The sequence below is a fragment of the Netta rufina genome, assembly GCF_964035555.1.
Source record: "Netta rufina genome assembly, chromosome: Z".
NCBI classification, from domain to species: domain Eukaryota; kingdom Metazoa; phylum Chordata; class Aves; order Anseriformes; family Anatidae; genus Netta; species Netta rufina.
The window spans coordinates 78938256-79069069 of NC_140126.1; the positions used below are offsets into that span (position 1 = coordinate 78938256).

General features: G+C 49.6%; 1 protein-coding gene and 2 pseudogenes across 3 annotated transcripts; 2 read left to right on the forward strand and 1 right to left on the reverse strand.

Moving 5' to 3' along the window:
- Positions 1-1162: 1162 nt before the first annotated feature.
- LOC311221544 (adenylate cyclase type 10-like) lies at positions 1163-17411 on the reverse strand (the record flags this gene model as incomplete). Its single annotated transcript, XM_084305606.1, has 25 exons — positions 1163-1646; positions 2315-2496; positions 2634-2741; positions 3112-3334; positions 3582-3633; positions 3851-4189; positions 4334-4588; positions 5157-5288; positions 5942-6078; positions 6746-7029; positions 7486-7572; positions 7880-8072; positions 8303-8456; positions 9153-9205; positions 10155-10344; positions 11268-11344; positions 11875-11996; positions 12212-12403; positions 12972-13060; positions 13376-13469; positions 13932-14137; positions 14248-14391; positions 14758-14796; positions 16943-17047; positions 17303-17411. 25 exons carry the CDS (start codon positions 17409-17411, stop codon positions 1466-1468), a joined length of 3747 nt encoding a protein of 1248 aa, XP_084161732.1. The 3' UTR covers positions 1163-1465.
- A 14195-nt stretch (positions 17412-31606) lies between these two features.
- On the forward strand, positions 31607-49558 carry LOC311221545 (delta-1-pyrroline-5-carboxylate synthase-like; annotated as a pseudogene). Its single transcript has 11 exons — positions 31607-31705; positions 32174-32318; positions 34570-34643; positions 34871-34976; positions 36075-36301; positions 44329-44466; positions 44576-44771; positions 45015-45136; positions 46920-47106; positions 48652-48738; positions 49356-49558. The product of its transcript is annotated as a delta-1-pyrroline-5-carboxylate synthase-like (transcript).
- A 36010-nt stretch (positions 49559-85568) lies between these two features.
- LOC311221546 (delta-1-pyrroline-5-carboxylate synthase-like) lies at positions 85569-103493 on the forward strand (annotated as a pseudogene). The gene is made up of 11 exons: positions 85569-85667; positions 86136-86280; positions 88532-88605; positions 88831-88939; positions 90041-90267; positions 98279-98416; positions 98526-98721; positions 98965-99086; positions 100855-101041; positions 102587-102673; positions 103291-103493. The product of its transcript is annotated as a delta-1-pyrroline-5-carboxylate synthase-like (transcript).
- The last annotated feature ends 27321 nt before the right edge of the window (positions 103494-130814 follow it).

Sequence of the window (130814 nt, forward strand, 5' to 3'; positions counted from 1 at the left end):
GCTCACAACCACAAGATGTGTGCTGCTGTGTCCCCAACCCCAAAGGCACATCCGTTGAAAGTCCCTTCACAGTCACACTAACAATGGGAGTCTGTGTTTTCTCTCTCTCCAAACCCTAAGCCTAACTCTAGACAGTGCCCAGGTCCAACACACACCACACACAGCACTTCCATGAAATGCTGCTTGCAGTGGAAGCAATTTATTTAGTAGCCCTTGATTTCCTTTGGCAGCCTTTTAATGAAATTGCTCACAATGGGAGTCTGGACTTTCTCTGTCTCTCTCTAAACCCTAACCCTAGCCCTAGACATTGCCTAGATCCAAGAAACATTTCACCTAGTGCTCCCAAGAAAAATTGCTCGCAACAGAATCTTTTGGTAGCCCTCCACTTGCTTTGGCAGCACTCTCACAACTTCAGTCACAAGGGGAGTCTGTGCTTCCTTTCTTTCCAAACATAAGGACAGGGCTAAGACAGCTCCCAGGTCAAACATTCGTCCTAGCAAGAGCTCCCATGAAAAAGTGTTCACATCTGAAGCATTTGGTAGCCCTCAACTTCCTTTGGCAGCCCTTTCACAACCTTAGTCCTAGAGAGAGTTTGACCTTTCTCTCTCAAAACCTTAATCCTAACCCTAGGCAGTGCCCTAGTCAACACCCTCTTCCAATACCCACCCCACCTAGGCTCCCATAAAATAGTGCTCACAACAGAAACCTCTTGATAGTCCTTGACCTTCTTTGGCAGAATTTTCACAAACCCACTCAAAAAGGGAATCTAGCTTAGAGCTTGGGGATATGATTTAGCGGAGGACTGTTACTGTTAGCTCAGAGGTTGGACTCGATGATCTTGAGGTCTCTTCCAACCTAGAAATTCTGCGATTCTGTAAATATTAATTCGGAGAAGTTTTAGCGTCTTCCCCATCTCAGTAGCACATATGAAGCAAGGAGTGTTGCCTACATATTCATTCTTAATCCATCGCTCTCTAATTTCTAATCCCATGTTTCACAACGAGGAGCAGCCCAACGATCAAGCGCAGCAAGGACCTGGGCCAGCACCCCGGAGCCCATGTGGCCGCCTGGCACCGCAGAACTACAGCTCCCAGCACGCCTCGGGACGGAGCAGCCCACCTGACCCTGCGGGGACTCTGGAACGCCCCCCCACCGTGGCCCTCCCCTCCTCTGCTCGCTCTGCACTATGGCAGCTTCCACCGTCCCAAACTGCCCATGCTGTCTCTCTCCAGGTGCCCACACAGGTTCCGAGGGAGCCTTCAGACCGCCTCCCTGGTAAGGCAGCTTGTGCTGACGGGCCTGCTTCAGTGCCCCGCGTCTCTTGCTGGGGGAGCAAGCTCTCCTTTTCTGAGAAGAACTTGCTTCTTATTTCCAACCTGAACCTTCCCTGGCAAGGCCTGACAACCACCACCATAAGAGAACAGATGTTTTACTAAGACACACTGAGAAAAGCAGGGATGGAAAGTCAGTTGTCGGGGTGGGAGTCTTCTTCCTGAGAGGAGTCCATTCTCCTGTCCACGTTGGCTTTCATGCGAGCTGCCAGGCGGGAGAACCTCCGTCCTGCTGATGTGCCCTCCAGGCTGTAGAGGTGCCCCAGTAAGGAGAGGCAGCGGGTCTGCTGAAGCATCCAGGCTAGCTTCTTCCTCCTGACACACAAGAGAAACTGCTGAGCCCAGAGGCGCGGCTGTAGAGCACCAAACCAGACTGGGCAGGGGAAAGTGGGGTGGCAGCTGAGACACGTACACCTCCTCAGAGGAAGGGAGCTGGTGCTGGAAGGGCTGCCGGCACGGAAGTGGGCAAATGAAGAAGTGCTGCCAGGGGCAGCCAACCGCTACAGAGGGTGTGCTGGCACTACAGCATGGGGGGGGGGGGGGGGGGGGGAAGTGATGCCAGGCACCAGCAGGAGAAGGACTATCGCAACTCTGAGCCTTCTCCTCATCACGCCCTTCCCCCCCAACCTTAACCCAACCCCATCCCATCCCTTGAGGTCACTGCCTTCCTTCCCCTGTTAAGCCCGTCCTCCCTGTTCACATCTCTTCTCTGTTCCCAGCCACCCCAGCCTCATCCGAAACGTGCCAGCAGGTGCATCCCTCGGCACAAGCTGCTTTCTACGCAAAGGCCCAGGGACTGCACAGGGGGGCAGCGTGAGGCTGCACTGGCCCCTGTTTGACCCACATGTCGTGCCTTAATGCCTCGGTCCTGCTAATGAGCTATGGCACAGCTTAGGCGTGGCCTGAAGTCCAGGCAGGCCTGGGCCTGAATGCCTGGCACCAGAATACTCTTCCTTTCCCACGCTCTCCCTTCTGCTGCTTACCGAGCCTCTAGCGGAAGAGAGGGTGTTCTTCTGTTTGTGGCACAAAGAGCACCCTGAAACCTTTCCCACAGAGACTTGACAAAGGCTCCGGCGCGTGTCTGAGGGAATCGCTTTTTCAGAAGGCTCAGCGCCTGCCTGGTCGTTTTCTTGGCCAGCCCCACGCGTCCTAGATTACAGCAGACCTGCACAGGAAAAGGAAGCCATGCAGACATGGACCGCTTTCCCAAGCCTCTCCTCCTGCAGAGGCTGCAGAAATGTATAAGGGGCTGGCCATAGCAGGGACACCCCCTGCAAGAAGGGCGTCACCCTGCCGCTTTACCTCCGCTTTGAGGCTGAAGAAGGTCGCCTCCTCAAAGCAGTCTAACACAGTTGCTGTCTTCCCCATGGAGTTCCTCAGGACCTCCGCTTCGTTGAGCTTCATAAGGGCCTTTGAGCAAGCACACAGGCAGCAGGTGAGCATCGGTGCAGAGCCCCCAGCTAGCTCCACCCTTCCCTCTTGCCTCCTGTGGCACCTGCCTTAGGAGGGCCCGCATCTCCCCATGTGATCCCTGCCCTAGCACAGTGCCCCGTGGGCTCAGAGCTCAGGCACCAAGGGAGCCTTCAGACTGCCTCCCAGGTACTGCAGCTTGTGCTGACGGGCCTGCTTCAGTGCCCCGCGTCTCTTGCTGTGGGAGAGGCAAAGCGCAGGAAACAGTCCGGCTCTGCCCCCACTGTTTCTTTTGGGAGGCCCCTCAGCGGGTGTGTCCTGTTGCAGTGGACTCCAGGTGCAATGCGTGCTGGCAAGCAGGGTCACTCACCATGTAGCTGTTGGAGACGTGCAGGTAGGCAGCCGCACACTCCAGCAGGTAGTAGAAGGCTCGGGAAGCATTGCCTGTTGCCACATAGTGGCGAGCCAAAGGCATAAGCACTGATTCAATGACGGCTTCGCATTTGCAGGAACACTCGCCACCGTCCTTCTCTTTGGTCCTGCTGGGCTGCGCACTTGTCCATTTGCCCTCTGGTGGAAACCGCTCTGACGCTCTGGTCAGAGGCAGGTTGCCAGGAAAAGAAGAGAGCAAAGAGCAGATGAGCATCACCTGAGATGACCCTGCTCTCCCTACGGGTAGCAACAAACCCCTATTTCCTGCTGTCTCATCCCAGCTCCCACCCCACAGCCAGCCTCCTCCTCCCAAAGCTGGAGTCCCAGCCAGCAGCCAAATGGCAGAGCTCCATCTGTCTCCTCTGGAGCTCGCTCGTTTCCACAATCATCAGAACCTTGTCTCCTCACCTGAACTCCTCCTCCGAGAAAGCCTGCTGCGGCTGCAGGGCATTTGCACTACCTGGGAAGAAGAGAGCGTGTCAAGGGACTCCCCACGTAGCCCGGGCTAAGAGCTGCAGGCTTGCAAGGGTCCTGTCGAGCAGACCCAGGGCACAAGAGCTGCGGTGATCGTCCTTGTCCCCTGGCTTATCCCTGGTGTTGGGGACCCGGTGGGCCCCAGCCTGCATGGGCCTGGACTTCCAGAGGGAGGGGGCTCCGCTGCACGGCACACAGCCTACCTTCAGGGATGTGAGTCCTGTCCTTCTTCAGGTGTTCTCCAGCGAGCACCAAGGCCTCCCAGCTGTGCCAGTCATCCTCGTCAGCAGAGCCCTGGCAGTTTTCCCCATCCTGGGGACTGGGGACGGCGAAGCGGTGGAAGGCCACAAAGTCCCCTCCGTGGCAGCTCCGGCATTTGTGCGCGTGCTTCTCCAGGAAGGCAGCACACTTGCGCTGCGTGCTGGCCCTCTGTCTCTTGGGCCACAGCTCGTAGGCTGCCTCCTGCAGCAGCGGGGCACAGAAGGCCAGAACGCCAGCCTGCTGCTCCGTGTTCTCCTTGCTTGTAGACGGCCTCTCCGCCCCTGCAAGGCAACGGATGGTGGCCTCAGCCAGAGTGGTAGAGACATTCCCAACAGCCGCTGGGAATTTCCCTCTGCACAAAGCTGGTGGGGGAAGGCCTCCTTCAGCTACAGCGCTCCTGGGTCTACGTTACTGCCACCACTTACCGCTCCCTGCCTGCTGAGAGGTGGCCGGCCCCTCTCGAGCATCTTGGATGTCTCTGGGCACCCCTGTGTCCTTCAGCCACTTAAGGATGTTGTCGCTCACCAGCATGTCCAACAAATAATTCATCTGCTGCCTGGTGCAACTGGGAAGGATGTGAGCCAGCAGCTGGGTGGTAAACACTGGCCCTATGATGGCTGCAAACTTCAAAACCATCTGCTTCTGCAGCGTGATCTGGTCCAGCTCAGCCAGTGCAATATCTGTCAAGAAGAAGCAAATCGTCTCTCTCTTTTGTGTCCCGGAGCCTGAGCTTGGAGAGGCTGGACAGTTCCACCACAGGAAACAGGGTAGACTTTGGCCTCTCTTCCTCAGGATGGCACCTGGTGGGCAATTGGAGCCCAGGGGAATGTCTTCAAGATGGCTCCACTCCTCTTGCAACCACAGGCCACAAGGCCCAGGGATAAGAGCTCCTCCACCACGGATGGGGAGGGCACGATCCTGCGGGTACATGCGACCCGTGATGCGACCTACCGGAGCTGAACTAGGCTGATGCCCAGCAGCGCACACAGAGAGCAGAGAGCGCTTTCAGCACCTCAGAGCTGGACTTGGAGCTCCCCACAACTGCTGTGGGCCTCACAGCCGGCCCACAGCCCGGAGGGGGACATCTGTGTCCTTAAGCACAGAGCTCTGTCTGCTCAGACCAGAGTCGCCTTCCTGGCAGGGCCCCCCAGGCTGAGAGGGTGCTTCTGCAGCATGCTGATGCCCAGCCCCTCTCTCACATGCACCCCAGGAAAGGACCCCAGCACAGCCGCGAACTCAGCCCCTCACCTTTCAAGGCAGCCGGCAGCACGGTGGTCTCCAGGCTGACATCTGCTCTGACGGTGCAGACCCTGCCACTGTTATTCCCAGCACTGGAGCTTGAGGTGGCTGAGACAATGGGTGAAGCCTCGACTGCAGAAGCTGGGAAGAGAGAGAGAGAGAGCATGAACAGGGTGGGGCAAGTCCAACCTGTCACGGTTGGGTGCGCTTCATGGCCCGCACCGAATGCGGTCAGTGAGCAGGGCAAACCGGTTTCCACTGCAATGGTTTTGTCTGCATTGCCCTTGCAACTCTTTTTCTGCCTTTGGACCAGCTGCCCAGCTGTACTGAACGAATATCCCGCAACAGAACGCAGCGGTTGCTACCTTTGACAGCGCTCCCTCCCACAGCCAGGGAAATTGCCAGTGATAATCCAAAAGGCAAAGCCCATGCAGGCTGTCCCCAGGGCAACAGCACTCTGCTTGGCATTGCTCTTGCAATTACTGCTCTTGCGTTACTGCCAAGCTCCTCAGTTCCCAGCGCCTTTGCGGGCATTTCTGGTTTTGGATTACACTTTCCCAGGTCTGACCCTCTCCTGCAGAAGGGCTTTCTTCTCGAGGGAGCTGGTGGCTTGCCAAGGTGACAGCAAGGTGTGCAAGAGCCCACACCTCAGCCAGATCAAGTTCTGTCCTGCTGCCAGATCGGACTCTGCCCAGACTCACTGGAAAGCCACAGGACACGGTCGTGTGTGTGTGTGTGTGTGGGGGGGGGTAACGTGCAACAGCATCTAGCCAGTCCGCAACAAGAGTGCTTACCGATCAAGCCCTCCCAGTTGTCCTCTACTATTTTGTCCTGCCTCCCAGTGCTGAACAAGAGCATGTTGTTGCGACGCAGGCAGCGCAGCAGTTCCTCACAGTAATATGGGATGCCAGAGCTTCTTTGGATCAGGAACCTGGGCAGGAGCAGACCCAGCAGTGACCAACACCAGGGAAGTATGGTGCAACACAGTTCTGATGGGCAGGTGGCGAGTCACTCAGGCCTCACAGGGTAACCAGCCTCTTTGTCACAGCTACGGCTCACTTCAGAAGGGGGCGGTCCTCCCACTGGCTTGGGCGTTTGGGACCCCTAACCCTACACTGTTTGCTGGAGTCCATGGGGAAATGGTCGTGGGCAATGTCCAAAGCACAACACAGCAAGCCTGATCTTCCCTGTCCTCAGGAGCCCAGATCTGCTCTGGCAGCTGGCTGGACCCCTGCTCCTGGGAATCCCTACTGCAGCCTGGCTACATTGGTCAAAGCCTTTTTCACACCTCAGCCACGCTGAGGCTTGGGTACCCATCTCCCTCTGCTCTCCTCTCTCCTCTTCTCTCCCTTTTCCTCCCTGCCTTGCCCTCCCTCCTCTGCAACAGCAAAGGGCTGTCACTGCCCACGTGCTGCGTCCTGGGAGCTACCTATTTTTAGCTCACACCTGCTGTGGTGAGTCTTAAGGAGAAACCCAGGTCCTTGCTGGAGTCAAGGATGCTGCCAGAAGGCCCCGTGCTTCCTTTCCTGCGGGGCGACTTCCTTCCATGGCAGCATAGGTCCAACCCCTCCGGAAGAGCTCCGTGGCCTGCAACATACCTTGCTAGATCCCTGGGGATGCTGACCACTCCAAGGTCCTGGCAGACTTTCTGCACCACAGCTGCAGGTTTCAGCTCTTCCAGATGAAGACAGCTGATTCTCTGGGACGTTGTGCTGTCTGCTGCAGCTTTGAAAAAGCTCTCCGTTCTCTCGTGGCCAGGAGCTAAGCTCATCACCATAAAGAGCGTGACGCTTTGGAGCACGGGCCACATGACAGTCCAGGAGGCAGGGTCAATGAAGTGGGCGTTGTCGATGACAAATATGCCAAATTCTCCTCCAAGGATCTGAAAAAAGCAGATGGATCTGTGTGGAGTCTGGCGGATTCTCAAGCATCCTCTAGGGGAGGAGATGCAGTCTCTCTCTCTGGAGACGGAGAATACTCAGAAGTCTCTCCCCAGCCGCTTCCCTCTTCAGAAGCTTACTGGCTTTTCATTTCTGCGAGACTTTAAGGCCTCCTGGAACATCACTTGCCCTTCTGAAGAAGGGAGCTTGGGCAAAGGAATGCAGAAGGCATCAATCCTCCTCCAGGGCACATACCCTCCAACTTAACAGGAGGCGAGCTACGACGAGGCATATGGGGAGGGCATGAGAGGGGCTTCTGGGAGGAGGGGCTCCTGGGCCCTGAAGGGCGGTGACCCTGGCACATCGTCCTGCTGCCCACTCAGGCTGTTCTGATGTGGAGCCTGCAGCGGGCAGGGTTGTTTTCTTTCTCTGACCCAGGTAGAAGGAGGAACGCTCACCTTCTGTAGCACTTTCCTACAAGTCTTCTGCAACTCCCTTTTCCTTTGAAGGTCATGCATCTTGCAAACCTCGTCTGAGATGGCAAACTGGACAGGAAAGCAGAGTCAGAAAGAAACATCATCCTGGGACCAGGCATGCCTATCCACCAAGCTAGACAGCAGAGCAAAGCGCCTCTGCTTTTGCATGAGGTCAGCGCAAGCCTCTCTTCACTGGCCTTTCCAGGGTGCTGACCAAGACACCTGGCACATGCACAGGACATGAAGTCACCACAGACAAGGAGCCTCCCTGGACCCAGGAATCAGAACGGGGTGCTATGAGCACTGCAACTCCCAGCCCAGCAGAACACCCAAACAACCACCAGACTACCTCAGGAGGCCTCCCTCTCGCTCTCACCTTGACGAGGAAAATGTTGTTGAGGAGGCAGTAACTGCTCTCTTCTATCGCCCCTTGGAGCTTGGCCTGCAGGGTGCGCTGCCGGTCCTTGCACGTTTCACCCGCCTGCAGTCCCAGGGCCCTGGCCACCAGCATACAGACGGCAGAGAAGGGCTGCCTCATGTTGGCCTTGGTCAGTTCCATGGTGACAACCCTGCGGTGCAAAAGCAAAAGGCAGTTGAGCTGCAGAAAAGGCCCCCAGTAGCCCACGCCTGCCAAGACAGGAGAGTTAGAGACTCACGCTGCCTGGTTCTTACTGCAAAGGAACGCAGGGTGCACAGTCCCGGGGGTGTGGGCGGAGGGCCAGGCACAGGGCAGAGGCATCGCAATCTTCCACGAACGTCAGGGGACGGGCATGGGAAGGGTCTCAAAAAGCCCACTTACCTGTGCCCAGTGGCCTGGCCCAGAAAGGCCAGCTCAGTAAGTAAGTGGCTCTTTCCAGAGCCCAGAATGCCTGCGTACGCCAGGATGCGCGGCTGTCCCAAAGTCTCATAGGCCTTCAAGCTGCGTTCAAAGAGGTCAATCTCCACCTCCCGACCTGTGAAGACCAACCAGGAAACAAGCTGTTGCAGCATGCTGAAAAGCAGGGCAGCATTCCCTTTTGCTGGCACAGCGGCTTCCCTCCACCACGTCAGCAAGCCTGCCTACACCCAGGCCTCCTTCCAAGCCCCTCATCTCAGAGCCGCCTGCCTGCTGGCCACACGGCGCAGCTCCTAGGAGCTCTTTCCCCTCTGCTTCTCCTCCCACAGGCAATGAGATTCAGCCAGCTGGACGCAGCTCCCCACACTGATCCAGCCCAAGACTGGAGGGCACACTTTGAGGCACTGCAGGCAGCTGCGCCCAAAAGGCATGCCAAACATCTCACTGCACCCTGAGCCGCAGAGCTCTTGCCAGCACCCTGTAGCTAAGGTGGCGTCTTCGGGCCTGTTGTGGTTTTGGCTGCGATACAGCTCCTTGTCTTCACAGGAGCTTGGAGTGTGCTGTGATGTGGTGGACTTGCCACCAAAGGAACGCCGAGAACACACTGAACTCTTGCCGAGCAGTGCTGGCACAGTGTCAAGGCCTCTGCAGTTTCTCATGCTGCCCCACCAGCCAGCAGGCTAGAGGAGGGAGGAAGGGAGCGAGCGGCTGTGTGGGGCTCAGCTGCCTACCGGGGTTAACCTCCAGCAAGGTGCACTGCTTTGGGCAAAGGGAAGCAGCTGGGGTTCTGAAGAGCGAGGACTTCTCTACCTACCCAGCAAGGGGCCATAGTCCGACCTCTTCTTGGTAAGACCCATGTCAAAGATGCTAGAAGCGGGAGAAGACAAAACATGAGTTTCACTTAGTTGTTCAGAAGCCAGGGAATATAGAGCCTGCTGTGTTAGGGGAGGAGACCCGCCGCAGGTAACTGCTTTTCTTTCCAGCAGCATGCTGTCCGGAGCATGCTCCCCGGCCAACGTTCGAGTGGACATGCCAGGACAGTTTCAAGCACGAAGAAGGCCAGCAGCCATGGCGGGACAGCAGAAGGTGTTGGGAGTCCCTCGCCAGAGGCCAAAACCAAAGAAAGCCCAGATGCGGCAAAGAAGCCAGGGTGTGCTGTTGGCTAGTAGACTGCTCTGCCACCCTGGACAAGCAAAAGAAGCCTCTTGGAAAGGAGGACCTGTGTCACTTAGTGGCTCAGGACACCAAGCACCTGGCACCTTTGGCTCAAGTCTTTTGATAGTTTTCAAGAGACAGCAACGTTAACATCCAAAAGGTCCTCCAACCCTGGCCTGGAGGGACAGCTGAGAACTGAGCAGGCAGACAGGAGGAAGAGTGGCCCAGTGGCCCACCTTTCCCCAAGGCGACATGACTGACCCAAAGCTTCCTGCGCAGAAGGAGCTGGGAAAAAATTCCTCCTTGCATCAGAATGACCTCTGCCTTAGCCTTGCACATAGTGGAGCAAACACAGGGCAGGGAGGGAGCCCAGCGGAAAGCCGCTTGGACAAAGCCTGCATGGCTAGCGTGCGTCTCCAAAGCCAGGACAACCTTCTGCACCCCACTGGCGTCACTCGCAGCTCTCTTAGCAGCAGGAGACACAAGGGCAGAAAGGCACAAAGCAGACCCATGCCAGGCCTTTGGATCTTCTTGGCCACAGGGAAGGGATGTCTGTGGGAGGCCAGGCTGGTCTCTTGCTGCACAGCTCCTCTTTACCGGTCAAGGTTGCACCCTTGGCTTCCCCTTGTGGCCCCATCCAGATGGCTCGGAAGACACTCACCACTTGTCGGTGATCCCCACATATTGATAGATAGCGCCGGGATCTGTAACACCTTTCAACTTTGTCTTCGGCAACTCCTTGAAGAGGTAACTGGGCAGGCGAGAGGCCTTGTAGGTGTCTTCATCACAGGACACCAGCCTGGGGTAGTGTACCATCAAGCGGGCACCCAAATTCACCTTATGGCCAATCACTGCCGTGGAGAGAGAACACATTGACATGGTTAGGAAAGCAGCCTTGCCCCACCCTTTAAGGCCAAGGGCTACTTCCCCTTGTTGTCCATAGGTGCATGCCTAGTGCACTGCACCAATGAGCACACACAGCAAAGATCTTTTAATTAATTCATTATATAAATATATATATATTATATAATTAAATATTTTATTATATAACTCTGCAGAGTCAGGTGCTTGGCGATCTTCCGCAAAGCCAGCACACCTCTGACTTGAATCACCGTTACTTGTACACAGCAAACTTGTGAAAGCTATCTCTTTGGGTACTTCTGATTGGCTATTACAGCTCACCTAACTTATGTCTCCTGAGTTTGCACATTACAGAGAAAGAGTGGGGGCTGGGGAAGTGGGGACACATCAAATCCCACATTAGCATACGTTAGCATTTTGATGGGTACGATTTTTAATACGTTTATGACCCTTAATGAGCAAAAGGTTACTACAGATTAGTCTGGAGCTGTTGTTCTCCTCCTTGTTTTCACCTTTTGTCCCTTATCTCCCTTGCTGCTGCTAGCTCAAGGCTACCTGTCTCTCTGTTCCCTTATTCTCTCACCTAAAAGACTATACAAGCTATAGAAATACTACACAAGCTACAGGACTCTCTATATTCTTCAAGGTTTCCTTGTTTTTCCCAGCTTTGGGACTACACCCTCAGGCACAGGTCAACCCCGCAGCAGGGCAAGCTGACCCAGCGGGAACCGCAAGTCTCTGAGCCCATTCTCCCACCTCAGGTCGAGACCTGTGACATCTGGGCCGCTCTCGGCAGGCTGTAGCATATGTGCTTGCCCCAGCCTTCCCATCTCTTCATGACTGATGTGTGTGTGACAGGTGTGCTTAAGCACACCCACGCCAGCCTCCCACTCTTCAGACTAAGGTGCGGTACCTGTATGTTCAGCCCTCTCCGGATGGCCACAGAGGCCGTAGAACATCGTCCCGCTGGTGACCCCAATAGACATTGCCCTGGCACACAGGGAGAGAAGTGCAAATTCAGTGGTGCCCCAGGCGCAGTCCTGCTCGCCCCGCTCTGCCACTTCCCACGTCTCCCCTTGGCACCAACCAGGGACACCTGCTGTCCCACAGCCGGTGTGTGCCTCGGGGACTTGGAGAGCTCAGGACACCACACACAAGGGACCTGGGGAGGGTGCACGCAAGACGACTTGGACCCTTCCCCTGAGGCCCGATGGCTATGACCTGCAGCAGGCCACAGCCCCTCTCACTAGTGGAGGAAAGCAGGTGCTACCCACAGAGCACCTACAATGCCAGCGACTTTGAGATTAGGCCAGAGCCCTGTTCCTGGCAGGCTGTGCTTGGAGGGACTGCGCCTGGCTGCCGTGAGCTAAGCCCAGGGGCCACCTGCTGCCTCTCAGGGTGCTGCCTCAATCCTGCCAGGGACAAAGGAGGCCAAGCCAGGAGGCCACGTCTCTTGCTGGTCAGCCCCCTTGCGCTGTCCCAGGCAGCACGCATGCCCTGCAACACCGCCACACACTCACTCAAGTTTCCTCAATGATCTGGAGCACGTGCTGAAGATCTGAAGAGCGCTGTCCAAGGCACGGGTGCTCTCGTCACGCAGCTTTGCTCCAGACATTCCGAACACACAGAGGAATGTACAGCCCTGCAGAGGACAGATGCAACACATCTGGTTACAGTGCCTATGGCCAGCAGCTAATGCCGTTCCATTGCAGTCGCCAGGGAGACCAGTAGAGCTGCAGGTCAACACAAAGCCACAGAGGACTGATCCCACCAGCAAGGCAGAGCTGCTCCTCAGTCCCTCTCCACTAAACAGACACAGGCCACCCTCTGGGGGTGGGATTGCTCCCCCACGCTCACCTTATCAAACAGAAGGCTTTTGTTGATTTCACCCCCGTGAGGACTGATGATTGTTGAAATCATCCTGTTGGCATCACGGAGGCCCCTCTGAAGATCCAGTAACCTGGCCTCTGCAGAAAACTGCAGCTGGATAAAGAGGCTGGTGACTGGCCGTAGCTCAGACCACAGGTGCAGCGGCATATCCACGTCCAGCTGGAAGTGAAGAGCACGACAGCTTTGCCAGCCTGTTCTCCCGGCGGTTCCTCTGGGCCCGTGCCACGTACCGAGGGAGAGCAGGCATCTTGGCAATACCAGGTACTACTGGAGGAAGGGTAAGTCCCCTGCTCGGTGCCAATCGCAGGCCAGCCTGCGGCAGGCAGGTCATAGCAGAGTCATAGCACAAACGACAGAGGGGAATGTTCCAGCAACACTGCATCTTGTGGCAAGTACAGATGCGAGGGGCGACCCTCTGGCACGTCCCAGGGACTTGAGCAGACTCGCCCCCTTGTCCTCGCCTCGTGCCCACAGCACGTCCAGAGCAAGAGTCATGGAAAAGACAGAGGCAAGTCCACCTCCTGCCACCCGTGCCTCTTTGAGGAGCAGCACAAAATGGGCAGTTGCCTGGCACGTGCAGCACCAGTAAGCCTGGCATCAGGTCCCCTGGGTTCCCGCCCCAGGGTGCTTTTTCTTCCATTTGTCTGTTTGCACGAGAGCTCCACCCATGCAATGCACACCGTCTTCTGCCCTCCCAAAATGCAGCCTCCAGCAGCAGTGGCCTTACCTTCCTGAGAGGAGCTGCTGGTATGTACTTCTGCATCTCTGCTGCCACTTTAGGACCATTGGACACGAGAAAAGCTGGCCTTAGGTGCCCTAAGGGAAGCAAACGCAGGCCTTCACTGGTAGGACGGGACTAGAAGGGGGTTGAAAGACGGGGCTGGCACTGGGCAAAGCAGAGCAAAGATTCTTTGGCGTTTCCTCCTGCTCCCCTCTGCAGCTGCTTGGCCAGAACCATCCCCTGGAAGGAGGGGATGGCAGCGACAGCCTCAGCTGAAGCACAGGAGGGACAAAGGCACGAATGCTGACTGAAAGGTGGAAGAGGGCAGGGGGAGTTCCTCCCTGGAACTCTGAAGCAGGCAGGCCCCATTTTTCCAGCCAGTCTCAGAACACGGTGAAGCAGGGACTCACCTATCCTTTCCAAACGCTGCATCTTCGCGTGTTGCTCAAACTGGCCTGCAGCATCTTGGTGTTCTGATCCAGACATGTGCTCCATCCTCTGAACCTGCAGACACGCAGAACAAAAGTACTGCCACTGGCCTCCCCAAGGAGCCCCGGGAGACACAGCCCGCCCCTCCACTCTCACTTTCCAGAGAAGGGCAGAACCTCTTGGTGCAGCAAGCCCACCTCTCTGGATTTTCAGCTGGGACAGAAGTGCCTCTTCAGAAGGACCAGAGCCACGCAGGCATCACCCAAGCATGCCCCAGCTCTCCAGGACAGCTGCGCGACCCATGGGGGACATTGCTGGTGGGGCCCACACCCTTCCTGTGCTTCCCTCGGCCAGTCACACCAAGCAAGCACTACCCAGAGCTACCCCTGAGGTGGAAGGGCAACTGCTTCAGCTCTCTACCAACCCTTACAGCTACAACTCTCTCCACGTCCAGCGCCTCAGCCTTCTGGCACCTGCCTCCTTCCCTCTCAGGTGCAGGTCTTCAGAGAGGCTCTAGAGGCCAACCCGTCCACCTACCTTCAGAACCCGTTTGCCACCAAGAAGCCTGGTCTGGATCTTTTCCTGCTCACACAGCTTCCAGCAGGTGGGCGAGACAATCACTTCACTTTTAACCGCAAGGTTTTGGGCGTTCATAACTTCCTCCAGGGCCTGGCTGCAGATGAAGTACTGCTGATGGTACCTGTCTCCAGCAGCCAGTACGGTCATTTGCCCTGCGGAGATCCCTGGGGAGAGAGCAAGAAGCAGCATTGACACCGGGGAGCAGAAGCAGTCAGCAGCACTGGAGAGTGCCAGGGCTGTGCACGTGGCACAGCTGACCCTGCAGCGCCCATACCTATCTTCAGGTGGAGCTTCTGACCCACGTGTGTGTCACGACTGCCATGCTTCTTCTGGATTTGTTGGCAACACTGCAGCACCAGGCTGATGGTCTGAGGCAGCTGAGCTTCTGATGCTCTCCACAGCACCAGCACAGCATCCCCTGGGGAAAGTGAGGGGAAGGGGAAGGCTCTCCTGAGGGACAGCAGCAAGTGGCCAGCCGGCGTGCAGAGGAGGACGGGCTTGTGGGAGGGCATCCTCCTGAAGGACAGCACCCTGGCCACAGGGACCCCTCCCCTCTGCCAGACCAGCCACAGCACCAGCCAGGGCAGCAGGGCAAGAGGGTGGGTGGCGGGGGGACCCTCTGCCCAGCACTCCTCCGCAGCTGCAGCAGCCCAGGGACACCACCGGAGGGATTGCTGCGTGGCCAGAGAGCTGCTCCATCAGGCCAGAGCACAGAGCAAGCGGCTCCCGCGGGAAACACTGCACAGCAGCAGGACATGGAAGCAGCCTCCTCCTAAGGACATACCTCCAAACTTCAGGATGTCTCCTCCAAAATCCAGCACAACTGTGGAGAAAGAAGGGAAGGCAGAGTTATGGGGCACCTTCTTCCGGAATCCGTGGGGCAAGCCACCTGTAGCCACAGCCCTGGCCCCTGTACAGCGAGTTGGGAGGCCACACAAGCACAGTACGGTGCAAGCTGGAAGGCACCTCTGGAGAGTATCTGCTCCAGTCCCGCACCCCATCTCCACTCAAGCCGAGCCACTCAGAGCCACCTGCCCGGGGCCACGTCCAGATGCCTGGTGAAGATCTCTGAGCGGGGACACTTGCAAATGCTGCCAAAGTGGTGGCCACCACATGCTCATGGTCAGAGACGTCCCCCAGGATAAGGGGCTCAGGAGGGCCACACACAGATGTCAGTGCGAGCCTCTCTAGGTCACTGGCACGCTGGCACTCACTGGATGCCCCCAGCCTGCCTGCGGTCCTAATGGCACCAAAGCGGTGTTCCATCGTGGAACTGGAACGGTCTCTCTGCAAGCACAGAGACAGATGCTGAGAAAGCAGGTGTCCCCTTGCTCATACAATCAGAGAATGATCTAGGCTGGAAAAGGCCTTCAAGATCATCAAGTCCGACCATCCACCTAGCCTACTGAGTCCCCATCACTAAACCATCTACCTTAGTGCCATGTCCACACATCTCTTAAATAGCTGCAGGGACTGGGACTCCATCGCTTAACTGGGCAGGCTGCTCCAGTGCTCAACCACAACCTCCTTGAAGAAATTCTTCCCAGTACCCAACCCAAGCACAGCCTGCCCCAAATCGAGAGCCTTTCCTCATGGCCTCTCTCTTGTCACCTGAGAAAAGAGACCGACTGCCTCTGCGCTGCAGCCTCCTTGCAGGGAGGTGGGAAGCGCAATGAGGTCTCCCCTCAGCCTCCTCTTCTCCAGACTAAACAACCACAATGCCCTCAGCTGCTCCTCGTAACTCTTGTTTTCTAGACCCTTCAGCAGCTTTGATGATCTTCTCTGTACACACGCAAGCAACTCAGACATCCTTCTCGTGGTCAGGGGCCCCGAACTGAATGCAATATTCGAGGTGTGGGCTCACCACTGCCGTGTCCAAGAGCTATCACTTCCCTAGCCCTGCTGGCCACACTAGTTCTCATGCAGGCCAGAATGCCATCGGCCTTTCTAGAGACCTGGGCACGCTGCTTGCACATGTTCAGCTGGCCGCCAAGCAGCAACCCCACATCCTTTTCTACTGGGCACATTTCCAGCCACCCTTCCCCCAGGCCTATGTGGCTGCATTAGGTTGCTGTGTGCCAAGCGCAGGACCCACCACTTAGCCTGGTTCAGTGGCATGTGACTGGACTTGGCCCAGCCTACCTCAGCAAAGCCTTCCCACCCTCAAGCCAGTCAACCGTCCCGCCTAACTTGGAATTGTCTGCAAACTTACTGATGGAGGGTGCATTCAATCCCCTCCTCCCTCCTGGTCACTGATGAAAATGTTAAACAAAAAAGGCCCTGGTAGAGTGCCCTGGAGAAGGCCACTGGTGTCCAGACACCAACTGGATTGAACCTGGATTGAACTCCGCTTGCTAGGACTCCTTGAGCCCAGCCGTCCAGCCACTTCTTTACCCAGCAAACAGTATGTCTGCCCAAGCCCTGAGCAGCCAGTCTCTCTGGGAGAATACTGTGGGCAGCAGTGTCAAACGCTTTATAAAAAGCCAGGCAGACAATGACCAGAGCCTCTCCCTCTACCAAGTGGGTCACCTTGTCGTAGGAGATCAGGGTAGTCAGGAGGCACCTAGCCTTCAAAATCCCACGCCAGCTGCTTCTGATCCCTCCATTGGAGGCATGTGCCATGTCACAGCACTCAGGATCACCTGCTCCGTAACCTGCCCTGATCCTGACATCAGGCTGACGGGCCTGTAATTCCCTGGAAAGTCCTTCCAGCCCTTCCTGTTGCCTGGAGGCACGTCTGCCAGCCTGCAGTCCGCTGGGGCCTCCCTCATCACAGTGGGCAGCAGAAGAGACCTGCTGCGCTCCTCCCTTGCCACGGGAGCCCCACGGCTCCCACTGTCCCCCCAGGCCACAGTGAGCTCCACAGCCCTTCCAAGGAGGCAGGAGCAGCTGGTGCAGCAAGGCTGCCTCTGCCCTCCGCAAGCAACCTCAGGGCCCCATATACAACAGCCTGGCAGCATGGCTCTTACCCTCCAAAACGTCGCTCATGTAGTCATTGAGTGTTTGTGCCAGCTCGTCAGCACCTCTGTCTGTGCCGCTCTGCTGGACACACTTCTCTGACAAAGAAGTGAAACCTGCAGGAAGAACAGGCAGAAATCAGGACATGTCTACGTGGGCCACAGGGCCTGGCAGCCAGTCCCATGCTGCCAAGCCTAAGCGCCTGTCAGTCGCTGCATCGCAAGAGAAGCCAATCCGTGCTCTCTTTAGCCATCACAGCAGGAGTCCTCAAGAGCGACAAGATAGCTGTGCCATCTACGGGCCAGGGCCCCCGAGGGCCTGGTGTGTCCCAATGGCTCGTTTCCGGGGAGGCTCTACCGTGCCCAACCCACCTGAAAAATCCGCTAAGAACAGCACTCCCACGATAAGCCTGGGGATCTGGCTGTCCCAGGTGAAGTCCTCAGAAAGAAGATCGGGGAGGAGCACGCTCCTGTTCTCCATCTCAGAGTACGGGTACTTCCCCTCCCAGGCAGATGCTATGGTCAGTGCCCTGTGGTACCGGGGTACCTCAGCAGAAGACAACCATGCCCAGCTGGGAGGGAGGAGATGAAGACCCCTCAGCACCGGACGGTGCAGTGAGCCTGGGGCCTTCTTGAAGGACAGTTTGGTCTCTGCCACCATGGGTCATCACAATCACCTGGTTGTGATGTCATTCATAGGTCATCGCTTAGTGGCTGCCCTCCAGCAACACGGTGGGCTAACAGTGCCATCCTCCATAGATCAATGCCTGCTGAGCAGCAGCCGCTGTGACCCCGTACAAATGTATAGAGCTACTTCTTCCAGTGAGATTATTAAAAAAAAAGGAAAAAAAGTACAAATAGGATTAAGACTGGAAGAGGGTAAAGAACATTCATATATTCATGACAACATTCACCACCAGAACCTTCCAGAATGGTTGCTCAGTTCTTCTGTTCTGGGGGGGTGGTTAGGGGCTGGTGGCAGGGAATGCAGGCTGCTGGTCAGTTAAGTCAGCGGACCACTGACACAACCAGAATGAAGAATGCTAACACATAAATAAAATTCAGAAATTATTCTATTCTGGCTAGAAAAGTTGTTTCATGTTGTTCCATCCATCCAAGAGGAAAGGTTGAAAACAACAGTGGCAACGTGAAGTTTAAGAGAAGAAGAGATAAGGAGTGAAGGATGGAGGATGAGGATGGTAACATAAGCAGCAAACGGTGGTTAGTAATTAACCTCTTAGAAGATCACTAGAAAAGAGATATTTAAGTAGGAGATTTGTTTTGTTTTGAAAACACTGGCTTGTGCTTTTAAGGGTCACCGATTACCTGAACTGTTTGCAAGGTCACTGCTTGAAAACTGGAAAACTTGTTCAATAAAATTAACAATTCTGTATATTGAAAATTGTTATAAATGGCTCAGGATTCAAATTAGGATTACATAAAAAAATAGGATTTATTGAGAGAATATAAAGGAATAGAGGTAAGCAAACAGCGCTGGGTGCACCGGGAGTCTCCGCTCCACCAGGACGCAAACCAGTTACATCAAGCAGCTGATTTTTATGCTCCTAGACTAATACATATTCATTACTACTTCTAAAAAAATAGATTATTAAAATTAGCTTCCGGGGTGCAGTCCCTCCTACTGGAGCATGCGCAGTCTCCTCTGGGGTCTCTTCTGGGGGTCTCTAGGGGTCTTTCATGCTGAAGGCTTGTAGTCTTCCTCTCCCCCTTTGTACTTCCTGGGCACCATGCCAAGTTTATAGAACATCCTCTTCAAGTCTTGTCTCCCAGCCGTCCTTCAGCTTCTTTCTCCTTCCTCTTTCTCTCTCGGCCCCCCCCTAACCAGATACCAAAGATCCACATAGTATCCCATAACAGTCACTAGTTGTTATCAGTTGTTCTGAAACTCCCAGACACACGAATAATTAAAACATTCTTCCCCAGCCATTCACAGACACATCTATAGCAGTGTTAGAAATAGAAGTCCGGAATAACAAAAGCAAACAGGTTCATAAATTTAAGAAGTGATAAATTGACTAGAATGAGGGGGAGACTGGGACACACTGCATCTGTGGTTCAAGAATTAAATTGCCAGTGCAGGGCCCAGAGGCAGACAGGATTCAAACAGAATTGTTCTTTATGGACACGAATTGTTAAAACATTCCTCACAATCCCTTATCTTCTTTTTAATATCAACAATTCGTGTCACTTCTGTTGTTAATAACTGGATTTCATCAGTCCGTTCTTGGAGGGTCCAATTCTTAAACATCATAATTGACATATCCCCTTCCTTTTTTAATGAAGTTATTACAAATGTACTATTTATCACCCGGTGTATTAATAATGTAAGACAAGGCATCATACAAGGTATAAACAATAACATCATTACACCACATAACAACAAAAATAACACCCTTTTAACCCATGGTCCACCAGGCAGCCATGAAAATAAATCCCATTCCATATCCTTCCAGGTTTGTGTTTGCTCGCTCACCTCCCCCCTCCTTCTCTGGGATGAGAGAGAGAAATGGGAAAGTGAAGCCTGTGAGTTGAGATAAAAACAAGAAAATAATAACAATAATAATAACAATAATGATGATAATAGTACTACTAGTAATAATGTGTACGAAACAAGTGATGCACAATGCAATTGCTCACCACCTGCTGTCCGATGCCCAACCTAACCCCAAGCAGTCCGGCCCTCCTCCCAGCCTGCCTACTGACAGGACAGTGAGAAGCTGAATTTGGCTTGGTCCTTGGCTTGGTGTAAGCGCTGCTCTGTAACAATTAAAAACAATTAAAACATCAGCATATTATTAACATTCTTCTCATCCTAAACCAGAACATAACATTCTATCAGTTACTAGGAAGAAACACCCTTTTTATCAATCTTTAAACAGCAATTACTAAAGCTAAATTTTCCATAGATTTCTCCTTCTTGTGCTAGTAAATAATCCAAAGATAGGCAATTTTGATACAAAGCAGTTCTCATCATTTATAACTATTTCTATTACAGCTAATAACCTAATTATTCTATTAAGTATATATACTGGGGTCCTATAGTCCCAGGATCTGTCTTCTGCCCACGTATCTGGATCATAATAGGCAAACGCCTTCCGTCAAGGAGTTAGGCCCGCTTTCAGGGTCAATTCAGGCTTGTGTTTCCGTTCAGCCTGTCAGGGTGATCCAGCTCCTGTAAAATGATCACAATTTTATATAGGTTTAAAAAAGAGGTTTTTTATGTTATTTTCTCAGGACAACCTGATCTTAGTGTGGGAGAAGTCCGGTCGAGGCCCTCTCACTCAGCAGTCAATACCCATAGGGGTTGCCTCCCTCGGTAGACCATACACACCGCAGTGGAGGGTCCTGCCCCGGTCTTGCCTTCTCCCTTTTCTCCCTTTAGGCTTGTCCCCTTTATCTGGCATCCTTAATTCATGCAGAGCCTCGTTGCCAGAATATTAGTTCTCCCTTAGCTTGAGTTTCAGTTTCCCAGGAGCGGACTCAACCCTCCAAGTTTCAGTAGTTACTGGTCCTTTTATTCTGGATGCGTGGATCCCTTTCTGCAGTTCTCACAGCTGTTTCAGTAGTCAGTAAAACAAGGTACAGTCCCTCACATCGAGGGTTCAGTGATCCTTCCCTCCCGTGGCTGCTTGTTGAAACACTTTCCTTTTTATCTTCTGACAAGTTTAATAACAGTTATCTAATTTGCTTTGCCGTATGGCCCTTTCCAGGTTCCTGTAGCAGGATTCATCTGATAGCCTTTCAGGTTGATACAGATTTGACTACAGGGTTTTGGCATTCATCACTATCTCCACAGTTTCCCAGTTGGACAGTCACATTCATTTATGTTGCATTCCTTTAGGGGCTCATCACCCCAGTCCTTGCAGTCTCTCTGCTGGTTACACACTTTATTGATATCTATGCATTCTCCACTTCTGCACTTGAATTTGCCAGGTCCCAGGCACTGAATAACATTGTTACATTTTGCTTCATCAGTGCCATCCAGACAGTCTCTCACACCACTGCACTGCCTACTCCTATGGACACAGTTCCCATCTTCACATCTGAACTGGTCTGGCCTGCAGGTCCAGGAAGGGCAGTTAATTTCATCACTTCCATCCTTACAATAAGGATCTCTGTCACATCGCCACAATTCTCTTCATCTTTTCCGGATCCCCATCACACTGCCATCTGTTTGGCACACACTGACCATTGTTGCACACAAAGTCAGATTCAGCACACATCTTCTTCACACAAGCACTCTCATCACTGCCATCTGAGCAGTCTTCACATTTTACTCTAGCACTGTCAGCAGCAGTGCACAGTCAGGCGAAGGCAAGCAGCAGGCAGAGTGCCCTGCACCGTGACCTGTGTCACTTACACTACTCCTATTACCCATGCTGTTAGTGTCAGTGGCATCCTCCTTGTACCGTTTCTGTCTTTGTCACCCCTTACTCTCCCCCTTTTCTTTTTGCCACTGGCCATTCACCACAAATGGATGAGACATATGATTACTAGTTAGGAAAGAGAGTGTAACGTCTGCTATACGGCTGCAAGCAGTGCCAGCTGCAACCTTAGGTTTGTGAAAGAGCCTGCCGGTGGTCATTTGGCAGTGTAATCTGTGTCTCTGCACTCCTGCCCTGCAATAGAGCTAAGTCGTCATTAGTAATGGTTATAACACCGATCTGGGGACTAATAGTCTTTTTTGCATTGCAAGATAAACCTTTTATAAAAAGAATGCTAGAGTGAAGCAGCACAGCCGCTGCTGCCTCTGCCTCCATGGTCACATCAGACAGGCTGCAGGGTCCTGATGTCCGCCCCTCTGCTCTGTGCCAGCTCTCCTCACGGTGAGAGTCGACTGCCGGTGTCCACTGACGCCTCTGATCTCCCGTAGCAACTCGATTTCGGATGTTCCGCAATTACTTCAATTTCCCCGCGTTTTACAGCTTCTGTCAGGTCTCTCAGAGCCGTCCGTGGCTCTGCAGCGTCCCAGGGCTCTCTCCGTCCAGCGGTAGTACCTCCGTAGTTTCTCTGGTCTCCCAGCGCTGCTCCAGTCTCTCGGCGCCGCTCCGGTCTCTCAGCCTGTTCAGGTCTCAGCGAGTCCAGGTCTCGGCCTGTGCGGGCCTCATATGTTGCAGGAAGCATGTCATATCATGCTCCTGCCTTTTTCTTGTCACAGTCAAAACATTTAAGAGCAAAAATAGGATACACAAGATACACCGGGCCCATATATTAGGCACCACCACTCAAAACTTGGATAAAACAGCACTTCTTTTCAGTCTGTCAAGCACTTCGTTCGTCTCTGCCCGCTCCCCTTGCGGAGAGTACGGAACAACGGATCGGAACTCTGCACTCGCTTTGCAGCAACGCTGCGTCTCACTCACACAGCACAATCGCACACGGAGGCCTCCAGCACATCTCATTCATACCACAGGAATATAATTTAGAATGATAACCAACCAAATAAGTATTGTCTCTGACTGTGTTCTTTGTGAAGTGACTTGTAACACTTTGTTTCAAACCCTTACACTTACACAAATACTTTCAACACAAAATACATACAATATGCAAATATTACAATATACAAAATGTCAACACAAAATACATACACAAAAACACATACAATTATTAACACTCCAGTTAGTATCCCTCCAGCAGCTGAAAACATACCGTTTATCTGCAGTTTCAGGAGATCTTTGCTCCTGCGGTGAGCAGCCGAGAGTGGAGTCCCCTCCGAGCAAAACGCTCCGGGTGCACCTAGGGGCGTCCACGCTGCAGCCGATCCCACAGCCGAGCAGAGTGTCTCCTGCCTGGCTCACCAAAATGACTCACAGAAAGCTGACTCCACAATCAGTAAGATTGTAAAGTAGGTATGTTTACTCAGTTCCATGCAGCACGGGGCAGGTAGTCCCACCAAAGTCGTGCACTCCTAATGTGGCAAATTGCTTTAGTAAAGAGTTACATATACATGAACATTCCTATACATATACATATTCCTAACGTGTCCCTTTGTGAACAGTCCTCCTTATCTCAGACCCCTTAATTAAAGTCTGTACCATGAGGTTGTTTTTGATCTGGTTCTCGGGGTCCGAGAGGCTCCTGTTATCTGGTGCAGCACAGGCATAAATGTAGCACATATTCATTCTTAATCAATTGCTCTCTAGTTTCTAATTCCAATGTTTCAGCTTGCTCTTTTCCGGATCCACGGGTATTCTACTATTAATGTTCAAAGCCTGACAGACCCCGTCCTCCGTGGATCAAAATACATGGGGTCTTAAGGGTTCTTTTGGTCATTCTATCATAAAATACTGGATCATTTTCAATTTACTCTTTAATTTTCTGGGGCCCCTATTGTTCCAATTTCTAATCATTATTCATAATGGACTTTTTGGTCATATATCTGGTAATTTGCTCCCTTTCTGGTCCTTGGTCTTTGATTTTATCTGACCCATCTGGGAATTTTACTAGTGGCAATTCCCACAGCCCTTGGTTGCCCCCAGTGAGAGTGTCTTGCAGGGGGTTTAGGACCTATCACCCACCCGCATATCACTCCCTTCACCGGCCCAGCCCCCCCACAGGAGATTAGAACCGGTGAGAAAACAAAAAGACCTCCACGCTGACTTTAGAAGCCTCAGTTACACTCTCACACACACAAACACGGGCAACCGCACCTTTACCCAACCGGACGGTATCTTACAAATCAGTCGTCTTCATCCAGAATCCAACTGGACGGTATCCACAAGCATCTCTGCTGTCTTTGTCTGGGATCGAACCAGACGGTATCCAAACAACTGTCGTCTTCATCCAGTTCGATTCCGGACACCGGAATCCAACCGAAAGGTATCCAAACGACCCTGTCGTCTTCGTCCAGATCTTCGCGCGCAGAATTACGGGCAAAAAACAGCCGGCAAGGGAGCTCAAAAAAAATCAAATTCTTTGCTTACCTTTATTCAGGTTCAGGATGGCATTAGTCCCGATCTGACTCAAACAGGAGCCACCAAATGGTGGGATGCCTCTCCTAGATTAAATCAGAATTCAGGAACTATAGCCATCCCGGACGAGCCCCCAAATTGTTATAAATGGCTCAGGATTCAAATTAGGATTACATAAAAAAATAGGATTTATTGAAAGAATATAAAGGAATAGAGGTAAGCAAACAGCGCTGGGTGCACCGGGAGTCTCCGCTCCACCAGGACGCATACCAGTTACATCAAGCAGCTGATTTTTATGCTCCTAGACTAATACATATTCATTACTACTTCTAAAAAAATAGATTATTAAAATTAGCTTCCGGGGTGCAGTCTCTCCTACTGGAGCATGCACAGTCTCCTCTGGGGTCTCTTCTGGGGGTCTCTAGGGGTCTTTCATGCTGAAGGCTCGTAGTCTTCCTCTCCCCCTTTGTACTTCCTGGGCACCATGCCAAGTTTATAGAACATCCTCTTCAAGTCTTGTCTCCCAGCCGTCCTTCAGCTTCTTTCTCCTTCCTCTTTCTCTCTCGGCCCCCCCTAACCAGATACCAAAGATCCACATAGTATCCCATAACAGTCACTAGTTGTTATCAGTTGTTCTGAAACTCCCAGGCACACGAGTAATTAAAACATTCTTCCCCAGCCATTCACAGACACATCTATAGCAGTGTTAGAAATAGAAGTCCGGAATAACAAAAGCAAACAGGTTCATAAATTTAAGAAGTGATAAATTGACTAGAATGAGGGGGAGACTGGGACACACTGCATCTGTGGTTCAAGAATTAAATTGCCAGTGCAGGGCCCAGAGGCAGACAGGATTCAAACAGAATTGTTCTTTATGGACACGAATTGTTAAAACATTCCTCACAAAAATGGTATGGTTTAAATATTAAACTTCATAAATGTTCTCATTTGTGTATTACATTTATGAATCCAGTAGTTCTCAACTGAAAACAACCAAATGTTTTAATTAAGGTTTAATAGGAAATAAATGCATTTCAACTTTCCAAACTCGTTTTTCAGCAATTTTAGCCTACTGTAATTCCAATTACTTGATTCAAATCATGCTTCAGTCTGGTGTAACAACAAAATCAAGTTTAACTTTCATTATTCCATTATTGCCTAACATTTTCCCAGAGTAAACGTAATTTAGATGGATATAAAAGACACCGCATGTAACCAGCACAAAAACAGTCACTTCATTTTAAATGTGCATAAAAACAAACACAACAACAAACCACACAGAAACCCAAACACATGAATGGTTAACTTTTTGTTCCCTTTCTCTCAGACAAAACCTTTGTCTTACTTCGGAGAGCAATGTCTTGATATCTGAAGGAGCTCCCTCCTTGAAGTCATCCATTCCTAGAGTCAAAACGATCAGTAATTCATCTACTCACAAGCATCTTTTCTGCTCTGCTTCCACAAATTATGTCTCATCTCAGAGCAGAGCCATGCTACTCTACCATGTTATTATACCTTCAGCTGGGATTTACATGGCTGGGATTGGTGTGCTTTTAGACCAGCAAAGATCATTCAATACATTCGTTTGACCTCCTGCGTGCTACAAACCACAGAGTTTCACCTCAACATTCCCACATCAACCCCGCAGCTCCCAGTTCAGCTATTTTATGGTTTATGATTATATATATTGTAACTATATATAGTTACAATTCCAAGGACAGCTTGCAACATAATTATTCAATTCAAATTACAAATAGGTTCTCGGGCCCCCATACTACCTCATTCCGGTTCCAGGTAGCTGGTCCATAATGCTGTATGATTCTTTCAGGAGGCCATTCATTCTCTCCCCATTCTTGGGCACTACGCCCAGCTAAGGAAGCATCAATAGATCGTTTTACTCTATTCAGATAAAAACAAACAAACAAAAAACTCTTTTCAGCTGGAATTAGCTCAAACCTTTCTTTACATAGAAAGAAAAATCTAGGAGCGTAACAGAATGACACCAGGCAGAATGACAACTCCCAGAGGGAAGCCCTACAGTGACAGTGAGTCAGAACAGATGATCTGTGGCCACCCCAGGGACAGACTCAAATGCCATGACCTGCGACTGAAAGTGACCGCCAGAACTGGGATGATGGACGCATAGAATGCTTGCCTTTAAGACAAGAGACCGGAAGGATGGGCAGTGCAAACCCCTTAAGAATAACGCTTCAGAAATGAATTCCCAAGCCTGAGCTCCTGCTGAAGCCCAGATGACTTCCACAACAGCGACAATGGAAACGGACACAATCTGAAACCAAAAATGCACAAGACCCAAAACGCATCTGCTCTTTAAGCTGTGACTGCAAGACAAGAAGTGCTTGGATCAGCCCTATGATCACAGAATCACAGAATTGATGACGAAACAAGCATTTAGGACCTTTAGTGTGGCTACCAAGTTGCCCATCTAATCTGTCCAGTGGAAGAAGGCGATGAGGATATCAAAACCTGAGGAGCGCGTAACACATAATGATCATATCAGGAAACATTTGATACAAAATAAAAGTTACACGCACGGAAGAAGTGATCCCTTTAAGCTCCTACTGCAAGACAAGAGGTGCTCAGCTCCCAGTTGAACATCAGCATTATTCCGATGAGGTCAAGTGTTCAATACCCTCAGGATGGCTTCCCCAGGGCCTGCCGAGCACCAAGAGCAACAGCACAGCACAGACAACAAGCTGGGACTGCCCTGCCTGGCACGTGTTCACGCTGTACGTGACAGAACTCCCCACACATCATCTCTGCCTGACCTGATCAATCCTGAAAGGCCCCATCCGCTGCAATGACTTACAAGCACAGACCCTTGCCCTATGGGTCCATTCACAACCCCAACTCAAACATAGCACTTGCCCCCCCAGCTTAGCTTGGGAATGCTGGGAGGCAGGTTCCATCCTCATCAAGGAACACAAAGGCTAGCCAGGACACTGCTTCAAGCCTAAGGCTCCTCTTCACCTGCAGAAATAAAGTGCCATCAGGCACCAGCACGCCAGCCAAACTTCTTCCAGGGAAGCACCCTCCTCAGAAACAAAACAGTAGTCAACTGACCTGCTCTGCTACTGAAATCAGATAGACACCCCCTAGACAACTCCCTGCCTCCCCCTGCCAACACCCGAGATTTGCCCCTGAACTTAATTCTCAGGGCTCAGAATCCATCCTCAATGTGGACCACAGAGACCAGCTAGGATGTTCCCAGTACCTTCTTCATCCCTGGAAAAGAGGAGTCACCCAGAGGTGGACCAATAGACTACCAAACCAAAAACAATGCCCGTTTTCCAACTTTTCTCCACTCACCTTCCCAACCCACACCCAGCGCTTCCATTCACTGTGCCAAGCCAAGCCCGCGGGGCTTAGATCAAGGAGAAAGAACAGACAAACGTGACAATCCATAAAACGGTCTATACCCACTCCTCTTCTTTCATCCCCTACCGCAAGAGCCAAGAAGCCCCAGACCCGTGTTCCCCAGCCCAGTATCACCGCCTTGCCCACCTAACACCCCAAAGAGATGCATCTCCAGCATTTCAGGAACTAGAACTGCTGACGTCTGGCGCGCCTCAGAAACGTGGCAGGAGACGTACTCTGCTGTCGCAAGGTAGTTTGCCCAACAGGCAAAGCAGACTAACACAGTCCACTGACCAACTCAGGGCCCACACTGCTGTCCACTCACCCTTGTGCTTCGTTCAAGTTTCCGTGCCCATGCCCTGGGCTACAAGAAACAAAGAGAGAAGGTCATGCCCACGATGGACACGCAAACAGTACAGCTTCTTGCAGAGGACTCAGACACAGAGACCAGAGCCAGAAAAAAAGAAACACACCCTCAAGTCCACAAATGCCAAAAAGCCATGAATGCACAGCAGTCCCAGCAGGGGTAATTACAGACTTATCCTTTACAGATGAAAAAGGTGACCCTGCTCAGTCTCTTCGTACTACTGCGCTTATGCAGTCGAGCCCCTTGCAATGCGTGCTGAAGCTCTTTGTGAATCCTCTGGACAGTGACACAAATGGCTTGATATATCTAGAGATTAAAATGTAACGCCAAAAAAAGGAACCGTACCCCACGATTTCCCAAAAACAAGTTAGCCAGCAACCCCTCCTAAGCATCCCTCTTCTAAGTGAATTCCAAGCTCTTAAAATCTAGAAGGATGCAAGGTCTAAAGACTCAACAGCCAGCAAAACCACAGGCAAAAGCTGCAGAAATATAACAAACTGTCCCTAACCCTGAACAAGATTACACCTTACATGCCTACTGCTGCTGGTTTCAGATACATGCTTACACAGGGAGCTTCGACAATACCTTTCTCCTAAACCCTGCTCCCTCACTTTGCCACCAAGGTTGTAACTTTGATAGTATTTGACACACAGGCAAAGACTCACAGTAAGCCCCGTAATACTGCAAAAATCCTGAGGGACCCAGAACCACTAAGCAAACACACAAACTAACATTATTGTCCTATCCATGAACATGCCATAACAATGACTCACCTGAGAAAGAACTGCATGCAATAAAGGCACCTAGTACTATATCAGTTGCTTTACTCTACCAGATCCTACTAGTTGCTACCTTAAAAAGATGTGCGTACCGCTCTCTACTTGGAAACGTATCAGTCCGTAGACTCTGACCCACCTAAAGAGCCCTGCAACTGACTGAAGGAAAAACAAAGCACTTACCCCAAAGAGCAGCCCAGGCAGAAGGAGCTCTCTGATGGCATACCTGGGGCTCATATACCGTTTGGCCGTGCCCAGCACCCAAGCCCAATCACCTGGGAAAGGGAAGGGGCAAAGCACAAGAAAGTAGAAAGAGAGCAGAAGGAGAAGCAGCAGCTGGCGTGTTTTTGTTTGTTTGTTTGTTTTTAATCTGATTTAGCTCAACAGCAAGCAGAGTGCAGACAAGAGAATCGGGCTGTTTCTAGAAGCAACGTTCCGCATGCTTAGGCTGCAGCTTTTAATCTTGAAAGGACAATATGACCAAGCAAGTAACTGGATTTTTTTCAACTGAAATTAGCTCAAACCTTTCTTTACATAGAAAGAAAAATCCAGGAGCATTAAAAAAAAAAAAAAAGCACAACATGCCAAAGAAAAACAATTCAAAGTAATAATATCACTTGCAGGAAAAATCACATACTTGAGTAGGCTATCTGAGAACCAAAAGGCCATGCTGACGGGTCAAAACACACTACAGGACACTGGGTCCTGGCCCTCCGCTGCACCAACTTGAAACCCATCCCTAACACAGCATGAAAACTTGAAACCCAACCCAAGCACAGACACAGCGTTTCAGCCTCAACACAGTTTTGGGAACTGCTGGAAAGCAGGCTTCATCCTCAATGAGGTGTGCTCAGGCTACACAGCATGGGGCTTCAGGCACCTCTTCCCCTACGGAAGAAGACCGCCATCAGGAACCGCCACGCAAGACAACCTTTTTCCTCTACAACACCTTTCTCAGGAACAACGCAGCATTCCAGAGACCTGCTTTGCTCCTGTTCTAAGGGCTATCACAGCCCACCTTGCCTGTGGCACCTGATAAACAGAGGAGAAAGCAACCACAGCAGCAAAACCCACAGCAGCCTTTGGACAGTTACTCTCATCCCCTCCTTAACCTCAGCCTCTTACCTGCCCCACGTGGCAGATGCTTCCACCTGTTCTCTTAAGCCACTTAAAGCACCTCTGAAAGGCAAACTGGAATTTTACTCTATTGGATGTAGGAAAATAACTGCAGTGACAACCGCACCCCAAAAACAACTGCTACCTCTGTTCATCACTCACCAGAGTCACTCCAGAGGCAGCTCAGGTCATGACGTCCTGGACTGCACACTGAGTTTCAGCCTGAACAAAGGAAAACACAGCCAGAAGATAAACTTTCAGCTGCCAGCGTTAGCACCCATCCCTCATCAACACAAGCGACTCCATCTTTAATTGTATCCTTTCAAAACAGCGGTCCACTTGCCTCTGTACCTGGAAATTAAGTCCAAGCTCAGAAGGAGTAGACAGCATCACCCATGCCACCTGGGAACACAAAAGGACAAAATGACCACTGTGCTTGCAAACAACCACCTGCCACACTGCTCCTCTATCCCAAACAGCCTCACCTCAGACCCTGAGGGAAACACCTGAGTGTCTTCCGTTCGCTTTGGATAAGGGATGACCAGGCTGAAAACACTCTCACCTTCCCTCACTGCTCCGTGACATGGGGATTTCCCTTCCCTGTCCAAGACTGCACGAAGCACCTGCAGAGACAAGAGAGAAGCACACCCTGAGGCACCTCACAGCCAGAGTGTACCTGCTGCAATACTCTCTCTTCCCAGCTCCGTTACTCCAGCTGCTCACCAGCTTTAACTGAGATTCTCGGCTCACAGCGCCAAAGCAAACTCTGCCCAGGCCACACAACACACACTACACAAGCTACGGTATTTAAGACACACGAGCTGGAACGTTCCTGCCCAAGAATCAGTCGCATCACACAGGACGGATGCCGCATGCTCCTAGAAACCAAACCTACCAGTCCTGAACAGCTTCCCTGCCAGACAGCTCCCCACCTCCTCCTGCCAACCACGCTCAGCACACGCACTATTTGCCTCTCAAAAACAACAACAACAAACAAACAAACAAACAAACAAAAACCCACAAAAAGTAAGAACACACACACACAAAAGCGACTGAGCTCCACAGATGCCAAAAAGCCACGCACACACAGCAGCCCGGCAGGGGTAATCACAGACCCTTTACAGATGAAAAAAGGTAACTCTGATACGACCCTGCTCAGTCTCTTAGTAATACTGTGCCTACGTGCTCAAGCCTCTTGGAGCATGTAATCAAGCTGTTTTTAGTTCTCTGGAGAGTTACACAAGTGATTAAAATATAACTCAAAACCAGAAGTGTATCCCACCATCCCTAAAACCAGTGATCCAGCAACCTCTGCTAAATATCCCTCTATTAAGTGAATTCCAAGCACTTAAAATCCAGAAATCCATAGACTCCAAGCTGCCTAAAGAAGCACCTGTAGAAACAAGAGAAAAAGCACACCCTGAGGCACCTCACAGCCACAGCATACCTGCTGCAACACCTCTCTCTTCCCAGCTCCTTTACCTCAGCTGCTCATTAGCTCTATCTGAAATGTGTGCCCAGGCAGCGCTGCACAAAGTTGTGCCATCAGACTTAAAAAAAAAAAAAAGGCCCACAGCACAACAGCTGCTGCTCCTTCTGCTCTCTTTCTACTTTCTTGTGCTTTGCCCCTTCCCTTTCCCAGGTGACTGGGCTTGGGTGCTGGGCGCGGCCAAACGGTATATGAGCCCCAGGTATGCCATCAGAGAGCTCCTTCTGCCTGGGCTGCTCTTTGGGGTAAGTGCTTTGTTTTTCCTTCAGTCAGTTGCAGGGCTCTTTAGGTGGGTCAGAGTCTACGGACGGACTGATGCGTTTCCAAGTAGAGAGCGGTACGCACGTCTTTTTGAGGTGACAGCTAGTAGGATCTGTTAGAATAAACTAATGTAGTACCAGGTGCCTTTATTGCATGCAGTTCTTTCTCAGGTGAGTCACTGTTACGGCACGTTTACGGGTAGGATGTCAATGTTAGTTTGTGTGTTTGCTCTGCTGTGTCTGTGGGGACACGCTGTGCTTGGCTGGGAACCTGGGGCGGGAGTGATGTCAGGGCCTGTCTTCAATCAGGGCGGAAGCACTGTGTGATTGGCTTGGAGGAAGCCAGGGCAGAAGCAGCATGCAGGGCTTGCCGGCGCCATGGGCAGAAGCTGTCGGGGCAGGCCGGGACGCCGAGGAGGGGTGGCGCAACGAGGTTGGTGGTCGGTGGCGCGCCACGGTGGGCTGGATAGGGAGGGGGCGAGGCGGCGGGTGGTTGGTGGCTTCTGTGGAAATGGCCCTTGTGCGGGGTGGGGGCGGTGCATTCAGAGGAACCTTGACAGGCTGCAGATAGGGGCAGGCAGGAACCTTTTGAAGTTCAGGAGAGGGAAATGGCAAGCCCTACCCCTAGGGAGGAACAACTCTATTGAGCAGCACTGGATATCTGGGTACTAAATAAGCATTTCTTCATGGAAGGGGTGGTTAGGCATTAGAACAGGCTGCCCGGGGAAGTGGTGGAGTCCCCATCCTTAGAAGTATTCAAGAGACGTGTGGGCACAGCACTTAGGGATATGATTTAGTGGTAGCATTAGGTTGATGCTTGGACTTGATGGTCTTAAGGGCTTCTTCCAACATAAGAATTGTTAGTTGAATCCCCATCCTCAACAACAAGTGCATTTTTGGGAACTGGCTCTCTCCTTCACTGTAGGTGACAGCAGCTTTGTGGGCCCTGCGAGGAGGCACCTCTGTAGTGATTGCAAATGGAGTCCACCCGAAAATCTCGGGTCATGTCATCACAGATATTGTAGAAGGGAAGCAAGTTGGAACTTTTTTTTCAGAGGTAAGACCTGCAGGTGAGTACGGAAGTAATATGTACGCTGGGAGCAGTAGAGATTCCCTGGCAGTTTAGGGTTGAAATTTGGCTAGGCCTGCCTGTTCAACAAATGGGAAACTATGCTCTGCTTGACAAGCGGCTTTGGAAAGGTAAGTTTCAATGTTGGAATGGAACATCTTGAATCCTCTGCTTGGGTTCCTTCCAGCTGATGACTTGCTGCATCAGCCTTGCATTCAGAGAACTAAGTAGAATTTGTCTTGTTTTCAGTCTTAGAGGTTATCGTCTCTTATTGATGATTTCAGGGTGAAAGCATGCATATAGAATGTAGTGCTGAACTAAGATAGTGTGCGGTTTCATGTTTTATCCTAGGTTCTTCTTATGACTCAGTCTTTTGTTACTGTATGTAGCAATGTTTTCCTGCCTGTGTGTTGCTGTGACAATGTAACAAGGGCCGCAGAAAGTCAGACCAAAGATCTGTGATCTTAGCAGAATAGAACAAGTATAGAGTGATACTCGTGACTTGCACTGTAAGACAAGCAAATGCCTTGGAGTATAAAAATGCTAAATGGATTTCTTGTAAAAATTGGCCATATCCTTTGGACCGAGGTAAACACTTAGCATCCATGGGTCACAGGAGTCACGAGCCTTAACCAGGTATTGTGTGTAAACTCTGGAGCTAGCACTATGTGAAGAACTGCTTGCTTTACTTTGTGTGTGCTTGTGGGCAGGAGGAGTGAAAGTTGCTTCCTGCTGGCTTTTGATGCCCCCACCTTCTGTATGGAAAGAGAACATGGGTGATCGATCTCTGTTCAACTTCTATGATGAGACATTGTCTTTTCCCTCATTGCTTTTTCACATGAAAAAGGTGTTTTCTTAGTCCTTTTCTACAGAAACTGTTCCAAAGATCTGTCGATCCCTGTTTCTCTTGGCTGAAACTGTTTTTATTCTACTGTGACCTTTTCAAGGTGAGCGAAAATAAAAGTTTGTGTAGCGTCCGAGATGCAAGTGAACCTTCAGTTTATGAGATAGCAAGGCTAACTTTGAGTTTTGATTAGATTGTGGATGGTTTTTGTTGCCTTTCCCAGGCCTTCTCCAAAAGCTTAAACAGGGAAGTTGCTGTTCAACGCTGATGGGCATTGAAGTGATGTTTTCATAGGATTATGTGCACTACCAAGGCCTGATTTCCCCTTTTGTCTCTGCATTGCTTCATGTTTATCTGCTGTGAATTGTACTTGCTATTTTGTTGCATAGTGGCTGCAAAGGAATCACAGGCTGGTTGAGGTTGAAAGGACCTCCAGAGGTCACGTGGTCCAACACCCCTTTTGTGTTCAAAGAACACAAAAATACACGCCACATTATAAAGTATGACCTTGCTTTAAAAAGCTGTTTTAACAGTCCTTCATTAAGTCTTATTAATCAAGTGTCCCCTAGTTCTTTTCTTACGCTTCCCACTATACCTCCTGTTATTTTCCTTACCGTGGGAATTCCTGCTCTGGCAATTTCTGTAGGACACTTCTTGAATAGAAGTCCGGGCATATTAGTCACATGCCAAGTCATCTGTTCTACAGACAATTTCAAGAGTTAAAAGTGAAAACGTAGCTTATCCAGGAGCTCCTTGAGAACTCCTTAGTGAAATGCTGCCTGAGCCTTTTGACTTGTTCCTTCAGTTTCTGTTTCAAAACTTGTTCTGTATCATTTCAGTTTGAGATGGATTCTTTGACATCCGTGCCAAGAAAAAAACCTCTCCTCTGTAGGAGCCCTTCAACGTACACAGAGCGGAGAGAGAGCAGCTATTGTGCAAGCTGTTGCTGAGGCTGGTTTTGGCTTCCTGTATTGTTTGCACATTCCCAGGTTGTTTTGCAATCTTTTCTCTTTTCAGTAGTTATGTAATTAAACTTTTTCAAAGGATGCCTTCCTTTTTTTGCAGTAGCCTCCCACTCCCTGAGATGTAGCTGTCCTTGTATTCTTTTGCTCTTTGTCAAGTCTTCTTGATACAGGTTGTATACTTGTTTGTCCCCTACGACATGGATGATCTTACTGAATCTCTGTGATGCCTTGAAAAGGGCTATGCTCGGGGACCGTGGCAGCATTTTGGTATCTGATACAGATTTTCCTGTTGTGGCATACAGTAAACTTCTTTGATATGTCTCTTAAGACCGTACCTGTTTTCCTGCTTTGAGTAAGGAGTTGAAAGTTGAAAGGTTAGTGTTCATTTCCTTCCACCTTTGTCTGCATGTCTTGTGGTTGTGTGTGTGTGTTTGTTTTGGCAGGCCCTACAGTAGAGCAGCAGGGTGGAATGTCTCGAGCCGGTAGCAGGACGCTGGCAGCTCTGCAGCCTGAGCAGGTGAGAGAACAGTATGTTCTCGCTCTTTAAGGCTGTGAACATGTGGCAAGTTTTAAAATACAGGTTTATAACACAAATGGGTCCTGGAAAAAATCAGCTGGCTCCAAGTATTCAGGGCATCAAGCCAGTGAGAAGATGTGTCAGTAGGAATGAGCTGAAGTGAGCCAGATGTCAAACACCATGGAGTTCGTGTAGGAATGCAGTTCAGACACTTTTCTCTTTCAGAGAGCAGAGATTTATTTTTTTTTTATCATCTCGCTGACTTATTAACTGATCAGAGAGAAGAAATTCTCTTGGCAAACAAAAAGGACTTAGAAGAAGCTGAAAATAAAGGTAATATTACGGGTCCTTTCATGGAACACCTGTTGTCATGAGCTTTTCTGGGCCTCAAAGGAAAGGAGCAGAACAAGAGTAGTCTGTCACCTGCAATTGGATATTATGGCCGTCACAGATTAGGGAACCCAGGACTTTGAGAGCTTGTCAGTGTAAGCAGCTGCAGCTTCCGTAAGAGCTGTCTCTATCAGAGAAGATGGAGAGAGAGGCCTTTGAAAGCAGCAACCCACAGCATTGTTTAAAAAACTAAAAATAGAACAGTGTTTTCTTTTGCCAAAGGAGGCTCACTTTAGAAATTAAATCTAGCAAGTATCTTCCCTGTTATCATCATGCATGAAATAGCATGAATATTCTGGGCTGGTTAACGTAGTGTTTGGCCCCTGTGGGGAAGGTTGTTACTTAAAAATGATGCTTTCCAGAAAGAACCACCTTACCTTCTGACTGAGGAAAGTACAGTTCAGGCAGCACAGACTAAATCCATTCTTTTGTGTAAGAGTGGTGCGTGAGGAAGCTGGTCTCGGGTTAGAAAATGTGTGGAACTGGCGCATCACAAATTGTAAAGTTCAGTAAAAGACATACGGCAACCATTTTGTACTGAGGAGAATGCCTGGAGGGACATTTCTGAGTAAACTTCCTACCTGAACGTGTTCAGACTAGAAAACTCTGGCAGCTCTTGCCCAATCTGAAATGCTGTGCGTTCCTTTGCTCTTTGGGATTTCTATCTGTGAAATAGAAAGAGGCAATTAGTGCGCAAACCTTCCAGGAATATTGCAAGGGTAGAAATTGGTAAGAAATTCAGGTACACGGTTGTGTAACGGTACTAGAAATAGGACAAACTTTGTCTTTGCGGATGTTACTTCATATACAAATCATTCATATCGTATTAGGTGTATATGTGATGGTAGGTGAAAGCGTTGTCAAATTGGAGCAGTTTGATTGTAGCTACTAAACTTAATGCTTTACATTGTTCATCTTAGGTAGGTTTCTTTCTGCGGCGTGGGAAACAGCGGCTTTTTTTCCTGGTTTGACCATTAGGTCACTTTTTCTTGAAACTAGCCAGATAAATCTATCTTGAGCGCAATTTTTTCTTTCTTCTAGGAAGATTGGCACTTCCTTTGTTGAAACGTCTCAGTCTGTCTACATCAAAGCTGAACAGCTTGGCTGTTGGGCTCTGTCAGATTGCAGCATCTTCACAGGACAGCGTCGGCAGCATAGTTCGGAGAGCACGCATAGCAAAAGATCTAGAGTTGGAGCAGGTGACAGTGCCTGTTGGGGTCTTTCTTGCGATTTTTTTGAGTCCCGTCCAGACTGACTGTCTCCCACAGGTATGTGAGGAGGGCAGAGAGATCTTTGATAACAAAAGTGTATTTCTACTGGTGAGTTATTGGAAGGCTGCAAGAAGTCTTGCCTCAAAAGACTTCTGCTTGTATTCTTCTGAAATGAATTCTGCTGTCATCCCATTTTTTTTTTTTTTTTCTACAGAAAACTACAGTCTTCTTGGGACTTGCTTGTGCAATGCTGAGAGTTATTCAGCGTTGGTTTTTGATACCCAACGTAGAGAAGGAGTTAGCTTACATTCAGGTGGTGCAATTTCTGCCTGTGTCTTATCACATAGCTTCCCTGCTTAACTTGCAACTTACAAGGCTCCTACCAATGAGCACTTTTCTGTCCATGCTGACTACAGCTGGATTGCAGGCTACGATTAAACATCAAATGTTTAATATAGGTCGTTAATAACAAACTGCAACTGTTAAGAATATATGCTGACAAGATCAGCACGAAGTAGAAGTTCTAGGCTCTGAGTGGTCTGTCCCATACTGATACTGCATGTTTGCACTGAGGCAGAATGATATCTTTCCACAAGCGTGTAAAAGCTAAGTCTAGGCTCTTACTGCCGGTATCTTTAGCAAGACTGATTGAGCATTTCTCTAACATATGAGCAAGTATTTGAGGAGCAAGGGATGGGTATGGGCACTTAAAAAGAGACTGCCGAAGGGCAGCTTCACTACTGAATTTTGTGAGTGTTTGTCCTCGTTTCATACTGAAGGGGAGTCTGCTCTAGGCAAAGTTCATGTGAAAGGAAAAGGCAGTAGTCTCCCTTTCTGCCATTATTGCTTCCTTGCTGCTCGCTCTGTTCTTCACAGGAAACCAGTATGTTTCCTTGCCAAATTCTAGTCTGTCTTCCTAGACTCCAGCCTTTGCCTCCTGGGTGTCTTGCCTTGCCTAGCCAAAGTCTCCCATTCTCCTCTTCTTTATCTCATTTGTTTTATCAGGCTGATTCTTACTGGCTTCCCACCCTCAACCCCCCCCCCCCCCCCCCCCCCAACCTTTCTTTTTTTTTTTTTTTTTTCTTTTTTTACAGACTTAGGATGGCTTGTCTTGTTACTTTTCTTCCTGCCAGCCCCCATCCTCAAGTTCTCCGATGTAACTTCAGAGGATCATCTTTGATACCTCTGCATCTGAATAATATGGTTTCTCTCCCATGCTGTAGCTGATAGTAGGATGGACTCTGAGTGCAGAGGAGAGGTTGCTTCCTCCATAGTTTACTATTGCATCTCATACTGGTTTGGGTAAGCAATTACCGAGGAAATTTGACTTCTCCATGGAGTAGTGTGTGCCTGATAGCTAGCTGGAGAGAGCATACACGGAATTGAGTCAGTGCTCAGAGTTCAGTCTTGAGTTGCAGTAAAGGTGAAACAATTGCAGACTAACAGTTTACCTTCTAGTGAGCTGCGAAGCGAGTGCGGAGTTCCGATCCGCGGTTGCGTATTCTCCGTGAGGGGAGCGGCCGGAGACGAACGAAGTGCGTGACAGACCAAAAAGAAGTGCTGTTTTCACCAAGTTTTGATTGGTGGTGCCCAATATGTGGGCCTGGCAGTGTATCTTGTGATCCTATTTTTGCTCTTAAATGCTTTGAGTGTGACAAGAAAAAAGGCGGGAGCATTATCTAAGTAACTAACAGTTTAGAAGTGTTGGTGTATTTGCTGTGGCGTTTGGTCAGTTTGCCAAGTACTGGAGAGGTGGAGGGGGCTGACTGATTATCAAAGCGGTAGAACGGAGAGAGTCCTTTCTGTGGTGGTTTGGGCTTGAGCCCTGGCAATTTGGTAAGAAGGGGGAGAGTGAATTTATTTAGGTGTCAATGCCTTTTTAAATGGTATTTATTGACGGATACACAGGAGTGATTCCTTGTTTTGTATGGGCTTATTAAGAAAGTGCATGAGAAAACTTGGCATTTGGCTCGAAATTCGGTCCTGTTGAAATGTAAATTTTGTGGAAAAGGTGGTAATGTTTGTCTAGAAGATGAAAGGCTGAGTGCTTCAGCTCTTTTCCTGAAGTTCCATGGATTTATGATTGGAACATGGAACGGGGCTCCTTAATAACCTGAAATAGTAAAGTTTGTATGCGGGAAGAGGCATTTAATCCCAGAGAACTGGGACATTTGGGAAGAAGATTAGGAAAAGATAGTAAAAACCCACAGTAAAAAGGTTTGCGTGGAAATTGAAACAAAGGACAGTAACTAATAAGGAATAGTAATAAATAAATAAAAGGGAATGGAAAATCAAAGAAATGAGTAATATCCAAAACAAAGATGTTTTAAAGAAAGCCTCCTTGGGTGCACACTGGCACATTCAAAGGATATTGTTAGAACTGGGAGCGCAGAAAGGAAGAGGACTTTCACTAAGTATTGCAATCAGTGGTGGCCACTATATAAGCTGAATGGCCACTTTATGGATCATTCGACTATAACGCTGTCTGGCAATTCATGTTTTTGAGGAGAGAAGGAAAATAGGATGAAGTGTAGTATACTGATACGTTGTTTCAGCATCTTGGAGAGAAAAGGAGTGGAATTAATTGGCCCTTGACTGAGCCTTTGGTGTTGGCGTGAGAAAAGTACAGGCTGGAGAAAGATAAAGGAAGCGTTAAAAGAGTTGTCCCCGGTGTTAAAGGTGTGACATGTAGTATTTAACAGAGCCCTTTGAAGTTGAATGAGCAGGGAAGGAGGATGTAGGAATGTTAATAGTTCTGCCTCAGCAGGAAGCTGTGTGTTTTGTTTTTTTTTTTTGTTTTTTTTAAATAGCAAAACAAATTACGCAACGTTGCTTAACTTGTCAGAAGATAAATAAGAAAGTGTTTTGACAAGCAGCCACGGGAGGGAGAAAAACAGCTTACAGGCCTTTTGAGAAAGTACAAGTTGATTTCACTGAATTGCCCAAGGTAGGGAGGATAAAATATCTATGGGTAATAGCAGATCATTTAACACAATGGGTAGAAGCTTATCCTGTAGCTCGAGCTACGGCACAAATGGTGGTAAAAGCTCTATTAGAACACCTGATACCTAAATATGGGATAATCCAGTACATTGCTTTTGATCAGGGCACACACTTTGCTTCTAAAATAATAAAATTATTATGTCAATCATTAGGTATTCAGTGGGAATACCATACTCCGTGGCACCCACAAAGCTCAGGGAAAGTAGAAAGATTGAATCAAACACTAAAACAACACTTGGCTAAATTAATGATCGAGACACAAATGCCCTGGATGAATGCTTACCATTGGCACTTTTAAACATAAGAACTAAACCACACAGTGAGACCGGATTATCGCCATATGAAATGTTATATGGTATGCCTTATTCTCAAGGGATGCGTCTAGGGAAAATGTAGTTGAGGAGCGTAGCATCTAGAAATACGTAATTACCATTGGAAGGAGGTTACAAGAGCTAAGAGAAATTGGAATGATGGCTCAAACACCACCTTTAGGATTTGCTATTCATAAGATACAACCAGGAGACAAGGTCTTAATAAAAACCTGGAGGGAAGAATCATTGAGCCCCCGATGGGAGGGACTGTAAGTAGTAAGTTTTACTTACTACTGAAACAGCTGTGAGAACAGCGGAAAGGGGTTGGATCCACAGATCCAGAATAAAAGGACCAGTAACTACCGAAACCTGGAGGGTTGAGTCCACTCCTGGGGAACTGAAACTAAAGCTAAAGAAGAACTAATATTCTGGCAATGAGGCTCTGCATGAATTAAGGACGCCAAATAAAGGGGACAAGCCTAAAGGGAGGAAAGGGAGAAGGCAAGACCGGGGCAGGACCCTCCACTGCAGTGTGTATGGTCTACCGAGGGAGGCGATGGGTATTGACTGCCGAGTGAGAGGGCCTCGACCGGACTTCTCCCACACTAAGGTGAGGTTGTCCCGAGAAAATAACGTAAGAACTTTTCTTTTTAAACCCATATAAAATTGTGATTTGTTTTCCAGGAGCTGGATCACCCCGGCAGGCTGAACGGTATCCCAAGCCCAAATTGACCCTGAAAGTGGGCCCAACCCCTTGATTGAAGGCGTCTTGCCTATTATGATCCAGCTACATGGGCAGAAGACGGATCCTGGGGCTATAGGACCCCAATATATATGCTTAATAGAATAACTAGGTTACAAGCTGTAATGGAAATAGTTGTAAATAAAACCGGAGGTGCGCTTGGCTTAATTGCAAAGCAAAATACCAAGATGAGGACTACTTATCTACTTCTGTATCAAAATCGCTTAGCTTTGGATTATTTACTAGCACAAGAAGAAGTCTGTGGAAAATCTAACCTTAGTAATTGCTGTTTAGAGATTAATGATGAAGGTGTTTCTTCCAAGTAGCTGGTAGAATGCTACGTTTTGGTTTAGGATGAGAAGAGCGCTGATAACATGCTGATGTTTTAATTGTTGCAGAGCCGTGCTTACACCAAGCCAAGGACGTTTCAGCTTCTCACTGTCCTGCCAGCGAGCAGGCTGGGGGTGCAGCAAGAGCTGGGAGGAGGGCTGGACTGCTCGGGGTTAGGCTGGGCATCGGACAGCTGGGCATCAGCGGTGGTGAGCAATTGCATTGTGCATCACTTGTTTCATACACATGAGTAGTAGTAGAACTATCATCATTATTGTCATTGTCATTATTATTATTTATGATTATTTATTATTGTTACTTTCTTGTCTTTATCTCACCTCACAGGCTTCACTTTCCCATTTCTCTCTCCCATCCCAGAGAGGGAGGGGGTGAGGTGAGTGAATGGCCGTGTGGTGTTTAGCTGCCAGCTGGGTTAAACCACAACAGAAAGAAAAGCTGTAAATGAACTTGTAAAAGAAATGAAGAAGATTGCACACGTCCCAGTTCAAACTTGGAATGGAATCGATCTAAGAAGATTATGGGAGGGGGCTTTATGGGCAGTGATTGTTTTGCTAAAATGAGGATGGTTGTATTGTGGATATGTGGAGAATTGTTAATAATTCCATGTTTAATACCTTCTATTACCAGGCTGATACACTCCAGTTATACAAGGAATGCAAATATCTGCAGTACCTGTTGTGGGAATAGGAATGTTGTTTTTGCAGAGTTACGTTGTTTAGAGGGCAGGAATGTGGTACTGAGAGATGCTTACAGTGATAAGAAAGCTTAGCAGGCGACCTTGTAAAATGCAGACAACGAGACTTCTTAGGACAATTAGGTGAAAATCACGGTGTCAAGTCAGACAAGTGAAGAAACATTACCTCTCCAAGCAGTAAAAATGTCAAAAGAACTTTGAAATTTAACAGGCCGGCAAGTGAAGGCCATGCATTGTTTGTGAAGCATCGGATAGATGGTGAACCTGGATTACCCAGTCAGTGGGGAAACAGGGGAGGGTCCTGTCATCAAAAAGTATATAAACTGTGTTTTGGAACTAGTAGGTGCGCTCTCCTGCTTGTGGGGCGCCCGCCATTGCAATCGCGAACAAATTACTTCTTCACTGAGATCCTCGCCTGAGCCTAAGTTACTGGCTACGGAGTTTCTCACACTGTTGATCCAGAACCAGGGAGAAGAGAAAACCCATTGCCTGACGATAATAAAAAGAAAAGAATATCCAAAATTGATACCAATTTGGCAAGTATTGACTCGATTGGAAAGGAAAACACGGATCAATACCATGAAAAAGGAGATGGGGGACTGTGAAATATGTTCATCTGATTTGTGTCAATATGGAACAATGCTAGGGCCTCATAATGAAATGTGACCTTCTGTCTTACATCCCCTTGTATAAATAACCACAAGTCCAAGAGAAACAGAGTGGTTAGTGTATATAGTTCTTGTATCTTGCAAAAGAATGGTCTAGCAGTTTGTGTTGATAGAGGGTTTGAAGGGTAAACCTTGAGACTCGGGTCTGGGAGATAAGAGAATAGGGGGGAGTTTTTTGAGATAACTGCTGACTATTGCATGAGACACAACTTTCTGGCATCTGGCCCAGAGACTACTGAATAAGGGGAGGGGGGGGGGAAGCTGAAGAATGACCGAAGGACAAAACTTGTGAGGAAGACTACGAGCCTTCAGTATGAGCGACCCTCAGAGGGACCACTGGAGACTGATACGCATGCATCCGTGGGATGGTTCGGGTTCCGGGAAACTAATTATAATACCCCTGCCTTTTCCAAAAGTGGTGATGAATATGTATTAGCCTAGGAGCATAAAAACCAGCCGCCTGATGTAACTGGTGCACGTCTTCGTGGAGCAGAGACTCCCAGCGCACCCAGTGCTGTTTGCTTACCTCTGTTCCTTTAATAAATTGTAAACTTTGATTGTAACCCTGTTTGGGACTCGGTCATTTATAACAATATACAATAGCATGTTTGTCTCTAGTACTTACAAGGCGAAGTTCTGAGATCATATTTCACAGACTGCTTCTTACAGATTTCAAGAAATCCAATTGTTCTGAAGTACAGCCGTGCTCTATTACTATCTAAAGGGAACAAACTGTTTTCAAACCCATTACAGATTGGATGTTTTTTATTTATTTAAATAAGCTTGTCTCTGCAGCTTTCCTTCGTGATGCTGATCTTCGGAGAGGCAGATTGTTAACAAGATACAATCAAATTGCATTTTAATGTCTAGTTTTGTATGTTAAAGACGCACAGTATCTGGGTACAGCAAGGTTCCACTAATTGACAAGGATCTTTCTGAAGTATTCCTTATTTTTTCAGTATTCTTTTCAAATTGTGGACAGCAGGATGAGGTAGAATATCAAACACGGTGACTGTTTTTTACCCAGAGGACACTAGTAGGGAAAAGGAGTTGGTCTGAGTTGACCTTGACATGCTTAAGGGGTTGGTACATGAGAACCTCGTGAAGTTCAAGAAGGCTAAGTGCAAGGTTCACCACCGTCATCAAGGCACTCCCAAGAATGAATGCAGGCTGGTTGATGAGTGGATTGGGAGCAGCCCTGCAGAGAAGGACTTGGGAGTGTTGATGGATGAAAAGCTCTACATGAGGCAGCGATGTGCAGTTGCAAACCAGAAAGCCAGCCGTATCGTGAGCCACATCAAAAGTATGACCAGAAGGTCCAGGGAGGTGATTCTCGTTCTCTACTCCACTCCTATGAGGCCCCACCTGCAGTGCTGCATTCAGCTCTGGGGACTCCAACATAAGAAATAAATGTGTTAGAGCAGGTCCAGAGCAGGGCCACAAAGTTGATGAGGGCTGGAGGACCTCTCCTATGAAGACAGGCTGAGAGAACTGGGGTTGCTTAGCCTAGAGAAGAGGGGCTCTGAGGAGACCTTATAGTGGCCCTCTAGTACCTGAAGCAGGCTTCGGGTAAGCTGGGGAGGGACTTTTTGTCAGGGAGTGTAATGACAGGACAAGGAGTAATGGCTTTAAACTAAAAGGGTAGATGTAGATTAGAATAAAGGAAGAAATTCTTTACTATGGGTGGTGAGGCACTGGAACAGGCTGCTTGGGGAAGTTGTGAATGCCCCATCCCTGGAAGTATTGAAGGCCAAGTTGGATGGGGCTTTGAGCAATCTGGTCTAGTGGGAGGTGTCATAGAATCATAGAATGATTTGTGCTGGAAGGGAACTTGAAGGTCATCTACTCCCCCCTGCCATAGGCAAGGACACCTTCTGGTTATAAACGTAAAATCAGCGTGATAAATCAAAAGGCTTCTGTATAAGAGAGCACAAGTAAAATGTTCGTCGTAGGAAGAGCTCATTAGCTACTTCCAGCCAGAATGATTAGGGATAAGAGTTCTTGCATCTGAAATAGTTTTATACAGCTAGCGAATTTGTGCCAGAGCCTATGTTCAGGGTTTCCTTTGACTTACTGCAGTCTCCCTTTGCCAGTAGTACCCTGAAGCTCAAGTTTGTTTCTGAAACGTTAAGATACTTCATTTCTGGAGTTACACGTTCTGACTCGGAAAAAATTCTTGGTGCTGTATACTAATATTGAGTAAGTCAGCAGAATGCAAAATCCTGTTCTTACTCTATTTTGCAGATGTTATTCTCCCAGAGGAGTCAGATCACTTTGTTGTTGTTGTTGTTGTTGTTTTAATTCCCTGCTGGCAGGTGTCTTCTTTGGCCATAGCTAGCGGAAATGGCTTGCTAATAAAAGGAGGGAAAGAGGCAGCATACAGCAATCAAATCCTTCATCATCTGACTCAAGAAGCACTCTCCATTCATGGAGTCAAAGATGCAGTGCAAGTAGTAAGTGTCTAGAATTAAAGCAACAACTTTTGTGCTGTAGCATGTAGAAAAAGCACAGGCAGAGCTTGAGAATTCAGGCCATTGACTGTTTGTGTCACAACTTTCACGTGTGAATACAAGCAAGGAAGTGGAAGATGTCTGCCATTTGGAGAAGCTGGTAGATCTAATCATTCCACATGGTTCATCCCAGCTAGTCAGGAATATCCAGAAAGCTGCTAAGGGAATTCCAGTGATGGGACACGGTGAATGGATCTGTCATGTGTATGTGGACACAGATGCCAGCGTGGAGAAGGCCACATGAATAAGTAAGCTGTGAGAGGGTGACTTGGATACCATGACTGTAACTGAACTACACATTTGGAATATGTGGTATGGTTATAATATTATATTATTATTATTATTATTATTATATTAATATATTATTATTATATTATATTAATATATATATATTAATATATTATTATAACCATAGGTAATAATAATTCACATGCTCTTCAAATTCTTTGTCATAAATGTTACGTAACCAATTGTTTACTCTTAAACCTCAGTCAGAGACTCGAAGTGTGAATATACTGCTGCCTGTGATGCTCGGGAAACACTCCTAATTCACTGAGACCTGCTGAGAACCCCGTTGTTTGATCAGATCATAGACACGTTGAGAGTAGAACAGGTTAGTCATTTATACTTGTGTTGGCTTTTGTTTTGTTTTATTTACTTGTTGTTCATTTTAGGAGCCCTTGGTTTTGCTGACATAGCCCTATGTAGTTTTATGATAACATAACACTTACGTTACCCACATGTCTCTTTGTACACCTTTGTACTCTTTTCGGAGAGCTTTCTTGGCTTCTCCATGCAACCCCAAGCTTTTGCATAGAAACGATCTGCAAGCAGCTTCTTTGGGGTGGCTGCATGCCATTGCTGGGATACAACTACTTCCTTTTACATAGAAAAAAATCATTCTCTGCCTTGGGAGAGCATTTCCCCAACCCTTTCTCTACTACTCTTAATTCTGACTTACTGGCTGGCAACCTCCCGGACCCAAATACTATTCTGATTAAATCTATTAACTTACCTTCTTACCTCAGTCGTTTCCCATTTTATGTTTCTCCTCCTCTAATCTGCTTCATCCACATATTTTGAACATTTTGTCTCACTTGCCTTTATTCCCACCCATTTTCCCGCCCATTATTTCCCCCTCCCACTGTTCCACAGGAACAAAGGCCACTGTCCTACATAATTGCTTTGACATGCGTAATGTTTTGTAGCAGAGATGCATCACGAGAGAAATATTTGTGAAGTACTTAAATTGCACTTAAAGCATGGATTTTTCACATAGCATTTCCATTTGGCAAATAGTGTATACAAGCAGTGATTGATGCAGGAAAACATGGTAAAATAGGTCATGTTCTGATAATGTTAAAGTCATATTAAGAGAAGCTTGCCAGATAGCTAGTCAGGAGCAAGTCCTCACTCACTTGTGTTTTCTTTTTGTCTTTTTTTTTTTTTTTTTTTAATGTCTGGTTTGGTTGTGTTTTGTTTTGTGTTTTTTTTTTTTTTCATAGAATACCCTGAGTTGCAAAGGACCCATGAGGACTACCAAGTTCAACCCCTAGCTCCACACAGGACCACCCAGAAATCAGACCATGCATCTTGGAGCGTTGCCCAAACACTTCTTGAATTCCAGCAGGCTCAGTGCTGTGACCACTGTCCTGGGAGCCTGTTCCAGTGCCCTGCCACCTCTTGGTGCAGAACCTTTCTCTAACGTCCAGCCTGACCCTCCCCTGTCACAGCTCTATGCCATTCCCTTGGGTCCTGTCGCTGTCACCTGAGAGAAGAGATCAGCACCTGCTCCTCCACTCCTCCCTCTCATTGTTAAGGTGTCTTAGCTGCTACGATTAAATTCAGAGATTGACGATGCATTAGATCTTCTTCATCAGGATCGTAAAATAACTGAAAGTCCTTGCCTTGTTTTGGGCCCAGTAACTCTTTTGTGTCTGAAACATACACTTTGGAGAGGGCTGGTGTCAGTTTACAAAAGAAAAGGATAAAAACAGGTAAGGTCTTTTGTAGGGGAGACTTGCAAACCTGGAAATATCTGCCTTCCTCGAAACTCCCCTCCCCTCATTTTATATTGCTGACTTTGACATTATATGGCATAGGCTATCCCTTTGGTTAAGTTTGAATCGGTTGTGGTTATGTGCTCTCCTAACTTTTAGCAGACCCTTGACCTTCTCACTGTGGGGGGAGAAGAGAAAGCCTTGGAATTGTGTGAGCACTGTTTAGCAACAGCCAAAACAGTGGTTTGTTTAAGGCAAAAATCCAAAATGTAGCAGTATAGGGACTGCTATGAAAAAAATTAACTCTATCCTAGCTATACCCAGAACAACAAGCTGCACTTTTCACCTGTTACGCATTGGTACAATCTACAGCACAAAATACTTCTGGTATTGCAGGTGAAGATTCATGCTGGCCCAAAGTTTGCCTCTTACTTGACATTCAACCCCTCAGAAGTGAAATCTCTCCACGACGAATATGGGGATCTGGAGAGCTGCATTGAAGTTGTGGACAGTGTACAAGAGGGTGTCGAACATATCCACAAGTATGGAAGTTCTCACCTGGATGTTACCGTCACGGAGAATGGTTTGTGACCAATCTGTTCCCTTAAGCTTCTGCTTTGGTTTCACTGTGGGATCTTGTTATTAGCATAACTACTTACATTGCAGTAGTTTCTCTTATCTTGGTTCTGTAGTGAGCATAATCAGCTGGAACCCTATGAGCTAAATCTATCTGTAGTTGTGTTTAATTCAAGGAAAACATGTTGTGTGCCCTTATTCCAGGAGGTGAAGGCATGTGTTTGAGCAACTGGCCAACGACAAGTCAACGCATGCTCTTGTCAGGCAGATTGCTTTGTGTTCCTGTATTGTACAGACTTACCACATCAGACAGTTTTGCAGAAACATCTCCTGAATCCTGGAGACGTCTTTAGGCCTCCGAAGGAGGAAGAGGTGAGCTTCTATAGAGGGAATATGGGCTGTAGGAAAGATCAGACTATATGCATTTTGTCTTCCCAGGTTGCTTTTAAGCCTTGCAAACAAGGACCACAAGTGTTTTTCTCCATCTCTCCCAGTCCTTTATTTCCCAGTTCCGCATCTGTAGCGTAAAAGCTGCATGTATCTCAGTTCCCAGTTTCTTGCTCCTTTGATGCCGCGAACTTCTGTTCCTATGCGCCACTCTGTGCTTCTTCCACTCCTCTGCATGAGGTTTGAACGCTCTGCCACTTCAAAACGTAGCTAGAACTGCTCCCAGCCAAAGGATGACTCTCCATACAAGGCTAAAACTTCTGAGAGTCAGCTACAGTAAGGTCATTTTGATTTGTGGCTCATCAGTGTGAGATTCAAGCAGGCATCTGTTTCTGTACCTTCTGCAGAAATTAAACGAGTAGCACCGAAAGGCATGCATTTGATACTGTAAGCCACTACCTGGTGCACTAGTGATTTACTTGGGTGTGTACTGGAGATAGAGTTCATCTTTAGCATTCGTCCCATTGCTCTGGGCAACTGACTTGCAGCTTACAGCCTTACAGAGAAAGGCATCCTCCAGAGTACTAAGGCTCGTACAACTCTGCTTGAGGTTGCTCCAGTCTCACATGTTCTGTGTTGAACTGGGTTAGTTAGCTGACTTCATGTGGTGTTTCGGCATTCTCTTTCCCAAATACTATTTTCAGTATAAACTTAATATAGGACTTTCTATTAATTTCCATTAATTCCATTATGATAGGACTTTCTATGTTCTTTATAGAACAGTTCCATGTATCCATTGAGATAATGTAGAGCCGAACATGTAGTTTAACTGTCTGACTGCAAAATGTAGCTCGGGGCTGCTGTCACTTCTTCCCAGTCATACAACTATCCCTGTTTGCGAGGTCTAGGCTGTAGTAAGAATTAGACGTCTTTTCACTTCTTGTCTTTGCAAGCTTCTTGTAATATTTATAGTTGTGTCTATGTGATAAACATATTACGAAGAAGGTGTGTATGAACATGCTTTAATCCAGGCTGTTAAATACTGTCTGATAATGTTGCAGGTGAAAGTTCTGTTATTGTATCTCTTCACGGTATGAGGCTGTGCCTATTGGACTGCATGATCACTCTGTACTGTATCCTATTTTCTTCTCTGCCTCTTTTTCAGAGAAAACAGTGGAGTTCTTCCTCCAGCATGTGGACAGTGCTTGGAATGCCAGTAACCGATTCTCTGATGGATAGAGATTTGTACTCTGTATGTGCCTGTGGTGTGCAGGCAGCTAAGCACCACAAAGCCGTTTGCTCCCTCAGCAGTGTGGGAGGAAGGAAAGACTGGAACAAAACTGAGTATCAGTTACCTAAGTAAAGAGGTGCACATACTAGGAAGTGCAGAAGACAAGGGAAACATTAATTCCTGAGGTAGAAACTACTAGAAATCGCTGTAGCAGGCTTGAACATGCAGTGCTCTGTGTGTTAAAAAATTGTGTTTAGGGTTTTATAAGATCACGCAATAGTCTGTTTAAGAAGAGGAAAAAGAAAAACAAAAAAGGATATAAGAATGGAATCCTGACTAATTTAGTTCTTATTGTTCAAAGGGTAAACCCTCAAACAAATGTACGATGTATGTAAGACACACGTAGCTTTCTGGCTTCTTTCTCTCTAAAAGTGAAGCTGAAACTGACAGAAGTATAAACATTCCAATTTAGAATAAAGCTCCTCTGATCAGAACAGGTAAAAATAACTTCTGACACTTGGGGAGGAGTGAAGGAAGGGAGGTGAATGACTGCTTCTACATAAAGATGCAGGGCTATATAGTACAAAGTTGAATATCTTCTGAGGATCAACTACCTTTACCTTGTGTGTTTTCTACAGGTGATGAAGTTGGAATTAGTACTTCTCGTATCGATGCACGCGAACCAGTGGGAATTGAAGGACTCTGAACTACAAAGTGGTTACTGACAGGGGACAATCATGTTGTTTCTGACTTCTCAGAGCACGGGAGCATGAAGTAGCCCCATGAGAGCCTACCTCTCCCTCAGAGAAATACCGAGTACATTGAGAAAACTCATCAATAAAATGTTTATTGAAGACGTTCAGGCTTCAGGGTACTCTTTGGGGAAAGAGATTTGCTTTTCGGCTCTGAGATCATTGTTCTTGGTCATTGTGCAGTACAATGAATATGAAGTGATCCCATCCGTGACACGCATTATTTGTTGCTGTCTCTTACTGTTTCCTTAGATAGTATCTGCAAACTGACCTTGCTTTTGCCAGAGAGGTTTCTTTAAAACATACAGATACCGTAAGGAAAAGTTGAAATATCTGCTGCGTTCTGTTCATGCCCTTGCTCCCCTCCAGCAAAGATGCCTGGTGGTAGAGTGTAATTTTTTTTCCCTGTCTTTAATCTGAACACCTGTCTTGGTGAACAAACTCGGTAGCTTTCCTTTAGTCACGTGACCACAGCAGCTCTTGAAAGCTCTAAAGCTTTAAGACACTTACTGTCTTTGTTTGATCACTCTGTGATTCCTATGCGTTTGGAACGTATATTTCATTAATGTTTTGACCAAGCAACCTTTTTTATCTAATTTCTTTGTATTTTTGACAACTGTAGATAAATAGCGCAACTGTATACAGTGTGAATTTTGTTACCTCTGTCCACCAGACATTTATTTCTCATGGGTTTTCTGTGAAATGTAATCCCTCCAAACCCGTCATCCAGATGCAATACTACCTTGAAGTTTAAAAGAAGCTCTGAATAAATGCTGCCTTTTGCGTACTGGAACAAAGGAACTCACGTGTGCATGCTGCAGCCAGGGCTCAGGGAAGCCCTCCATAGGTCAGGGTGGTTGGAGTGTCAAGGTGCATGGGGAGGGAGTGGAATGGTGCCACACTGCAAATGCTGGCAGGGCAGGAAGTGGGATGGGTGCAGCCTGCACAGGGACATTCTCTCCTGTGCATCCGTTTCTTGCTGCTAACTTGCCTCTGCATGCTTTGTTGACTGCTGGCGTGTGCGTGGTACTCAGGAGCCAACATAGTGGCACACAGGACCTATCCGGGCATCTGGGTGTCTGCTGGGTAGCCATGTTACTGCACTCACCCATGTAGGACCATTGCACTCTACTCTGCAACCCTGAGAAAGCCATTATGCCCCACGATCCTCTTGTGCTTCTGTGCTCTCCTGAGACTTTGTGACAACTGCTTGCACTGCAACCACAACTGGTACTGCCCATCAATGATAAAAGCACTGATACTGCAGCAGCCAGTACTGCACGCCTGCAGTAGCGTTCCCTGCAATTCCTCTGTCCAGCTACCGCTGTTACTCCTTCCTCTGTCCCACTCGTCTCTTGATCTTTTTTGATTCCTCTGCCCTTCTCAGTGTCTGTCTTCCTCTATCCTTTCCCCTGGTCTCATAACATCTAATCTAACTCCCCTCTTTCTCTTTTAGTTTGGAAACTTCCTTGCCCTGTCATTATCTGTCTGAGCAAAAAGTTGCTCTCCAACTTTTTTTATAAGCCACCTTTAGGCACTGAAAGGCGGCAATTAGCTCTCCCTGGAGCTTTTTCTTCTCCGTGATGAACAACTCCAGCTCTCTTGGCCTGTGTTCAGAGGGGAGAATCCCCATCATTTGTTCTAACTTTCGTTGGGTTAACCATTTCCATTAATGAGGGAACGGTTAAGGTAATTACTCCACAACTACCCAAAGCAGCGATAGTGAGAAGCCCACTTCCAGCATCCATTTCCCATGCAGGGACAGATGGACACCGCTTGATGTCTTGCCCCCCAGGAGAAGGGGAGTCGCCGCCTGTCCGTGTTTTTTTTTTTTTTTTTTTTTCTGCGAGTGATATTATTACATTGTTTATTTACATGTTTTTGTTTTTGGTGTGTTATCTGTTATGCTCCTAGATTTTTCTTCCTGTGTAAAAGAAAGGTTGAGCTACTTCCAGCTGAAAAAGCTGGAAGTTCGGTTACTTGCTTGATCATATTGTTCTTTCAATATTCAAAGCTGAAGCAAAAGCATGGGGATTGCTGCTTCTAGAGAAACACCAGTTCTCTCACTAGAGTACAACGCTTTCTCAAAAACATGACAGGCCATTAGCTCAGGGTAGCGATCATGCAGCTTATCGGTCACAGTGCGCACAAGAGCATCAGGTCCCCCTCTCGTCACAGAGCCTGTCCGTGGTGTCTCCACTCCACTCTGTGCCCCATCCCGTTCCTTAGAGTCAGCACTTGGAGATCCCCTACTGCGACAGCATGTAATGTTGGAGGCGTTGGAAGTCCTGATCCATCCATTCGGAGCAGGAGACCGTGTTTTGATGCAAATGTGGAAAGAATCGAAGCTGCAACGTGAGTGGGAAGGACTGTTCCAAGTGCTCCCGACTCCTGAGATGGCAAGAAGAACGGCTGAGAAAAGTGCCTGTTCTCGTCCTGGTCTCCATTCTGCCAACCTGCTCCTTTTCATTCCTTCTTTCTGCTTCTTTATTGATGACATAACTTCGTCACGTCGTGTTGCCTTCCTTTTTGTTTTTTTTTATCTTGAGGGCAGGCTCCCCTCCTATACCCTTCTCTCCACAGCAGTTCTTTTCAAAACAACTTTTCATTGGTCAAACAACTTTGCAAATAACAGTAACAGTAAACACCCAGAAACTTCCATGCCTCAATGGCTGGAGAACAAGAAACCCGAGACTGCATGCAGTCTCCTGAATCACCCTTCTCTGTTCCCTCTAAACTCTTTTACATTCCTGATGGCCTCATCGAGAAGAGTCTAGTGTTAGGGTGGTGTTAGTGTCTAGTGTGGGGCTTTCCAACCCCCATGGCCACCCTCCCAAATCTTCCCCTTCTTTATTAATATCAACCATTTTCTTGACATGAATTACCACTCCATATATAACACTTCCAATTAGGTGGTTAATTCTTCCTTGCCCTCCCATCACCACATAGCCACCAATACCCTATACCTAATTTTCACCCACTTTCCAAAGATCCATCCACTCCAGACTCCTTATCAGGGTCGTATGCTACTTGGATAGTAATATTACAAAATGACCTTAAATTGGCTAGATTATATCCCCCTGCATTTACAGTTTTTGAACAGTCGGGTTCCCGACCAAAACTAAGCCCCAGATCACGCAAGATCTTTTGTTTGCTGCCATCATTGACCCCCATACACCGACTTTTAACAGTAACGTTTCCCGTGCTCGTAAAGCAAATTTCGGTCCCTCAGGGAGGGTATAATTTACCCTTTCCACTCCCCAACATTGAGCGGACCACGTCTGATTAGTCTATATAATGCATTGTTCCAATTTCTGGAGGGTATCCCATATAGCGGGATTTCCATATTGCCCCTCGGAAGTGCAGTACATATCCAACAGTCAGATAAATTTAAAGATCGGGCGACTCTTTCAGGTATGTTTACATACGAGTTTTCCTTCCATGCTTGAGCTGATACAATAGTTACAAGCAATGTCCAAAGTCCATACGTGTTGCCTTTTCAATTTCAACTTATTGGGTCCCATCGTTTCAAGTGTCCATGGACCTTGCGTTGACTTCTTGATTCTCATGTGGTGAATCCAAGCAGGTTGTTCTTTAATTTTTACTGCGGTGTATGACGTAAGCAGCACCTGAAAGGGTCCTTCCCATTGGGGTTCCAAAGTTTCTTCTGCAAGAGACTTTACATATATAGATGTATAATCTCCAGGTTGTACATTGTGTATAGGTCTATCCAAAATGCTACTCCGGGTTCCAGCTACATATTTTCCAATTTTGTCTAATTGTTTCCCTAATGCCACCATATAGGATGTCATAATTTTGTCTCCTGCTTGTGCGGACATCCCCTTCTGTATTCCATAGGGTTGTCCATACAGGATTTCAAAAGGGCTCAGTCCCTCCTTTGCTCTTGGCCTTGTTTGTATGCATAAGAGAGCCAAAGGAAGAGACTGAGGCCAGGCCAGATTCGCTTCCTGTCCCAACTTTACAATCTGTTGTTTGATCAAGTGGTTCGTCTTTTCTACCTGGCCACTTGACTGAGGGCGATATGGGGTATGAAGTTGTCAATCTATACCTAGATGGCGGCTGATTTGTTGCACTATTCTTGAAATAAAAGGCGGTCCCCTGTCAGAGGATATAGTAGCTGGTACCCCAAAACGTGGTATTATTTCCTGTATTAGTATTCTTACCACCTCCCTAGCCTTGGCTGTTCTGGTAGGAAACGCCTCTGGCCAACCTGAAAAGGTGTCAGTTAATACCAACATGTATCGGTACCCCCCTTTTCTTGGGAGTTCCAAAAACTCAATCTGCCATTGTTGTCCAGGCCCATTACCTTTTCCAATTTGGCCTATCCCTAATTTTGGAGTATTTTTGGGATTAGTCTGGAGCCAAAGGTCACACTGCTGAGTCAGTTGTCTCGCAGTGGTTCCTTGCTACAATTTCTCTGATCCAATGTTTATATAAGGCTTCAGTCCCCCAGTGCCTCTTTCTATGTTCCTCTCTTATCAAGGGCCATATCATATAAGAGGGAATAATCATTTTCCCTTGGGGTAAGAGCCCACCCTTCCTCATTATAGGAACCTGCTAGATCAGTAATTACTTTCTGATCTTCCTTGGTATATTTGGGCTTACCTTCTAGGGAGATTTGCCCACTGGGGATCAGGGCCCCTTCTGTTTTTACCTCCCTTTTGGCTGCATGTTTTGCCTCTCTGTCTGCCAGCTCATTTCCTTTTTCCAATTCTGAGTTTGCTTTTTGGTGTGCTCTGATGTGCACGATTGCCACTTTCTCAGGGAGTTGAAGTGCTTCCAACAACTTCAAGATTACTTTTGCATGCTTGATATTTTTGCCATGCAAATTCAGTAATCCCCTCTCCTTCCAGATCACTCAATACGCATGTACAACCCCAAAGGCATATTTTGAGTCTGTATAGATGTTTTTGATTTTGTCTTGGGCCAGTTCCAAGGCTCGGGTCAGATCAATTATTTCCACCTTTTGTGCAGAGGTGTTCGCAGGTAAAGGCCCGGATTCTACTGCCTCTTTACAAGTGGTAGCTGCATAACCATTGTGTCGTTTGCCACTTACGACTTAGCTGCTCCCATAAGTGAACCAGTTTTCTGTGTCTTCCATAGGATTGTCTTTCAGATCTGGACGGCACGAATATACTGCTTTGATGGTTTCCAGACAGTTGTGATGCACTGGGTCCCTTGTGTTCCCACTGAGAAAAGAAGCTGGATTGACAATGTTGGTGACTACAATTTCCACATCATCCTGTTCCACCACTGTAGCCTGATATTTCAAAACTCTTTGTGGGGAGAGCTAATGTCCACCTTTTGCTTCCAGTACTGCAGATACCGTATGGGATGCTAACACGGTTATTTTCTGGCCCAAGGTAAATTTTGGGGCCTCCTGGATGTTTAGTACTATGGCCGCAACCGCTCACAAACATCCAGACCATCCCTTTGCAGTTGTGTCCAATTGTTTGGAGAAATAAGCAACTGCCCTACGGTATGGGCCCAGGTCTTGTGCTAATATTCCCAGGGCAATCCCCTGCTTCTCGTGGGAAAAAAGGTAAAATGGCGTACTCACATCTGGGAGTCCCAAAGTTGGAGCTGACATCAGGGCCTTCTTCAGTAGCTTGAAAGCTTGTATTGCTTCCTTGTTCCATTGAAGGCATTTCTGTTCAGTAGTCGTGAGTGCATACAGGGGTTTAACAAGCAGTCCGTAATTCTAAATCCATAGATGGCACCACCCGCTCATACCCAAAAAGGTCCATAGTTCCTTCACTGTTTGTGGTCTTGGAGTTTGGAATATTGCCTCTTTTTGAGCCTGTCTCAAGGTCCTTTCCCCAGCACTGATTTCATATCCCAAATAGGTTACCTGTTGTTGTACTACTCGGGCCTTTTTCTTAGATACCCTGTACCCTTGGAGTCCGAGAAAGTCTGGCAGATTCACCGCCCAAGTCAGGCAGGTGTCCCTTGTTCTAGTAGCAGTCAGAATATCATCAACATTTTGCAGCAATTTCCCTTCTCCTGGTGGGGCCTCCCAGGATTCAAGATCTTTCGCTAACTGATTTCCAACTATTGTGGGGCTATTCTTGAAGCCTTGGAGTAACACCGTCCAGGTGAGTTGGGTCCTACGCCCACTCTTGGGGTTTTCCCATTCAAATGCAAATCTTTTCTGGCTGGCTTCATGGAGAGGGAGGCAAAAGAAGGCATCCTTTAAGTCAAAAACTGTAAACCAGGCTAGTTCTGGTGTTAATACAGTTATTTATTGCCCGTAGATCCTGGACCACCCTATATGACCCATCCGGCTTGTGGACAGGTAATATAGGGGTATTAAAATTGGATTCACATTCCCTCAACAATCCTACTTACACTTTTATTACTGGTCGAATTCCTTCCCTATCTTCCTGCTTTAGAGCGTACTGCTCGATCCTCACTGGCTGCTTTCCCTCCTTGAGCCGAATCTCAACACGTGGGGCATTTTTAGCTCTCCCAGGTTCATCAGTAGCCCATACGCCTGGGTATACCTGGTTTACGACTTCTTCATTAACTTGTCCTTCCATTGGCAGGTTGACTAGGGCTAAACTCATTACCTGTATATATTGTTGATCCTTTACCTCCAGAGTAATCTCCCCTTTTTCAAATTTTATTACTGCTCCTAATTGCTCTAATAAATCTCTACCTAAGAGTGCCCTTGGGGAGTTAGGCATATATAAAAATCTGTGTATGCCCCATTGTTTCCCTAACTTGTACTTCAAAGGTTGACAAAAATAAGCCTTTTCAGGTCGATTGGTTGCACCTTTTACCCTAACATAATCATTCCCTAAAGCCATTAATGCTTGATTTAGAACTGAATATGTTGCCCCCATACCAATAAGAAATTTCACTTCCGTTTCTCCCCTATCTTCATTATAACCAGTGGAGGATCCGTTAGGGTAGATTCCCCAGGTCCCCGTTATTTCTGCCAAAATCAGGGGCTGATTACCCTAGGAAAAGGCTAGTCAGTTTGTTCTCTGAATCCGAGAGATCTGGGTCCGAATTTTTTTATTTATTTTTTTTTCCATTACATTTCAAAGTTGGTCCAAAAATTCCATGGGGGTTTCTTTTGGACCTAGTTGGAAGCATATTCTCAATTCCCAATTCAAACAGATTCGAGTATTAACTTAACTTCATAATTTTCGGGATGATTAGGGTCTCAGTGGGGTGGGTCAGGGGAATGCAATTGTCAACAGTTCCCTGAGCGGTCCCATTGGCAATCTGAGCTTGCACATGAACTCAGGTTGTTTTAAGAGTTAACTGCTTTTCTGTTTCCATAACAACTCTCTCTGGGACCCATCATGATCCCTTTGCCCCAGAGGGCTAACACCTGTGATTTTGAGATCTCAGCCTGGGGCTGAGACAGAGCTTTTAAAATTCCTACATCCTCTTTCCCTGCTCATTCAACTTTAAACACCTTTAACACCTTCAACAACCCTTTTATCACTTCCTTTATCTTTCTCCAGCCTGTACTTTTCTAATGCCAACACCAAAGGCTCAGTCAAGGGCCAATTAACTCCACTCCTTTTCTCTCTAAGATGCTGAAACAACATATCTGTATGCTACATTTCATCTTATTTTCCTTCTCTCCTCAAAGGACTTTATTGACTGTAATAAAGGACATATTGACCGTAATATGGTGTTATGATTAATAGTTCCATTGTGGGGCCACTCCTCTCCATCCTCTAGTTTATAAAGTGGCCACCATTGATTACAATATTTGATAACAGTTCTTTCACTCTCTGTCCCCCCTCTTCCCATTATATCCCTCCAATGTGTTAGTGTACATTCTAGGGGGCTTTTCCACGGGATTTCTTTGCTTTGACCTTTTCCCATTCTAATCTATAGCAGTTAATATTCCACCATTTTCCTAGGAGCTCTTTACTAGTCAACCCCAATCCCTCCAAAATCCACAATATATAGAGATACACAAGTAAAATCAGACCACTGTAAATTAACTGCCTGTAGACAATTACACTGAGGACATTTAAACCCGACGAGCAGATAATATGCCTGGGCAAATTTCGTTCCCTTAGGCATACACCTCAATGGCAGTTCTTATATTATATTTACATATTCACATATTAACATATGTTTAAAAGAACACTTTAACAAAAATGCCCGGGCCTTTACATATACAACATACAGTTATTATTCCAATTAGAATTATTCCCCAGCAGCTGCAAACATTATGCCAGTTACCATTAAAGCTCGCCTACCCTCCTCCCGTCTCTTCTATGATCTTCAGGATGTTCCTTGTGGTTCCTAGAACCAGGGTATGGCAGCTTCTACTCAAAACCCCTTTTGGCCGCTCTATCGGCCACCTCCGTTTGGCCACTCTACCGGCCACCTCCCAAGACGCCTTCAGGGTTCGTGTTGCACACTAGACATCTCTATGCGGCTTATCGACCTCCCCGGCCAATTGGCTTACCTTAATTAAGGTGTACCGTTTGCCCGCAACCACAGGAACTTCCTGTATCCCTGCAGTGAGCGGCTGGGAGAGGAGCTCCTCTGCGAGAGAAAAAGGGGCTCGGGGCGCGCCTAGGAGGTCTGCTCCACAGTCGATCCTGCAGCCGAACAGAGTCCTCCTGCCTGGCTCGCCAAACTCATGCGCAGAAAAGACTCCACAACCATAGGGTTGCGATCCTGGGGTGTCATGGCATACCGCTACTTGTGTTTGGGGAGCTGGTCAGAGCACCCACCTCCATTTCTGTTTATGGTGGCTGAGTTTGTTCAAGGAATCCCTGACTTGATACCTGTCCCCTGCTGGTGGTTCTGCGGAGTCTTGCCTTTAGGCACAAAGACCCAGGACCAGCCCTTCAGAAACCCACACTGGCTACTTCTGATCCCTCCGTTGTCCCGCATGTCAGCTGCAGCGCCTTCCCTGGCCCAGGCTCAGTGCTCATCACAGCAATGGCTGACATCCCAGCAGAAGCCAGCCCGCTCTCTTTGGGCGCTACCTCAATGCATGACTTTGCTCACTTTGGCCCCTCCAGCTCTCTCCCCACTCCCGGTGCAAGGACGGAGTGAGAGAGCAGCTGTGTGGTGCTCAGCTGCCCACTGGGCAGCCAGCATGGGGCACGAAGGATTTGAGATAACAGCATCACTGGCGATCACCTGATTTGCACCTACGTAGAAGCAAGCAGCTCCAAAGCAGCCGTGTACCTACTGCTCCATGGGATGCTACTATGCAGTCTAACCCCTCATGGTTCTGAACTACCCCTGCTGATAAGGATGTGACCTCCTGTAGCGCTGAGGTGATAGAATCTGCCGGAACATTAGTAATTTGCTCCACTGTAGCGGACGTTTAGTAAAGCATGTTGTGTTAAAGGATAAGGAAGTTTGGCAGGACCTAAACCCCCTTGCGTTCCAACTTGTCCTCAGATATCAGAGGGGCTGGGGGTGGCTGGGTTTGGATTCTGAGCGATGCCCTGTTTGGAACTATAAATCCAGTTGTATTCAATAGACTAAATTATCGTGATCATGGATGCACATATCGTGTAATACACTTTCAGTCTAGTAAATGACTGGTGTAGTTTATTGGAGCAACACGAGCACAGGTTCTTTTGGATTGCCGCTGATGAAGACTCTGTCTGCAAAGCACGTGCAAATACCAAGACTATGACTAACACAACCAGCTACATATACGTTAACTTGTGGAACAACTCTATAGAGAATGTTAGGTTTCCCAGGGAAGCACTCGCTGTAACTGAGGGTTCAGACCTCACCCTGTAGGCATCCCTGTAGGGGGGAAGAGAGGTTCAGCACGGCAGCCTTCGGCTGATGCCAGGAGTCAGCGACGTCCTCCCTACTTGTCTGTGGTGGTGTCTTCCCCAACATTTTCCTCTCTTGAGCCCTTTTTTTACTATGTTCCTGCTTTTAGGTAGTGAGCGACTCAAGTCATATGCGCCTTTGTTGTGACTGGTAGACATTTTCCTGGCTTTTGTTTTTGCTCAGGGAAATTCAGAGCGTGTGCTCAGTGAGAGGTAGTTGCACCTTGGAGGCGGGTAGCCTTGGGGATGGAGGTGTATTTTGGCACTGTAGTGAGATTATAATGAGCAAAGTTCATCCAGAGGACATGAGTAGGTTGTCAGTTAGACTCAGGGCTGGCCATGTAATCTATCAGTTCCGTACCATCAGGCTCACTCTAAAATCGCGCTGTTCCTAGCAAAATGGCCCGACGCCCAGGAAGGACGAGGCAGTGGGTTGCTCTAACACGCTGTGGCCAGGGAAGCAAAAGCTTTCCTTCCTCTTGGTTTCACAGCCTAGCAGAGCAGCTTGGTGCCGTGAAGTTTTCTAACCATTCAGTTTTCACACAAAAAAATGACACGTTCAAGCAGTGAAGAAAGAGGGCTGTTTCTTTGGGGAAAGTCCAGCAGAGAGGTTACTCGGCGGGGCCCGAGGGCTGGAGCTGGGCTCAGCACTGAGCACAGCTGCAGCAGCATAGCCAGCCAGCTCTCGGGACACGGGGCCTCCTCTCCCACACCCTCCGGAGCCGGTAACGTAGTGCTTGCAGGCTGAATGTGGAGGAAGTTCTCAGGACCAGGATGGTTTCAGTCACCAGGGAGGAGACCGAAGGGCTGCTGTAGCCCTCCATGCTTCTCAGGGCTGACATGGAAAGGAACAGAGAGCAGCTCAGAGCCTGTATCACTGGGAAGCACGCCCAGGAACCCCTCCTGCCAAGCCCACCCCACCTCCTCAGCTGGGGCAGGGGTCGCAGCTCACTGCCCAGGGTCTTTTCTCCTCCCAGCCAGTTCGTGCTGATACCCCACTGCCCTCACTCACCCTCGATGATGTTCTCTAGCTTCTCCTTGCGCCCATCCACCAAGTGCTGCCCGGCAAGCCCTAGGTACACACAGCCCATCACAGATCCCGCTGGCCAGCTCGCCCCAGACACAGTCCCCCCCTCAACATCCCTGCCGGCTTGGCCATGTGTGCCCAAGTGTGACACCACCCAAGGAGGCTGCGAGGCACTCGCTAAGCTTCCCACCAGCAACCACTGCACGGGCAGGGGGTGGCCGAGGGCAGCAGGGAGCCCCCACAGGCACTCCAGGCCCACTCTGAGCCAGCAGTGCTCTGCAGCCACGTGGCTGATTCAGCAGCAGCTGGGGCTGCGGCCAAGCTGCTGTGGGGCACAGAGGGCCCATGGGGTTGTGACTCACCAATGAACCTGATGGCCGCCTCTTGCAGGGGCTCCTGGGGGCTCCACAGGTATGGCAGGCTCTGGCACAGGTAGTCATCCACTCTGCTGCTGTGCCCCACCAGCTGGAAGAGAATAGTACATGTGGATGGGGCTGGTGCAGCCTCGCCCCTTGGCCAGGCCAGCCCTGTACGTGGGACTGGCTTCCCCTGCTGGGATAGCCTGATGCAGTGGCTAGAGGCAAGGGTAGCCACCCTGCACCCTGGGCCAGGGCTGGCAGGCCTTGTCTGGGCCAGGTTTTGGGAGCCCTCGGGCAGTTGTCCTTACCAGGCACTTGCCAATCCTCTGTGGCTGCGCTGTCTCCAGCAGGTTCCTGAGCTGCTTCCACTTCAGGAGCTTGGCAGCACCAAGGAGGGCTTCCCGAGAGGCCTGCAGAGCAGCAGAGAGTGGGAGATGAAACCACTGCGCATTGGACAGGCCCTGGTTGTCCTGCACCTTGGCGAGGCTTGGGGGCTTTTCTGGCCCTTGCTGGGGAGGTGCAGCAGCTGGGGAAGGCATCTGCCAGAGGGTTCAGTGCTCGGGCAGAGGTGTGGGGCAACCACCAGCTCCGGCACTTCATGCTGCTGGGGCTGCAGGACAGAAGTCCCCCAGTGCTGCTCATCTGCAGCCAAGGCCAGCAGGCAGGTGAAGCGCTGCAGTCACTGAGGCACCAGGGCAGGAGGCAGCCAGGGACGCCACGCACGGGGACCCCAGCAGGCTGTTCCCTAGGGCCTGGGCTCCAGAGCCCGCCACCGCGGACACAGGGCCAGACCCCTGCCCTGGCTGCGGCTCCCTTCCCAGGCTGGCAGCCATGCTGGCTCCTGCAACCCCTGGCAGGGGCTGCACCCTTCTGCGTGGCCCAGGGCAGCCTGCAGGCCAGGGTTTCTGCAGTGAGCACGCTGGCGGCTCCAGGGTGCTCATGCCCAAGAGAGCAAAGGAGCATTCAGCCTAGGCATCTGGCGGGTCCCTGTGCATAACATGGGGTCGACAACTGTTGGGCACCTCACCACTGGCCTCAGACACCTGCAGGCACAGCTGGGATGCCCGTGAAAACTCTAGTGCCTAGGTATCTGTGGCTACGCAGCACGGCTGAGCACAGCTGGGAGCAGGCAGGGCAGGTCTGGAAAATGTCCGTGCCCACCTTCTTGGCCCCTGACAGCTCTGGGGCTGCAGGAAGCCTCCCAGTGGGCTTTTCTGTGGAGGGCTGCATGCGGGGCTGGATGTGGGGCAGGGAGAGGCCCCTCCGCTCTGGCCCTCTGTGCAGGCGGAGGTGTAGTAGGGGCAAAATGGCTGTGGTGGGCCTGGTGCAGGCACAGAGGGGCTCTGCACCTTTCTTTTGGATTCGGGAGCTTTGGCCCTGAGGTGAGGCACATTCAGAGGGAGCCTTGCTAACAGCCCATGCCCCTAATGCTCAGGCCCTCCTGAGGGGTGTTGCCCCCTCAAGTGAATGCTCAGCTTAGTGTCCCCACCTCAGCCACACGCTGGTCCTGGTCATGCAGGTGGAAGAAGAGGGGGAGGATGGTGCTCTGCACTTGCTTCTTCATCTCCATCTTATGGGTGCCCTCTGCAACCTCCATGGCATCCTTGCAGAGAAGGATGGAGAGCTCTCTCATGCAGCTGGACTCCTGGTGAGACAGAACAAGGGAGGACCTCAGTCCAGGCTCTTCCGAGCTCACAGTGAGCAAGGGGTCGGTGTGGCAGACAGGGAGACACACGCTCCTGGCTCTCACTCTGCAGTGAGCTGTGGCAGGTAGGCCAAGTGTGTGGGCAGTGCAAAATGGCTCAAGACACAGGAAGGGCAAGGCAGTGGGTTGCAGATGGTCCACCCTGGGGCTGGCAAGGGGACACATGGCAAGGGGAGAAGCGGCCATGGGCAGCAAGGGGCCGAGGAGAAGTTGCCATTGTGGAGCACACATCTGCAGGGCTCTGCACAGGGAGGGGCTGCCCCAGCAGGAGAGCCCAAGAAGCACCAAGCAAAACGTTTCCAGCACGTGCCCAGGGATCGTGGTGGGCGAAGAATCCGCAGGCCAGTGAGACACACGGAGAGGGACGCACCACCCCCAGGCCACATTCACGTGCCCCGTGGCCACGCTAGCCAAACCTCCTGCTTGCCCACCAGACTTACGTTTTCAAAGAGGGGCAGGAGCCTGTCAGGCAGCTGCAGAGCGATGGGGCCAGCCACTTGCCCATCTGCTAGGCGCAGAGTGTTGCGGAGGACAGTCACGGCCTTCATACTGATGTCGCTGTTGGCATCCTGCAGTTGCTGCACGACCTCTGGCAGCAGGTCTTGCAGAGTTACTGCCTACATGAAACACAGCAGTTCTGTTTCAGAAACACCGAAGACCATCCTGGCAGAAGCCCTTTGCTTACAGCAGGCACAGCCCAGAGCAGAGGTCTGTCTCCAGGAGCGTGCTGAGGCCCCTTCAGACAGAAGGCTGCTGCCTTGGGTTGCAGAAGTAGCCACTTGTGTCAGCCTGGCGCCGTGCGGGGCCTCATCTTCCCAACCTCAGCAGGATGACTGCTCTGGGTAGAGTGCTCCTGCAGCTGAGGCAGCCCTGCGCTGGCTGGCCTGGGGCCTGGCATTGACCTCTTTCTGGCACAGCAGGAGGTGCCTTTGAGCGGACACTGGTGCCGCTCTCCTCGTGCTGCACAGTCCAGGCAGGGGCTGCCCAGAAGCGCTCAGGGGCTGATGAAGACGGCAGTGAGAGCAGTGGAGCCACTACCGCCCCTCCCGATTCTTGGCAAAGTCCAAGCAAGCCTCTGCGGGCAACAGCACCTGCAGCCCAGCCCCAGGCGGATGCCGCCACTTGGCCCAGATGCCCCCACTCACCATCTTGGGTCTCGTAGACAGCGTGACGAGGCTTGTAACCGCCATCCTACGCAGCACCGAGGACTGACTGCGCAGGTGTGAATGAAGAATGTCTGGGATGCAGGCATTGACAAGCTGCTCAAAGTCTACGCAGTCCAGCAACTGAAAGACACCCAGCAGCCCAGTGAGAGCCTGGCCCAGCCGGCAGGACTCCTGGCAGCACGCTGAATCTGCCAGAGAGCCCAGAGTTTCAAGGCACCTTGGAGAGGCACCGCTTGCTGCTAGGCCCTACCTCCATGAAGACAGCCATGGCGGTGATCTCCTTGTGCTTCTGTCTCTGGCGGAGACATATGACTGCCTCTTCAAACGCCGAGGCACCGAAGAGCGGTGCTTTGCTTCGCAGAGCCCTGGCCAGGGGAAGAACGCATTGGTAGTACCAAGCTGGGCAAACAAACCTCCTTGGGACTGTGCTTTCAGCGCTAGCTCTTATCCCATGGGCCAGACCAGGGCAAGGCTTGCATTTCTGCACTCTGCTTCAGCAGCTGGTGCCATCCACTTGAGGAGAGGCCGCCCGCCCTTCACCACATACCTTGCCTTTGCAAACATGGAGGGTGATGAGCACAGATGTGCTCGATTCACTGAGGGATGCCCTGCCTACACACAAGTTGTGGCCTTCCAACAGATGCCATTTCCTGACCACTTTGGATCCCCAGGCCACTGAGCCTTCCCGCGCTCTCTGGCCACCCTTCCGGCTGCTCTGCCACACAGCTCCAGTGCAGGCTGTGGCATTGCCTGCAGAGCCAGCCCCAGCACTCTCCTGCACCACTGGTCCCCGAGGAAGGAGTGCATTGGAAGGTGACAGGTCCTGCGAGTCCTCCTCTTGCACTGGGCAAGAGCAGCCCTTCACCAAGGAGCTCTCAGAGGCAGCAGCATGGAAATCATAGAATGAATCGTAGAATGGCTCGGGTTGGAAGGGACCTTAAAGATCAAAGAGGCCACTTCCCCTGCCGGTCTCTCCTGAGATCCCTCAGTCACCAGCACTGAGGGTCAACGCTGTCCCTCGGACCCCTGGGGACACCTCACCAGCCACGAGGAAGGGGATCACGTGGGGCCCTCCACCTCTGGGGGAAGAGTGCCAGGGGAGACAAGGACAACTGATGAGGCGCTCACCTAGTCAGCACAGCAACACCTGTGTGGAAGGTCTCATGTCTTAAAAGCGTGTCCCAGCCACCCTGCGTCTGGATGTCTTCAACCAAAGTGGCACCCCCCACGTGTTGGAAAAGAGCTCTCATGGTCATCACCGCAGTCCTGCATGCAGAGCACAATGCGCGTCACATGTGGCGCCCCAGCGCTGGCTCCGGCCTGGGGCACAGACCTGGCAGAGGGGATGGAGCACCTGAGAAAGATGCCTGGAGGCCACATGCACTCCCCCATCTGACTGCTGCTCCTGCTGAAGTCCTGCAGTGTGCACTCATGGATGAAGGAGATCTGGAAGAGCACGGCAATGTAGAGCTTGTGGAAAAGTGAGTGCGCAATGTTTTTGCTGGAGGGCAGCTGGAAGATCTTGTTCATGGCACTGGTTACCTGCAGAAAACAGTCAGGTGCAGCTCTCAGTGCACAGGTGTCCCTGCAGCACTGCCAGAGCTTGCGGGTTGGGGGGTGAGGGAGGTGGGGGTGAGGCGTCGCTCTGAGCTGATGGAGGCACCGGGCCAGAGCCCGCTGCCTGGCTGCCTGGCCTGGGGCCCAGCCCCAGCGGCTCCCTGGGTTCGTCTCTGCTTTGTGGCATGGGCAAGCCAGCTTTTCGTGTCCAGAGCAAAGGGCCCAGCAGGCCCCGGGGGTCTTGCCAGCTGTCCTCAGCTCCCTGGGCCAAACCTTGCAGCCTGCTTGGGCCAGGCAGCCGCCCTGCCCGGGGCTGCCCAGCAAGGCAGGAGCAGGCGGGGAGGGAGGAGGACAGAGAGCGGCAGGGCAGGGGTGGGCTGCGTGCCTGTGCGCAGTGGGGCCCCAGCAGTGCATGTGGCCCTGCTGGGCTCTGGCTCCCAGCCCCCCTGACTGGGGAGCCCCAGGGAAGGCTGGCGTTTGGGGACAGAGGAAGAGGGGAGGAGGGGATGGGGAGGGGAGTGCGGCCCCACTGGGGGTGAGCGAGGCCTGGTCCAGGAACTCACAGCCCAGGAACGGACACAGTTGTGGTGTGGGCCAAAGCCATCGTGCCCAGGCCCTATGCATTGCATCAGCAGCTTTCTCAGCACGTCCTCTGCAACGCAGGGCTCGGAGACCATCGTCTGCCACATGGCCGTGGCAACCCTGCAGAGACAAAGCATGCTGTCGATGGGGCCACCCCAGCCACTGCCCCTTGGCCTGTGCCGGCCCTGAGGGTCCTGAGCTGTGCCAGAGGTGGGTGGGTGGGCCCTGTACCTATCGCACCACGGGAAGACCTCCAGCAGGCCCTGGACCGCGTGCTCAGGGTGCAAGGAGGTGATCTGGAAAAGGGTCCTCTTCAGGATGTCCAGGAGTGATTCCTTGCTGACCGACGCCAGGCGGTCATGGATGATCTGCATGAGCCGTGGCACCTGGAGGAGAGACGAGGGAGAATGGAGCAGAGCACAGCCATGGCCCCAGCTGCCACCAGCAAATGCTTCCCTCCGGTGGCTCTTTGCCAGCCCGAATGGCTGTCGGGGACTCCCAAGCCCTGGGCCCGGGCCAGGGAGAACGGCCCCCGAGAGGGCAACAGCACAGGGCAATCTGTCTGCAAACTGCTAACCTCCTCCATCTGTGAGTCTGTGATCATATCCAACACGCGGGCAACCACCTTTGTGTCAGAGACCCTGGGGTGTGTCATGCCCTCCAAGATGGTGAGGATGAAGTCCGTCCTCTCGACAGGGAAGAGGAAGCTGCCAAATACCTGCGAGAGGGAAGACATGTCACACAGCCTGCCTTGGTGGCGGGCTGCAGCTGAGCAGCGAGGGCAGCTCTGGAGAGAGAGCCAGGGCAGTGCTGGCACTGTGCCCCCAGCACAGGCAGGAGCAAGAGCTGGCGTGGGCTTGCAAGGGCCGGCCTGGGCTGGGATGACTGTAGCCTCAGTGGCTGCGGAGAGGGAACTGCCCCGCAGGGTGAAGGCAGGTGGTGGAGGTCAGGGTCAGGGCACACTTGGTGGTGTGTAGGCAGCCAGGCCTTGTGGGTGGCCAGGACAGCTGGACCTGCAGTGCTGACGCTGGCCACTGACATTAGCCTTTGGCTGCTCCCTGCTGAGATATGGTGGGACCCTGCAGCCGGCTTGCTGGGAGGCCGTGACGGACCCTGCCTCCTGCCCGCAGTTCTTGGGGCACTGGTTCATCCAGGTCTCCTGTCAACCTCACAGCCAAGAATCCCAGGAAGGGAGGGGCTCATTACCGTCGGTTCGTTAGCAGCGTCCTTGGGCAGGAAGGTGCTTGGGCATTCCCGCTCCAGAAAGAGATACGGATAGGTAGGTGTCATCAGGTGGCCTGGGCAGCAAGGCAAACAGAGAGTGGGTGAGTGGTAGGAATGATGCAGAAGCTGCTGCTTGGAGAAGACAGCTGAGAACACCAAGCAGAGCTCTGATTGTGGCAGGGCGCTGTGTCTGTCAAAGAGGGGCACTCTGTGTTGGGTGGAGGGTAGGGGGTGGGGACAGGAGACATGCCAGGGAGGAAATGGGTCTTCTGTTGCAAGGGGGAGGAGGGCAAACCGCCTCGCAGTCTGCAGAAAGGCCAGAGAGTTTGGTCCGGCTTTCTGCTCCGAAGCAGGAGAGAAGCCCCACGATGCTGCTACTGCTACAGGCTCTCCAGTCCACTGGTTCTCAGGAGTGCTACTAAGCCACTGCCCCAGGGGACATCCTGCTGCTCCAATAGGGGCTGGGGGAGCCCCCTAGGGTTGGTGCAGCACGGCTGCTCCCCTGCTCCACCCTTGGAGGAATGTGCTGCTCTTTCCTCTAGCTGGGGAGGGCGGACAAAGCGGCGTATCACCATGCCTGGTCTTGACTGGGCCCTCGTGTCTGGAAGGTGCTAGCCCACCCCAGCCTCTCTTACTCTGTCGCACCATCACGATCCTGTGGATGGCGTGAAGAGCCTCTGCAGACCCACAGCTGATGTTCTCGTCCTCCTCGGCACAGCACAGGGTGAGGCACCCCATCAGCTGCCCCAGGAGTGGCACAGGCTTCGTCTGGAAGGTGCGAACGCTGACCGTGCCCACTCTGTTTGTGAACGAGTCCTGGGGTTGAGAGGATGGACAGTGGCAGCTTGGCTGAGCTAGTGCACTTGAGACAGCAGGAAGGGGTGAGGGAGTGCTTAGAGGTTGCCTGAACCACCAGCTCCTTACCTGCATCAGAGAAGTGGGGATCAGGGCCTCGCTCAGACTGGCAATCCTCCCCACGGCATACCGACGCTTTGCCACTTTCTCGGATCTTGTGAGGGGCAGCAGGGCCTGAGAAGAGAAAAGCTGCTGGTTTGCCTTGGGATGCAGTGGCAGCTCCCGTAGCGGCAGCTCTGCCAAGCGCCGGGCAGGGTTTACGCAGCGTGCCCAGGCTTCTCCTGAACAAGAGAAGAGCCTGGAAAGGGGGTATAGCCCGTCGCGGCCTTGGGGACAGACCTGCAAGATGATCTCCAGCGTAGCGGCAGTGTAGTCCGATGAAGTACACACCAGCACTTCCAGCACGCTGTCCAGAGATTTCAGAATCTGTAAGGAAGACAGAGCGGGTGGTGCTTTTTTGTTGGTCCTTCCTCATGGGAAGCTGGCTTGAATGCCTGCTGCCTGAGGCAGGCCTCAGCTGCCCAGTGGTGCCAGCAACCTGCCCAGTGGTGTCTCAGGATCTCCGTTGTCTTTCTGTTTCTCCCGTGGTCTTTCAGCAGCCAAAGCTAACTAGGAAAAAGTGTGCAGGAACTGACTGGCAGCAGGCTCTCTGTAGCTCACTCGCTGCTTACCTCAGCATAAAGTGAAGCATCCGACTTGCCCCTCTCCGTCTCTGAAGCAAGAGAGCCAATGGCGTTGATGCAGGGGCCGAGGTGCTGTGACAGCAGTGCTAGGTTCTCTTTGCTGCAAGGAGAGGAGAGAAGGTGCCCGTTGGAGGCTGGCACTAGGAGCAGTGCCCAGATGCCCTGGGAAGGTGACCGTAGATGTCAGGGCCTGGGGTCACCAGGTGGGACCCGTACTGGGTGGGCAAGGCTTGTGTGGAGGCATCTTCTCCCTCTCCCGTGCTGCTGAGCCAGGGATAGAGGGCAGTCATGGCATGCAGTGCACAAAGCCCTTTCCAGCTCCTGCCTCTCTCCCTTCAGGGAAAAAAGCTGGGAAGGGAGACAATGGAGAGCCCCTGCCGGCACTGCCGGCTGGCTCTGCTGGCATGGCACCCTCTGCCCTCCTATCTGGTGCAGGGGAGAGCTGAGGCCCTAAGACAGAGCACCAAAGTCCTGCCCGGGTGGGGGAAGCCCGCTGCTGTCAGGCCCATGCTGTGGAGAGGCCCTGGCCAAGCCAGGGTATGGGGCAGGTACCTCCTTTCAGTGATGGCATACGCAGCTTGCCAGCCCAGGAGCATCACAGTGCGCAGGTGGTCGAAGGGAGACTTAGGCAGTTGCATCTGGAGAGAGACAACATGGTCAGGATGGGACACGGGAAGCTGCCAGGGGCTGGCACTGATCTGCAGGGCAGGCAGAGCGTTGCTGGCACTATACCAGCATTGGCGTCAAGACCCGGGGAGTTAAGGCGGGTACGGGCCAGGCTGCTCTGTGCCCACAGAGGCCCGTCCCACCCTCCCCTGTGTGCAGGAACCCCTGTGCTGTTCTGACTGCTGGGCTGGTGCCCGGACAGCTCACCCTTCCCCCCTCCCCGCCCCACTGGGTATCCCCTCACCTTCTTCTCCACTCCCAGCTCATCACTGGGCAGGTACATGTGTGTCCTCTCCATCCTGGTGCTGCAGATGGTGCGGATCGAGGCCAGAAACTTCAGCTTCCAGTCCTCTTCCTGACAGTCAGGGAGCAGAGAGACAAATAGGGAGGGTGAGAGGGCGGCGACATGGCCAGCAGGGCCACTGCACCACAGGGGTACAGTGATGGCACAAGGGGCCAGGAGGGCAGCAGCTCAGCACAGCCAGCAGCCCTCCAAAAGCCTGTGTGTGGGCAGCAAACACGGCAGCCCCCAGCTGGGAGAAGCAGGCTGAGCCTCACGCACTGACAAAGTCTGCAGTTACCATTTTGGTGCCAGTGAGAACAGCCCAGAAGTAGTCACAGGCTTCCACGTCCTTGGGCTCCGGAGACATGAAGGAGGCAGCAGAAGCATCATCTGATTAAAAAAGAATGGACAGAGCTGTAGGCGGGGCAGGAGGCAGAGGGAAGAGCCATGCCCTTTCTTGAGCCCTGTGCCCACCGCCCTGCCGACTGCAAGCCCTGGGTCGGAGCACTGATGCCCCCTTTCCTCAAGGTTGCCGCTGGCAGCAGAGCAGGAAAGGTCCCTGTCCTGCAGCACTCCTGCCGGGTGAGCAGCCTTCTGCTGCCTGTCCCCACAGCAAGAGCTGGGTCCCCTCCACTCTCTCCCGCTGGGAGCCTCCCCTGCTGCCAGGGGAGGCTGTGCTGGGGCTGGCTCCTGGCTCACAGCTGCCCTGCCCTTCAAGAACCGGCATGCCCCCCCGCCGGCTGTACCCCTCTGCTGATGTTCCAGGGAAACGGGCTCCTGCTGCAGAACAGGGTGCACTCGCTGACTTTGGTCCCGTCCAGCCCGCTGGGGACCCTCGCTCGCTTGGCTTCCTCAGTTGTGGCAGTGGCATGGCAGTGCCATGCTGTGGCACCCGTCCCTGGTGGAGCCCCGACTCCAGCCTGCTGGTGAGCCTGGAGCCTGGGGCCAGGCTGGACGGGCCCAGCAGTGCCTGCGTACTTACCCCTCTGAAGCACATGGGTCTCCCACGTAGAATATGCAGCAGATCTGCTATCCTTCTCAGCGTTCAGGATCTCGGGGACAAGTAATAGCAGCCCCGCCAGGGCAAAATCGTCAGTGCCCCTTTGGCAAGGAGCCGCACAACTCGTGCACTGTCCCATTGTAATCCTCGTGGACACTGTGGGGCTGCCCTGCTGGTGCTGGGTAGTTGTAGCTGTCCCAGGGGTGAGTCAAAAAGGGCTCTGCTGTGATGTCACCCAGGACAGAAGGGGGACGCTGTCTCCAGGGCGGAGGGCGTGAGGCCCAGGCACCTGACTCCTCTCAGATGCCACAAGGCCGCTGTGAGATGGGGAAGATACTAAAACTTATCCAAATTAGTAGTTAGCTACATATATGGTAAAATATCCTAATTATAGGGATGTAGATGAGAACCTTATGAGCAGCAGATGTAAAAAGGAAGATATCGCTCAAGGCCAACGGGTGAGGGAAGGACGAACAACTTGTTGGCAGGAAAGAAAGCAAAGATAAACAAAAAACTTCTACATGCTGTCCAGCAGCAGGTCCAAGTCCAGAAAGGTAAAGAGAGTTTAACCTGCTCTTCCTCACTGCCTTCAACCTGAAAGACCTCTGCCCACGACCACCAGGCTACGCTGCGCAGGTGCAACCGGGAGGAGCTAAGGGCGGGGAGTATGGAAATGAGTACTTGGAAGAGGTCTGCCTTTTGGGGAAATCAATGAATATGTATGAGAGCTCATGTAATATGTAACAGCATTCGTGTATAAAATTGTGAGAGACGAGCGGGCAGGTGTGCACTTTTTCAGGGAAGCCATTCCCAGTGCACCTGGTGCACCGCAATAAAGTGTACCTACTTTACAACCCTATGGTTGTGGAGTCTTTTCCGCGCGTCACCTGTGTGCCCTCACACCCTCTTGGGACCACCCTGTGGCTCTGTGGCGTGTCCCAGAGCGCCAGTGTGCCTGAAGGACCTCCCTTTGTCTTCATGGGCACACCAGAGCCTTGCCTCTCCCACTCAGTGGCCAGAGCAGCCATGGATGTGACCTGGCAATCCTGGGAGACATTCTGACAGCAAAGGTCTGCTAAAACACTGGCAGACACAACTGCCAGTCAGCCTGCAAACTGCTAATCCTTGAGAAGGCCCAAGTGGCCCCTTGGAACTTTGGCTGTGCACCTAAGAAGCAGAAACCTCCTGAGCGACCACTGATAAGGGCAAAAAGGAGGAGCTCTAACAGCACTTCATTGTCTGAAAAGGTGAATATACTTTGGGAAAGTGTGGACATGGACACCTTCTGGGCCACTTTCCCTGCTTGTTCTACCCTGACCCCACAGCTTTTAGAACAGGGAGAAGCCCCTGTCTGCAGGGTCTGCAGAGAAACTTCTATAATTTGAGTTGTTTGGCCTGTGAGGAACGTGATCTCCACACAAGGGTGCCTTCTGGTTGCTATTGAGCAATCTAGAAAGTTCTCTAGTGCCACATAGGAGTAAATAACACTGTCAGCCTTCAGCTTGGAGGCAGATGTGGCGATGGCACCCTAGTATCCTGCCAAGTGTTGCCATCACGGCTAACTTCTTTTGTTGGTATCAAAACTTACCAATTCTTTTGTGATCTCTTGCTAATCATTAATCCTTCCTGTGATAATACTACCCTGGCCACACCGCTGAGTGTGTGAGGCACAGATGCTCTCTCCCACTTTCTGCAGTTTTTGGCATATCACATTTACATCCTTTCCCTCACGCTGAAATCTCTTTCAGTGCCAGGAAGTGCTTTGCAAAAAAGCCTCTACATTGCATTTTCCGTCCTTCTGAAAACGTGGTCACACATCCAATAGACAGAGAGAGCGAGCACAATTTAGAGCACATCCAAAAATCCTGCCCATAGGGAGACATTAGAAAACACCTGCGACTTTGGCTTTGGAACTGGAAATGGCACATTTTCAGAGTCCTGGGGTGACTAGTGTCATCACGTGCTCTGATCTCACCGCCTAGTCCTGCTGGCCACGCTAGTTCTCATGCCGTCCAGGATGAGACACCTGGGCACGCTGCTGGCTCACGTTCAGCCAGCCATCAACCAGCATTCCCACGTCCTTTTCTGCTGGGCACACTTCCAGCCACTCTTCCCCAGGCCTAGGCGGCTGCATTAGGTTGCTGTGAACCAAGAGCAGGAGCCAGCACTTAGCCTTGTATAGTGGCACGAGATTGAACTCGGCCCATCGATCCTTTAACCCGGCTGGCAGCTAAGCACCACACAGGTGCCTGTACTGGGCTGGAGTGGCCGCAGGGGCTGGAGTGGTAGCAGTGCTGCACCTGGCCCTTGCTGGGGAGGTGCAGCAGCTGGGGAAGGCATCTGCCAGAGGGTTCAGTGCTCGGGCAGAGGTGTGGGGCAACCACCAGCTCCGGCACTTCATGCTGCTGGGGCTGCAGGACAGAGGTCCCCCAGAGCTGCTCATCTGCAGCCAAGGCCAGCAGGCAGGTGAAGCGCTGCAGTCACTGAGGCACCAGGGCAGGAGGCAGCCAGGGACACCACGCACGGGGACCCCAGCAGGCTGTTCCCTAGGGCCTGGGCTCTAGAGCCCGCCACCGCGGACACAGGGCCAGACCCCTGCCCTGGCTGCGGCTCCCTTCCCAGGCTGGTGATGATGCTCTTTTTCTTTCCCTCGATGATGTTCTTTAGCTTCTCCTCATGCCCATCCGTCAAGTGCTGCCCAGCAAGCCTTAGGTGAGGAGCCACAGTCCTCAGGGGCTGCCTTTGTGTGACTTAGGGGGGCACTCCTGGCTCCAGCAAAGCCTCATTAGCTGCCCTCGTGAGGGCTGCCGGCTTCTGGTGGTTCCCTCAGCTACTTTGATGGCTGCACACTGTGATCCCCACTCCACTGTGGAATACATCTGCCCCAGAGCCGATCGCCTCAGGCGAGTGACTGTTAGATGGCGGTTAACAGTGCTCACAACAGAAGGCTTTTCATAGTCCACAAATTCCTTTAGCTGCCATTTCACAGCTCCACTTACAAAGGGAGCCCGAGCTTTCTCTCTCCCCTAAGCACAGCCCTAACCGACGCGCGGAAAAGACTCCACAACCATAAGGTTGTAAAGTAGGTACGCTTTATTGCGGTGCACCGGACACACTGGGAATGGCTTCCCTGAAAAAGGTGCGCGCCTGCCCGCTCGTCTCTCACAATTTTATACACGAATACTGTTACATATTACATGAGCTCTCATACATATTCATTGATTTCCCCAAAAAGGCGGACCTCTTCCAAGTACTCATTTCTATACTGCCTGCCCTTAGTTCCTTCCGGCTGCACCTGCGCAATGTAGCCTGGTGGTCGTGGGCAGGGGTCTTTCAGGATGAAGGCAACGAGGAAGAGCAGGTTAAGCTCTCTTGACCTTTGTGGCCTTTGACCTTCTGTTGGACAGTTTAGGCCTTTTTTGCTTGTCTTTGCCTTGTTTCCTGCCAACAAGTTGTTCATCCTTCCCTAATGAGTTGTTCATCCTTCCCTCACCTGTTGGCCTTGAGCGATATCTTCCTTTTTACATCTGCTGCTCATAAGGTTCTCGTCTACATCCCAGATAATTAGGATATTTTACCATATATGTAGCTAAATCCATCAATGCAAAATGGACTTCCTTTATCGGATGCGGGGGAAAACCTTGTTACAAAAGATGAGGAAAAGGCGGAGGTGCTTAATGCCTGCTTTGCCTCAGTCTTTAGCGGCAATATCGGTCGTTCTCTGGATACCCAGTACCCTGAGCTGGTGGAAGGGGATGGGGAGCAGAACGTGGCCCTCACTATCCATGAAGAAATGGTTGGCGACCTGCTACGGCACTTGGACGTGTGCGAGTCAGTGGGGCCGGATGGGATCCACCCGAGGATACTGAGAGAACTGGCAGAGGAGCTGGCGAAGCCGCTTTCCATCATTTATCAGCAGTCCTGGCTATCGGGGGAGGTCCCAGTTGACTGGCAGCTAGCAAACGTGACGCCCATCTACAAGAAGGGCCGGAGGGCAGACCCGGGGAACTATAGGCCTGTCAGTTTGACCTGAGTGCCAGGGAAGCTCATGGAGCAGATTATCTTGAGAGTCCTCACGCAGCACTTGCAGGGCAACCAGGCGATCAGGCCCACTCAGCATGGGTTTATGAAAGGCAGGTCCTCCTTGACGAACCTGATCTCCTTCTATGACAAAGCGACGTGCTTAGTGGAGGAGGGAAAGGCTGTGGATGTGGTCTACCTTGACTTCAGCAAGGCTTTTGACACCATTTCCCAAAGCCTTCTTTTTCTCTCCCTCTTCTGTGACTGAAGCCGCATTGAGGCACACATTCCCCATTATGGCCTTTTCCGTATCCTTGCTGTATCTTGTGCTGTCTCAGTGGTCCTAGCAGACACCACAAGGTAGCTTATAACTCTTGAAATGCAAGCAATCCATGCTCAGTCCAGTCTCACATTTCCCAAAAGTTAAGTTCTTTCTGCCCAGCTTACAAACACTGCCTCTCCATTTCCCCCATCTGCAACATGTTCTGTACAGTTATCCATTTCTTAGTGAACAGTGCTCGCTTCTGACTTAGGTGAATTCAGGTCTGTGCCGGGTTTTGCAGCATGTACCTCATTGCACGGAACTTCAACAACTTTCTTCATAACCTTCAGCTCACTGGGATGAGGGGTTGCTCTGCGCTGTAGGCCCTACCGAAGAAAAAGCACTCATGCAGAGCATGACATTTAACAATCAGAGGAATACGTGTCATACCTCAAGATTGAATCAGTTCAAATGACATGTTTTATCAGACCACTAGAGCCCAAGCTGGACATGAACAAAATGTCACAGAATCTGATGTGGACTTCTCTGCTATTACAGTGTGCAGCTGGGTCCAGGACTTCATTCTGGTCTAACCAAAGCTCGCACAAGTTTGGTAGCACTCCCAGAGTTATCTGGCTGTAACAGAGCAGGGCAGTAGCAGTGTCACAGCAGTAGCAGTGTCAGTCCTTTCCAGGGGAGAAACTGCTCTAGGATATTCCAAATCACACTAAAACTCTGCAAAACTCGATGTTACTGCTTTCACACCTCCTACAACCATTCACCAAATGGTTTATGAAACTAACATTTTGGTGTGCCACAATACTGCAGCAAATATGTTTGGAAGTGTCTGGGTTAGCATACTGGCTGCGGAAGCTCCCAACAGGAAACATGGAAGACAACAGGAAGGACTGTCCAGTAGCAAGGTTTTGGAAATGCTGTACCCACAGTAGAAATGTGTCTTTCTCCCCCTCCTCCCAGACATGAATAAAAGCTTTTGGTTAACACTGACAATCCCAACATGATATAGCAGCGCTATCAGCAATGGTAGACGTGTTCATAGAATTGCTCCTTTCGTTACCTGTAAACACAACACACACTGATGAGTGTTTGGTTTAGGAGTTAAAGCACCACTTGAGTGCTGTTCAAGCATCAGCCAACTGTTCTCACAAGCAGGCTGCAGCTTTGTGCACAGGAAGCTGCAAAATCTCTTCTGTCTCCCATTTTAGTTGGCTTTCTGCCAAAAAGCATTTCAGAACATTAAGAACAGGATTCAGTAACAACTTGATCCACAACTGCAAAGATAAATATCACTGGATTTCCCCCAGTGTCAAGACGAGCTGTAATTCAAGATTATGCACTGGCTCTCAGCGTACTTAGGTTTAGGCTTGGGTTCAGAGCCCTCCATGGAGGCACCCACCACATGCTAGGCTGACATCACTGTCAGGAACAACATGGAATGGTCCTGTACTTTCTAAAGGAGAAAATAAATTACGAAGGGAAATGCAGAAAGTCAGCCCAGCAGAAGTGAAAAACGACAGCTGGTGGCACTGAAACACAGCAGAGAAATAAAGTACCAGACAAGAACTTCATTGGAAAGGAAAGATCTTTAGGCAGCTAGATAGCAACAAAGAATGCCTCAGAGTAAAGGGGCTTGGAAAAAGCAGAGCAAAGTGTGTATAAGGGTAGTAGAAAGTGAAACAGGGCCAACACGCAAAGAAAACATTACACTGGGAACAATGACTAGGCCATCCTGGGCAGATCAGAATCTTCCCAAACAACCTGAGGGTCTACTTCTTTGCATTTCAGACAAAACAAAACAAGAAACACTTCCAAAAAGGTACAGATGCTACCCCTACCAACCACCCATATTCCCTCCCCACCATGCCTCACCTACCAGTAATTCCAGGTCATTAGCACCAAGGTCCAACTGTTCTAACTTGACAAGGAATGAGAGTGAACTGCAAGATACAGGGAATAGAAAGGGGACAGGAGAGGACAGGAGAGGAAAACTAATAATACTGTGTACAAACAAGCGATGTACAATGCACCCGCTGACTGATGCCCAGGCTATCCCTAAGCAGCCAGACCCCCCACCCCGTCCAGCCCCCCATATAATTGTTCAGCATGATGCCATATGGTGTGGATTAGCCCTTTGGCCAATTTGGGTCAGCTGTCCTGGGTTTGTCCCCTCCCAGCTTCTTCTTCACCCCAGCCTGCCTGCTGGCAGGACGGAGCAAGAACCTGAGAAGTCCTTGGCTTAGTGTAAGAACTGCTCTGCAACAATTAAAACATCAGGGTGATACCAACGTTAGTCTCATACTAAATCCCAAACACAGCTCTGTAACCTGCCCTGATCCTGACATCAGGCTGACGGGCCTGTAATTCCCTGCAAAGTCCTTCCAGCCCTTCCTGTTGCCTGGAGGCACGTCTGCCAGCCTGCAGTCCACTGGGGCCTCCCTCATCACAGTGGGCAGCAGAAGAGACCTGCTGCGCTCCTCCCTTGCCACGGGAGCCCCACGGCTCCCACTGTCCCCCCAGGCCACAGTGAGCTCCACAGCCCTTCCAAGGAGGCAGGAGCAGCTGGTGCAGCAAGGCTGCCTCTGCCCTCCGCAAGCAACCTCAGGGCCCCATATACAACAGCCTGGCAGCATGGCTCTTACCCTCCAAAACGTCGCTCATGTAGTCATTGAGTGTTTGTGCCAGCTCGTCAGCACCTCTGTCTGTGCCGCTCTGCTGGACACACTTCTCTGACAAAGAAGTGAAACCTGCAGGAAGAACAGGCAGAAATCAGGACATGTCTACGTGGGCCACAGGGCCTGGCAGCCAGTCCCATGCTGCCAAGCCTAAGCGCCTGTCAGTCGCTGCATCGCAAGAGAAGCCAATCCGTGCTCTCTTTAGCCATCACAGCAGGAGTCCTCAAGAGCGACAAGATAGCTGTGCCATCTACGGGCCAGGGCCCCCGAGGGCCTGGTGTGTCCCAATGGCTCGTTTCCGGGGAGGCTCTACCGTGCCCAACCCACCTGAAAAATCCGCTAAGAACAGCACTCCCACGATAAGCCTGGGGATCTGGCTGTCCCAGGTGAAGTCCTCAGAAAGAAGATCGGGGAGGAGCACGCTCCTGTTCTCCATCTCGGAGTACGGGTACTTCCCCTCCCAGGCAGATGCTATGGTCAGTGCCCTGTGGTACCGGGGTACCTCAGCAGAAGACAACCATGCCCAGCTGGGAGGGAGGAGATGAAGGCCCCTCAGCACCGGACGATGCAGTGAGCCTGGGGCCTTCTTGAAGGACAGTTTGGTCTCTGCCACCATGGGTCATCACAATCACCTGGTTGGTAGGTGATGACCTGGTTCATAGGTCATCGCTTAGTGGCTGCCCTCCAGCAACACGGTGGGCTAACAGTGCCATCCTCCATAGATCAATGCCTGCTGAGCAGCAGCCGCTGTGACCCCGTACAAATGTATAGAGCTACTTCTTCCAATGAGGTTATTAAAAAAAAAGGAAAAAAAGTACAAATAGGATTAAGACTGGAAGAGGGTAAAGAACATTCATATATTCATGACAACATTCACCACCAGAACCTTCCAGAATGGTTGCTCAGTTCTTCTGTTCTGGGGGTTGGTTAGGGGCTGGTGGCAGGGAATGCAGGCTGCTGGTCAGTTAAGTCAGCGGACCACTGACACAACCAGAATGAAGAATGCTAACACATAAATAAAATTCAGAAATTATTCTATTCTGGCTAGAAAAGTTGTTTCATGTTGCTCCATCCATCCAAGAGGAAAGGTTGAAAACAACAGTGGCAACGTGAAGTTTAAGAGAAGAAGAGATAAGGAGTGAAGGATGGAGGATGAGGATGGTAACATAAGCAGCAAACGGTGGTTAGTAATTAACCTCTTAGAAGATCACTAGAAAAGGGATATTTAAGTAGGAGATTTGTTTTGTTTTGAAAACACTGGCTTGTGCTTTTAAGGGTCACCGATTACCTGAACTGTTTGCAAGGTCACTGCTTGAAAACTGGAAAACTTGTTCAATAAAATTAACAATTCTGTATTTTGAAAATGGTATGGTTTAAATATTAAACTTCATAAATGTTCTCATTTGTGTATTACATTTATGAATCCAGTAGTTCTTAACTGAAAACAACCAAATGTTTTAATTAAGCTTTAATAGGAAATAAATGCATTTCAACTTTCCAAACTCGTTTTTCAGCAATTTTAGCCTACTGTAATTCCAATTACTTGATTCAAATCATGCTTCAGTCTGGTGTAACAACAAAATCAAGTTTAACTTTCATTATTCCATTATCGCCTAACATTTTCCCAGAGTAAACGTAATTTAAATGGATATAAAAGACACCGCATGTAACCAGCACAAAAACAGTCACTTCATTTTAAATGTGCATAAAAAAAAAAAAAAAAAAAAAACCACACAACAACAAACCACACAGAAACCCAAACACATGAATGGTTAACTTTTTGTTCCCTTTCTCTCAGACAAAACCTTTGTCTTACTTCGGAGAGCAATGTCTTGATATCTGAAGGAGCTCCCTCCTTGAAGTCATCCATTCCTAGAGTCAAAACGATCAGTAATTCATCTACTCACAAGCATCTTTTCTGCTCTGCTTCCACAAATTATGTCTCATCTCAGAGCAGAGCCATGCTACTCTACCATGTTATTATACCTTCAGCTGGGATTTACATGGCTGGGATTGGTGTGCTTTTAGACCAGCAAAGATCATTCAATACATTCGTTTGACCTCCTGCGTGCTACAAACCACAGAGTTTCACCTCAACATTCCCACATCAACCCTGCAGCTCCCAGTTCAGCTATTTTATGGTTTATGATTATATATATTGTAACTATATATAGTTACAATTCCAAGGACAGCTTGCAACATAATTATTCAATTCAAATTACAAATAGGTTCTCGGGCCCCCATACTACCTCATTCCGGTTCCAGGTAGCTGGTCCATAATGCTGTATGATTCTTTCAGGAGGCCATTCATTCTCTCCCCATTCTTGGGCACTACGCCCAGCTAAGGAAGCATCAATAGATCGTTTTACTCTATTCAGATAAAAACAAACAAACAAAAAACTCTTTTCAGCTGGAATTAGCTCAAACCTTTCTTTACATAGAAAGAAAAATCTAGGAGCGTAACAGAATGACACCAGGCAGAATGACAACTCCCAGAGGGAAGCCCTACAGTGACAGTGAGTCAGAACAGATGATCTGTGGCCACCCCAGGGACAGACTCAAATGCCATGACCTGCGACTGAAAGTGACCGCCAGAACTGGGATGATGGACGCATAGAATGCTTGCCTTTAAGACAAGAGACCGGAAGGATGGGCAGTGCAAACCCCTTAAGAATAACGCTTCAGAAATGAATTCCCAAGCCTGAGCTCCTGCTGAAGCCCAGATGACTTCCACAACAGCGACAATGGAAACGGACACAATCTGAAACCAAAAATGCACAAGACCCAAAACGCATCTGCTCTTTAAGCTGTGACTGCAAGACAAGAAGTGCTTGGATCAGCCCTATGATCACAGAATCACAGAATTGATGACGAAACAAGCATTTAGGACCTTTAGTGTGGCTACCAAGTTGCCCATCTAATCTGTCCAGTGGAAGAAGGCGATGAGGATATCAAAACCTGAGGAGCGCGTAACACATAATGATCATATCAGGAAACATTCGATACAAAATAAAAGTTACACGCACGGAAGAAGTGATCCCTTTAAGCTCCGACTGCAAGACAAGAGGTGCTCAGCTCCCAGTTGAACATCAGCATTATTCCGATGAGGTCAAGTGTTCAATACCCTCAGGATGGCTTCCCCAGGGCCTGCCGAGCACCAAGAGCAACAGCACAGCACAGACAACAAGCTGGGACTGCCCTGCCTGGCACGTGTTCACGCTGTACGTGACAGAACTCCCCACACATCATCTCTGCCTGACCTGATCAATCCTGAAAGGCCCCATCCGCTGCAATGACTTACAAGCACAGACCCTTGCCCTATGGGTCCATTCACAACCCCAACTCAAACATAGCACTTGCCCCCCCAGCTTAGCTTGGGAATGCTGGGAGGCAGGTTCCATCCTCATCAAGGAACACAAAGGCTAGCCAGGACACTGCTTCAAGCCTAAGGCTCCTCTTCACCTGCAGAAATAAAGTGCCATCAGGCACCAGCACGCCAGCCAAACTTCTTCCAGGGAAGCACCCTCCTCAGAAACAAAACAGTAGTCAACTGACCTGCTCTGCTACTGAAATCAGATAGACACCCCCTAGACAACTCCCTGCCTCCCCCTGCCAACACCCGAGATTTGCCCCTGAACTTAATTCTCAGGGCTCAGAATCCATCCTCAATGTGGACCACAGAGACCAGCTAGGATGTTCCCAGTACCTTCTTCATCCCTGGAAAAGAGGAGTCACCCAGAGGTGGACCAATAGACTACCAAACCAAAAACAATGCCCGTTTTCCAACTTTTCTCCACTCACCTTCCCAACCCACACCCAGCGCTTCCATTCACTGTGCCAAGCCAAGCCCATGGGGCTTAGATCAAGGAGAAAGAACAGACAAACGTGACAATCCATAAAACGGTCTATACCCACTCCTCTTCGTTCATCCCCTACCGCAAGAGCCAAGAAGCCCCAGACCCGTGTTCCCCAGCCCAGTATCACCGCTTCGCCCACCTAACACCCCAAAGAGATGCATCTCCAGCATTTCAGGAACTAGAACTGCTGACGCCTGGCGCGCCTCAGAAACGTGGCAGGAGACGTACTCTGCTGTCGCAAGGTAGTTTGCCCAACAGGCAAAGCAGACTAACACAGTCCACTGACCAACTCAGGGCCCACACTGCTGTCCACTCACCCTCGTGCTTCGTTCAAGTTTCCGTGCCCATGCCCTGGGCTACAAGAAACAAAGAGAGAAGGTCATGCCCACGATGGACACGCAAACAGTACAGCTTCTTGCAGAGGACTCAAACACAGAGACCAGAGCCAGAAAAAAAACAACACACCCTCAAGTCCACAAATGCCAAAAAGCCATGAATGCACAGCAGTCCCAGCAGGGGTAATTACAGACTTATCCTTTACAGATGAAAAAGGTGACCCTGCTCAGTCTCTTCGTACTACTGCGCTTATGCAGTCGAGCCCCTTGCAATGCGTGCTGAAGCTCTTTGTGAATCCTCTGGACAGTGACACAAATGGCTTGATATATCTAGAGATTAAAATGTAACGCCAAAAAAAGGAACCGTACCCCACGATTTCCCAAAAACAAGTTAGCCAGCAACCCCTCCTAAGCATCCCTCTTCTAAGTGAATTCCAAGCTCTTAAAATCTAGAAGGATGCAAGGTCTAAAGACTCAACAGCCAGCAAAACCACAGGCAAAAGCTGCAGAAATATAACAAACTGTCCCTAACCCTGAACAAGATTACACCTTACATGCCTACTGCTGCTGGTTTCAGATACATGCTTACACAGGGAGCTTCGACAATACCTTTCTCCTAAACCCTGCTCCCTCACTTTGCCACCAAGGTTGTAACTTTGATAGTATTTGACACACAGGCAAAGACTCACAGTAAGCCCCGTAATACTGCAAAAATCCTGAGGGACCCAGAACCACTAAGCAAACACACAAACTAACATTATTGTCCTATCCATGAACATGCCATAACAATGACTCACCTGAGAAAGAACTGCATGCAATAAAGGCACCTAGTACTATATCAGTTGCTTTACTCTACCAGATCCTACTAGTTGCTACCTTAAAAAGATGTGCGTACCGCTCTCTACTTGGAAACGTATCAGTCCGTAGACTCTGACCCACCTAAAGAGCCCTGCAACTGACTGAAGGAAAAACAAAGCACTTACCCCAAAGAGCAGCCCAGGCAGAAGGAGCTCTCTGATGGCATACCTGGGGCTCATATACCGTTTGGCCGTGCCCAGCACCCAAGCCCAATCACCTGGGAAAGGGAAGGGGCAAAGCACAAGAAAGTAGAAAGAGAGCAGAAGGAGAAGCAGCAGCTGGCGTGTTTTTGTTTGTTTGTTTGTTTTTAATCTGATTTAGCTCAACAGCAAGCAGAGTGCAGACAAGAGAATCGGGCTGTTTCTAGAAGCAACGTTCCGCATGCTTAGGCTGCAGCTTTTAATCTTGAAAGGACAATATGACCAAGCAAGTAACTGGATTTTTTTCAACTGAAATTAGCTCAAACCTTTCTTTACATAGAAAGAAAAATCCAGGAGCATTAAAAAAAAAAAAAAAGCACAACATGCCAAAGAAAAACAATTCAAAGTAATAATATCACTTGCAGGAAAAATCACATACTTGAGTAGGCTATCTGAGAACCAAAAGGCCATGCTGACGGGTCAAAACACACTACAGGACACTGGGTCCTGGCCCTCCGCTGCACCGACTTGAAACCCATCCCTAACACAGCATGAAAACTTGAAACCCAACCCAAGCACAGACACAGCGTTTCAGCCTCAACACAGTTTTGGGAACTGCTGGAAAGCAGGCTTCATCCTCAATGAGGTGTGCTCAGGCTACACAGCATGGGGCTTCAGGCACCTCTTCCCCTACGGAAGAAGACCGCCATCAGGAACCGCCACGCAAGACAACCTTTTTCCTCTACAACACCTTTCTCAGGAACAACGCAGCATTCCAGAGACCTGCTTTGCTCCTGTTCTAAGGGCTATCACAGCCCACCTTGCCTGTGGCACCTGATAAACAGAGGAGAAAGCAACCACAGCAGCAAAACCCACAGCAGCCTTTGGACAGTTACTCTCATCCCCTCCTTAACCTCAGCCTCTTACCTGCCCCACGTGGCAGATGCTTCCACCTGTTCTCTTAAGCCACTTAAAGCACCTCTGAAAGGCAAACTGGAATTTTACTCTATTGGATGTAGGAAAATAACTGCAGTGACAACCGCACCCCAAAAACAACTGCTACCTCTGTTCATCACTCACCAGAGTCACTCCAGAGGCAGCTCAGGTCATGACGTCCTGGACTGCACACTGAGTTTCAGCCTGAACAAAGGAAAACACAGCCAGAAGATAAACTTTCAGCTGCCAGCGTTAGCACCCATCCCTCATCAACACAAGCGACTCCATCTTTAATTGTATCCTTTCAAAACAGCGGTCCACTTGCCTCTGTACCTGGAAATTAAGTCCAAGCTCAGAAGGAGTAGACAGCATCACCCATGCCACCTGGGAACACAAAAGGACAAAATGACCACTGTGCTTGCAAACAACCACCTGCCACACTGCTCCTCTATCCCAAACAGCCTCACCTCAGACCCTGAGGGAAACACCTGAGTGTCTTCCGTTCGCTTTGGATAAGGGATGACCAGGCTGAAAACACTCTCACCTTCCCTCACTGCTCCGTGACATGGGGATTTCCCTTCCCTGTCCAAGACTGCACGAAGCACCTGCAGAGACAAGAGAGAAGCACACCCTGAGGCACCTCACAGCCAGAGTGTACCTGCTGCAATACTCTCTCTTCCCAGCTCCGTTACTCCAGCTGCTCACCAGCTTTAACTGAGATTCTCGGCTCACAGCGCCAAAGCAAACTCTGCCCAGGCCACACAACACACACTACACAAGCTACGGTATTTAAGACACACGAGCTGGAACGTTCCTGCCCAAGAATCAGTCGCATCACACAGGACGGATGCCGCATGCTCCTAGAAACCAAACCTACCAGTCCTGAACAGCTTCCCTGCCAGACAGCTCCCCACCTCCTCCTGCCAACCACGCTCAGCACACGCACTATTTGCCTCTCAAAAACAACAACAACAACCAACCAACCAAACAAAAACCCACAAAAAGTAAGAACATACGCACACAAAAGCGACTGAGCTCCACAGATGCCAAAAAGCCACGCACACACAGCAGCCCGGCAGGGGTAATCACAGACCCTTTACAGATGAAAAAAGGTAACTCTGATACGACCCTGCTCAGTCTCTTAGTAATACTGTGCCTACGTGCTCAAGCCTCTTGGAGCATGTAATCAAGCTGTTTTTAGTTCTCTGGAGAGTTACACAAGTGATTAAAATATAACTCAAAACCAGAAGTGTATCCCACCATCCCTAAAACCAGTGATCCAGCAACCTCTGCTAAATATCCCTCTATTAAGTGAATTCCAAGCACTTAAAATCCAGAAATCCATAGACTCCAAGCTGCCTAAAGAAGCACCTGTAGAAACAAGAGAAAAAGCACACCCTGAGGCACCTCACAGCCACAGCATACCTGCTGCAACACCTCTCTCTTCCCAGCTCCTTTACCTCAGCTGCTCATTAGCTCTATCTGAAATGTGTGCCCAGGCAGCGCTGCACAAAGTTGTGCCATCAGACTTAAAAAAAAAAAAAAGGCCCACAGCACAACAGCTGCTGCTCCTTCTGCTCTCTTTCTACTTTCTTGTGCTTTGCCCCTTCCCTTTCCCAGGTGACTGGGCTTGGGTGCTGGGCGCGGCCAAACGGTATATGAGCCCCAGGTATGCCATCAGAGAGCTCCTTCTGCCTGGGCTGCTCTTTGGGGTAAGTGCTTTGTTTTTCCTTCAGTCAGTTGCAGGGCTCTTTAGGTGGGTCAGAGTCTACGGACGGACTGATGCGTTTCCAAGTAGAGAGCGGTACGCACGTCTTTTTGAGGTGACAGCTAGTAGGATCTGTTAGAATAAACTAATGTAGTACCAGGTGCCTTTATTGCATGCAGTTCTTTCTCAGGTGAGTCACTGTTACGGCACGTTTACGGGTAGGATGTCAATGTTAGTTTGTGTGTTTGCTCTGCTGTGTCTGTGGGGACACGCTGTGCTTGGCTGGGAACCTGGGGCGGGAGTGATGTCAGGGCCTGTCTTCAATCAGGGCGGAAGCACTGTGTGATTGGCTTGGAGGAAGCCAGGGCAGAAGCAGCATGCAGGGCTTGCCGGCGCCATGGGCAGAAGCTGTCGGGGCAGGCCGGGACGCCGAGGAGGGGTGGCGCAACGAGGTTGGTGGTCGGTGGCGCGCCACGGTGGGCTGGATAGGGAGGGGGCGAGGCGGCGGGTGGTTGGTGGCTTCTGTGGAAATGGCCCTTGTGCGGGGTGGGGGCGGTGCATTCAGAGGAACCTTGACAGGCTGCAGATAGGGGCAGGCAGGAACCTTTTGAAGTTCAGGAGAGGGAAATGGCAAGCCCTACCCCTAGGGAGGAACAACTCTATTGAGCAGCACTGGATATCTGGGTACTAAATAAGCATTTCTTCATGGAAGGGGTGGTTAGGCATTAGAACAGGCTGCCCGGGGAAGTGGTGGAGTCCCCATCCTTAGAAGTATTCAAGAGACGTGTGGGCACAGCACTTAGGGATATGATTTAGTGGTAGCATTAGGTTGATGCTTGGACTTGATGGTCTTAAGGGCTTCTTCCAACATAAGAATTGTTAGTTGAATCCCCATCCTCAACAACAAGTGCATTTTTGGGAACTGGCTCTCTCCTTCACTGTAGGTGACAGCAGCTTTGTGGGCCCTGCGAGGAGGCACCTCTGTAGTGATTGCAAATGGAGTCCACCCGAAAATCTCGGGTCATGTCATCACAGATATTGTAGAAGGGAAGCAAGTTGGAACTTTTTTTTCAGAGGTAAGACCTGCAGGTGAGTACGGAAGTAATATGTACGCTGGGAGCAGTAGAGATTCCCTGGCAGTTTAGGGTTGAAATTTGGCTAGGCCTGCCTGTTCAACAAATGGGAAACTATGCTCTGCTTGACAAGCGGCTTTGGAAAGGTAAGTTTCAATGTTGGAATGGAACATCTTGAATCCTCTGCTTGGGTTCCTTCCAGCTGATGACTTGCTGCATCAGCCTTGCATTCAGAGAACTAAGTAGAATTTGTCTTGTTTTCAGTCTTAGAGGTTATCGTCTCTTATTGATGATTTCAGGGTGAAAGCATGCATATAGAATGTAGTGCTGAACTAAGATAGTGTGCGGTTTCATGTTTTATCCTAGGTTCTTCTTATGACTCAGTCTTTTGTTACTGTATGTAGCAATGTTTTCCTGCCTGTGTGTTGCTGTGACAATGTAACAAGGGCCGCAGAAAGTCAGACCAAAGATCTGTGATCTTAGCAGAATAGAACAAGTATAGAGTGATACTCGTGACTTGCACTGTAAGACAAGCAAATGCCTTGGAGTATAAAAATGCTAAATGGATTTCTTGTAAAAATTGGCCATATCCTTTGGACCGAGGTAAACACTTAGCATCCATGGGTCACAGGAGTCACGAGCCTTAACCAGGTATTGTGTGTAAACTCTGGAGCTAGCACTATGTGAAGAACTGCTTGCTTTACTTTGTGTGTGCTTGTGGGCAGGAGGAGTGAAAGTTGCTTCCTGCTGGCTTTTGATGCCCCCACCTTCTGTATGGAAAGAGAACATGGGTGATCGATCTCTGTTCAACTTCTATGATGAGACATTGTCTTTTCCCTCATTGCTTTTTCACATGAAAAAGGTGTTTTCTTAGTCCTTTTCTACAGAAACTGTTCCAAAGATCTGTCGATCCCTGTTTCTCTTGGCTGAAACTGTTTTTATTCTACTGTGACCTTTTCAAGGTGAGCGAAAATAAAAGTTTGTGTAGCGTCCGAGATGCAAGTGAACCTTCAGTTTATGAGATAGCAAGGCTAACTTTGAGTTTTGATTAGATTGTGGATGGTTTTTGTTGCCTTTCCCAGGCCTTCTCCAAAAGCTTAAACAGGGAAGTTGCTGTTCAACGCTGATGGGCATTGAAGTGATGTTTTCATAGGATTATGTGCACTACCAAGGCCTGATTTCCCCTTTTGTCTCTGCATTGCTTCATGTTTATCTGCTGTGAATTGTACTTGCTATTTTGTTGCATAGTGGCTGCAAAGGAATCACAGGCTGGTTGAGGTTGAAAGGACCTCCAGAGGTCACGTGGTCCAACACCCCTTTTGTGTTCAAAGAACACAAAAATACACGCCACATTATAAAGTATGACCTTGCTTTAAAAAGCTGTTTTAACAGTCCTTCATTAAGTCTTATTAATCAAGTGTCCCCTAGTTCTTTTCTTACGCTTCCCACTATACCTCCTGTTATTTTCCTTACCGTGGGAATTCCTGCTCTGGCAATTTCTGTAGGACACTTCTTGAATAGAAGTCCGGGCATATTAGTCACATGCCAAGTCATCTGTTCTACAGACAATTTCAAGAGTTAAAAGTGAAAACGTAGCTTATCCAGGAGCTCCTTGAGAACTCCTTAGTGAAATGCTGCCTGAGCCTTTTGACTTGTTCCTTCAGTTTCTGTTTCAAAACTTGTTCTGTATCATTTCAGTTTGAGATGGATTCTTTGACATCCGTGCCAAGAAAAAAACCTCTCCTCTGTAGGAGCCCTTCAACGTACACAGAGCGGAGAGAGAGCAGCTATTGTGCAAGCTGTTGCTGAGGCTGGTTTTGGCTTCCTGTATTGTTTGCACATTCCCAGGTTGTTTTGCAATCTTTTCTCTTTTCAGTAGTTATGTAATTAAACTTTTTCAAAGGATGCCTTCCTTTTTTTGCAGTAGCCTCCCACTCCCTGAGATGTAGCTGTCCTTGTATTCTTTTGCTCTTTGTCAAGTCTTCTTGATACAGGTTGTATACTTGTTTGTCCCCTACGACATGGATGATCTTACTGAATCTCTGTGATGCCTTGAAAAGGGCTATGCTCGGGGACCGTGGCAGCATTTTGGTATCTGATACAGATTTTCCTGTTGTGGCATACAGTAAACTTCTTTGATATGTCTCTTAAGACCGTACCTGTTTTCCTGCTTTGAGTAAGGAGTTGAAAGTTGAAAGGTTAGTGTTCATTTCCTTCCACCTTTGTCTGCATGTCTTGTGGTTGTGTGTGTGTGTTTGTTTTGGCAGGCCCTACAGTAGAGCAGCAGGGTGGAATGTCTCGAGCCGGTAGCAGGACGCTGGCAGCTCTGCAGCCTGAGCAGGTGAGAGAACAGTATGTTCTCGCTCTTTAAGGCTGTGAACATGTGGCAAGTTTTAAAATACAGGTTTATAACACAAATGGGTCCTGGAAAAAATCAGCTGGCTCCAAGTATTCAGGGCATCAAGCCAGTGAGAAGATGTGTCAGTAGGAATGAGCTGAAGTGAGCCAGATGTCAAACACCATGGAGTTCGTGTAAGAATGCAGTTCAGACACTTTTCTCTTTCAGAGAGCAGAGATTTATTTTTTTTTTTATCATCTCGCTGACTTATTAACTGATCAGAGAGAAGAAATTCTCTTGGCAAACAAAAAGGACTTAGAAGAAGCTGAAAATAAAGGTAATATTGCGGGTCCTTTCATGGAACACCTGTTGTCATGAGCTTTTCTGGGCCTCAAAGGAAAGGAGCAGAACAAGAGTAGTCTGTCACCTGCAATTGGATATTATGGCCGTCACAGATTAGGGAACCCAGGACTTTGAGAGCTTGTCAGTGTAAGCAGCTGCAGCTTCCGTAAGAGCTGTCTCTATCAGAGAAGATGGAGAGAGAGGCCTTTGAAAGCAGCAACCCACAGCATTGTTTAAAAAACTAAAAATAGAACAGTGTTTCCTTTTGCCAAAGGAGGCTCACTTTAGAAATTAAATCTAGCAAGTATCTTCCCTGTTATCATCATGCATGAAATAGCATGAATATTCTCCTGGGCTGGTTAACGTAATGTTTGGCCCCTGTGGGGAAGGTTGTTACTTAAAAATGATGCTTTCCAGAAAGAACCACCTTACCTTCTGACTGAGGAAAGTACAGTTCAGGCAGCACAGACTAAATCCATTCTTTTGTGTAAGAGTGGTGCGTGAGGAAGCTGGTCTCGGGTTAGAAAATGTGTGGAACTGGCGCATCACAAATTGTAAAGTTCAGTAAAAGGCATACGGCAACCATTTTGTACTGAGGAGAATGCCTGGAGGGACATTTCTGAGTAAACTTCCTACCTGAACGTGTTCAGACTAGAAAACTCCGGCAGCTCTTGCCCAATCTGAAATGCTATGCGTTCCTTTGCTCTTTGGGATTTCTATCTGTGAAATAGAAAGAGGCAATTAGTGCGCAAACCTTCCAGGAATATTGCAAGGGTAGAAATTGGTAAGAAATTCAGGTACACGGTTGTGTAACGGTACTAGAAATAGGACAAACTTTGTCTTTGCGGATGTTACTTCATATACAAATCATTCATATCGTATTAGGTGTATATGTGATGGTAGGTGAAAGCGTTGTCAAATTGGAGCAGTTTGATTGTAGCTACTAAACTTAATGCTTTACATTGTTCATCTTAGGTAGGTTTCTTGCTGCGGCGTGGGAAACAGCGGCTTTTTTTCCTGGTTTGACCATTAGGTCACTTTTTCTTGAAACTAGCCAGATAAATCTATCTTGAGCGCAATTTTTTCTTTCTTCTAGGAAGATTGGCACTTCCTTTGTTGAAACGTCTCAGTCTGTCTACATCAAAGCTGAACAGCTTGGCTGTTGGGCTCTGTCAGATTGCAGCATCTTCACAGGACAGCGTCGGCAGCATAGTTCGGAGAGCACGCATAGCAAAAGATCTAGAGTTGGAGCAGGTGACAGTGCCTGTTGGGGTCTTTCTTGCGATTTTTTTGAGTCCCGTCCAGACTGACTGTCTTCCACAGGTATGTGAGGAGGGCAGAGAGATCTTTGATAACAAAAGTGTATTTCTACTGGTGAGTTATTGGAAGGCTGCAAGAAGTCTTGCCTCAAAAGACTTCTGCTTATATTCTTCTGAAATGAATTCTGCTGTCATCCCATTTTTTTTTTTTTTTTCTACAGAAAACTACAGTCTTCTTGGGACTTGCTTCTGCAATGCTGAGAGTTATTCAGCGTTGGTTTTTGATACCCAACGTAGAGAAGGAGTTAGCTTACATTCAGGTGGTGCAATTTCTGCCTGTGTCTTATCACATAGCTTCCCTGCTTAACTTGCAACTTACAAGGCTCCTACCAATGAGCACTTTTCTGTCCATGCTGACTACAGCTGGATTGCAGGCTACGATTAAACATCAAATGTTTAATATAGGTCGTTAATAACAAACTGCAACTGTTAAGAATATATGCTGACAAGATCAGCACGAAGTAGAAGTTCTAGGCTCTGAGTGGTCTGTCCCATACTGATACTGCATGTTTGCACTGAGGCAGAATGATATCTTTCCACAAGCGTGTAAAAGCTAAGTCTAGGCTCTTACTGCCGGTATCTTTAGCAAGACTGATTGAGCATTTCTCTAACATATGAGCAAGTATTTGAGGAGCAAGGGATGGGTATGGGCACTTAAAAAGAGACTGCCGAAGGGCAGCTTCACAACTGAATTTTGTGAGTGTTTGTCCTCGTTTCATACTGAAGGGGAGTCTGCTCTAGGCAAAGTTCATGTGAAAGGAAAAGGCAGTAGTCTCCCTTTCTGCCATTATTGCTTCCTTGCTGCTCGCTCTGTTCTTCACAGAAAACCAGTGTGTTTCCTTGCCAAATTCTAGTCTGCCTTCCTAGACTCCAGCCTTTGCCTCCTGGGTGTCTTGCCTTGCCTAGCCAAACTCTCCCATTCTCCTCTTCTTTATCTCATTTGTTTTATCAGGCTGATTCTTACTGGCTTCCCACCCTCAACCCCCCCCCCCCCCCCCCCCCCCCCAACCTTTCTTTTTTTTTTTTTTTTTTCTTTTTTTACAGACTTAGGATGGCTTGTCTTGTTACTTTTCTTCCTGCCAGCCCCCATCCTCAAGTTCTCCGATGTAACTTCAGAGGATCATCTTTGATACCTCTGCATCTGAATAATATGGTTTCTCTCCCATGCTGTAGCTGATAGTAGGATGGACTCTGAGTGCAGAGGAGAGGTTGCTTCCTCCATAGTTTACTATTGCATCTCATACTGGTTTGGGTAAGCAATTACCGAGGAAATTTGACTTCTCCATGGAGTAGTGTGTGCCTGATAGCTAGCTGGAGAGAGCATACACGGAATTGAGTCAGTGCTCAGAGTTCAGTCTTGAGTTGCAGTAAAGGTGAAACAATTGCAGACTAACAGTTTACCTTCTAGTGAGCTGCGAAGCGAGTGCGGAGTTCCGATCCGCGGTTGCGTATTCTCCGTGAGGGGAGCGGCCGGAGACGAACGAAGTGCGTGACAGACCAAAAAGAAGTGCTGTTTTCACCAAGTTTTGATTGGTGGTGCCCAATATGTGGGCCTGGCAGTGTATCTTGTGATCCTATTTTTGCTCTTAAATGCTTTGAGTGTGACAAGAAAAAAGGCGGGAGCATTATCTAAGTAACTAACAGTTTAGAAGTGTTGGTGTATTTGCTGTGGCGTTTGGTCAGTTTGCCAAGTACTGGAGAGGTGGAGGGGGCTGACTGATTATCAAAGCGGTAGAACGGAGAGAGTCCTTTCTGTGGTGGTTTGGGCTTGAGCCCTGGCAATTTGGTAAGAAGGGGGAGAGTGAATTTATTTAGGTGTCAATGCCTTTTTAAATGGTATTTATTGACGGATACACAGGAGTGATTCCTTGTTTTGTATGGGCTTATTAAGAAAGTGCATGAGAAAACTTGGCATTTGGCTCGAAATTCGGTCCTGTGGAAAAGGTGGTAATGTTTGTCTAGAAGATGAAAGGCTGAGTGCTTCAGCTCTTTTCCTGAAGTTCCATGGATTTATGATTGGAACATGGAACGGGGCTCCTTAATAACCTGAAATAGTAAAGTTTGTATGCGGGAAGAGGCATTTAATCCCAGAGAACTGGGACATTTGGGAAGAAGATTAGGAAAAGATAGTAAAAACCCACAGTAAAAAGGTTTGCGTGGAAATTGAAACAAAGGACAGTAACTAATAAGGAATAGTAATAAATAAATAAAAGGGAATGGAAAATCAAAGAAATGAGTAATATCCAAAACAAAGATGTTTTAAAGAAAGCCTCCTTGGGTGCACACTGGCACATTCAAAGGATATTGTTAGAACTGGGAGCGCAGAAAGGAAGAGGACTTCCACTAAGTATTGCAATCAGTGGTGGCCACTATATAAGCTAAATGGCCACTTTATGGATCAGTCGACTATAACACTATCTTGCAATTCATGTTTTTGAGGAGAGAAGGAAAATAGGATGAAGTGTAGTATACTGATACGTTGTTTCAGCATCTTGGAGAGAAAAGGAGTGGAATTAATTGGCCCTTGACTGAGCCTTTGGTGTTGGCGTGAGAAAAGTACAGGCTGGAGAAAGATAAAGGAAGCGTTAAAAGAGTTGTCCCCGGTGTTAAAGGTGTGACATGTAGTATTTAACAGAGCCATTTGAAGTTGAATGAGCAGGGAAGGAGGATGTAGGAATGTTAATAGTTCTGCCTCAGCAGGAAGCTGTGTGTTTTGTTTTTTTTTTTTGTTTTTTTTTTAAATAGCAAAACAAATTACGCAACGTTGCTTAACTTGTCAGAAGATAAATAAGAAAGTGTTTTGACAAGCAGCCACGGGAGGGAGAAAAACAGCTTACAGGCCTTTTGAGAAAGTACAAGTTGATTTCACTGAATTGCCCAAGGTAGGGAGGATAAAATATCTATGGGTAATAGCCGATCATTTAACACAATGGGTAGAAGCTTATCCTGTAGCTCGAGCTATGGCACAAATGGTGGTAAAAGCTCTATTAGAACACCTGATACCTAAATATGGGATAATCCAGTACATTGCTTTTGATCAGGGCACACACTTTGCTTCTAAAATAATAAAATTATTATGTCAATCATTAGGTATTCAGTGGGAATACCATACTCCGTGGCACCCACAAAGCTCAGGGAAAGTAGAAAGATTGAATCAAACACTAAAACAACACTTGGCTAAATTAATGATCGAGACACAAATGCCCTGGATGAATGCTTACCATTGGCACTTTTAAACATAAGAACTAAACCACACAGTGAGACCGGATTATCGCCATATGAAATGTTATATGGTATGCCTTATTCTCAAGGGATGCGTCTAGGGAAAATGTAGTTGAGGAGCGTAGCATCTAGAAATACGTAATTACCATTGGAAGGAGGTTACAAGAGCTAAGAGAAATTGGAATGATGGCTCAAACACCACCTTTAGGATTTGCTATTCATAAGATACAACCAGGAGACAAGGTCTTAATAAAAACCTGGAGGGAAGAATCATTGAGCCCCCGATGGGAGGGACTGTAAGTAGTAAGTTTTACTTACTACTGAAACAGCTGTGAGAACAGCGGAAAGGGGTTGGATCCACAGATCCAGAATGAAAGGACCAGTAACGACCGAAACCTGGAGGGTTGAGTCCACTCCTGGGGAACTGAAACTAAAGCTAAAGAAGAACTAATATTCTGGCAATGAGGCTCTGCATGAATTAAGGACGCCAAATAAAGGGGACAAGCCTAAAGGGAGGAAAGGGAGAAGGCAAGACCGGGGCAGGACCCTCCACTGCAGTGTGTATGGTCTACCGAGGGAGGCGATGGGTATTGACTGCCGAGTGAGAGGGCCTCGACCGGACTTCTCCCACACTAAGGTGAGGTTGTCCCGAGAAAATAACGTAAGAACTTTTCTTTTTAAACCCATATAAAATTGTGATTCGTTTTCCAGGAGCTGGATCACCCCGGCAGGCTGAACGGTATCCCAAGCCCAAATTGACCCTGAAAGTGGGCCCAACCCCTTGATTGAAGGCGTCTTGCCTATTATGATCCAGCTACATGGGCAGAAGACGGATCCTGGGGCTATAGGACCCCAATATATATGCTTAATAGAATAACTAGGTTACAAGCTGTAATGGAAATAGTTGTAAATAAAACCGGAGGTGCGCTTGGCTTAATTGCAAAGCAAAATACCAAGATGAGGACTACTTATCTACTTCTGTATCAAAATCGCTTAGCTTTGGATTATTTACTAGCACAAGAAGAAGTCTGTGGAAAATCTAACCTTAGTAATTGCTGTTTAGAGATTAATGATGAAGGTGTTTCTTCCTAGTAGCTGGTAGAATGCTACGTTTTGGTTTAGGATGAGAAGAGCGCTGATAACATGCTGATGTTTTAATTGTTGCAGAGCCGTGCTTACACCAAGCCAAGGACGTTTCAGCTTCTCACTGTCCTGCCAGCGAGCAGGCTGGGGGTGCAGCAAGAGCTGGGAGGAGGGCTGGACTGCTCGGGGTTAGGCTGGGCATCGGACAGCTGGGCATCAGCGGTGGTGAGCAATTGCATTGTGCATCACTTGTTTCATACACATGAGTAGTAGTAGAACTATCATCATTATTGTCATTGTCATTATTATTATTTATGATTATTTATTATTGTTATTTTCTTGTCTTTATCTCACCTCACAGGCTTCACTTTCCCATTTCTCTCTCCCATCCCAGAGAGGGAGGGGGTGAGGTGAGTGAATGGCCGTGTGGTGTTTAGCTGCCAGCTGGGTTAAACCACAACAGAAAGAAAAGCTGTAAATGAACTTGTAAAAGAAGTGAAGAAGATTGCACACGTCCCAGTTCAAACTTGGAATGGAATCGATCTAAGAAGATTATGGGAGGGGGCTTTATGGGCAGTGATTGTTTTGCTAAAATGAGGATGGTTGTATTGTGGATATGTGGAGAATTGTTAATAATTCCATGTTTAATACCTTCTATTACCAGACTGATACACTCCAGTTATACAAGGAATGCAAATATCTGCAGTACCTGTTGTGGGAATAGGAATGTTGTTTTTGCAGAGTTACGTTGTTTAGAGGGCAGGAATGTGGTACTGAGAGATGCTTACAGTGATAAGAAAGCTTAGCAGGCGACCTTGTAAAATGCAGACAACCAGACTTCTTAGGACAATTAGGTGAAAATCACGGTGTCAAGTCAGACAAGTGAAGAAACATTACCTCTCCAAGCAGTAAAAATGTCAAAAGAACTTTGAAATTTAACAGGCCGGCAAGTGAAGGCCATGCATTGTTTGTGAAGCATCGGATAGATGGTGAACCTGGATTACCCAGTCAGTGGGGAAACAGGGGAGGGTCCTGTCATCAGAAAGTATATAAACTGTGTTTTGGAACTAGTAGGTGCGCTCTCCTGCTTGTGGGGCGCCCGCCATTGCAATCGCGAACAAATTACTTCTTCACTGAGATCCTCGCCTGAGCCTAAGTTACTGGCTACGGAGTTTCTCACACTGTTGACCCAGAACCAGGGAGAAGAGAAAACCCATTGCCTGACGATAATAAAAAGAAAAGAATATCCAAAATTGATACCAATTTGGCAAGTATTGACTCGATTGGAAAGGAAAACACGGATCAATACCATGAAAAAGGAGATGGGGGACTGTGAAATATGTTCATCTGATTCGTGTCAATATGGAACAATGCTAGGGCCTCATAATGAAATGTGACCTTCTGTCTTACATCCCCTTGTATAAATAACCACAAGTCCAAGAGAAACAGAGTGGTTAGTGTATATAGTTCTTGTATCTTGCAAAAGAATGGTCTAGCAGTTTGTGTTGATAGAGGGTTTGAAGGGTAAACCTTGAGACTCGGGTCTGGGAGATAAGAGAATAGGGGGGAGTTTTTTGAGATAACTGCTGACTATTGCATGAGACACAACTTTCTGGCATCTGGCCCAGAGACTACTAAATAAGGGGGGTGGGGGGAAGCTGAAGAACGACCGAAGGACAAAACTTGTGAGGAAGACTACGAGCCTTCAGTATGAGCGACCCTCAGAGGGACCACTGGAGACTGATACGCATGCATCCGTGGGATGGTTCGGGTTCCGGGAAACTAATTATAATACCCCTGCCTTTTCCAAAAGTGGTGATGAATATGTATTAGCCTAGGAGCATAAAAACCAGCCGCCTGATGTAACTGGTGTGCGTCTTGGTGGAGCAGAGACTCCCAGCGCACCCAGTGCTGTTTGCTTACCTCTGTTCCTTTAATAAATTGTAAACTTTGATTGTAACCCTGTTTGGGACTCGGTCATTTATAACAATATACAATAGCATGTTTGTCTCTAGTACTTACAAGGCGAAGTTCTGAGATCATATTTCACAGACTGCTTCTTACAGATTTCAAGAAATCCAATTGTTCTGAAGTACAGCCGTGCTCTATTACTATCTAAAGGGAACAAACTGTTTTCAAACCCATTACAGATTGGATGTTTTTTATTTATTTAAATAAGCTTGTCTCTGCAGCTTTCCTTCGTGATGCTGATCTTCGGAGAGGCAGATTGTTAACAAGATACAATCAAATTGCATTTTAATGTCTAGTTTTGTATGTTAAAGACGCACAGTATCTGGGTACAGCAAGGTTCCACTAATTGACAAGGATCTTTCTGAAGTATTCCTTATTTTTTCAGTATTCTTTTCAAATTGTGGACAGCAGGATGAGGTAGAATATCAAACACGGTGACTGTTTTTTACCCAGAGGACACTAGTAGGGAAAAGGAGTTGGTCTGAGTTGACCTTGACATGCTTAAGGGGTTGGTACATGAGAACCTCGTGAAGTTCAAGAAGGCTAAGTGCAAGGTTCACCACCGTCATCAAGGCACTCCCAAGAATGAATGCAGGCTGGTTGATGAGTGGATTGGGAGCAGCCCTGCAGAGAAGGACTTGGGAGCGTTGATGGATGAAAAGCTCTACATGAGGCAGCGATGTGCAGTTGCAAACCAGAAAGCCAGCCGTATCGTGAGCCACATCAAAAGTATGACCAGAAGGTCCAGGGAGGTGATTCTCGCTCTCTACTCCACTCCTGTGAGGCCCCACCTGCAGTGCTGCATTCAGCTCTGGGGACTCCAACATAAGAAATAAATGTGTTAGAGCAGGTCCAGAGCAGGGCCACGAAGTTGATGAGGGCTGGAGGACATCTATGAAGACAGGCTGAGAGAACTGGGGTTGCTTAGCCTAGAGAAGAGAGGGCTCTGAGGAGACCTTATAGTGGCCCTCTAGTACCTGAAGCAGGCTTCGGGTAAGCTGGGGAGGGACTTTTTGTCAGGGAGTGTAATGACAGGACAAGGAGTAATGGCTTTAAACTAAAAGGGTAGATGTAGATTAGAATAAAGGAAGAAATTCTTTACTATGGGTGGTGAGGCACTGGAACAGGCTGCTTGGGGAAGTTGTGAATGCCCCATCCCTGGAAGTATTGAAGGCCAAGTTGGATGGGGCTTTGAGCAATCTGGTCTAGTGGGAGGTGTCATAGAATCATAGAATGATTTGTGCTGGAAGGGAACTTGAAGGTCATCTACTCCCCCCTGCCATAGGCAAGGACACCTTCTGGTTATAAACGTAAAATCAGCGTGATAAAACAAAAGGCTTCTGTATAAGAGAGCACAAGTAAAATGTTCGTCGTAGGAAGAGCTCATTAGCTACTTCCAGCCAGAATGATTAGGGATAAGAGTTCTTGCATCTGAAATAGTTTTATACAGCTAGCGAATTTGTGCCAGAGCCTATGTTCAGGGTTTCCTTTGACTTACTGCAGTCTCCCTTTGCCAGTAGTACCCTGAAGCTCAAGTTTGTTTCTGAAACGTTAAGATACTTCATTTCTGGAGTTACACGTTCTGACTCGGAAAAAATTCTTGGTGCTGTATACTAATATTGAGTAAGTCAGCAGAATGCAAAATCCTGTTCTTACTCTATTTTGCAGATGTTATTCTCCCAGAGGAGTCAGATCACTTTGTTGTTGTTGTTGTTGTTGTTTTAATTCCCTGCTGGCAGGTGTCTTCTTTGGCCATAGCTAGCGGAAATGGCTTGCTAATAAAAGGAGGGAAAGAGGCAGCATACAGCAATCAAATCCTTCATCATCTGACTCAAGAAGCACTCTCCATTCATGGAGTCAAAGATGCAGTGCAAGTAGTAAGTGTCTAGAATTAAAGCAACAACTTTTGTGCTGTAGCATGTAGAAAAAGCACAGGCAGAGCTTGAGAATTCAGGCCATTGACTGTTTGTGTCACAACTTTCACGTGTGAATACAAGCAAGGAAGTGGAAGATGTCTGCCATTTGGAGAAGCTGGTAGATCTAATCAATCCACATGGTTCATCCCAGCTAGTCAGGAATATCCAGAAAGCTGCTAAGGGAATTCCAGTGATGGGACACGGTGAATGGATCTGTCATGTGTATGTGGACACAGATGCCAGCGTGGAGAAGGCCACATGAATAAGTAAGCTGTGAGAGGGTGACTTGGATACCATGACTGTAACTGAACTACACATTTGGAATATGTGGTATGGTTATAATATTATATTATTATTATTATTATTATTATATTAATATATTATTATTATATTATATTAATATATATATATTAATATATTATTATAACCATAGGTAATAATAATTCACATGCTCTTCAAATTCTTTGTCATAAATGTTACGTAACCAATTGTTTACTCTTAAACCTCAGTCAGAGACTCGAAGTGTGAATATACTGCTGCCTGTGATGCTCGGGAAACACTCCTAATTCACTGAGACCTGCTGAGAACCCCGTTGTTTGATCAGATCATAGACACGTTGAGAGTAGAACAGGTTAGTCATTTATACTTGTGTTGGCTTTTGTTTTGTTTTATTTACTTGTTGTTCATTTTAGGAGCCCTTGGTTTTGCTGACATAGCCCTATGTAGTTTTATGATAACATAACACTTACGTTACCCACATGTCTCTTTGTACACCTTTGTACTCTTTTCGGAGAGCTTTCTTGGCTTCTCCATGCAACCCCAAGCTTTTCCATAGAAACCATCTGCAAGCAGCTTCTTTGGGGTGGCTGCATGCCATTGCTGGGATACAACTACTTCCTTTTACATAGAAAAAAATCATTCTCTGCCTTGGGAGAGCATTTCCCCAACCCTTTCTCTACTACTCTTAATTCTGACTTACTGGCTGGCAACCTCCCGGACCCAAATACTATTCTGATTAAATCTATTAACTTACCTTCTTACCTCAGTCATTTCCCATTTTATGTTTCTCCTCCTCTAATCTGCTTCATCCACATATTTTGAACATTTTGTCTCACTTGCCTTTATTCCCACCCATTTTCCCGCCCATTATTTCCCCCTCCCACTGTTCCACAGGAACAAAGGCCACTGTCCTACATAATTGCTTTGACATGCGTAATGTTTTGTAGCAGAGATGCATCACGAGAGAAATATTTGTGAAGTACTTAAATTACACTTAAAACATGGATTTTTCACATAGCATTTCCATTTGGCAAATAGTGTATACAAGCAGTGATTGATGCAGGAAAACATGGTAAAATAGGTCATGTTCCGATAATGTTAAAGTCATATTAAGAGAAGCTTGCCAGATAGCTAGTCAGGAGCAAGTCCTCACTCACTTGTGTTTTCTTTTTGTCTTTTTTTTTTTTAATGTCTGGTTTGGTTGTGTTTTGTTTTGTGTTTTTTTTTTTCTTCATAGAATACCCTGAGTTGCAAAGGACCCATGAGGACTACCAAGTTCAACCCCTAGCTCCACACAGGACCACCCAGAAATCAGACCATGCATCTTGGAGCGTTGCCCAAACACTTCTTGAATTCCAGCAGGCTCAGTGCTGTGACCACTGTCCTGGGAGCCTGTTCCAGTGCCCTGCCACCTCTTGGTGCAGAACCTTTCTCTAACGTCCAGCCTGACCCTCCCCTGTCACAGCTCTATGCCATTCCCTTGGGTCCTGTCGCTGTCACCTGAGAGAAGAGATCAGCACCTGCTCCTCCACTCCTCCCTCTCATTGTTAAGGTGTCTTAGCTGCTACGATTAAATTCAGAGATTGACGATGCATTAGATCTTCTTCATCAGGATCGTAAAATAACTGAAAGTCCTTGCCTTGTTTTGGGCCCAGTAACTCTTTTGTGTCTGAAACATACACTTTGGAGAGGGCTGGTGTCAGTTTACAAAAGAAAAGGATAAAAACAGGTAAGGTCTTTTGTAGGGGAGACTTGCAAACCTGGAAATATCTGCCTTCCTCGAAACTCCCCTCCCCTCATTTTATATTGCTGACTTTGACATTATATGGCATAGGCTATCCCTTTGGTTAAGTTTGAATCGGTTGTGGTTATGTGCTCTCCTAACTTTTAGCAGACCCTTGACCTTCTCACTGTGGGGGGAGAAGAGAAAGCCTTGGAATTGTGTGAGCACTGTTTAGCAACAGCCAAAACAGTGGTTTGTTTAAGGCAAAATGTAGCAGTATAGGGACTGCTATGAAGAAAATTAACTCTATCCTAGCTATACCCAGAACAACAAGCTGCACTTTTTGCCTGTTACGCATTGGTACAATCTACAGCACAAAATACTTCTGGTATTGCAGGTGAAGATTCATGCTGGCCCAAAGTTTGCCTCTTACTTGACATTCAACCCCTCAGAAGTGAAATCTCTCCACGACGAATATGGGGATCTGGAGAGCTGCATTGAAGTTGTGGACAGTGTACAAGAGGGTGTCGAACATATCCACAAGTATGGAAGTTCTCACCTGGATGTTACCGTCACGGAGAATGGTTTGTGACCAATCTGTTCCCTTAAGCTTCTGCTTTGGTTTCACTGTGGGATCTTGTTATTAGCATAACTACTTACATTGCAGTAGTTTCTCTTATCTTGGTTCTGTAGTGAGCATAATCAGCTGGAACCCTATGAGCTAAATCTATCTGTAGTTGTGTTTAATTCAAGGAAAACATGTTGTGTGCCCTTATTCCAGGAGGTGAAGGCATGTGTTTGAGCAACTGGCCAACGACAAGTCAACGCATGCTCTTGTCAGGCAGATTGCTTTGTGTTCCTGTATTGTACAGACTTACCACATCAGACAGTTTTGCAGAAACATCTCCTGAATCCTGGAGACGTCTTTAGGCCTCCGAAGGAGGAAGAGGTGAGCTTCTATAGAGGGAATATGGGCTGTAGGAAAGATCAGACTATATGCATTTTGTCTTCCCAGGTTGCTTTTAAGCCTTGCAAACAAGGACCACAAGTGTTTTTCTCCATCTCTCCCAGTCCTTTATTTCCCAGTTCCGCATCTGTAGCGTAAAAGCTGCATGTATCTCAGTTCCCAGTTTCTTGCTCCTTTGATGCCGCGAACTTCTGTTCCTATGCGCCACTCTGTGCTTCTTCCACTCCTCTGCATGAGGTTTGAACGCTCTGCCACTTCAAAACGTAGCTAGAACTGCTCCCAGCCAAAGGATGACTCTCCATACAAGGCTAAAACTTCTGAGAGTCAGCTACAGTAAGGTCATTTTGATTTGTGGCTCATCAGTGTGAGATTCAAGCAGGCATCTGTTTCTGTACCTTCTGCAGAAATTAAACGAGTAGCACCGAAAGGCATGCATTTGATACTGTAAGCCACTACCTGGTGCACTAGTGATTTACTTGGGTGTGTACTGGAGATAGAGTTCATCTTTAGCATTCGTCCCATTGCTCTGGGCAACTGACTTGCAGCTTACAGCCTTACAGAGAAAGGCATCCTCCAGAGTACTAAGGCTCGTACAACTCTGCTTGAGGTTGCTCCAGTCTCACATGTTCTGTGTTGAACTGGGTTAGTTAGCTGACTTCATGTGGTGTTTCGGCATTCTCTTTCCCAAATACTATTTTCAGTATAAACTTAATATAGGACTTTCTATTAATTTCCATTAATTCCATTATGATAGGACTTTCTATGTTCTTTATAGAACAGTTCCATGTATCCATTGAGATAATGTAGAGCCGAACATGTAGTTTAACTGTCTGACTGCAAAATGTAGCTCGGGGCTGCTGTCACTTCTTCCCAGTCATACAACTATCCCTGTTTGCGAGGTCTAGGCTGTAGTAAGAATTAGACGTCTTTTCACTTCTTGTCTTTGCAAGCTTCTTGTAATATTTATAGTTGTGTCTATGTGATAAACATATTACGAAGAAGGTGTGTATGAACATGCTTTAATCCAGGCTGTTAAATACTGTCTGATAATGTTGCAGGTGAAAGTTCTGTTATTGTATCTCTTCACGGTATGAGGCTGTGCCTATTGGACTGCATGATCACTCTGTACTGTATCCTATTTTCTTCTCTGCCTCTTTTTCAGAGAAAACAGTGGAGTTCTTCCTCCAGCATGTGGACAGTGCTTGGAATGCCAGTAACCGATTCTCTGATGGATAGAGATTTGTACTCTGTATGTGCCTGTGGTGTGCAGGCAGCTAAGCACCACAAAGCCGTTTGCTCCCTCAGCAGTGTGGGAGGAAGGAAAGACTGGAACAAAACTGAGTATCAGTTACCTAAGTAAACAGGTGCACATACTAGGAAGTGCAGAAGACAAGGGAAACATTAATTCCTGAGGTAGAAACTACTAGAAATCGCTGTAGCAGGCTTGAACATGCAGTGCTCTGTGTGTTAAAAAATTGTGTTTAGGGTTTTATAAGATCACGCAATAGTCTGTTTAAGAAGAGGAAAAAGAAAAACAAAAAAGGATATAAGAATGGAATCCTGACTAATTTAGTTCTTATTGTTCAAAGGGTAAACCCTCAAACAAATGTACGATGTATGTAAGACACACGTAGCTTTCTGGCTTCTTTCTCTCTAAAAGTGAAGCTGAAACTGACAGAAGTATAAACATTCCAATTTAGAATAAAGCTCCTCTGATCAGAACAGGTAAAAATAACTTCTGACACTTGGGGAGGAGTGAAGGAAGGGAGGTGAATGACTGCTTCTACATAAAGATGCAGGGCTATATAGTACAAAGTTGAATATCTTCTGAGGATCAACTACCTTTACCTTGTGTGTTTTCTACAGGTGATGAAGTTGGAATTAGTACTTCTCGTATCAATGCACGCGAACCAGTGGGAATTGAAGGACTCTGAACTACAAAGTGGTTACTGACAGGGGACAATCATGTTGTTTCTGACTTCTCAGAGCACGGGAGCATGAAGTAGCCCCATGAGAGCCTACCTCTCCCTCAGAGAAATACCGAGTACATTGAGAAAACTCATCAATAAAATGTTTATTGAAGACGTTCAGGCTTCAGGGTACTCTTTGGGGAAAGAGATTTGCTTTTCGGCTCTGAGGTCATTGTTCTTGGTCATTGTGCAGTACAATGAATATGAAGTGATCCCATCCGTGACACGCATTATTTGTTGCTGTCTCTTACTGTTTCCTTAGATAGTATCTGCAAACTGACCTTGCTTTTGCCAGAGAGGTTTCTTCAAAACATACAGATACCGTAAGGAAAAGTTGAAATACCTGCTGCGTTCTGTTCATGCCCTTGCTCCCCTCCAGCAAAGATGCCTGGTGGTAGAGTGTAATTTTTTTTCCCTGTCTTTAATCTGAACACCTGTCTTGGTGAACAAACTCGGTAGCTTTCCTTTAGTCACGTGACCGCAGCAGCTCTTGAAAGCTCTAAAGCTTTAAGACACTTACTGTCTTTGTTCGATCACTCTGTGATTCCTATGCGTTTGGAACGTATATTTCATTAATGTTTTGACCAAGCAACCTTTTTTATCTAATTTCTTTGTATTTTTGACAACTGTAGATAAATAGCGCAACTGTATACAGTGTGAATTTTGTTACCTCTGTCCACCAGACATTTATTTCTCATGGGTTTTCTGTGAAATGTAATCCCTCCAAACCCGTCATCCAGATGCAATACTACCTTGAAGTTTAAAAGAAGCTCTGAATAAATGCTGCCTTTTGCGTACTGGAACAAAGGAACTCACGTGTGCATGCTGCAGCCAGGGCTCAGGGAAGCCCTCCATAGGTCAGGGTGGTTGGAGTGTCAAGGTGCATGGGGAGGGAGTGGAATGGTGCCACACTGCAAATGCTGGCAGGGCAGGGAGTGGGATGGGTGCAGCCTGCACAGGGACATTCTCTCCTGTGCATCCGTTTCTTGCTGCTAACTTGCCTCTGCATGCTTTGTTGACTGCTGGCGTGTGCGTGGTACTCAGGAGCCAACATAGTGGCACACAGGACCTATCCGGGCATCTGGGTGTCTGCTGGGTAGCCATGTTACTGCACTCACCCATGTAGGACCATTGCACTCTACTCTGCAACCCTGAGAAAGCCATTATGCCCCACGATCCTCTTGTGCTTCTGTGCTCTCCTGAGACTTTGTGACAACTGCTTGCACTGCAACCACAACTGGTACTGCCCATCAATGATAAAAGCACTGATACTGCAGCAGCCAGTACTGCACGCCTGCAGTAGCGTTCCCTGCAATTCCTCTGTCCAGCTACCGCTGTTACTCCTTCCTCTGTCCCACTCGTCTTTTGATCTTTTTTGATTCCTCTGCCCTTCTCAGTGTCTGTCTTCCTCTATCCTTTCCCCTGGTCTCATAACATCTAATCTAACTCCCCTCTTTCTCTTTTAGTTTGGAAACTTCCTTGCCCTGTCATTATCTGTCTGAGCAAAAAGTTGCTCTCCAACTTTTTTTATAAGCCACCTTTAGGCACTGAAAGGCGGCAATTAGCTCTCCCTGGAGCTTTTTCTTCTCCGTGATGAACAACTCCAGCTCTCTTGGCCTGTGTTCAGAGGGGAGAATCCCCATCATTTGTTCTAACTTTCGTTGGGTTAACCATTTCCATTAATGAGGGAACGGTTAAGGCAATTACTCCACAACTACCTGAAGCAGCGATAGTGAGAAGCCCACTTCCAGCATCCATTTCCCATGCAGGGACAGATGGACACCGCTTGATGTCTTGCCCCCCAGGAGAAGGGGAGTCGCCACCTGTCCGTGTTGTTTTTTGTTTTGTTTTGTTTTTTTTTCTTTTTTCTGCGAGTGATATTATTACATTGTTTATTTACATGTTTTTGTTTTTGGTGTGTAATCTGTTATGCTCCTAGATTTTTCTTCCTGTGTAAAAGAAAGGTTGAGCTACTTCCAGCTGAAAAAGCTGGAAGTTCGGTTACTTGCTTGATCATATTGTTCTTTCAATATTCAAAGCTGAAGCAAAAGCATGGGGATTGCTGCTTCTAGAGAAACACCAGTTCTCTCACTAGAGTACAACGCTTTCTCAAAAACATGACAGGCCATTAGCTCAGGGTAGCGATCATGCAGCTTATCGGTCACAGTGCGCACAAGAGCATCAGGTCCCCCTCTCGTCACAGAGCCTGTCCGTGGTGTCTCCACTCCACTCTGTGCCCCATCCCGTTCCTTAGAGTCAGCACACGGATATCTCCTACTGCGACAGCATGTAATGTTGGAGGCGTTGGAAGTCCTGATCCATCCATTCGGAGCAGGAGACCGTGTTTTGATGCAAATGTGGAAAGAATCGAAGCTGCAACGTGAGTGGGAAGGACTGTTCCAAGTGCTCCCGACTCCTGAGATGGCAAGAAGAACGGCTGAGAAAAGTGCCTGTTCTCGTCCTGGTCTCCATTCTGCCAACCTGCTCCTTTTCGTTCCTTCTTTCTGCTTCTTTATTGATGACATAACTTCATCACATCGTGTTGCCTTCCTTTTTTTTTTTTTTTTTATCTTGAGGGCAGGCTCCCCTCCTATACCCTTCTCTCCACAGCAGTTCTTTTCAAAACAACTTTTCATTGGTCAAACAACTTTGCAAATAACAGTAACAGTAAACACCCAGAAACTTCCATGCCTCAATGGCTGGAGAACAAGAAACCCGAGACTGCATGCAGTCTCCTGAATCACCCTTCTCTGTTCCCTCTAAACCCTTTTACATTCCTGATGGCCTCATCGAGAAGAGTCTAGTGTTAGGGTGGTGTTAGTGTCTAGTGTGGGGCTTTCCAACCCCCATGGCCACCCTCCCAAATCTTCCCCTTCTTTATTAATATCAACCATTTTCTTGACATGAATTACCACTCCATATATAACACTTCCAATTAGGTGGTAAATTCTTCCTTGCCCTCCCATCACCACATAGCCACCAATACCCTATACCTAATTTTCACCCACTTTCCAAAGATCCATCCACTCCAGACTCCTTATCAGGGTCGTATGCTACTTGGATAGTAATATTACAAAATGACCTTAAATTGGCTAGATTATATCCCCCTGCATTTACAGTTTTTGAACAGTCAGGTTCCCGACCAAAACTAAGCCCCAGATCACGCAAGATCTTTTGTTCGCTGCTATCATTGACCCCCATACACCGACTTTTAACAGTAACGTTTCCCGTGCTTGTAAAGCAAATTTCGGTCCCTCAGGGAGGGTATAATTTACCCTTTCCACTCCCCAACATTGAGCGGACCACGTCTGATTAGTCTATATAATGCATTGTTCCAATTTCTGGAGGGTATCCCATATAGCGGGATTTCCATATTGCCCCTCGGAAGTGCAGTACATATCCAACAGTCAGATAAATTAAAAGATCGGTTGACTCTTTCAGGTATGTTTACATACGAGTTTTCCTTCCATGCTTGAGCTGATACAATAGTTACAAGCAATGTCCAAAGTCCATACGTGTTGCCTTTTCAATTTCAACTTATTGGGTCCCATCGTTTCAAGTGTCCATGGACCTTGCGTTGACTTCTTGATTCTCATGTGGTGAATCCAAGCAGGTTGTTCTTTAATTTTTACTGCGGTGTATGACGTAAGCAGCACCTGAAAGGGTCCTTCCCATTGGGGTTCCAAAGTTTCTTCTGCAAGAGACTTTACATATATACATGTATAATCTCCAGGTTGTACATTGTGTATAGGTCTATCCAAAACGCTACTCCGGGTTCCAGCTACGTATTTTCCAATTTTGTCTAATTGTTTCCCTAATGCCACCATATAGGATGTCATAATTTTGTCTCCTGCTTGTGCGGACATCCCCTTCTGTATTCCATAGGGTTGTCCATACAGGATTTCAAAAGGGCTCAGTCCCTCCTTTGCTCTTGGCCTTGTTCGTATGCATAAGAGAGCCAAAGGAAGAGACTGAGGCCAGGCCAGATTCGCTTCCTGTCCCAACTTTACAATCTGTTGTTTGATCAAGTGGTTCGTCTTTTCTACCTGGCCACTTGACTGAGGGCGATATGGGGTATGAAGTTGTCAATCTATACCTAGATGGCGGCTGATTTGTTGCACTATTCTTGAAATAAAAGGCGGTCCCCTGTCAGAGGATATAGTAGCTGGTACCCCAAAACGTGGTATTATTTCCTGTATTAGTATTCTTACCACCTCCCTAGCCTTGGCTGTTCTGGTAGGAAACGCCTCTGGCCAACCTGAAAAGGTGTCAGTTAATACCAACATATATCGGTACCCCCCTTTTCTTGGGAGTTCCAAAAACTCAATCTGCCATTGTTGTCCAGGCCCATTACCTTTTCCAATTTGGCCTATCCCTAATTTTGGAGTATTTTTGGGATTAGTCTGGAGCCAAAGGTCACACTGCTGAGTCAGTTGTCTCGCAGTGGTTCCTTGCTACAATTTCTCTGATCCAATGTTTATATAAGGCTTCAGTCCCCCAGTGCCTCTTTCTATGTTCCTCTCTTATCAAGGGCCATATCATATAAGAGGGAATAATCATTTTCCCTTGGGGTAAGAGCCCACCCTTCCTCATTATAGGAACCTGCTAGATCAGTAATTAATTTCTGATCTTCCTTGGTATATTTGGGCTTACCTTCTAGGGAGATTTGCCCACTGGGGATCAGGGCCCCTTCTGTTTTTACCTCCCTTTTGGCTGCATGTTTTGCCTCTCTGTCTGCCAGCTCATTTCCTTTTTCCAATTCTGAGTTTGCTTTTTGGTGTGCTCTGATGTGCACGATTGCCACTTTCTCAGGGAGTTGAAGTGCTTCCAACAACTTCAAGATTACTTTTGCATGCTTGATACTTTTGCCATGCAAATTCAGTAATCCCCTCTCCTTCCAGATCACTCAATACGCATGTACAACCCCAAAGACATATTTTGAGTCTGTATAGATGTTTTTGATTTTGTCTTGGGCCAATTCCAAGGCTCGGGTCAGAGCAATTATTTCCACCTTTTGTGCAGAGGTGTTCGCAGGTAAAGGCCCGGATTCTACTGCCTCTTTACAAGTGGTAGCTGCATAACCATTGTGTCGTTTGCCACTTACGACTTAGCTGCTCCCATAAGTGAACCAGTTTTCTGTGTCTTCCATAGGATTGTCTTTCAGATCTGGACGGCACGAATATACTGCTTTGATGGTTTCCAGACAGTTGTGATGCACTGGGTCCCTTGTGTTCCCACTGAGAAAAGAAGCTGGATTGACAATGTTGGTGACTACAATTTCCACATCATCCTGTTCCACCACTGTAGCCTGATATTTCAAAACTCTTTGTGGGGAGAGCTAATGTCCACCTTCTGCTTCCAGTACTGCAGATACCGTATGGGATGCTAACACGGTTATTTTCTGGCCCAAGGTAAATTTTGGGGCCTCCTGGATGTTTAGTACTATGGCCGCAACCGCTCACAAACATCCAGACAACTTTGCAGTTGTGTCCAATCGTTTGGAGAAAAAAGCAACTGCCCTACGGTATGGGCCCAGGTCTTGTGCTAATATTCCCAGGGCAATCCTCTGCTTCTCGTGGGAAAAAAGGTAAAATGGCGTACTCACATCTGGGAGTCCCAAAGTTGGAGCTGACATCAGGGCCTTCTTCAGTAGCTTGAAAGCTTGTATTGCTTCCTTGTTCCATTGAAGGCATTTCTGTTCAGTAGTCGTGAGTTACAGAGATACAGGGGTTTAACAAGCAGTCCGTAATTCTAAATCCATAGATGGCACCACCCGCTCATACCCAAAAAGGTCCATAGTTCCTTCACTGTTTGTGGTCTTGGAGTTTGGAATATTGCCTCTTTTCGAGCCTGTCTCAAGGTCCTTTCCCCAGCACTGATTTCATATCCCAAATAGGTTACCTGTTGTTGTACTACTCGGGCCTTTTTCTTAGATACCCTGTACCCTTGGAGTCCGAGAAAGTCTGGCAGATTCACCGCCCAAGTCAGGCAGGCGTCCCTTGTTCTAGTAGCAGTCAGAATATCATCAACATATCGCAGCAATTTCCCTTCTCCTGGTGGGGCCTCCCAGGATTCAAGATCTTTCGCTAACCGATTTCCAACTATTGTGGGGCTATTCTTGAAGCCTTGGAGTAACACCGTCCAGGTGAGTTGGGTCCTACGCCCACTCTTGGGGTTTTCCCATTCAAATGCAAATCTTTTCTGGCTGGCTTCATGGAGAGGGAGGCAAAAGAAGGCATCCTTTAAGTCAAAAACTGTAAACCAGGCTAGTTCTGGTGTTAATACAGTTATTTATTGCCCGTAGATCCTGGACCACCCTATATGACCCATCCGGCTTGTGGACAGGTAATATAGGGGTATTAAAATTGGATTCACATTCCCTCAACAATCCTACTTACACTTTTATTACTGGTCGAATTCCTTCCCTATCTTCCTGCTTTAGAGCGTACTGCTCGATCCTCACTGGCTGCTTTCCCTCCTTGAGCCGAATCTCAACACGTGGGGCATTTTTAGCTCTCCCAGGTTCATCAGTAGCCCATACGCCTGGGTATACCTGGTTTACGACTTCTTCATTAACTTGTCCTTCCATTGGCAGGTTGACTAGGGCTAAACTCATTACCTGTATATATTGTTGATCCTTTACCTCCAGAGTAATCTCCCCTTTTTCAAATTTTATTACTGCTCCTAATTGCTCTAATAAATCTCTACCTAAGAGTGCCCTTGGGGAGTTAGGCATATATAAAAATCTGTGTATGCCCCATTGTTTCCCTAACTTGTACTTCAAAGGTTGACAAAAATAAGCCTTTTCAGGTCGATCGGTTGCACCTTTTACCCTAACATAATCATTCCCTAAAGCCATTAATGCTTGATTTAGAACTGAATATGTTGCCCCCATACCAATAAGAAATTTCACTTCCGTTTCTCCCCTATCTTCATTATAACCAGTGGAGGATCCGTTAGGGTAGATTCCCCAGGTCCCCGTTATTTCTGCCAAAATCAGGGGCTGATTACCCTAGGAAAAGGCTAGTCAGTTTGTTCTCTGAATCCGAGAGATCTGGGTCCGAATTTTTTTTATTTATTTTTTTTTCCATTACATTTCAAAGTTGGTCCAAAAATTCCATGGGGGTTTCTTTTGGACCTAGTTGGAAGCATATTCTCAATTCCCAATTCAAACAGATTCGAGTATTAACTTAACTTCATAATTTTCGGGATGATTAGGGTCTCAGTGGGGTGGGTCAGGGGAATGCAATTGTCAACAGTTCCCTGAGCGGTCCCATTGGCAATCTGAGCTTGCACATGAACTCAGGTTGTTTTAAGAGTTAACTGCTTTTCTGTTTCCATAACAACTCTCTCTGGGACCCATCATGATCCCTTTGCCCCAGAGGGCTAACACCTGTGATTTTGAGATCTCAGCCTGGGGCTGAGACAGAGCTTTTAAAATTCCTACATCCTCTTTCCCTGCTCATTCAACTTTAAACACCTTTAACACCTTCAACAACCCTTTTATCACTTCCTTTATCTTTCTCCAGCCTGTACTTTTCTAATGCCAACACCAAAGGCTCAGTCAAGGGCCAATTAACTCCGCTCCTTTTCTCTCTAAGATGCTGAAACAACATATCTGTATACTACATTTCATCCTATTTTCCTTCTCTCCTCAAAGGACTTTATTGACTGTAATAAAGGACATATTGACCGTAATACGGTGTTATGATTAATAGTTCCATTGTGGGGCCACTCCTCTCCATCCTCTAGTTTATAAAGTGGCCACCACTGATTACAATATTTGATAACAGTTCTTTTACTCTCTGTCCCCCCTCTTCCCATTATATCCCTCCAATGTGTTAGTGTACATTCTAGGGGGCTTTTCCGCGGGATTTCTTTGCTTTGACCTTTTCCCATTCTAATCTATAGCAGTTAATATTCCACCATTTTCCTAGGAGCTCTTTACTAGTCAATCCCAATCCCTCCAAAATCCGCAATATATAGAGATACACAAATAAAATCAGACCACTGTAAATTAACTGCCTGTAGACAATTACACTGAGGACATTTAAACCCGACGAGCAGATAATATGCCTGGGCAAATTTCGTTCCCTTAGGCATACACCTCAATGGCAGTTCTTATATTATATTTACATATTCACATATTAACATATGTTTAAAAGAACACTTTAACAAAAATGCCCGGGCCTTTACATATACAACATACAGTTATTATTCCAATTAGAATTATTCCCCAGCAGCTGCAAACATTATGCCAGTTACCATTAAAGCTCGCCTACCCTCCTCCCGTCTCTTCTATGATCTTCAGGATGTTCCTTGTGGTTCCTAGAACCAGGGTATGGCAGCTTCTACTCAAAACCCCTTTTGGCCGCTCTATCGGCCACCTCCGTTTGGCCACTCTACCGGCCACCTCCCAAGACGCCTTCAGGGTTCGTGTTGCACGCTAGACATCTCTATGCGGCTTATCGACCTCCCCGGCCAATTGGCTTACCTTAATTAAGGTGTACCGTTTGCCCCCAACCACAGGAACTTCCTGTATCCCTGCAGTGAGCGGCTGGGAGAGGAGCTCCTCTGCGAGAGAAAAAGGGGCTCGGGGCGCGCCTAGGAGGTCTGCTCCACAGTCGATCCTGCAGCCGAACAGAGTCCTCCTGCCTGGCTCGCCAAACTCATGCGCAGAAAAGACTCCACAACCATAGGGTTGCGATCCTGGGGTGTCATGGCATACCGCTACTTGTGTTTGGGGAGCTGGTCAGAGCACCCACCTCCATTTCTGTTTATGGTGGCTGAGTTTGTTCAAGTAATCCCTGACTTGATACCTGTCCCCTGCTGGTGGTTCTGCGGAGTCCTGCCTTTAGGCACAAAGACCCAAGACCAGCCCTTCAGAAACCCACACTGGCTACTTCTGATCCCTCCGTTGTCCCGCATGTCAGCTGCAGCGCCTTCCCTGGCCCAGGCTCAGTGCTCATCACAGCAATGGCTGACATCCCAGCAGAAGCCAGCCCGCTCTCTTTGGGCGCTACCTCAATGCATGACTTTGCTCACTTTGGCCCCTCCAGCTCTCTCCCCACTCCCGGTGCAAGGACGGAGTGAGAGAGCAGCTGTGTGGTGCTCAGCTGCCCACTGGGCAGCCAGCATGGGGCACGAAGGATTTGAGATAACAGCATCACTGGCGATCACCTGATTTGCACCTACGTAGAAGCAAGCAGCTCCAACGCAGCCGTGTACCTACTGCTCCATGAGATGCTACTATGCAGTCTAACCCCTCATGGTTCTGAACTACCCCTGCTGATAAGGATGTGACCTCCTGTAGCGCTGAGGTGATAGAATCTGCCGGAACATTAGTAATTTGCTCCACTGTAGCGGACGTTTAGTAAAGCATGTTGTGTTAAAGGATAAGGAAGTTTGGCAGGACCTAAACCCCCTTGCGTTCCAACTTGTCCTCAGATATCAGAGGGGCTGGGGGTGGCTGGGTTTGGATTCTGAGCGATGCCCTGTTTGGAACTATAAATCCAGTTGTATTCAATAGACTAAATTATCGTGATCATGGATGCACATATCGTGTAATACACTTTCAGTCTAGTAAATGACTGGTGTAGTTTATTGGAGCAACACGAGCACAGGTTCTTTTGGATTGCCGCTGATGAAGACTCTGTCTGCAAAGCACGTGCAAATACCAAGACTATGACTAACACAACCAGCTACATATACGTTAACTTGTGGAACAACTCTATAGAGAATGTTAGGTTTCCCAGGGAAGCACTCGCTGTAACTGAGGGTTCAGACCTCACCCTGTAGGCATCCCTGTAGGGGGGAAGAGAGGTTCAGCACGGCAGCCTTCGGCTGATGCCAGGAGTCAGCGACGTCCTCCCTACTTGTCTGTGGTGGTGTCTTCCCCAACATTTTCCTCTCTTGAGCCCTTTTTTTACTATGTTCCTGCTTTTAGGTAGTGAGCGACTCAAGTCATATGCGCCTTTGTTGTGACTGGTAGACATTTTCCTGGCTTTTGTTTTTGCTCAGGGAAATTCAGAGCGTGTGCTCAGTGAGAGGTAGTTGCACCTTGGAGGCGGGTAGCCTTGGGGATGGAGGTGTATTTTGGCACTGTAGTGAGATTATAATGAGCAAAGTTCATCCAGAGGACATGAGTAGGTTGTCAGTTAGACTCAGGGCTGGCCATGTAATCTATCAGTTCCGTACCATCAGGCTCACTCTAAAATCGCGCTGTTCCTAGCAAAATGGCCCGACGCCCAGGAAGGACGAGGCAGTGGGTTGCTCTAACACGCTGTGGCCAGGGAAGCAAAAGCTTTCCTTCCTCTTGGTTTCACAGCCTAGCAGAGCAGCTTGGTGCCGTGGAGTTTTCTAACCATTCAGTTTTCACACAAAAAAATGACACGTTCAAGCGGTGAAGAAAGAGGGTTGTTTCTTTGGGGAAAGTCCAGCAGAGAGGTTACTCGGCGGGGCCCGAGGGCTGGAGCTGGGCTCAGCACTGAGCACAGCTGCAGCAGCATAGCCAGCCAGCTCTCGGGACACGGGGCCTCCTCTCCCACACCCTCCGGAGCCGGTAACGTAGTGCTTGCAGGCTGAATGTGGAGGAAGTTCTCAGGACCAGGATGGTTTCAGTCACCAGGGAGGAGACCGAAGGGCTGCTGTAGCCCTCCATGCTTCTCAGGGCTGACATGGAAGGGAACAGAGGGCAGCTCAGAGCCTGTATCACTGGGAAGCACGCCCAGGAACCCCTCCTGCCAAGCCCACCCCGCCTCCTCAGCTGGGGCAGGGGTCGCAGCTCACTGCCCAGGGTCTTTTCTCCTCCCAGCCAGTTCGTGCTGATACCCCACTGCCCTCACTCACCCTCGATGATGTTCTCTAGCTTCTCCTTGCGCCCATCCACCAAGTGCTGCCCGGCAAGCCCTAGGTACACACAGCCCATCACAGATCCCGCTGGCCAGCTCGCCCCAGACACAGTCCCCCCCTCAACATCCCTGCCGGCTTGGCCATGTGTGCCCAAGTGTGACACCACCCAAGGAGGCTGCGAGGCACTCGCTAAGCTTCCCACCAGCAACCACTGCATGGGCAGGGGGTGGCCGAGGGCAGCAGGGAGCCCCCACAGGCACTCCAGGCCCACTCTGAGCCAGCAGTGCTCTGCAGCCACGTGGCTGATTCAGCAGCAGCTGGGGCTGCGGCCAAGCTGCTGTGGGGCACAGAGGGCCCATGGGGTTGTGACTCACCAATGAACCTGATGGCCGCCTCTTGCAGGGGCTCCTGGGGGCTCCACAGGTATGGCAGGCTCTGGCACAGGTAGTCATCCACTCTGCTGCTGTGCCCCACCAGCTGGAAGAGAATAGTACATGTGGATGGGGCTGGTGCAGCCTCGCCCCTTGGCCAGGCCAGCCCTGTACGTGGGACTGGCTTCCCCTGCTGGGATAGCCTGATGCAGTGGCTAGAGGCAAGGGTAGCCACCCTGCACCCTGGGCCAGGGCTGGCAGGCCTTGTCTGGGCCAGGTTTTGGGAGCCCTCGGGCAGTTGTCCTTACCAGGCACTTGCCAATCCTCTGTGGCTGCGCTGTCTCCAGCAGGTTCCTGAGCTGCTTCCACTTCAGGAGCTTGGCAGCACCAAGGAGGGCTTCCCGAGAGGCCTGCAGAGCAGCAGAGAGTGGGAGATGAAACCACTGCACATTGGACAGGCCCTGGTTGTCCTGCACCTTGGCGAGGCTTGGGGGCTTTTCTGGCCCTTGCTGGGGAGGTGCAGCAGCTGGGGAAGGCATCTGCCAGAGGGTTCAGTGCTCGGGCAGAGGTGTGGGGCAACCACCAGCTCTGGCACTTCATGCTGCTGGGGCTGCAGGACAGAAGTCCCCCAGAGCTGCTCATCTGCAGCCAAGGCCAGCAGGCAGGTGAAGCGCTGCAGTCACTGAGGCACCAGGGCAGGAGGCAGCCAGGGACGCCACGCACGGGGACCCCAGCAGGCTGTTCCCTAGGGCCTGGGCTCCAGAGCCCGCCACCGCGGACACAGGGCCAGACCCCTGCCCTGGCTGCGGCTCCCTTCCCAGGCTGGCAGCCATGCTGGCTCCTGCAACCCCTGGCAGGGGCTGCACCCTTCTGCGTGGCCCAGGGCAGCCTGCAGGCCAGGGTTTCTGCAGTGAGCACGCTGGCGGCTCCAGGGTGCTCATGCCCAAGAGAGCAAAGGAGCATTCAGCCTAGGCATCTGGCGGGTCCCTGTGCATAACATGGGGTCGACAACTGTTGGGCACCTCACCACTGGCCTCAGACACCTGCAGGCACAGCTGGGATGCCCGTGAAAACTCTAGTGCCTAGGTATCTGTGGCTACGCAGCACTGCTGAGCACAGCTGGGAGCAGGCAGGGCAGGTCTGGAAAATGTCCGTGCCCACCTTCTTGGCCCCTGACAGCTCTGGGGCTGCAGGAAGCCTCCCAGTGGGCTTTTCTGTGGAGGGCTGCATGCGGGGCTGGATGTGGGGCAGGGAGAGGCCCCTCCGCTCTGGCCCTCTGTGCAGGCGGAGGTGTAGTAGGGGCAAAATGGCTGTGGTGGGCCTGGTGCAGGCACAGAGGGGCTCTGCACCTTTCTTTTGGATTCGGGAGCTTTGGCCCTGAGGTGAGGCACATTCAGAGGGAGCCTTGCTAACAGCCCATGCCCCTAATGCTCAGGCCCTCCTGAGGGGTGTTGCCCCCGCAAGTGAATGCTCAGCTTAGTGTCCCCACCTCAGCCACACGCTGGTCCTGGTCATGCAGGTGGAAGAAGAGGGGGAGGATGGTGCTCTGCACTTGCTTCTTCATCTCCATCTTATGGGTGCCCTCTGCAACCTCCATGGCATCCTTGCAGAGAAGGATGGAGAGCTCTCTCATGCAGCTGGACTCCTGGTGAGACAGAACAAGGGAGGACCTCAGTCCAGGCTCTTCCGAGCTCACAGTGAGCAAGGGGTCGGTGTGGCAGACAGGGAGACACACGCTCCTGGCTCTCACTCTGCAGTGAGCTGTGGCAGGTAGGCCAAGTGTGTGGGCAGTGCAAAATGGCTCAAGACACAGGAAGGGCAAGGCAGTGGGTTGCAGATGGTCCACCCTGGGGCTGGCAAGGGGACACATGGCAAGGGGAGAAGCGGCCATGGGCAGCAAGGGGCCGAGGAGAAGTTGCCATTGTGGAGCACACATCTGCAGGGCTCTGCACAGGGAGGGGCTGCCCCAGCAGGAGAGCCCAAGAAGCACCAAGCAAAACGTTTCCAGCACGTGCCCAGGGATCGTGGTGGGCGAAGAATTCGCAGGCCAGTGAGACACGCGGAGAGGGACGCACCACCCCCAGGCCACATTCACGTGCCCCGTGGCCACGCTAGCCAAACCTCCTGCTTGCCCACCAGACTTACGTTTTCAAAGAGGGGCAGGAGCCTGTCAGGCAGCTGCAGAGCGATGGGGCCAGCCACTTGCCCATCTGCTAGGCGCAGAGTGTTGCGGAGGACAGTCACGGCCTTCATACTGATGTCGCTGTTGGCATCCTGCAGTTGCTGCACGACCTCTGGCAGCAGGTCTTGCAGAGTTACTGCCTACATGAAACACAGCAGTTCTGTTTCAGAAACACCGAAGACCATCCTGGCAGAAGCCCTTTGCTTACAGCAGGCACAGCCCAGAGCAGAGGTCTGTCTCCAGGAGCGTGCTGAGGCCCCTTCAGACAGAAGGCTGCTGCCTTGGGTTGCAGAAGTAGCCACTTGTGTCAGCCTGGCGCCGTGCGGGGCCTCATCTTCCCAACCTCAGCAGGATGACTGCTCTGGGTAGAGTGCTCCTGCAGCTGAGGCAGCCCTGCGCTGGCTGGCCTGGGGCCTGGCATTGACCTCTTTCTGGCACAGCAGGAGGTGCCTTTGAGCGGACACTGGTGCCGCTCTCCTCGTGCTGCACAGTCCAGGCAGGGGCTGCCCAGAAGCGCTCAGGGGCTGATGAAGACGGCAGTGAGAGCAGTGGAGCCACTACCGCCCCTCCCGATTCTTGGCAAAGTCCAAGCAAGCCTCTGCGGGCAACAGCACCTGCAGCCCAGCCCCAGGCGGATGCCGCCACTTGGCCCAGATGCCCCCACTCACCATCTTGGGTCTCGTAGACAGCGTGACGAGGCTTGTAACCGCCATCCTACGCAGCACCGAGGACTGACTGCGCAGGTGTGAATGAAGAATGTCTGGGATGCAGGCATTGACAAGCTGCTCAAAGTCTACGCAGTCCAGCAACTGAAAGACACCCAGCAGCCCAGTGAGAGCCTGGCCCAGCCGGCAGGACTCCTGGCAGCACGCTGAATCTGCCAGAGAGCCCAGAGTTTCAAGGCACCTTGGAGAGGCACCGCTTGCTGCTAGGCCCTACCTCCATGAAGACAGCCATGGCGGTGATCTCCTTGTGCTTCTGTCTCTGGCGGAGACATATGACTGCCTCTTCAAACGCCGAGGCACCGAAGAGCGGTGCTTTGCTTCGCAGAGCCCTGGCCAGGGGAAGAACGCATTGGTAGTACCAAGCTGGGCAAACAAACCTCCTTGGGACTGTGCTTTCAGCGCTAGCTCTTATCCCATGGGCCAGACCAGGGCAAGGCTTGCATTTCTGCACTCTGCTTCAGCAGCTGGTGCCATCCACTTGAGGAGAGGCCGCCCGCCCTTCACCACATACCTTGCCTTTGCAAACATGGAGGGTGATGAGCACAGATGTGCTCGATTCACTGAGGGATGCCCTGCCTACACACAAGTTGTGGCCTTCCAACAGATGCCATTTCCTGACCACTTTGGATCCCCAGGCCACTGAGCCTTCCCGCGCTCTCTGGCCACCCTTCCGGCTGCTCTGCCACACAGCTCCAGTGCAGGCTGTGGCATTGCCTGCAGAGCCAGCCCCAGCACTCTCCTGCACCACTGGTCCCCGAGGAAGGAGTGCATTGGAAGGTGACAGGTCCTGCGAGTCCTCCTCTTGCACTGGGCAAGAGCAGCCCTTCACCAAGGAGCTCTCAGAGGCAGCAGCATGGAAATCATAGAATGAATCGTAGAATGGCTCGGGTTGGAAGGGACCTTAAAGATCAAAGAGGCCACTTCCCCTGCCGGTCTCTCCTGAGATCCCTCAGTCACCAGCACTGAGGGTCAACGCTGTCCCTCGGACCCCTGGGGACACCTCACCAGCCACGAGGAAGGGGATCACGTGGGGCCCTCCACCTCTGGGGGAAGAGTGCCAGGGGAGACAAGGACAACTGATGAGGCGCTCACCTAGTCAGCACAGCAACACCTGTGTGGAAGGTCTCATGTCTTAAAAGCGTGTCCCAGCCACCCTGCGTCTGGATGTCTTCAACCAAAGTGGCACCCCCCACGTGTTGGAAAAGAGCTCTCATGGTCATCACCGCAGTCCTGCATGCAGAGCACAATGCGCGTCACATGTGGCGCCCCAGCGCTGGCTCCGGCCTGGGGCACAGACCTGGCAGAGGGGATGGAGCACCTGAGAAAGATGCCTGGAGGCCACATGCACTCCCCCATCTGACTGCTGCTCCTGCTGAAGTCCTGCAGTGTGCACTCATGGATGAAGGAGATCTGGAAGAGCACGGCAATGTAGAGCTTGTGGAAAAGTGAGTGCGCAATGTTTTTGCTGGAGGGCAGCTGGAAGATCTTGTTCATGGCACTGGTTACCTGCAGAAAACAGTCAGGTGCAGCTCTCAGTGCACAGGTGTCCCTGCAGCACTGCCAGAGCTTGCGGGTTGGGGGGTGAGGGAGGTGGGGGTGAGGCGTCGCTCTGAGCTGATGGAGGCACCGGGCCAGAGCCCGCTGCCTGGCTGCCTGGCCTGGGGCCCAGCCCCAGCGGCTCCCTGGGTTCGTCTCTGCTTTGTGGCATGGGCAAGCCAGCTTTTCGTGTCCAGAGCAAAGGGCCCAGCAGGCCCCGGGGGTCTTGCCAGCTGTCCTCAGCTCCCTGGGCCAAACCTTGCAGCCTGCTTGGGCCAGGCAGCCGCCCTGCCCGGGGCTGCCCAGCAAGGCAGGAGCAGGCGGGGAGGGAGGAGGACAGAGAGCGGCAGGGCAGGGGTGGGCTGCGTGCCTGTGCGCAGTGGGGCCCCAGCAGTGCATGTGGCCCTGCTGGGCTCTGGCTCCCAGCCCCCCTGACTGGGGAGCCCCAGGGAAGGCTGGCGTTTGGGGACAGAGGAAGAGGGGAGGAGGGGATGGGGAGGGGAGTGCGGCCCCACTGGGGGTGAGCGAGGCCTGGTCCAGGAACTCACAGCCCAGGAACGGACACAGTTGTGGTGTGGGCCAAAGCCATCGTGCCCAGGCCCTATGCATTGCATCAGCAGCTTTCTCAGCACGTCCTCTGCAACGCAGGGCTCGGAGACCATCGTCTGCCACATGGCCGTGGCAACCCTGCAGAGACAAAGCATGCTGTCGATGGGGCCACCCCAGCCACTGCCCCTTGGCCTGTGCCGGCCCTGAGGGTCCTGAGCTGTGCCAGAGGTGGGTGGGTGGGCCCTGTACCTATCGCACCACGGGAAGACCTCCAGCAGGCCCTGGACCGCGTGCTCAGGGTGCAAGGAGGTGATCTGGAAAAGGGTCCTCTTCAGGATGTCCAGGAGTGATTCCTTGCTGACCGACGCCAGGCGGTCATGGATGATCTGCATGAGCCGTGGCACCTGGAGGAGAGACGAGGGAGAATGGAGCGGAGCACAGCCATGGCCCCAGCTGCCACCAGCAAATGCTTCCCTCCGGTGGCTCTTTGCCAGCCCGAATGGCTGTCGGGGACTCCCAAGCCCTGGACCCGGGCCAGGGAGAACGGCCCCCGAGAGGGCAACAGCACAGGGCAATCTGTCTGCAAACTGCTAACCTCCTCCATCTGTGAGTCTGTGATCATATCCAACACGCGGGCAACCACCTTTGTGTCAGAGACCCTGGGGTGTGTCATGCCCTCCAAGATGGTGAGGATGAAGTCCGTCCTCTCGACAGGGAAGAGGAAGCTGCCAAATACCTGCGAGAGGGAAGACATGTCACACAGCCTGCCTTGGTGGCGGGCTGCAGCTGAGCAGCGAGGGCAGCTCTGGAGAGAGAGCCAGGGCAGTGCTGGCACTGTGCCCCCAGCACAGGCAGGAGCAAGAGCTGGCGTGGGCTTGCAAGGGCCGGCCTGGGCTGGGATGACTGTAGCCTCAGTGGCTGCGGAGAGGGAACTGCCCCGCAGGGTGAAGGCAGGTGGTGGAGGTCAGGGTCAGGGCACACTTGGTGGTGTGTAGGCAGCCAGGCCTTGTGGGTGGCCAGGACAGCTGGACCTGCAGTGCTGACGCTGGCCACTGACATTAGCCTTTGGCTGCTCCCTGCTGAGATATGGTGGGACCCTGCAGCCGGCTTGCTGGGAGGCCGTGACGGACCCTGCCTCCTGCCCGCAGTTCTTGGGGCACTGGTTCATCCAGGTCTCCTGTCAACCTCACAGCCAAGAATCCCAGGAAGGGAGGGGCTCATTACCGTCGGTTCGTTAGCAGCGTCCTTGGGCAGGAAGGTGCTTGGGCATTCCCGCTCCAGAAAGAGATACGGATAGGTAGGTGTCATCAGGTGGCCTGGGCAGCAAGGCAAACAGAGAGTGGGTGAGTGGTAGGAATGATGCAGAAGCTGCTGCTTGGAGAAGACAGCTGAGAACACCAAGCAGAGCTCTGATTGTGGCAGGGCGCTGTGTCTGTCAAAGAGGGGCACTCTGTGTTGGGTGGAGGGTAGGGGGTGGGGACAGGAGACATGCCAGGGAGGAAATGGGTCTTCTGTTGCAAGGGGGAGGAGGGCAAACCGCCTCGCAGTCTGCAGAAAGGCCAGAGAGTTTGGTCCGGCTTTCTGCTCCGAAGCAGGAGAGAAGCCCCACGATGCTGCTACTGCTACAGGCTCTCCAGTCCACTGGTTCTCAGGAGTGCTACTAAGCCACTGCCCCAGGGGACATCCTGCTGCTCCAATAGGGGCTGGGGGAGCCCCCTAGGGTTGGTGCAGCACGGCTGCTCCCCTGCTCCACCCTTGGAGGAATGTGCTGCTCTTTCCTCTAGCTGGGGAGGGCGGACAAAGCGGCGTATCACCATGCCTGGTCTTGACTGGGCCCTCGTGTCTGGAAGGTGCTAGCCCACCCCAGCCTCTCTTACTCTGTCGCACCATCACGATCCTGTGGATGGCGTGAAGAGCCTCTGCAGACCCACAGCTGATGTTCTCGTCCTCCTCGGCACAGCACAGGGTGAGGCACCCCATCAGCTGCCCCAGGAGTGGCACAGGCTTCGTCTGGAAGGTGCGAACGCTGACCGTGCCCACTCTGTTTGTGAACGAGTCCTGGGGTTGAGAGGATGGACAGTGGCAGCTTGGCTGAGCTAGTGCACTTGAGACAGCAGGAAGGGGTGAGGGAGTGCTTAGAGGTTGCCTGAACCACCAGCTCCTTACCTGCATCAGAGAAGTGGGGATCAGGGCCTCGCTCAGACTGGCAATCCTCCCCACGGCATACCGACGCTTTGCCACTTTCTCGGATCTTGTGAGGGGCAGCAGGGCCTGAGAAGAGAAAAGCTGCTGGTTTGCCTTGGGATGCAGTGGCAGCTCCCGTAGCGGCAGCTCTGCCAAGCGCCGGGCAGGGTTTACGCAGCGTGCCCAGGCTTCTCCTGAACAAGAGAAGAGCCTGGAAAGGGGGTATAGCCCGTCGCGGCCTTGGGGACAGACCTGCAAGATGATCTCCAGCGTAGCGGCAGTGTAGTCCGATGAAGTACACACCAGCACTTCCAGCACGCTGTCCAGAGATTTCAGAATCTGTAAGGAAGACAGAGCGGGTGGTGCTTTTTTGTTGGTCCTTCCTCATGGGAAGCTGGCTTGAATGCCTGCTGCCTGAGGCAGGCCTCAGCTGCCCAGTGGTGCCAGCAACCTGCCCAGTGGTGTCTCAGGATCTCCGTTGTCTTTCTGTTTCTCCCGTGGTCTTTCAGCAGCCAAAGCTAACTAGGAAAAAGTGTGCAGGAACTGACTGGCAGCAGGCTCTCTGTAGCTCACTCGCTGCTTACCTCAGCATAAAGTGAAGCATCCGACTTGCCCCTCTCCGTCTCTGAAGCAAGAGAGCCAATGGCGTTGATGCAGGGGCCGAGGTGCTGTGACAGCAGTGCTAGGTTCTCTTTGCTGCAAGGAGAGGAGAGAAGGTGCCCGTTGGAGGCTGGCACTAGGAGCAGTGCCCAGATGCCCTGGGAAGGTGACCGTAGATGTCAGGGCCTGGGGTCACCAGGTGGGACCCGTACTGGGTGGGCAAGGCTTGTGTGGAGGCATCTTCTCCCTCTCCCGTGCTGCTGAGCCAGGGATAGAGGGCAGTCATGGCATGCAGTGCACAAAGCCCTTTCCAGCTCCTGCCTCTCTCCCTTCAGGGAAAAAAGCTGGGAAGGGAGACAATGGAGAGCCCCTGCCGGCACTGCCGGCTGGCTCTGCTGGCATGGCACCCTCTGCCCTCCTATCTGGTGCAGGGGAGAGCTGAGGCCCTAAGACAGAGCACCAAAGTCCTGCCCGGGTGGGGGAAGCCCGCTGCTGTCAGGCCCATGCTGTGGAGAGGCCCTGGCCAAGCCAGGGTATGGGGCAGGTACCTCCTTTCAGTGATGGCATACGCAGCTTGCCAGCCCAGGAGCATCACAGTGCGCAGGTGGTCGAAGGGAGACTTAGGCAGTTGCATCTGGAGAGAGACAACATGGTCAGGATGGGACACGGGAAGCTGCCAGGGGCTGGCACTGATCTGCAGGGCAGGCAGAGCGTTGCTGGCACTATACCAGCATTGGCGTCAAGACCCGGGGAGTTAAGGCGGGTACGGGCCAGGCTGCTCTGTGCCCACAGAGGCCCGTCCCACCCTCCCCTGTGTGCAGGAACCCCTGTGCTGTTCTGACTGCTGGGCTGGTGCCCGGACAGCTCACCCTTCCCCCCTCCCCGCCCCACTGGGTATCCCCTCACCTTCTTCTCCACTCCCAGCTCATCACTGGGCAGGTACATGTGTGTCCTCTCCATCCTGGTGCTGCAGATGGTGCGGATCGAGGCCAGAAACTTCAGCTTCCAGTCCTCTTCCTGACAGTCAGGGAGCAGAGAGACAAATAGGGAGGGTGAGAGGGCGGCGACATGGCCAGCAGGGCCACTGCACCACAGGGGTGCAGTGATGGCACAAGGGGCCAGGAGGGCAGCAGCTCAGCACAGCCAGCAGCCCTCCAAAAGCCTGTGTGTGGGCAGCAAACACGGCAGCCCCCAGCTGGGAGAAGCAGGCTGAGCCTCACGCACTGACAAAGTCTGCAGTTACCATTTTGGTGCCAGTGAGAACAGCCCAGAAGTAGTCACAGGCTTCCACGTCCTTGGGCTCCGGAGACATGAAGGAGGCAGCAGAAGCATCATCTGATTAAAAAAGAATGGACAGAGCTGTAGGCGGGGCAGGAGGCAGAGGGAAGAGCCATGCCCTTTCTTGAGCCCTGTGCCCACCGCCCTGCCGACTGCAAGCCCTGGGTCGGAGCACTGATGCCCCCTTTCCTCAAGGTTGCCGCTGGCAGCAGAGCAGGAAAGGTCCCTGTCCTGCAGCACTCCTGCCGGGTGAGCAGCCTTCTGCTGCCTGTCCCCACAGCAAGAGCTGGGTCCCCTCCACTCTCTCCCGCTGGGAGCCTCCCCTGCTGCCAGGGGAGGCTGTGCTGGGGCTGGCTCCTGGCTCACAGCTGCCCTGCCCTTCAAGAACCGGCATGCCCCCCGCCGGCTGTACCCCTCTGCTGATGTTCCAGGGAAACGGGCTCCTGCTGCAGAACAGGGTGCACTCGCTGACTTTGGTCCCGTCCAGCCCGCTGGGGACCCTCGCTCGCTTGGCTTCCTCAGTTGTGGCAGTGGCATGGCAGTGCCATGCTGTGGCACCCGTCCCTGGTGGAGCCCCGACTCCAGCCTGCTGGTGAGCCTGGAGCCTGGGGCCAGGCTGGACGGGCCCAGCAGTGCCTGCGTACTTACCCCTCTGAAGCACATGGGTCTCCCACGTAGAATATGCAGCAGATCTGCTATCCTTCTCAGCGTTCAGGATCTCGGGGACAAGTAATAGCAGCCCCGCCAGGGCAAAATCGTCAGTGCCCCTTTGGCAAGGAGCCGCACAACTCGTGCACTGTCCCATTGTAATCCTCGTGGACACTGTGGGGCTGCCCTGCTGGTGCTGGGTAGTTGTAGCTGTCCCAGGGGTGAGTCAAAAAGGGCTCTGCTGTGATGTCACCCAGGACAGAAGGGGGACGCTGTCTCCAGGGCGGAGGGCGTGAGGCCCAGGCACCTGACTCCTCTCAGATGCCACAAGGCCGCTGTGAGATGGGGAAGATACTAAAACTTATCCAAATTAGTAGTTAGCTACATATATGGTAAAATATCCTAATTATAGGGATGTAGATGAGAACCTTATGAGCAGCAGATGTAAAAAGGAAGATATCGCTCAAGGCCAACGGGTGAGGGAAGGACGAACAACTTGTTGGCAGGAAAGAAAGCAAAGATAAACAAAAAACTTCTACATGCTGTCCAGCAGCAGGTCCAAGTCCAGAAAGGTAAAGAGAGTTTAACCTGCTCTTCCTCACTGCCTTCAACCTGAAAGACCTCTGCCCACGACCACCAGGCTACGCTGCGCAGGTGCAACCGGGAGGAGCTAAGGGCGGGGAGTATGGAAATGAGTACTTGGAAGAGGTCTGCCTTTTGGGGAAATCAATGAATATGTATGAGAGCTCATGTAATATGTAACAGTATTCGTGTATAAAATTGTGAGAGACGAGCGGGCAGGTGTGCACTTTTTCAGGGAAGCCATTCCCAGTGCGCCTGGTGCACCGCAATAAAGTGTACCTACTTTACAACCCTATGGTTGTGGAGTCTTTTCCGCGCGTCACCTGTGTGCCCTCACACCCTCTTGGGACCACCCTGTGGCTCTGTGGCGTGTCCCAGAGCGCCAGTGTGCCTGAAGGACCTCCCTTTGTCTTCATGGGCACACCAGAGCCTTGCCTCTCCCACTCAGTGGCCAGAGCAGCCATGGATGTGACCTGGCAATCCTGGGAGACATTCTGACAGCAAAGGTCTGCTAAAACACTGGCAGACACAACTGCCAGTCAGCCTGCAAACTGCTAATCCTTGAGAAGGCCCAAGTGGCCCCTTGGAACTTTGGCTGTGCACCTAAGAAGCAGAAACCTCCTGAGCGACCACTGATAAGGGCAAAAAGGAGGAGCTCTAACAGCACTTCATTGTCTGAAAAGGTGAATATACTTTGGGAAAGTGTGGACATGGACACCTTCTGGGCCACTTTCCCTGCTTGTTCTACCCTGACCCCACAGCTTTTAGAACAGGGAGAAGCCCCTGTCTGCAGGGTCTGCAGAGAAACTTCTATAATTTGAGTTGTTTGGCCTGTGAGGAACGTGATCTCCACACAAGGGTGCCTTCTGGTTGCTATTGAGCAATCTAGAAAGTTCTCTAGTGCCACATAGGAGTAAATAACACTGTCAGCCTTCAGCTTGGAGGCAGATGTGGCGATGGCACCCTAGTATCCTGCCAAGTGTTGCCATCACGGCTAACTTCTTTTGTTGGTATCAAAACTTACCAATTCTTTTGTGATCTCTTGCTAATCATTAATCCTTCCTGTGATAATACTACCCTGGCCACACCGCTGAGTGTGTGAGGCACAGATGCTCTCTCCCACTTTCTGCAGTTTTTGGCATATCACATTTACATCCTTTCCCTCACGCTGAAATCTCTTTCAGTGCCAGGAAGCGCTTTGCAAAAAAGCCTCTACATTGCATTTTCCGTCCTTCTGAAAACGTGGTCACACATCCAATAGACAGAGAGAGCGAGCACAATTTAGAGCACATCCAAAAATCCTGCCCATAGGGAGACATTAGAAAACACCTGCGACTTTGGCTTTGGAACTGGAAATGGCACATTTTCAGAGTCCTGGGGTGACTAGTGTCATCACGTGCTCTGATCTCACCGCCTAGTCCTGCTGGCCACGCTAGTTCTCATGCCGTCCAGGATGAGACACCTGGGCACGCTGCTGGCTCACGTTCAGCCAGCCATCAACCAGCATTCCCACGTCCTTTTCTGCTGGGCACACTTCCAGCCACTCTTCCCCAGGCCTAGGCGGCTGCATTAGGTTGCTGTGAACCAAGAGCAGGAGCCAGCACTTAGCCTTGTATAGTGGCACGAGATTGAACTCGGCCCATCGATCCTTTAACCCGGCTGGCAGCTAAGCACCACACAGGTGCCTGTACTGGGCTGGAGTGGCCGCAGGGGCTGGAGTGGTAGCAGTGCTGCACCTGGCCCTTGCTGGGGAGGTGCAGCAGCTGGGGAAGGCATCTGCCAGAGGGTTCAGTGCTCGGGCAGAGGTGTGGGGCAACCACCAGCTCCGGCACTTCATGCTGCTGGGGCTGCAGGACAGAGGTCCCCCAGAGCTGCTCATCTGCAGCCAAGGCCAGCAGGCAGGTGAAGCGCTGCAGTCACTGAGGCACCAGGGCAGGAGGCAGCCAGGGACACCACGCACGGGGACCCCAGCAGGCTGTTCCCTAGGGCCTGGGCTCTAGAGCCCGCCACCGCGGACACAGGGCCAGACCCCTGCCCTGGCTGCGGCTCCCTTCCCAGGCTGGTGATGATGCTCTTTTTCTTTCCCTCGATGATGTTCTTTAGCTTCTCCTCATGCCCATCCGTCAAGTGCTGCCCAGCAAGCCTTAGGTGAGGAGCCACAGTCCTCAGGGGCTGCCTTTGTGTGACTTAGGGGGGCACTCCTGGCTCCAGCAAAGCCTCATTAGCTGCCCTCGTGAGGGCTGCCGGCTTCTGGTGGTTCCCTCAGCTACTTTGATGGCTGCACACTGTGATCCCCACTCCACTGTGGAATACATCTGCCCCAGAGCCGATCGCCTCAGGCGAGTGACTGTTAGATGGCGGTTAACAGTGCTCACAACAGAAGGCTTTTCATAGTCCACAAATTCCTTTAGCTGCCATTTCACAGCTCCACTTACAAAGGGAGCCCGAGCTTTCTCTCTCCCCTAAGCACAGCCCTAACCGACGCGCGGAAAAGACTCCACAACCATAAGGTTGTAAAGTAGGTACGCTTTATTGCGGTGCACCGGACACACTGGGAATGGCTTCCCTGAAAAAGGTGCGCGCCTGCCCGCTCGTCTCTCACAATTTTATACACGAATACTGTTACATATTACATGAGCTCTCATACATATTCATTGATTTCCCCAAAAAGGCGGACCTCTTCCAAGTACTCATTTCTATACTGCCTGCCCTTAGTTCCTTCCGGCTGCACCTGCGCAATGTAGCCTGGTGGTCGTGGGCAGGGGTCTTTCAGGATGAAGGCAACGAGGAAGAGCAGGTTAAGCTCTCTTGACCTTTGTGGCCTTTGACCTTCTGTTGGACAGTTTAGGCCTTTTTTGCTTGTCTTTGCCTTGTTTCCTGCCAACAAGTTGTTCATCCTTCCCTAATGAGTTGTTCATCCTTCCCTCACCTGTTGGCCTTGAGCAATATCTTCCTTTTTACACCTGCTGCTCATAAGGTTCTCGTCTACATCCCAGATAATTAGGATATTTTACCATATATGTAGCTAAATCCATCAATGCAAAATGGACTTCCTTTACCGGATGCGGGGGGAAACCTTGTTACAAAAGATGAGGAAAAGGCGGAGGTGCTTAATGCCTGCTTTGCCTCAGTCTTTAGCGGCAATATCGGTCGTTCTCTGGATACCCAGTACCCTGAGCTGGTGGAAGGGGATGGGGAGCAGAACGTGGCCCTCACTATCCATGAAGAAATGGTTGGCGACCTGCTATGGCACTTGGACGTGTGCAAGTCAGTGGGGCCGGATGGGATCCACCCGAGGATACTGAGAGAACTGGCAGAGGAGCTGGCCAAGCCGCTTTCCATCATTTATCAGCAGTCCTGGCTATCGGGGGAGGTCCCAGTTGACTGGCAGCTAGCAAACGTGACGCCCATCTACAAGAAGGGCCGGAGGGCAGACCCGGGGAACTATAGGCCTGTCAGTTTGACCTGAGTGCCAGGGAAGCTCATGGAGCAGATTATCTTGAGAGTCCTCACGCAGCACTTGCAGGGCAACCAGGCGATCAGGCCCACTCAGCATGGGTTTATGAAAGGCAGGTCCTCCTTGACGAACCTGATCTCCTTCTATGACAAAGCGACGTGCTTAGTGGAGGAGGGAAAGGCTGTGGATGTGGTCTACCTTGACTTCAGCAAGGCTTTTGACACCATTTCCCAAAGCCTTCTTTTTCTCTCCCTCTTCTGTGACTGAAGCCGCATTGAGGCACACATTCCCCATTATGGCCTTTTCTGTATCCTTGCTGTATCTTGTGCTGTCTCAGTGGTCCTAGCAGACACCACAAGGTAGCTTATAACTCTTGAAATGCAAGCAATCCATGCTCAGTCCAGTCTCACATTTCCCAAAAGTTAAGTTCTTTCTGCCCAGCTTACAAACACTGCCTCTCCATTTCCCCCATCTGCAACATGTTCTGTACAGTTATCCATTTCTTAGTGAACAGCACTTGCTTCTGACTTAGGTGAATTCAGGTCTGTGCCGGGTTTTGCAGCATGTACCTCATTGCACGGAACTTCAACAACTTTCTTCATAACCTTCAGCTCACTGGGATGAGGGGTTGCTCTGCGCTGTAGGCCCTACCGAAGAAAAAGCACTCATGCAGAGCATGACATTTAACAATCAGAGGAATACGTGTCATACCTCAAGATTGAATCAGTTCAAATGACATGTTTTATCAGACCACTAGAGCCCAAGCTGGACATGAACAAAATGTCACAGAATCTGATGTGGACTTCTCTGCTATTACAGTGTGCAGCTGGGTACAGGACTTCATTCTGGTCTAACCAAAGCTCGCACAAGTTTGGTAGCACTCCCAGAGTTATCTGGCTGTAACAGAGCAGGGCAGTAGCAGTGTCACAGCAGTAGCAGTGTCAGTCCTTTCCAGGGGAGAAACTGCTCTAGGATATTCCAAATCACACTAAAACTCTGCAAAACTCGATGTTACTGCTTTCACACCTCCTACAACCATTCACCAAATGGTTTATGAAACTAACATTTTGGTGTGCCACGATACTGCAGCAAATATGTTTGGAAGTGTCTGGGTTAGCATACTGGCTGCAGAAGCTCCCAACAGGAAACATGGAAGACAACAGGAAGGACTGTCCAGTAGCAAGGTTTTGGAAATGCTGGACCCACAGTAGAAATGTGTCTTTCTCCCCCTCCTCCCAGACATGAATAAAAGCTTTTGGTTAACACTGACAATCCCAACATGATATAGCAGCGCTATCAGCAATGGTAGACGTGTTCATAGTATTGCTCCTTTCGTTACCTGTAAACACAACACACACTGATGAGTGTTTGGTTTAGGAGTTAAAGCACCACTTGAGTGCTGTTCAAGCATCAGCCAACTGTTCTCACAAGCAGGCTGCAGCTTTGTGCACAGCAAGCTGCAAAATCTCTTCTGTCTCCCATTTTAGTTGGCTTTCTGCCAAAAAGCATTTCAGAACATTAAGAACAGGATTCAGTAACAACTTGATCCACAACTGCAAAGGTAAATATCACTGGATTTCCCCCAGTGTCAAGACGAGCTGTAATTCAAGATTATGCACTGGCTCTCAGCGTACTTAGGTTTAGGCTTGGGTTCAGAGCCCTCCATGGAGGCACCCACCACATGCTAGGCTGACATTACTGTCAGGAACAACATGGAATGGTCCTGTACTTTCTAAAGGAGAAAATAAATTACGAAGGGAAATGCAGAAAGTCAGCCCAGCAGAAGTGAAAAACGACAGCTGGTGGCAGTGAAACACAGCAGAGAAATAAAGTACCAGACAAGAATTTCATTGGAAAGGAAAGATCTTTAGGCAGCTAGGTAGCAACAAAGAATGCCTCAGAGTAAAGGGGCTTGGAAAAAGCAGAGCAAAGTGTGTATAAGGGTAGTAGAAAGTGAAACAGGGCCAACACACAAAGAAAACATTACACTGGGAACAATGACTAGGCCATCCTGGGCAGATCAGAATCTTCCCAAACAACCTGAGGGTCTACTTCTTTGCATTTCAGACAAAACAAAACAAGAAACACTTCCAAAAAGGTACAGATGCTACCCCTACCAACCACCCATATTCCCTCCCCACCATGCCTCACCTACCAGTAATTCCAGGTCATTAGCACCAAGGTACAACTGTTCTAACTTGACAAGGAATGAGAGTGAACTGCAAGATACAGGGAATAGAAAGGGGACAGGAGAGGACAGGAGAGGAAAACTAATAATACTGTGTACAAACAAGCGATGTACAATGCACCCGCTGACTGATGCCCAGGCTATCCCTAAGCAGCCAGACCCCCCACCCCATCCAGCCCCCCATATAATTGTTCAGCATGATGCCATATGGTGTGGATTAGCCCTTTGGCCAATTTGGGTCAGCTGTCCTGGGTTTGTCCCCTCCCAGC